General features: G+C 32.5%; 13 protein-coding genes across 14 annotated transcripts; 5 read left to right on the top strand and 8 right to left on the bottom strand.

The window, feature by feature from the left end:
* Positions 1 to 7,131: 7,131 nt before the first annotated feature.
* On the top strand, positions 7,132 to 10,275 carry LOC109812105 (ribosome biogenesis regulatory protein (RRS1) family protein). The gene is made up of 8 exons (XM_020375981.3): positions 7,132 to 7,362; positions 7,441 to 7,591; positions 7,832 to 7,883; positions 8,035 to 8,163; positions 8,742 to 8,859; positions 9,511 to 9,694; positions 9,814 to 9,927; positions 10,017 to 10,275. The coding sequence occupies exons 1-8, from the start codon at positions 7,265 to 7,267 to the stop codon at positions 10,170 to 10,172; spliced, it is 1,002 nt and encodes a 333-aa protein (XP_020231570.2). The 5' UTR covers positions 7,132 to 7,264; the 3' UTR covers positions 10,173 to 10,275.
* A 524-nt stretch (positions 10,276 to 10,799) lies between these two features.
* On the top strand, positions 10,800 to 13,377 carry LOC109812104 (adenine nucleotide transporter BT1, chloroplastic/mitochondrial). Its single transcript, XM_020375980.3, has 3 exons — positions 10,800 to 11,860; positions 12,392 to 12,553; positions 12,636 to 13,377. The coding sequence occupies exons 1-3, from the start codon at positions 11,261 to 11,263 to the stop codon at positions 13,101 to 13,103; spliced, it is 1,230 nt and encodes a 409-aa protein (XP_020231569.1). The 5' UTR covers positions 10,800 to 11,260; the 3' UTR covers positions 13,104 to 13,377.
* Positions 13,378 to 19,233: 5,856 nt separating this feature from the next.
* LOC109812120 (DEAD-box ATP-dependent RNA helicase 52) lies at positions 19,234 to 22,476 on the bottom strand. The gene is made up of 6 exons (XM_020375998.3): positions 21,861 to 22,476; positions 21,657 to 21,740; positions 21,184 to 21,426; positions 20,846 to 21,013; positions 20,642 to 20,755; positions 19,234 to 20,163 (listed from the first exon to the last, which is right to left on the bottom strand). Exons 1-6 carry the CDS (start codon positions 22,389 to 22,391, stop codon positions 19,513 to 19,515), a joined length of 1,791 nt encoding a protein of 596 aa, XP_020231587.2. The 5' UTR covers positions 22,392 to 22,476; the 3' UTR covers positions 19,234 to 19,512.
* Positions 22,477 to 30,989: 8,513 nt separating this feature from the next.
* On the bottom strand, positions 30,990 to 34,875 carry LOC109812123 (F-box/kelch-repeat protein At1g55270). The gene is made up of 2 exons (XM_020376004.3): positions 34,046 to 34,875; positions 30,990 to 32,918 (listed from the first exon to the last, which is right to left on the bottom strand). The coding sequence occupies exons 1-2, from the start codon at positions 34,070 to 34,072 to the stop codon at positions 31,659 to 31,661; spliced, it is 1,287 nt and encodes a 428-aa protein (XP_020231593.1). The 5' UTR covers positions 34,073 to 34,875; the 3' UTR covers positions 30,990 to 31,658.
* Positions 34,876 to 40,848: 5,973 nt separating this feature from the next.
* Positions 40,849 to 44,140, bottom strand: LOC109812116 (testis- and ovary-specific PAZ domain protein). Its single transcript, XM_020375992.3, has 4 exons — positions 43,054 to 44,140; positions 41,548 to 41,727; positions 41,401 to 41,452; positions 40,849 to 41,280 (listed from the first exon to the last, which is right to left on the bottom strand). The coding sequence occupies exons 1-4, from the start codon at positions 43,311 to 43,313 to the stop codon at positions 41,188 to 41,190; spliced, it is 585 nt and encodes a 194-aa protein (XP_020231581.1). The 5' UTR covers positions 43,314 to 44,140; the 3' UTR covers positions 40,849 to 41,187.
* Positions 44,141 to 49,703: 5,563 nt separating this feature from the next.
* Positions 49,704 to 50,923, top strand: LOC109812135 (glyoxylase I 4). The gene is made up of 3 exons (XM_020376024.3): positions 49,704 to 50,012; positions 50,224 to 50,329; positions 50,425 to 50,923. Exons 1-3 carry the CDS (start codon positions 49,870 to 49,872, stop codon positions 50,677 to 50,679), a joined length of 504 nt encoding a protein of 167 aa, XP_020231613.1. The 5' UTR covers positions 49,704 to 49,869; the 3' UTR covers positions 50,680 to 50,923.
* A 9,672-nt stretch (positions 50,924 to 60,595) lies between these two features.
* LOC109812146 (Dynein light chain type 1 family protein) lies at positions 60,596 to 62,848 on the top strand. Of its 2 annotated transcripts, XM_083075614.1 has the most exons (3): positions 60,596 to 60,986; positions 61,217 to 61,797; positions 62,542 to 62,848. In XM_083075614.1, exons 2-3 carry the CDS (start codon positions 61,219 to 61,221, stop codon positions 62,695 to 62,697), a joined length of 735 nt encoding a protein of 244 aa, XP_082931740.1. In that variant the 5' UTR covers positions 60,596 to 60,986; positions 61,217 to 61,218; the 3' UTR covers positions 62,698 to 62,848. The 2 variants fall into 2 exon arrangements, with proteins under 2 accessions (XP_082931740.1, XP_020231630.2); XM_020376041.3 differs by lacking the exon at positions 60,596 to 60,986 and having other exon boundaries at positions 60,999 to 61,797.
* A 4,276-nt stretch (positions 62,849 to 67,124) lies between these two features.
* Positions 67,125 to 67,400, bottom strand: LOC109812100 (plant/protein). Its single transcript, XM_020375973.1, has one exon. The coding sequence runs from the start codon at positions 67,398 to 67,400 to the stop codon at positions 67,125 to 67,127; it is 276 nt and encodes a 91-aa protein (XP_020231562.1).
* A 6,528-nt stretch (positions 67,401 to 73,928) lies between these two features.
* Positions 73,929 to 77,453, bottom strand: LOC109812097 (zinc finger CCCH domain-containing protein 34). The gene is made up of 3 exons (XM_020375966.3): positions 77,243 to 77,453; positions 76,912 to 77,022; positions 73,929 to 75,835 (listed from the first exon to the last, which is right to left on the bottom strand). Exons 1-3 carry the CDS (start codon positions 77,312 to 77,314, stop codon positions 74,453 to 74,455), a joined length of 1,566 nt encoding a protein of 521 aa, XP_020231555.1. The 5' UTR covers positions 77,315 to 77,453; the 3' UTR covers positions 73,929 to 74,452.
* A 2,417-nt stretch (positions 77,454 to 79,870) lies between these two features.
* Positions 79,871 to 85,456, bottom strand: LOC109812096 (FAD/NAD(P)-binding oxidoreductase). The gene is made up of 13 exons (XM_020375965.2): positions 85,213 to 85,456; positions 85,079 to 85,121; positions 84,916 to 84,991; positions 84,025 to 84,084; positions 83,867 to 83,917; positions 82,953 to 83,007; positions 82,781 to 82,851; positions 82,510 to 82,561; positions 82,015 to 82,092; positions 81,656 to 81,745; positions 81,456 to 81,569; positions 80,330 to 80,398; positions 79,871 to 80,247 (listed from the first exon to the last, which is right to left on the bottom strand). The coding sequence occupies exons 1-13, from the start codon at positions 85,357 to 85,359 to the stop codon at positions 80,191 to 80,193; spliced, it is 963 nt and encodes a 320-aa protein (XP_020231554.1). The 5' UTR covers positions 85,360 to 85,456; the 3' UTR covers positions 79,871 to 80,190.
* Positions 85,457 to 97,093: 11,637 nt separating this feature from the next.
* On the top strand, positions 97,094 to 98,898 carry LOC109812114 (uncharacterized). Its single transcript, XM_020375988.3, has 2 exons — positions 97,094 to 98,077; positions 98,245 to 98,898. Exons 1-2 carry the CDS (start codon positions 97,328 to 97,330, stop codon positions 98,533 to 98,535), a joined length of 1,041 nt encoding a protein of 346 aa, XP_020231577.1. The 5' UTR covers positions 97,094 to 97,327; the 3' UTR covers positions 98,536 to 98,898.
* Positions 98,899 to 99,312: 414 nt separating this feature from the next.
* Positions 99,313 to 103,418, bottom strand: NUDX19 (nudix hydrolase homolog 19). Its single transcript, XM_020375987.3, has 6 exons — positions 102,743 to 103,418; positions 101,667 to 101,807; positions 101,473 to 101,577; positions 101,047 to 101,146; positions 100,139 to 100,231; positions 99,313 to 99,793 (listed from the first exon to the last, which is right to left on the bottom strand). The coding sequence occupies exons 1-6, from the start codon at positions 103,235 to 103,237 to the stop codon at positions 99,522 to 99,524; spliced, it is 1,206 nt and encodes a 401-aa protein (XP_020231576.1). The 5' UTR covers positions 103,238 to 103,418; the 3' UTR covers positions 99,313 to 99,521.
* A 9,266-nt stretch (positions 103,419 to 112,684) lies between these two features.
* LOC109812131 (Zinc finger (CCCH-type) family protein) lies at positions 112,685 to 115,512 on the bottom strand. Its single transcript, XM_020376018.3, has 2 exons — positions 114,314 to 115,512; positions 112,685 to 113,340 (listed from the first exon to the last, which is right to left on the bottom strand). Exons 1-2 carry the CDS (start codon positions 115,083 to 115,085, stop codon positions 113,081 to 113,083), a joined length of 1,032 nt encoding a protein of 343 aa, XP_020231607.1. The 5' UTR covers positions 115,086 to 115,512; the 3' UTR covers positions 112,685 to 113,080.
* Positions 115,513 to 118,739: the final 3,227 nt, after the last annotated feature.

Genomic DNA, 118,739 nt, shown 5'->3' with positions numbered 1-118,739 from the left:
CATATATGAGTAAAAAAGTGGATAACTGCACCGCACCGAACCGATCCAATTTCAAAAAAACCGATCCATATTTTAAAAAAACAAAACCGATCCACTTCTATAAAACAGTTCGGTTCGGTTTGGATCGGTTTTTTGAAAAAACCGATCCATGAACACCCCTAGCTCCGGCGGGAGGGGTGACAGCCGATAGCCCTATTTACAGAGGCACACACAAAAAAAAAATAGTTTATAATATATAATTTTTTTTACATAACTAAATTATTAAAATTTATTATAAAAAACAAATTAATTACAATTAATACATTAATTTATTTGGTAGGTGATTTTTCACTTCTTAATAAAAATTTATTCATAATTTTAAGAAAATAATTTGTTAATGTTAAATATAAGTAGAAAAATGTGATATATTCGAAACTTATTTTATTTCATTTCATTTGGTGCATATCTCTGTGTGTAAAGTCATAAATAAGGATTGTTTTGAACTTTATCTTTTTCCCTTTCATCTTTAATTTCCTTGATTCTATCTCTATTATCTTTTCTTATTTTGTTAAAATCTCAAAATTAAATTGTGAACTTCCATTTATTAAGGATTGTGACCTTTATCAGTTCTTTTTTCTACTGCAAACTGATATTTAAGGACAATTTATAATCATGTATGATATATATAGTACACTTAGTTAAATTTTTTAACATGTCTTAAATTTTCGATTGTCTTTGCATTTGAATTTTAAAAATTGAGGTCATAAATAATATTTAAGTAATTATAAGAGCATTATTTTTCCTGTTTACACATGGTGCAAAAAAACTAAAAACTAACCTTGAAGATAAAATAAACATGAAGTTCAAATAAGAATGACAAATAAATCTGTACTCGTGAGTCATATTCAAATTTATCTCAACTTTGAGTGAACATAAGTATGAGTATGAATAATTGTCATCGTACCGTTTGATATGTAATTTTTATCTTATCCCCGTTTTCATCAAGTACGGGGTACCTGTAAAAAATTAATTAAGTTTTTTTGTAAAATAAAACACACAATATTTTTAGCTTATCTTTCTATTATATTACAATTATAGTTGAGTTATTTGTCTATCTCATATTTTAATCAAGAGACTTCTTAATAATTAAACAATCACAAATGTTTCACATCATAATAAATAATTACACATAATTTCTTTAAAGCAATCAAATCGGGGACGAGTATTAAATAAGGAATAATGACACAGATAGGGATGGGGACGAGGCAGTAAGTATATACTCGTCATTGTCCTCTGTTTAATATTTCAAATTTTATTCGTATCCGTATTCGGTCAAACATGATATTTTCCATCAAAGTCAGGACGAATTTGAGTATTTACCTACATATACGGGTTTATTTATTATCCGTATGAGTAATATCCAATTTATTAAATTAGATACGGGAATGGAATGAGTATATACTTATCCACTCCATACTCATCTCTGTCCCATCTTCGTTTTAAATTTTTTTATTTTATAATTTACTTAAGATTTATATAATTTTTAAACTATTTTAAATTTATGTCCTATGAAATTTAATTAATATAATTTTGTAACTGCTACTTTATATTAAAAATCTTGTTTTTATATTTTTTCTAAAAAAATATTTAATTAATTTCTGAATAAATATGAGATGAAAGCAAGAATAAGTATATTTAATATCCAATAAAAATAATGACATAAATTTCATACCTATTAAATTTCAACAATAGAGATGAATATAAGATACTAATACCAAGACGAGATCACAGATATGGATTCTCTTACCCATCCCGTTTGCATCCAACTGTCTCAATGTACAAGCAATAGTAAATTATAGCAAACAAACTCAAATAGAACATGTCAAAACACAATTGCCACACAAACTGATGAGAGCCCAAAACAGCAAATAGAGGCTGAAGAGAATGAAGAAAAACGGGCCAAAAGAGTGTCAAAAAGGCCCACATGGCACAATGACTATGTGTTTTAAGAAGAAAAGATGATGTTTTGCCCCAACAATATGACGTAGCAATTTTCTGTTTTCACAAAATATTAGTATTAAAGTGGAATATTGTAGTTGGGCCTACGTGCTCAACCCAATAGGGTTTCCTTTCAATTGTTTTGTATTTATTCAAACTGGAAATGAATGAAGAGGCAGAGAAATTATTCCCAAAACTTAGATAGCTATAGTGGTAGGGAGACTTGGTCTATCTCAAAGCAAGACCTTGTTAGGAAAAATTATCAAAAATCCTAACAAATTGGTGCTTTCATCCTTCCTCATGCCTCCTCGCAAAGATGTTCAAGGGCAAACCACTGTCGACCACCCCCTCTCTTCCCCAAGACCTTGATAACCCACCGCATGACCCTCTTCCTTTTGCTACCCCTATCAACCTGAAGCCTTACCGTTACCCTCATGCTCACAAGGAAGCTATGTCATCTATAATTTCAGAGATGTTGCACGTTGGTATCATTAAACCCAGTTGCAGCCCCTATTCTTCCCCTGTCATTCTCGTTAAAAAAGAGGATGGGTCTTGGAGATTTTGTGTGGATTATCGGGCTCTAAATGCTATCACGATCAAGGACAAATTTCCTATTCCCACTATCGATGAGTTGTTGGATGAACTCGGTCATGCTTCGATTTTTTCTAAGATCGACCTACGCTCTGGCTATCATCAAATAAGAGTCCACCCCCCAGACACTCACAAAACAGCCTTCAGAACTTTCGATGGTCATTACGAATTTTTAGTCATGCCTTTAGGACTTACAAATGCTCCCTCTTCCTTTCAGGCAGCCATGAATGATTTATTTCGACCTTACTTGTGCAAATTTGTTCTAGTTTTCTTTGATGATATATTAGTTTTTAGCTCTAATTTGGAAGACCACTTAATTCACCTTAAGTCGGTTTTAGAGTTATTAACTACTAATCAATTCTTTGCCAAGTACTCTAAATGTGTTTTTGCAGAAAAATCTATGGCTTATTTAGGGCACCTCATTTCAGCCCAAGGAGTCCAGCCGGACCCTGAGAAGATCCGAGCCATCCTAGAATGGCCCCGATCGCGTGACCTCACCACTCTACGCGCTTTTCTCGGCCTCACCGGCTTCTATAGGCGTTTTATTCGCCATTATGCAACTATTGCAGCGCCTCTCACAGATCTGTTACGTTCTTCTTTCTCTTGGAATACACATACAAATAAAGCTTTTATTGCATTACAACAGGCCATTGCCCACTCCCCAGTTCTAACCCTACCCAACTTTGATGCCCCTTTTGACTTAGAAACTGATGCATCCTCCATCGCTATTGGTGCAGTACTTTCCCAGTCCGGCCACCCCATAGCCTTCTTTAGCAAAAAGCTATGCCCCCGTATGCAGGCTGCCTCGGTTTATGTCCGGGAGATGTTTGCCATTACGGAATCTATAAAAAATGGAGACAATACCTATTAGGCAAGCCCTTCAGAATCATTACAGATCAAAAAAGTCTCAAATATCTTTTAACTCAGGCAGTGCAAATGCAAGAACAACATAATTGGATGATTAAGTTGCAAGGGTATACCTTCGATATCCTATATCGTCCAGGCCGTGAAAATGTCGTTGCAGATGCTCTTTCCCGTTGTCACTCGGACTCACCACTCACCTTCACAGCTCTTACGTCACCGGTGCCACACATTCTTGATACTCTTCGGAGTTATTATAGTTCTGATCCCGTTGGCATTGCTCTTGTGGAAAAATGCACCTCAGACACAAATGCAAAGAGTCACTTTCATTTTCAGCAAGGCCTCCTCATGTTCAATAACAAAGTTTTCGTACCTGATGTTCATGACCTCCGTCGTTCCCTGATCAATGAATTCCACAGCTCGCCCCACGCCGGTCATTCAGGTTTTAAAGCATCCCTTGCGCGGCTCAGCACCTCTTTTTTCTGGCCTGGTATCTACAAGGATACAAAAAAACTAGTCCAATCGTGCCTCACCTGCCAGCAAAACAAATATTACCCAGTTAAAATGCAAGGTCTCCTTCAACCATTACTCACCCCTGATAGAGTTTGGGAGGATATCAGTATGGATTTTATCACTCACCTTCCTAACTCCCACGGTCACACGGTGATTTGGGTGATTGTCGACAGGCTTACCAAATTTTCTCACTTTCTGGCCTTACCCACCAAGTTCTCTGCCCAGGATCTTGCTGCCCGTTTTTCGGTTGAGATTGTCCGCCTTCACGGGGTGCCTAAGTCCATCGTTTCAGATCGTGACCGCCTCTTTCTCAGCCACTTTTGGCGTGAACTTTTTCGTCTTTAGGGAACCCAACTCCGATTCTCTTCTGCTTACCACCCGCAGTCCGACGGCCAAACTGAGGTGGTTAATCGCTCCATCGAGGCCTACCTTTGCTGCATCACTGGTGAGCATCCTCGTCGCTGGTACACCTTCCTCCATTTGGTCGAATATTGGTTCAACACCACTAAACACTCTGCTATCGGAATGTCTCCTTTCCAAGCACTTTATGGACGACCCTCACCCACCATGGTTGATTTCATACCTGGTCACACCATGACCTCCGACCCTTTTTCCCTGCAAGAACGTCAAGAAATACTCAAACAACTGAAAACAAATCTGCAAAGAACTCAACAACAGATGGAAGCTTACGCCAATCAGCATCGCCGTGAGGTGTCCTTTGTGCACGGTGATTGGGTCCTTCTTAGGTTACAACCACACCGTCAAATCTCGCTCCGCAATCAGAAACAACACAAGCTCTCTCGCCGCTTTCACGGACCCTTTCAGGTGGAGCGTCGCATCGGCACCGTCGCGTATCAGCTCGCGCTTCCACCGGAAACTCGCATTCACCCTGTCTTCCATGTATCACTCCTTCGTAAGTTCAAGGGCAAACCACCGTCGACCACCCCCTCTCTTCCCCAAGACCTTGATAACCCACCGCATGACCCTCTTCCTTTTCCCTCCCAGGATAATGAAACCCTTGCAGAAAACAATACTCTCCCTCGTAACTCTTTTCTGGAAACTCCGCACCACGTTTCAACTACCCATCTTAATGATGCATCTGCTCCACCGCCCCAACTCAAGCACTCACTTCCCTCCACGTGTGCTCCAAGTGGTAACTCCCCACCTACTCAACCGATACATCACTCTGCACCATTGGATTCCCTTGTGATCCGTGGCACTGCCCACCTACCTACATCTGCATCGTCCGTTCAGTTATCCCACGGCCCCACTTCTCATCATGCCCCAGCAACCCGTGATTTTGAGGACTTTGTGGGCAAAGTCATTTCAAATGGGCCAGGTATTAATGGGAGCCCAAAACAGCAAATAGAGGCTGAAGAGAATGAAGAAAAACGGGCCAAAAGAGTGTCAAAAAGGCCCACATGGCACAATGACTATGTGTTTTAAGAAGAAAAGATGATGTTTTGCCCCAACAATATGACGTAGCAATTTTCTGTTTTCACAAAATATTAGTATTAAAGTGGAATATTGTAGTTGGGCCTACGTGCTCAACCCAATAGAGTTTCCTTTCAATTGTTTTGTATTTATTCAAACTGGAAATGAATGAAGAGGCAGAGAAATTATTCCCAAAACTTAGATAACTATAGTGGTAGGGAGACTTGGTCTATCTCAAAGCAAGACCTTGTTAGGAAAAATTATCAAAAATCCTAACACAAACACAATGGAACATGCAAATGTAAACAACAAACGCACCGCTGCTACGTGGAAGAATACACAAGATAAGAAAATTAAGATATATATACCTTATCCTCGATCAGCAAGTAGAGGAGGAAGGAGAAGAATCTCAAGGGGCCCATGAGTATCAGCAACCATGACAACGAATTGAGAGATACCTCTGTTAAGGGTCTTAGTGGGTGCAAGCAATGCAACAAGTAAATTTACTTGGCACACGGTAGTTACCTTCATTAGCACCTTTTTTGAGCTGCATGTAGTATGGTTATGTAAATTGGGCATCAACCAAAGGGTAAGCTTTGGGGGACACTGCCTCTCCCGTCTGCATTTTGCACGTGCACAAACACAAGGAAGAAAATTCAGCAATCAGTTCAAGAATATAACTGTGAATCTAGCATAGCAAAAAAAGTCATGGTGGTCAATTTGCACTGCCTCGAGCAAGTGCATCATGTCTTCAGATGTCACTTCCTGCTAAAATACTGAGTAGGAACAAAGGAGCTCAGCATGCATGAGAGTCAGTAGAAGACCATTGGTATATATATATATATATAGTGAGAGTTGGAGGCAAGGGAAAATAAAAGGTTTTAAAAGGGTGAGGGAGAGAGATGGGTGTCAACAAATGAGTCGTTTAAAAATATCATAAAAGCAATAAAATAAAAATAAAATAGAAATATGAAGAGAATAAAAGGGTGTAAATTGTATGTTGTAATAATTATTTTAAAATGACAAAGAATCAAAGATATATTGGATTTAAAAAAAAAATTCTACGAGCTCGATAATTTTTATTTTTATTTTATCATTCCAACACATGATTATTATTATTTTTTTGTTGAATAACATTGTGTATATAATTTTTTTAGAACACTTTTTATATTTTTTATTGAGTGGAAATAATTTTAAATTTTTGTTTTATGTAAATAAATTCTCAAAATTTTTGTGGCAATGGTGTATAGATTCAAGAAAAACCTCACTCGTAATTAAAGTATACATTGTCTTTTCTCTCCATCCTCCCTTGTGTGTTGTTTTTAATTTTTATTTATTGAAGTGTTTGATTTGGTCTTTATTTTACGTGCTTAATTTTATCAAAATTAAGGTTAATTAATTCAAACACTTCCATAATAAGTGAAATCTCATTTTACAAAAATTTAATATTTGATTTTAATCAATCTTGTTCCTACATACACTCTATAACAATGAGCATGACAACTTAATGCCCATCTAATATAATTTGGATTTACGCATTTTATAAAAACAAGTTTAATGTTAAATTTGTCTTCAGAAAAATTTGAAGTTTTTCAATGAATCAAATAAATTTAATTAAGCTCCGAAATAGTTTGTAAAGTACTCAGCCGATGAGTACAGTCAATTTGGGCCTGGGTTCTATTGTTGGGTTGATCAAGAGGGATGGGCCAGTTTGAGCCACATATTTAAAGAAGACGCAGCCCAACCCAAAGGTGTGTCTTCATTCTTGTACAACACCAAAAATCTGAATAAACCCTCACACCCAACGCGGCTGTGGTGCGTAGACACCGTTTAGGTTAATTATTGGTTTGATTCGTTGAAGTTGAAGTTGAAGTTGAAGGTGACGCAAATGGAGGTCGAGAAGCAACACAACTTCGATGTGGACCTCGGCAACCTCATGGCTTTCGACTCCACTCACACCTTCCCTTCTCAACCACCTCTTTCTAGGTACGCTATCTTTTTCTTCGCCTTCTCCTTCTCCTTCGTGTTGTTTTTCGTTTTCTGACACTGCTTTATTGAACTTAGGGAGGAACTCGTCAAGCAGAGTTTACTCAAAGGCACACACTTGGTTCAAGCTATCGCAGATGCCCTCTTTACCTTACCATCAACCGAAGATGTAGATGGACCCCTTGTTAACTTGCCTCAGCCATTAACTAAATTACCAAGAGAAAAACATGTAATCATGCACTCCAATGTCTTATTCCTCTTTTAAATTCGTAAATTATGTAATCTGTTAATTATTACTTGTTCATAATCCTAATTATTTTTCCCATTGTGTTGCAACTTTCTAAGGGTTAAGTATGCATTGCTATTAGCTTTACACTTGTTTTGATTCTATACTTGGTTCTGTCGTCTGTGCTTCTGGTATTTTTTGTGTCTAATCAGTCAAACTAATCAATTTTTGTAATGCTTTCAGCTGCCAAAACCAAAGCCCCCTACTAAATGGGAAGTTTTTGCCAAAAAGAAAGGTTAGTTTGCTCATGCTGTACATTTAACTCTCAAGTGATTTAATGCATGTAACCTCGATGCTGTTTATGTAGTCTGTGTTGTGCTTAGTGTTGTTTTTATGATTTTTTTACTTGTTGAACCCCTGAATCTTTATCCTGTGTTTTTTTGCAGGCATACAGAATCGGAAGAAAGATAAGATTGTGTATGACGAACAAACTGGGACGTGGAAACGCAGATATGGGTATGATCGTGCAAATGATGAAGATGCTGTGCCTATCATTGAGGCAAAAGCAACTGATGGTAAATAAATGAACTTGCCTTTCCTCCTGTCTTGCTACTATGTTTCTGTTAATGGTCATGTATAATGTGTAGATGCTCTTCTCTGAGTTTTCCCTTTTGAACCCTAGGACGATTTTAACATGTACAAATGTTAGGAATAGATTAAAATTTTAGCATAAGACAATTCTTGGTAGGCCTGTACAAGGCTCGTGTACTCAAGTGGTACAAATTTATAAGAAATCTGATTTAGAATACCATTGACCCTTGAGATACAAACATTTAGATATATCAAGGCTGGTCAATGCTTAATCATAACATACAGTTGACCTTGTGGGTTTCTAGGAGCATTACACCAGACATGTTTTAATGGAATACCCATCGATTAAAATTTCATAATTTGTAGATTTATTTTCCTACTACTTTTGGGGTCATTGATATTTTTGGATATAAAGATTCTTGCATGTGATAATCTAGAACAAGTTAGATATTAGTTTGATGAGTGTATACTTGTAATTCACATTTTTCTTGGGGTATATTTTGGACACTAATCAGAGCTATAAGTATGGCATATGAGTAATTGATATTATGACATTTTGCAGATCCAGCAGAGGATCCTTTTGCCAAAAGAAAAGAAAATAAGAAGCAAAGAGTTGAAAAACAGGAGAAAAATCGATTACAGAACTTGAAAGAAGCTGCAAAATTTGGTGCTTTACCCAGGTTTGTAATATAGCTTTCTCCATAGTCCATTCAACCTTGAAGATTTTGTGGCTTGGGATTTCTTGCTACTGATCATCACAGTATACATCATTAGCTTATATAGTTGTGTGAATAGTTTATTTTGTGGAATATTGAATTCATTCCTGAAATGAAGACTGAGACGGGGTCTGACCTTAGCCTTTTATTTGTCCATTGGATTCATATATCTCACCCTGGCCAGTTGAGCCATAGCCTACTTTCTTTTGTTGAGATATACACTTTCTTTTTATGCTATTGTCTTGGTCAACAGTGATACTATTTTTTATTTGTTAGATACTCCAAAGCCCTGAATACTTTTGCTTGCTGGTATACGGATTCTCAAATCTCAATGGGAAATCTTATCCTTGTTATTGGTGGCATCTTAACTTAATTGTAGATTTGATTTTTTATGTGTTTGCTCACATGTGGTAACATCCCCAACTCTGGGAGAACTGAATAATCTCTACTGGCATCTGCCTCTCAATAAATTATGTCAACTTTTGACGAGTTTGTTGAAGGGTTTTGGCCTAGTGCTTTTTGTTTTCTTTAATATGTATGTTTATTATATTTCTTGTTGCAAATATTCATGTTATGTTCTTTCTTGCAATGACATCTGAACAAATTATTATGCAGCCATATTCAGTTGGCTGCTACAGCTTTGCCTATAACAGGAACTCAGGCAGCACCCAAGAAAGTTACAAAGGATGAACTAGGTAATGTAGCAGGACTCGCAGCAACTGCAACAGCCAGCGGCGGGAAATTTGATAAGAAATTGGCAGGTGAAAAGCCTGCGCAACATAAAGGAAAATATCGGAAGGTTGTGCACTGTGCTCTCACAGATATCTCTTTCTCTTGTCCATGTAGATTGTTATATGAAGAAGCACCCATCTATAACTAAATTGGCTAATTAACTTACTGTGGTCTGTTTTCATCTAGTTCCTGCCAGTGGTGGAAGGAACCGGAATAGGATCATTGGAGAGGGAGCAAACTGAAAAAATATTGAACAAGATTATGTCCAAGAATTCTCATGACATACTCAACGTTCAAAAGGTACATTAGAGTCATCCAGTGACTTAAATTACAAATTTACCAAGTTTTGTTAACTGTTTTTTTTGTTAACATTGTATCGTGTATTCTAGGCTGTCACAGTGCACACTGTGAAGAAAGAGAAGAAACGAAGGAGTGAGAAAGGGAAGGCTTCAGCTACTGACAAGAAATTTGACAAGAATTTGAAAACTCAGAAGAAGTCTTTTAAAAAGGGAAATTTAAAGAAAAGCAAGGCGAAAGGAAAATAGTTTAGATTTTATAGAAGGTTGTAGAGTTCTCGGAAACTCTGTTTACTGGTTTCAAGTTTTGTAGACGATTATTTCATCTATCATTTGCCATCCTTTTTGTTTACCATATATAATTAAATTAGCTCTTTTAAATTTTAATAGACAAGAAGAACGCTTAATTTCCTATCATGCTTAAATATGGAGTAATTGAATAAATAATATTGATGATTAAGTAAAGTTTTTTAACCGTGTTTCAATCACATAAAAGTATCCGGATAAAAAAACCGGATCACAAAAATCACTACAATGAGAGATAAGTATTTTTTTTCTTTCTTTACAATAATCATCCTAAAATTTATAATAAGAATGAACTTGATTGTATAGTAGTGTAAAAAAATTGTACGGACTATTAAAATGTAAGCCAGAAACATTTAATCCATGCTCTTTATTTAGCATGTCGTTGTTAGGCTTCCATCAAAACAACCGACTTCTTATGTATGAATCACATACGTTTGCATTTATAGTTTTATTAAGACAAAAAGAGTCCCTCCGTAATTAACTATTACGTGTTCACATGACAAATTATTTTTGCAGATTCCTTGTGAACAAAACAAACATAAATCGTGACTCGTGAGTGTCTGTTTTTTAGTCATTGAGTTACATCAGTTTTATCCAACTTTTGTGGACAACGATCACCTTATTTCAACAAAAAGAAACTGGATAATTCTGAATTTTGTACGTTAATAACAAATCTGAATTTGCTTGCATAGCATTGCAAATTACACCATCTCTTTTCTTCTCTTCTTAGTCTTCGTTGCCGAGGCAGAGAAAGAGATAGAGACGGAGTTTCTGGCTTGTGTTCTTCGTCAAAATTCTCCGCCCAACAAAAATTCTATACTTTATCTTTATTCCTCAATTCGATATCTTGTTTGGCTTGGTCTTCGTTGTTCCCGTTGAAATATTCATTTTCATCTAACTTGGTTTATGTCATCTCATAAATTCGTATATTCTTGCACGCCCATTTGTTACTAATCATCTCTATTCTTATAAAGCTTCCAAAGCTTCAATTCTAAGCAGAGAAGCAGTTCCTAACATTAGTTTTAAGATTCATGGGTAGAGGTAGGTTGCAAATGCAAAGGGTTGAATCTGGTTACAAAGATGTATCAATATGTAGTTCTGGAATCAAGTTTGAATGGGATTCACTTGAGGGTAAAGTTCATCCAAGTGGCTTATTTGCAAGCGTTGGACAAGCAGGATTTGGCTTCGGGATTTCACCAAATCCTCCAACAGCAAGTACTAGAGACAACAGCACCAAACCTCCGTTGGCAAATTCTTCCATGAAGTATGTTTTAATGCCTGAAGCTGGTTTTAAACCCACGGGGTTTCAAGGGTTGTTGAGTGGTGAGGCTTTCAAAGTTGATGAGGAAGGCCATGACATGAAGAGGGAAAAAAAGTTGAGAGGGTTTAAATTGAAGTTTAAGATTGGGAATCCATCATTGAGAAGGTTGATGAGTGGGGCAATTGCTGGTGCAGTGTCAAGGACTGCAGTGGCACCCTTGGAGACCATAAGGACCCATTTGATGGTGGGGAGCTGTGGACATAGTTCACTTCAAGTTTTTCAATCTATTATGGAGACTGATGGATGGAAGGGCTTGTTCAGAGGCAATTTTGTGAACATCATCCGAGTTGCACCAAGCAAGGCCATTGAGGTAAGTAAACCAGATGTTTTTGATTAGTAGATATCATCATAGATGAGAGTTTTTTTTTTGATATCTGATGTTACTAAAAATTTTATCTCATGTTTCCATTATTTGGTTTGACTTGATTCATTGGTTTCTTATCCTCAAAAAATAAAATTATGGCCTAGTTAGCTGGAAGGTGACTAAGGAATGGACATGAACTGTTGTCTTATGAATCTATAGTTTAACACACACAGTGACATCACTTTTATTTTTGAAAGGGAAATGATATTTGTACAATAAATTCATATAACAATTTGTATAATATTATTTTGCTTCTATCTCTCTCCATTACAAAAAATGTGATGTTGTACAAATTGTTGTGTATTATTACTTTATTATATATTATTCATCACTTTTGTTTTTCAATGCTGTCTGACAGACAGAAAAATTCCATCAATACCACTGTTTATTCTACTTTGCTCAACTAGGAGTCCATCATTTCATTTTGAAGCCTAAAATTTCATTTTATGCGTTAATGACATCTGGTGGAACATGCAGTTATTCGCGTATGACACAGTCAAGAAGCAAATATCTCCTAAACATGGAGAACAGCCAAAACTCCCAATTCCTGCCTCATCAATTGCAGGTGCTGTTGCTGGTTTTAGCTCTACCCTATGTACATACCCTCTTGAACTACTCAAAACTCGTCTCACCGTCCAGGTATGCACTCATACATCTCTGCTAACCTTTCTCTCATTTCTGCCCCAAGTGATGTAAATTTATGTCACTACTCAAATTGCAGAGAGGGGTGTACAAGAACTTACTAGATGCATTTGTGAGAATTATCAAAGAGGAAGGTCCGGCAGAACTGTACAGAGGCCTGACCCCTAGTCTGATTGGTGTAATCCCTTATGCTGCTACAAACTATCTTGCTTATGACACACTAAGAAAAGCTTACAAGAAAGCTTTCAACAAGGAGGACATAGGGAATGTCATGACTCTTCTAATTGGATCAGCTGCTGGTGCTTTTTCAAGCAGTGCAACGTTTCCACTTGAGGTGGCACGCAAGCATATGCAAGCTGGGGCTCTAAATGGAAGACAATATAGTAACATGCTTCATGCCCTCATCAGTATACTTGAAAAGGAAGGGGTGGCTGGTCTATATAGAGGTTTAGGACCAAGTTGTTTAAAATTAGTTCCTGCTGCTGGTATTTCTTTCATGTGCTACGAAGCTTGCAAGAGGATACTTGTTGAACATGAACAAGATTAGTAACAAGTGGATCACTGCAGATTCTTTCTACGGGATTTGTTGGTATTGATTTTGTTTAGGAAGAGGGAAATAATTTGTTGAGCTAATTTTTGGTTATGCAGATTTTGCTTTTCCTTGCATATTTGAGCATCTCAACCAGGGTTGTATTGATCACGTAGACACTGATTTATTTTGCTATCATAGTCTTCCATATGGTCTGGGCTGAGAATACACAAACTTGTAAGAGTTGTATTACTTTCAATGTTGTGACAACGCGTGGTTACAGAATTACATAGACCCTGTGTGGTTCTTCTACTGCTAAATTTAAGCAACTCATAAAGTGGGCCAGAACTGATATGACAATGATGTGACGCAGAGAATTGCTTATAAACAACCCCATTAAAGATGCTCTAAACGCATCTCTAGTGCTGTATCTTACCTTACCAGCAAACATGTCAACAAGAGCATAATCACTTATTTATTTGAATTTATTTCATATGATTTTTGAATTAAAATTTAATTTTTAAATAAATTGTTAATAATAATCTCCAATATATTAAATACTAACTTCTTTCTTACGTGAGAGTATTTTTTTTAGAAATTTTTCTTAAATGATAGAGTTTTTAGAAATTCTTGTAACCTTTTATTTAATTTGATTTTTATTTATTATAGTTATTCATGTATTAAATTTTAATATTTTAAAATAAATTATTGATAAATAAAAATAATCTTATACTATAATATAAATTATTTATTATAAGTTTATAATATAATTTATATATTTAAGAATATTTATTTATACAAATTTTAAAGATTATTGATATATTTAAACATAGTGTTTATAATATAATTTATATATTTAAGAATATCTATTTATACAAATTTTAAAGATTATTTATATATTTAAACATAGTATTTATATATATATAATTTATTATAAATTTTAGTTATATAATAAATTTTTAACCTATGCATTATATAAATTAAAATATATATAAAAAATTAATAAATAATGAATTGGATGGTATTTAGAGAGTTGGTAGTTACTAAAAAAAATTTGATTCTTCCTTTTCTTAAAATAATTAAAGGTGTAATAGTCTAAAATATGTGAAAAAAAGGTACTGAGAAGAAATATTTCTTTTTATAAATTAGTATAAATAAATTATAATAATTATCGTGAATGTGAAAATTTTTAGAAATTATTTTTTAATTATAGCATTTTTAGTTATTTTTTAAATAAATTTTCAATAACCTCGTAATCTTTTGACCTATCATTTCTTTTATTTTTAAAATTTTTCGATAGTTAAAAATAAATTTGTATCATAATATAAATTATTTATTATAAATTTAAAATGTTATTTGTTAATTTTTTAATTATGATATAATTTGTATATCTAAAAATTTATAAACTTTAATTATTAAAAAATAAAAATTTATCTTATTCTAAAATGTTAGTTTCATACACATAAAAAAAAAGTAATATTTCATCACATTACTTTATTTTTGAAAAATAACATGTTATTTTAAATACAAATAAAAGTTTATTGGTTAGAAAAATACTAACAAATATTTATATTATATAAAATTTAATTTACATGTTCAAAAACAAAATAATACTATTTGCCACCTCAAATCTTTTGTTTTATTCTTTTTTACTTAATCTTTTGGACTAAAAAATCAATAAACATTGATGAATATTTAGTAGGTGTATATTTGGACTAAAAAGTCCTTATTGAATATTTCATTATCATTTTTTATAAGAAAAAATAAGTGAACAGTTGACGGAGGAAGTACCTAATAAGTAAGGGTATAATTGAAAAAAGTTAAAAATTAGATTTTAAATTTTTTTGAAATGTCAATTGTTTTGGAAAAATAGAGAAAGCTAAAGAGAAGAAATATTTAAGGCAAAGAAAGTCTCATATGATTCAATGGTCAGATGTAGGAGGTTGCAAAGAAAATTCAACTTCACATGATTCGGTTAAAAAATGATTTTAGAAGTGAAAAGGTTGAAAAAATTATGCTCTTCTAAAATTAAAATATTTTAATTTGATGTCGTTTTTATAAGTCTTATCTTCTGAGAAGGAAAGATGCATCTACTAATACCATCAACATTCAGCTTATCCGCTAGAGAAAAATATTTTAGAAAAGGGAAAGTCACAAAAACAACATTGATCTTTGTGATTCTAATACTAAGCTAGAGTTGTGTGATCTTAAGTGTGGTGATGCTAAATGCAAATAGGTTACATTAAGTGGGAACCCTTTATTTTAATCTGGATAACTATGGTTTGATTTGATAATGATTGTGATATTTAAATTAATACTAAAACAATGTGTTGATTTATGAGCATGTTATGACTAAAGATGAATGATAAAATGTCATGTACTGTTATGATGTGAAATTGAATAAAGGCCTCGCCTTTAGAGGTAAGTGCCTCCATGTGAAATCTTATGAGAACATTAGCACATTGTGTTATTATGCATCATGCATCATGACAGGAAAGTATGTTTTTAGGAAAGTGTTTAATGAACTTGGCTATTAGAGCCTCTAAATTTAGAGGCTAGAAAAGTTGTTAACCCTGATCCTGAAGGACACTATATTTGATGAGTAAATTTCAATATATGATCCATGTTCTCAAGTGTGTGACACCATTACTACCCCAACACAAATAGCATAATAATGTAACTAAATTAAGGAAATAAATTTTTCAACACTCGTAAAAGGGTTCACATAAAAACATTCACAAATGTTCTTTAATATTCAAAATGATTGAAAATGAACGTTGAAAAATAAAATGTAAGAGTTTACAAATTATTTTTAAAGTAATAAGTACAACTCCAAATCCATATAAAAATTCAAGTCCTATAAATCCTCTGCCCCGATGTCACAATATCAGAGCATACCCACAATTCAACCGTTGGCATTCTAGATGCCACTCATAACCGGATCTTCCTCACCTAAACCCTAAACCCTAAACCCTAAACATTTATATATATAGCACATAAGAAAACACAACATATTATCTTAATATTCATAAATATTTCAACTAATCATTCATATTATCACAACATATTGTATTTCAATCAATCATGCATCGTCATCACGTCATAATTCTCAATCACACTAATCATCACAAATCTCGTACTTCACACTATGCCAAGGTCACGCTACCCATTTAACAATCCAAGGTTGTGCTCACCCCTGATATAACATTGTGTCAAGGTCACGATTCCCCTGTAGCATATCTAGCCCAGGGTCGTGCTCACCCTCGACATGTTATTCAAGGTCCACGATAACCACGTAACAATCCAAGGTTGTGCTCACCCCTGATATAACACTGTGCCAAGGTCACGTTACCCCTAACCCAGGGTCGTGCTCACCCCTAACATGTTAACCAAGGTCATGATACCCATGTAACAATCTCAGGCCGTCCTCACCTCTGATATAACACTATGCCAAGGTCACGTTACCCCTAACCCAGGACCGTGCTCACCCTGACATGTTAACCAAGGTCACGATACCCATGTAACAATCCCGGGCCATGCTCACCCCTGGTCATAGGTGTGAAGAACCACAGTCACATCTCATACATGTTCTACACAACATCTCATAGTTCAATTCCATACACAAATCAGATCAGTCCAAAATAATGAGTTTCATACACCTCAAGCAATTCACATCTAAATATTTTCATCAAGTAATATAGTAATAACATTCATAAATTAATATAATAATTAATGGAATTATCAATTTAATATAATCTTAACATAAACGGTAAAACCTCCAATTATTCCAAAACCTAACTCACAGGTATTTTTTTACAGTTTCGTTCTCCCTCTCAGATCATCATTCTTACAAATTAAATATATATTTTTAATCCTCAACACATACATAATCTAATAGGAACATCAATTTCTCAAACAGAAATAATCCAATTTTTTCCAAAACCTAACATTCACTTTTCTATAATTACGTTCTCTCTCCCAGAGCATCATTTTTACAAATTAATCATATATTCATAGTCCTAAATACATATAGAATCACATAAGACCAATAATTCTCCAAACAAAAATAATTATAAAATTACTCATAATCCTAAGGGACTCTCATGTAACTCTACATATAAATAATTCCCTTTTTCCCGTATCTGGATAAACAGTAGCTGAAACTAAAAGAGAGGTCTCCTTGGTCTCCTCCTCTGAGTGTCTCTCAGTCTTTAGAGAGTGTAGAAGGAAAAGAAGAGAGCAAAGAAGAAAAGAAGAGAGAAGTGAAAAGTGTGCTTTTAGGAGTGCCAGAGTGCTCTATTTATAGCATCAGATGTCTCCAGAACGACCTGTTCCAAATTCGGAACGGTCCGTTCTGGACCCTTAGATCACGAGTAAAAATCACATCCAGAACAGCCCATTCTCAAACCAGAACGGCCCATTCTGAGGTGCATTTAATACTTATAACGGTCATATTTTGGAACGGCCCGTTCTTAATTAGGTGAAAAGGCCATTTCTGAAAAATCGGAACGTCCCGTTCCCAACTAAGAATCATAGGCAAATTTAATGGTTTGGAACGGTCCGTTCCAAATCCGGAACGGCCCATTCTGGGCTACCAAAAAAAGGTCTATTTAGTAATTTAAAACGGTCCGTTCTGGACTACTAAACTACCTTAATTGGGCTCTTGGCCCAGTAAAAATTGGACTGTTACAAAATAAATTAGGATGTACTATAATTAAGTGACTTTATCAAATCATTAAAGGTAACTTACAAGTTGAATGTAATAACTATTGTATTTTAAGTTAAGTAACTATTGTATTTTAAGTTAAGATGATATGGCAATTGCATATTCTCCTAATCCATTTTCAAATATTTTACCTTGATACTATGAAATAAATGATTAGAAATTGTATTGCATTGTAAATACGAGATTGAAGATTAATAAATAAAATGTAAAAATGCTTTATTACTTTCATGTACAGATATTTAATCTACTGCTTTTTACTATACTTCGGGCATGACATAAACACTTTATAATATTTGTTGTGTTCGAGTTTATCATTTGCAAGTAAAGTATGTAAATGAGATGTTTTTAAAAGGGATTTATGCTTCTTAATCGCTATTTTATTGAATTTTGTTATTTTTGGTAGTTGTGACAGTTATTAAAATTTATGTGAATCTTTTCTTTATACGTTTTATAATAATGAATATTTCAGTAATATTATTGCTTTATAGTCGGGTTTTAGGATGCCAAAAATAGTTGAAATTCAGTAGTTTTATTTGACTTCGTTGAAAAAATAAATAAATATTAATACATACATTATATGTTCATATATGATATATCGACATGAGTATATTAAAAATTAAAATTAAAATATTAATAAATAATAAAATAATCTTATTTGGACATTTTGTTATTTATGTTTTACAAGTTTTACCACTTAACGTTTTGAAATTTATACATTTCATTTCATAACGTCACAGAATTCAAATATTTTATGAAAAATTTTAGACATTTCGTTATTGACTCCGGACCGAAACAGTTACACTTACATATATTTTAGAGGCTATTATAATAATAAATTCTTAAATCATCTCTTATTTCCGAATATTATTAAAATTTAAAAAGAATAAAAACTTTAAACAATAAATAAAATTTAAAAACATTTTTCACTTCAAAATTAATTTTGATCCGAAAGTCAATTTAGATCCAAAATTAAATCTTCAAATAAGAAAATAAAATAATTTTTTTATAAAAAGTTATCACGTAACATTCCCAAACATCTGATTATAAGGCTACAAATTTTTAAATAATTATAATAGTCATTTCACATCAAAAAACTTATATGCATCATATATATAATTTCTTTTAGAGTTAATCATCTATCATACATAAACAAAACAAAATTTATACAGACAACTAATCATATTTTTTTAGTAGTGTCATACTAATTGCTTATTTAATAAAATAATAAAAAAATAAACAACTTTAAAAGATATAATTTTTATTTTTGTAAAAAACTCTACACTAACTAACAATTTATAGATAATTAACTCATTCTTTTATATAAAAAGAGTATTTTAGTTTTTTTTCTAGTTTTTTAACTGCTACTTACATAAATATTATAATATATTAATAATCCAAAATTCAATGTTTCTTACAAATATGTTACCCAAAAAAGATAGTAAATTCATAAGTTATTCACCATTTTCTATAATTAAAGACCAAAAAGCATAATTACCAACAAAACAGTAGGATCCAAAATTACTATCCTGTCATGCATGGGTCCCAAGCTAAAAGAAAAATCCAAAACATTGTTTTCATATCTGCATCTGTTTACTACCCGAAACTTGATGGCTACCAACTTCCACTCCCATATCATCACTGTATTATGTTAGTACTGTACCCATCTAAAGCAAAAAAGATTAAGCTTGCGGCTCTAATAGCCTAATCCCAACCAGTGGCAACGATAGATTCATAACCACATGGCCCATCTTCTTCCACCACAACACCATATAAGTCAACACCTGAGTTAACACCAGTCTGATTATAATTGCGGGCAGAAGCCTCATTCAAACTGTCAAAAGAGGAATCTCTATGGGAGTTCTGTATGTCATAAGAGGTATCAGTGTACGTGGTGTCAGAGTAAAACTCCATAGCATGATTCGCATTGCCATAGGTACTATAGCAGTTGTAGTTCTGCACCTCAGGTTCGGTGGCATTACGAAAATCACGACCACCATAACTACCACTGGTGTAACGGTAAGCTCCAAAACTACGACCACGTCCACCAGATGGTGTATACTCAGCATATTGGTTGAGCCAAGACGGAACTTCTTGTTTAGCTTCCTGCAAGAGTCCCACAAGAGCCTTTGCAATAGGGCTATTCTTGTCGCTGAAGAAAGCAGTGGCTAAACCAGATTTCCCCGCACGTCCTGTTCTTCCAATTCTATGCACGTAGTCATCTATGTCTCTAGGCAAGTCAAAGTTTATAACATGTGCCACATGGGGGATATCCAGTCCCCGCGAAGCAACATCAGTCGCAACTAAAATCGGAGTATTACCAGATTTGAAAGATTTCAAGGCCCGTTCCCGTTCCTAAAACACAGAATTTAACAAGTATCACTCCATTAAAAATATAAAATAAAACAAACATAGCATATAATTAATGCATTAGAACTTAAAACCATAAACAATAAGCAAGCTACAACACTGACAACCCTGACACTACTTAAGAGTACACATGACCCCTCTGCTATTTTAAGATATGCACCAACCCCCTTTATAAGGATACACCCTTGAAGCTTCCTTAGGAGACTCCATCAGCATTATTAAAATATACACCAACCCACTTTATTAAGAGCATGATATGACGTGTTTCTTGTATATTGGCTATGAACGGGCGACAGTGAAACGTGTTGGAGTGTTGGTATATTGTATTTCGGATTAATACAGGGACAAAAAGATGGAGAAGTATCAAGGGTGCAAGTGTAATTTTCAATAAGCAAGAAAGTAAAACTTTTTGAAACATGGCACGAACGAAGACATCAAGAACCTTAGAGAATAATATGCTTACAAATTGAACTTTGTCACCATGTATCGCAATAGCTGGAAACCCACTTCTGGATAGCCAGTCTTCTAAAGCATCCGCTCCTTTCTTTGTTTCAACAAATACAAGAGTTAAAGCATGCTGCATTGCTAAAACAGTTAAATTAAATCCATTATCCGATAAACAGCACTTATTAAACAATTGCCCCTCGAGAAAACAAACACTTCTAACCTTCCCATTGGCTCCCTTGACAACATGGCGACGAAGATGATCAATAAGATGATCCCTTTTATCCATATCCTGAACAAGCTCAATCTTCTGCACAATCAGTTCGGTACTCGAACCAACCCTTCCAACAGACAGGAATATGTAGTTGGATAAAAAGTCCGATGCAAGCTTCTGCGACAATAAATGAAAGACTATATCAAAAGGGGAGAAAACAAAGCAATAAACAGTAAAAAAGAAAACGAAGCATGTAAATAAATAAATAAATATATATATATATATATTACTCTTGCAATTACAAGCAAACATAAACTAAGGTAGGGGTAGTGCAATAAATTACATACCTGTATATCATTAGGGAACGTGGCACTAAACAGCAAAGTCTGTCTAACACCCGGTGGGGGCATTTGCATTTGCTGCACAATCTTGCGTATTTGATGCTCAAAACCCATATCCAACATACGATCTGCTTCATCCAAAGCAAGATACTTTATCCTCATTAATGAAACCCTTTCTCTCTCAATAATATCCACCAAACGCCCAGGAGTTGCAACCAATATGTCCACACCTCTCTCCAGAAGACGCAACTGTTCCCATTTTTAAACGACAAACATTTATTCATTAAAAAAATGTGTTCACTGGCCGGCACACTAGGAAACTGGCTTAGAATTCAAATGTCGATTTTTTTAATTAAAAATTACAATAAAAAAATATACAGATACACTTTTTAAAAAAAGTTAGTACTTTTAATGTCTTAATCAGTGCCTTGGCATTTTCCAAAGGAAAGAAAGACAATAGAACACACAAAAACACACACCTGGTGAGTAACAGGAGCCCCACCATAAACAACGACAACCTTCACTCCAGTCTGATTAGCAAATTTGTTGGCTTCATCACGTATCTAACAAAAATTAAAAATATTAAAGCAACTATAATATTTGAACAAGCTGACATGATTATTTATTTAATTAATTGTTAATTTCGGCACAAGACAAAAGACAGAAAGAAAAAATAAATAAACCTGGCAAGACAACTCTCTGGTAGGAGACAAAATAAGTGCAGTGGGGTATGCAACAGCAACAGCGGCAGCGCGAGGCATTGATGAGAAAGCAGAAGCGGAACGACCTTTCAAAATCCCCGAAATGATGGGGAAGCAAAACGCCGCCGTTTTACCCGACCCAGTCTGCGCGCACGCCATAAGGTCACGTCCTGCACTCGCAATGGGAATCGCGTGACGCTGAACCGGCGTGGGTTTCACGTACTTGCACCGCTCTATGTTCCTCTTCAAACCCTCGTCCAAGTCCGTTTCATGGAACGCCTTCACCGGCGGTGGCACGTCCTTCCCACTCGCCTCCACCGGGACGGACTCGTACGCCTCCAGGTTGATTCCCTCGAGGCTTTGCATATCCTCCACAGGTCGCATGTTGTTCCGGGAGAACCCCCGGGCGCCGGAACCGTTACGCCCACCGCCACGTGGCCTAGCGGCGCCACGGACGAAGTTGTGAGAGAAAGGTGGGATGCGGTGCTGCGGAGGGACATAGGGGGAAGGCATGGTGGTGTGGTGAGAGTAGAATGGAAAGAGTGAGTGTTTATATAGCAGAGTGGCTCTGAAAACGACGGGTTAGGTTGAGAAGGCATTGAATGAGAGAGAGGGGTTGGAGGCAAAGGTAAATGAGTATGACGAATGTTTTTTGCAGTGGGCTCCACTGGTGGTGACGTGGGATGGGTCACGTGAAATATCTTTTCGGTGGGGACACGTGGCGATGGGGGATTTGGCCGAAAGCTGTTACATAGCTGGGTGGGCCTGAAGATGAAGTAAATGTTGGCGTGGTGGGAGTGGGAACGTCTCCACTCTCCTGTCATGTAGCGCAACCCCCAACCATCACCACAACACTCTTATTCCTAACTCAATGCCTCTCTTTCATTTTCACTGCTGCAATGCCAAAACTACTCTTCTCAAAACACAATCATACCATTTTATATTATATAAATTATTCAAACAAATTTTTCCACTTATTATTTATATATTTATACAAAATATTAAATGCATTTTAATTTTGAAAACAAACAAAAAACCTTCAAAAGTTGTTATAGGATTTTTCATTTTCAAGTTAATGTTACAAATTTTCACTATTAATTAATAAAAATAAAATGGAGCATATCTGTATATGGCATATGGATTTCAGATTTTCAGTTACAAACATACAATTTTCAGAAAAATGATGGTGTATTAACTGTACATGTTATTTAATAGTAAATTATTATTTATTTATTATAAATTTGTTTACTTATATAATAACTAATTTAAAAATTATGAATGGTATAAAACTTGTATATCATCATTAACATTACGATTTCAATGACAATAACATTTAATAAAATTTTTAAAAAAAATACTTAAATGGAGCTACTCTTTCATCATTGATGGTCTTGTCTGTGTCTCATCGTGGGTTAAAGAAAGAAAATGATATTCACGTCTCTGTAACCAACTGTACCCCAACCAGTCTAAATGTCTCTGTAACCATCTGTACCCCAACCAGTCTAAATTCTTCCGCACGAATTCTCTGTGACTCAAAATGTCAAATATTGTGTTACATGGAGCATTATTAGTTCGGTTCAAATTTAACAAGATTAGAGTGACAACTTTTTTTATCATATATTTTAGGATTTTGGGCTGATTTTTTTCAAGAAAAATATTGAGGATATTTTTTTGAAGAAAAAACTAATTACTTAATAATTTTATTTATTTATTTATTCATTTTAAAATAACTTGTTTAATAAGTATTTTTTTCAAAAATTATTTTCAAAATTAAAATATATTTTCAAATCTTTCAAACTTAAAAGAATATTATTTATTGTTCTGATTTTTTATTTTTCATATTTTATTTCAATTTTCTCGTTGGTCACTTTTATCTTCCAAAATTCAGTTTAATTACACTCATGTAATAACGAAGGATCAAAACTGCAATAAAGTTACATTAGTATATGTATTAGATAACACATGAATTAAATAAAATTTGTTAAGCATTTAAAAAAAAAAAAAACTGACAAACTAACAATGTGTAGTCGCAATACCTAGATAAGCATTTAAATAATACATATATATCCTAATTTGTGCAATTGAAATATGAAGAAACAAATCACACAGTTATAATGTTTAAAGGAATAAAAATGCCATGAACCATTTTTGTTACCAAAGTTTTGATTCTTCAAATTATTAGCACAAATATTTTTAATTTTTCAATTCAATGGATATAAGTATAACGGCTAATATATTAGAATTATACTCCAAAATTATGATTAAAGAAAATTATAAATTTTAAGAATTATAATTTTTATTGATGATTAAATTTTGTTTAATTAGTTATAAATAATTTCTTTTGAAATATTCATAAATAGTATTTATTGTATTAATTAAATAAATTAAGATAACATAATATTTTTATTACATTAAAATTTTCTTTGTAATCGAAAAGTATTTGGTTCTCACTATTTTGTGAAAAATATTCCTTCATAATTTTAATTATAACCATGAAATTGTTAAAAATGCTATCTTGAAATATTATAATTTTAAAATGTTATAAATAATTTATTGTAACTAAGAATAATTAATGTAAAATAATTAAATCAAATATTTAAAAAAAAATTCATTATCACATTGTTTATATATATATATATATATATGAGCGCGCGAGATTTATTTTTTTAAAGTGAAAAAGGTATTTTAAAGGAAAAAATATAATTCTTTTTATAAGAAATGAGTATTAGAAATTTTTAGTAGAGAATCTTTTTCTTGATTTCAAAGTTAGTTAGTTTATATGGTCCTCGATTTTTAAAGGTCAAGTGATTTATATACTTAAAAGAGACTTCAATTTCTAAGTTAACAAGTATTCAAACATATTCAATATATAATAACTTAATAATAATTACGAGAGTACAACTTAGAGCAAGCTATTTTTAACTATACATTTTGCGAGTTTCAAATAATTGGATACATATTGATTCTTCAAGCACTTGACACTCGGGGTCATTATGTTATTGGTGTGAGACCTCTTCGACACAATAATAATAACTTTTGATTAAAAAATAATCATAATTTTTTAATAAAATTAAATATATGTATAATAAAATTTAAAATTAATTATAATTTTTATCATTAAATTTTTAATCAACAATTATCATTACACTTTATTTTTTTTAAAATAAAATCTTCTCACTTTACACATACACGACACATAAGCAGTATTTTAGGAAGCGAAATTTTAAGATTGGGACCTCTGTCTTTTTCTTTCTTAGGATCTCCCTAGAATTTTGTATCAGAATAAATAAATAAATAAAATTATTGAAATAAATTAATAAAAAAACTAATTGCCAAAATAAATAATTTCTGTCACGTACGATGCATAAGACTTCATGGAAAGTGACGATTCTTAAACATTTGAGAAGTGCCCCCATACCACATGAAAAAGTGCAGAAACGGTGTTGCATGTTACATAAAAAACGTCAACAATGTTGACGACTTCCGTACTTGAGGAATGCTGCATAAAACGTCAACCGAAGTGACGTTTTCTTACTCTGTGATTTGCGCTAGTTTGACCAAAAACTCAAAGAAATTGTCACCTGGGTTGATGACTTCTTTGCCACATACACCAATGCCCAAGGTTCCACATTCGTCACTATCAGGCCACCGGGATCGCTGTTCCCCGCGGAGGCAGAGACGAAGATGCCAATCTCACTCGCTCTGAAGGCCCCCACAGTGATGACGTCCAGGTAGTAGGGCACCACCACGCCCCCCACACTAAGGGAGATCACGTCCACGCCGTCGGCCACAGCAACATTGAATGCGGCTAGGATGTTGGGGTCATAGCAGCAGCATTCCAACAGACCTTGTAGACAGCGAGGCGAGCCTTGGGAGCCATCCCGACGGCCATTCCTTTGGTGTAGCCCATGGTGGAGGCCAGGAAGACGTAGCTTCCAGCGGCGATGGAGGCGATGTGGGTTTCGTGGCCATCAGAGTCTTTGGGGGAGCGATACTCGAGGGTGCTATTCATTTTGTCGTTGGTGGCTTCGTAGCTGGCATAGAAGTAGCGGGCTCTGATGAGCTTGCAGTTGCATGAGGTGGGAGGGAAGTGTTCTCCGATGACGCACTAGCCCTTCCAGTTGGGGGAGGAAGGCCGAGATCGCAGTCACTGAAGCTCTGGCTCTCGGGGGAGATGTCGATGTCAATGACTCCGATTATGATATCAGAGCCGAAGTCAATCTCCTTGAGTAAGCTAACGATGTTGAGGCTGAGGAAGTGAGGGGAGCGCGTCGTGTGGAGGTGGTGTAGTTGCTCGGGTATGTGAGTTATGACATGGGAGACTGATTTGCAGCTTGTGTGCCTCGACATAGGAGAGGCTTGCTGAGAATCTGTGAAAGACTATTTGGTAGGTGTGGATTATGGAGGCTTTGTCCACCAGGGAAGACTCGTACCAGTGTTTGTGCTACAAGACGTCTAGCATGGTGACATCTTCTATTTGAAGAAATTTGTAAAGAAAACGTCCACCATGGTCACGTTTTCCCTTATACATGCATGCATGTTATGCACAACACAAAACGCAACATGAACGAAGATAGTTTGTCTAAAGAAAATATCACATGTAATAACATTTTTTCACCCTCTCTCTCCTACTTGGTAAAAACAATTTATTTTGATAATTAGTTTTTTAATTAATTTATTTCAATAATTTTTTTTAATTTATTTTAGCTGAAAAGTCATTTCCCTGTTTCTCCTCCTGATGATGGTGATCCTATCCTATACTCACCTAGTAATAAATCCTGATGAGGTCTTTATTGAAAATTGAAATTCGATCTTTTTCCACAACCTTTGACTATTGGTAAGTGATAAGTAACATTTTTAGTTAGTGGCTCACTCATGCAATCCATTCCTATGGGGTATATGCATGGCAACATAAACTACCCTCACATGATTTTGGAGTCTTTTTTGTAAATTGTTTTTCTTATCTTCAATGTATGTAACAAAATCATAAGCCAAACAAACTGCAATTTATACATTAATATGATAGAATTAGACTAAATGCAATGGTGTTACATTGTTTGTGAAAGATAATGGTTTATACAATGAGATTAGTTAAATAACCCAATTTTCAGCTTTTTGGAGTTAATTAAAGCAGGAGAAATGAATTAATTTCTCATTTATATCTATTATAAAGGGAATATGTCACTAGTAGAAAATAAGTATATTACGTCACCCCTTTTACGTCGGAAATACGAAAATCCGACGTAAAAAAAATGCGGTGGCATTTTTGTAATTTTTGCGAACTTTTTTACGTCGCACCTGGTAAGGTCCGACGTAAAAAGTCCAATCTACGTCGCACCTTCCCAGGTGCGACGTAAAAAGTCCAATTTACGTCGCACCCTACCAGGTCCGACGTAAAAAAGACGCAAATTTGAATAAGAGAGCGCGAGGCACACCGCGCGCATTCACTTTTCATTTTTTTCTCTGTAAACCCTCTTCCTCTTCGTTGTGTAAATCCCTCCGCCTCCTACTCCTCTTCCTCTTCCTCTTCCTCTTCCTCTTCCTCTTCGTTGTGTAAGGTGTGATTTTTTTCTATCATTCAGTCTCCGTTCATACGACAAAAACAAGCAGTTTGCGTTCATACGACTAAATGTGTATTTTGAACTTATTATGTGTGTTTCTTTATATATTTTGAGTAGGAACAACCAGTGGCTGAAGCCAAGCCTGAGGAGAACAGAGAAGAGAAGCGATTCTGGGAAGAAAAGCGATTTCTGGGAGGAAAACGCAGAAGAAAAGCGATTTCTGGGAAGCAGAACGGGCCGTTCTGCAAGGAGAACGGCCCGTTCTCCAAGCAGTATGGGCCGTTCTCCAAACAGAATGCCCCGTTCTGCAAGGAGAACGGGCCGTTCTCCAAGCAGAACGGGCCGTTCTGCTGCATTCATTTTTCTTTTTTTTTTTAAAAATTTTTACGATTTTTTACGTCGGACCTGGGTATGTCCGACGTAAATTTACGTCGGTTTTTGACCCCCGACGTAAATTTTACGTCTCCCGCTTCTACGTCGGACGTTTCCCTGACGTAAAAACCCCTAAATAACCGACGTAAAAAGGGTCTTTTGTACTAGTGTGTATATAATGTATAATTATTTTTTGTCTCCACTTTTTAATAAACTATTATATCCTTCAATTTTTAAGGATTTTTTTTTATAATCACATACAACTATCAATTCAATATTTTTTTAATTTTAAAAATTTATGAGACACAAAGTGGTTCTTTTCTCTATTGATTTTCAACAATGAGAACAGAAATTGTGAACCTATTCTCAATTTCAAACTAACCGGTAAAAAATTAAGTATTTTAGTCGAGTGATTTAAATAAGGGCAGATCTAGAATCTTATTAAGAGGGAATTGAGTTTTTTTTTCAATAATAAGTTTAAATAAATAATAAATTATAATTCTTAAATACATTATGTTATTTATCTAATTTATGAATATCATTCTTTTAAATCATAAAATAATTAACAATATAAATATGTATTAATTTTTTTAATAAACCTTTCAATATAATCATATTTATTATAATATACAAATTTTGTTTTTTTTTCTTTTCTAAAGAGTCAAGAGGGGGAGGGGAACTAATTACCCTCCCTTAGAGTTTTAAGACCTACTTTAGGACATGAGGATCCACATGATATTTTTAAAATTGATTTTTACAATGTTAAAATAATATAGTTAATTGAAATTATATCTTATTAATACAAATTAATCTTTAATTGTTAATTTTATGATACTTATTGAACCATGCCTATCAAATTAGTTGAGTTTAATTATTTTCATCTATTCTTGATTTGGTTATGGTAATTTTCACCGCCACCACCACCAACGTGCAAGGAGATGCTACAAGTTTTTAATTAATTGTGGTAGTTTAGTTTAGTTAGTCAGTTAATATTAGTCTATTTCCGTTTCAATCTTATAAATACATGAAATCTCCTCTCTTGAATCATCATCTTTTCAAGTTACTCAATACAATGAGTTACTTCCATACAATTTTTTTTATTATGTTTTTTTAGTTCTATGGTACGTGATCTGTCACATCTAATAAGTGTTACATGTTTTAGGTATCAAAATTCTAAAGAGGTTTAGCAGTTGATGGCTCACAATAGTTTTGCATGATGGTTGTGCAACGATGATGACAAAGATCTACTGTGACATCTTTGGTTCGAAGAAGGAAATTGGGTGATTGAGAACCACTAAGGTTTGGGTTGTTGCACTTCCACCATCGGCAACAACAATAGAATATGGGTGTTGGGTTGGGCAGTCAGCGACGAAGGTGGATCATGAACCACTGGTCAACAAAATTATGTGGGAGAATGAGATTACGTGAATGAAAACTTTAGAAAACAAAAGTGACTAACTTAGGGACAATACATTTTATGTTTGTATTGTTTTCATCTTTATAATTCGTATATTAAAGTTCAAGATCATTTACTGAGATGAACCTCTAAATTTAATTGAAAAACAATAGTATAAGCACTCAACAGAACAACACTTGTCCACACAAAAAATCATAATGACAACATCTTTTAGCTGGTCTCAAATTTTAGTTTTCTTAAACTCAAACATAGATATGATTTTCAAAACTATTTTAAAAAAGGTGTTATCAAACAATATTTATTGTTATTTTTATTTTTAATTAAAGAAATATATTTTCTAAAATAGTAAACGAACAATCCCCAAGTATTTTCGTACCCAGTTTTTTTTTTTTTTTTTTTTTTTTTTCTTGTGCTCACCCACTTCTGTTTAATCGTTATCTATTTATTGGCTCTTCAACTATTTATTTCCCTTTTGTTTTTTGATGCAGTTACGCAAAATATGAATGACTGTATCTTTCTATCAGGCACTACACACAAGCCAAGGTTTGCAATCATGACGAATAAGGTACAGTATGTTTGTTGTAATACTCTTACATGTTTCTCACTTTTCTATGTTGAACGCCAATTCCACTCTCATTGGTTATTAGCTTTTAACGTGAAAACAAGTCCTCCTTTCATTTTATTTTTCATTATCTTTAAAGTTATGCACACAAATTTATATTTTAATTTTTTAAAATATTTATTACTTATTTTTTTATTATATTCTTTAAATAAATGAAAAATAAATAAGTATATTAAAAAATAAATAGACATATTATTTGGTAAATATACATTAATTATCAAAGATAAAAATAATAATAATAATAATAAGTTATTAATTTTAAAAAAGTAATAATGAAAAATGAACAACAAATACTGATAGAATAACTATGAAGAAAAATAGAGGAAGTACACTACTAACACATAAGTAGATGGAAATGTTAATTTTTGTTTCTAGATTATCAATACTCTCAAAGTGAGCACCTAAAATCTACAGTACCAATTAAGGAAGGCCACGATCATCTTATTTACAATCAGGCTAGTTAGTGACGTTTATTGTTACTGTTTCGGATTAAAAACCGCACTAAATGGTGCATTGTGCACGTCCTTATTATAATTTGTACTTCAGGCATCATGTCTTAAATTTTTGTCATAGTTATATTATGATTCCACGTTAATGATTAATTGATTACTATTTTTTTAGGTTCTCACTTGATATGGTTCCCAGACAAAATTGAGATCTGTTATAATTAAAAACCTTTTAGGAAATTTCTTTAAAATGATAAATCGCAGCTAATCATAAGCACTCCTAGTGAAAAGAGTGAAGTTCAAATCATAAACAAATGTTAGAAGGAAAAATGCCCGAAAAGCTAATCATAAGTATACGTGCAAGACATATGATCATCTTTTGGTAATAATCCACTCATCGAGACAATTTCGGCTAAACTTGCTTAAGCACCTAACCTTGATACGTGTAATTTCGGCTTGCTTGATACGTGTCTTTTACAGCACAGTCGTCATAGAAATCATAAAGTCTAGTTCACACAAAAAGTTTAGGTTTAAACCACTACCAACAAGGCACCACCCTACACCCACAACACCGCCCCCAACGGTTTGACTTTGGCAACACAACACATTTCATGTTTAGATTATAGTAGTTTATAATTTATATCATGGTTTGATCAAAAGAAAAAACATTTTTTTCTTACATAAATTATAGTCTTAAACTAAAAACCATGCTTTATAGCTTTAAACTAAGAATATGTTATGTTTGCACACTCAAAGCAGGCTTGAGGGTGCAAACTTTAACCCAAACACTAACAGACTAGCAGTGTTTCACCATAGTACAAGCTGAAGGAAACCCTAAATTTTTTCAACCGTAAACTTGATTCTACTTGTGCTCATATATAAATATGTAAGCAAAGAGTTGTATATAACATTAAGAGTTCATAGCCAGTTGGGTGTGTCACTACAGAAAATGAGGGTGAAAAATTCATAGATTAGTTTTTATGAGAAAAATTATTTTCAAAAATAATTCTTGAATTTTTCACCCTCAATTTTATAGGAAAACCAAACTGACACGAAGTATTATTCTTCTCCCCCGTCCAACAAACTAGTCATACATCGGTTGCAGCAACACAAGAAAAGCTAATGATAAACCATTATATGGTAAGCAGCCTACTCAAATTTTCAAAATGTAACCACTATGTATCAATATCTGTAACACTATATGATCAGTAAAACATCTCATCTATGTTTCACCTCTTGTGATGAGCACGATGCCAAGGGTTTGAGATGGAAAGCAACAATAGACTGCACCATAGTGTTCTTGCAAGATTTGATGAGATACTGCAACTCATGACCAAAGCTCATCATAGATTCTTTAGAACTTTAAGCCTGAAGAACCTGACAGTGAACTATGTGACTTTTGAGTCGGCTTCTCCCAGCAAGGCTAGACCACAAATTTGTGACCAAGGTCTTGAACTGTCCTTTCCCAGCAATAGTTTCCCATAACTGCTCAGCAGAAGATCCTCTCAAATCTTCAAGTTTTGAAACATCAACCAGAGAAATGCTCATATTATTCCGGATGATGCAGAGTTTCCCATTCAGGGGGACAAGCGCAGCAGCCTCCAAAGCCCGCGAGCTCCCCAAATGCATTTTACTGTCAATATGCTTGCTCCATGAATCAGTGACCTCATCATAAACCCTAATTTTGCAGCCATCCTTGCAGTCTAAGGCGTAGAGCTTTCCATTGAGGGTAGTGCTAGGGTTCCTCCAGCCAGAAACCATTCCATCATAAATAGGGTACCAGCTATCATTCTCTGGCTGGTAGACCTCACTCAGAACCTGCCGATGAGAACCGAGTCCCTTCAGGAACCACTTCCCATCATAGACAACTCCTATGAAAGGCACCATTGCAGTGCTCATATCTGAAATAAATGACCATCTATTCTTGTTGGGATCATACACTTCAGCTGATCTCAAGGACCGGTGCACACCCTCATTCTCCCCACCAGCCACATACAGACAATTGTTTATGACACAGGAGCCAAAAAAGTGCCGCCTACGAAGCATATCCGGGGCACGGTGCCATTTATTTGTCCTAGCACTATAAAAGATGACACGTCTCATGGACCCCTTTAGTGGGTCCTTCCCACCAAACAAGTACAGGTGACAGCCATTGAGAACAGCACATCCAAAACCAAGAGCTCCAGAGTATTCCTTAGGAACAGGTGGCAGGGGCTGCCACAGTTGGTACACAGGATCAAAGGCATGCCATGAGATTTTCCCATCTCGGTCTCTCTTAATGACATATATCCACTCTTCTGCAATTACAAGACTCTTGCGGAGAGAGTAAAAGAAGTTACCAACCAAAAGACGATACCATCTTTTGCAGACAAGCCGAAGTTTACGGTGTTCAAATCGCGGGACTCGGATTAGGCAAGCAATAGCCAGATCATCAGGGAGTCCTGGAAGTAGTGGGGATTGATTGCGGCTTCTGTCACCTCGTGCTGGCTTGTTTCTTGTTGGGTGAATGGATGGTTTAATGTCCGGTCGAAGACAGAGCTTTGTTCCAGGGACATACTTCTTTGCTCCAGCAACAGTTTTTAGGCCTGTATCTACTCTGCATAAACATGCAGTTGTATCAACCTGCACAAACACATTTAAAACAGAAAATTAGTTTAGCTAAACTTTTAATTAAAAAGTAAGTATATCCCTTTTTTTTTTCCTTTAGTATGTGAAGTTATGATCCATGAACTCAGACATGAGACATTGATGTTCCAGCATATAATACGGATAATACTCTTGAGATGCAGCAAACAGAGCACCTTGTTGACTAATAACTTAGCATTAATTAGTGAGCGCAATCTTTCAGGTCCTTGGATAAATATCGAAAGGCATGAGTTGGCACACACAGTATGACAAGGCATTTGAAGGTCTTATGTAATGAGAACATCATCAGGTCCCTGGATATTTGACATAGTACATGGACCCCGAGCCTCAGAAATGATTGGTCCATGTTAGAAGACAATTTAATCTATTAGTTTTATGTCCAACAATCCACAAAATTCAGGATGAAGATCGTGCTTACCTTTTTAGGATAAAGCACGAGTGGTTTCACATTACTGAGAATTTGGCAGTGAGATTATACAAAATATTATCCCTATCTAAACACCTCGATTACGACATTCAATTGTAAGACTTCTCATTTATTATGGCCCGAAAGCCTGTAGCAAATTTTAGAGATTCAAAGAAAGTGACACAAATTGTAGTTGGCCCATGTTTCGCAGAGGTTCAAATGCAACATACAGGGCTAGAGCTCTAATTTTATTCTATTACATGCCATTTCTTACTGAACATTTCTTCTATTAGAGTCTTAGCCCATGAGATTTTGTTCAGTAAGTAGTGGCATGTAATAGAACAAAATTAGAGCTCCTTAAAACCAACAGATTCTTCCAAGCATCGATTCCTAAAGTCTTTCCCTTCATCCCCACAACACCCTATAAAGAAGTCATTGTTGAAGAAGACCAAACTCCGCAGGTCTAAACAACACATTAGGACAAGACAAAAATCAACAACTGCGTCAGTAAAATAGACACAAGAAGACCAAACTCCGATGGTCTAAACATCAAGAGTTACAATCCTTTCCAAAGAAATGACCATACAAAAAGTAAGTCAAACCAACTCAGCATTGGTTCACCTCACTAACTAAACATGAAATGGCATACAAACTGGTAAAAACAAAAAGGGAAAAGAAAAGCGAATAAGCCAATTACCAAAGGAGGTTGAATAACTCTGTCCATCTTTCTGTGCTTCAAATCCACCTCCTCCAACAAAGATAACTCCACAACCAGCACCGCCAAAAATCGAGTCTTTATCCTTCAAACGCCATACCCAACACGAGATTCGAGAGAATCCAGTCCCACAAAGCTCTTCTGTTCCTACTTCCTAGTTCAATTAAACTTAAAAGAAGGAAATTTGAAGCATGTTCTCTCCAACAACGAGCAAGCGGTGGAGGAACAAAATCAATCACATAGAGTGATCAAGGAGACCCATGTGGAGGATGAGAAGCTCCCCATCGAAAATTGCCAAGAATCAAGTCAAATCAAAGCAAATGCCCTAAATCTTATCTGCTGAGTCTAAAGAGGGGAAAACCTAAATGCGAGACAGCGTGAAATTGGGGACAAAGGGGAAGCACTGAAAGAGGTAAAGAGACCCCTTTGGTTCTTACCATCAAACTTCAGTGGAGTTTAGGGCCCATCCCCCTCAACGGCACAACCTACCAAGCATAAGCTTGTGCTCAACAAGAGAACTAGAAGAAAGGAAGGTAAGACTTTGGAGAGAGAAAGAGAGAGAGAAAAAAAATTGATTTTTTTTAAGAAAAAGGAAGCAAAGCAAAACCATTAAAGGAGGAGAGAAGAAATGATGACACCTTGGTGGTTGCCCATTGGAGAATTAGAGAAAAGAGGAACATTTGACAACTTGGGTTGGAAGATAGCTATTGTTTTGTTTGTTTGGAGACTTGGAGGGGTTTGGTTTGGGAATGGGAAAGTCAAAACACCAAATACAATACAATACAAAATACCACAACTACTCTGTGCCACAGTGGAGTTGAAGATTGCAAAATACAAACACAAGGGAGAGAGATGTGGTGACAGACAAAGATTCAGAACAAAATAACATGGGCCCACCGCTGCAGAAAATAAAATAAAAAATAAAAAAAACCCCACCAACTATATATTTAATAATGTAATGTGAGATATGTTGCAGGGTGTATGTTTTGTTTGTTTGACCCACAGCACTTCATCTGCATCATCATCGTAACTATTCCTGCTCCACCAAAGGGTAATTTGGTAGTTCTGATCGCTGGTGGTGGGTGTCCTTTCATCCTTTGCATATGATTAGAAATGGGCCATGCTTAGAGGGTTCACCTCTCGGTTACTAACTACTTACATACATTCCTCCTTCCTGCACTCAAAATTATTCTCATTCTGATTGGATTATCATAGCTAGCCTACCTACACACGTTTTTGCTCTTGGTTCCTTTATCCTACATTTATAATCACTTCAATTACATTTGGGTTCTTTAACTGTGCATTTTAGTTTCGGTAGAAATAATCTCTGAATTTAATTTATCTATACATAATTTAAATTTAGTTTCAGTAACAATAATATCTGTATTTAATTTGTCTATACATAATTTAAATTAAGATTCAAAGATAATCCATAATTAATACTCTTCCTCCTTCCCATCATAACCACAATAAATGTTGTATTAGAAAAAAAATCTTTAACATAAGTATCATATTGATTTTGTATTTATATTTTTAATAATATTATGTAAAAAAATAGATTTTACATCGTATCATTTTTAATAAAAAAAATTTCTTTTATCTATTTATTAGTTTTTCTTAATATGTGTGTAATAACTTAAAATAACACTTATTATAGGATAGAAAGATTAAAAATTATTTTTACTCTCAATCAATTAAAAATTATTATTAATATATTTTTAAGATATTCTCTTTAGAAATATTATATTTTTAAAATTTAAATATAAGTAAATTCTAACTAGCTTTACCCTATTTAATGTTATTATTTAAAAATACTCCTTAGATTAATTGTGATTATCATTTTTAATAAATATTATTAAAGATAGTTTGAAAAGTAAAGTTTAATTTTATATGAAATTAATAAAATTAAATAAATTTAATTGACCTTATGAATTTAAATATTTTTACTTATATATAAATCTAAAATAAGTAATTATTATGAAAGTCCAAATTTATTAACCATATGAATGTAAAACTATTTATACTACTAATACTTACTCTATTTCTCAAAAAAAAAAAAAAATACTTACTCTATTTAATTTTTGAATAATAAATTGCTGCATGTAGTCAATTATTTATCAATAAAAATATATAATTTTTATAAACTTAAATATATTCTTAGTTTCTTAAATTTAAAGTGATATTAGTTTTAATCTCTCAAATTTAAAATTAATCTTCTTAGTCTTTGTAATTTCAAAAATTTATTTTACTTGTTATATTTAAATTTTATTAAAGAATCTGTCAAATGTTATAATATAAAATCATGTTATTAGTGTTTCTATTAGTAAAAAATATAACATTAAATCCAATTGATGTTGTATAATTATCTTAATTTATCACTTAAAGATATATTATTAGTGACTTGAAAAATTAATACAAAATTTTTAAAAATAACATAAATTAAAAATAATAATTTTATATTTGAGAAATTAAAAATAAATTTATTTTAAATTTGAGAACTAAAAATATATTTAAGTCATTTTTATATTATCAATTTATCATCGATTGAAAATTATCACATAGTAAATTTATTATTTTTTATAATAACTATTAAACTCATTATTTAATAGGTTTTTTTTTAATAATATTACATCCGATTATTACTTCACAATGTAAAAAGAAATGAATATATATATATATATATATATATATATATATATATATATATATATATATATATATATATATCCTCTTACTCGCTCCCTAGCAATTTTCTTTATATTGATGTAATATCCAATTTAATTAATGTCTCATCAATAAAACATAATGATTATATATATATATATATATATATATATATATATATAATTGATATGAGTGTTAATCACATTAACTTCAAAATTACCAAATATTTTTGCAAGGAGAACTAAAATATGGAATTTTGAGGATAAAAATCTAATAAAGCATGTATGATTCAACTGGTGTTAAACTGTTGGATATCAATCTTAAAATCGTGGATTCTATTTTCCAATTAAAATAATGAAAATTTGAAGAGGTGCATATGGATGGAATTTAATCATTCATATTATAATGTTAGCGAGTGTGGTTTGCGATGATACACGTTGTGTTCATCACTCTCATTACAGATTTAGCAGGGGTCCTACTGTTGGGGACAAGAAGGGACTGTCGACTCCACTTTTTTATTTTATTCTTATCATCACCTTCTCCATGTCATTGTACATCAACTTACGTGCTCAATCTTGATTACCTCATAACCTCCCCATGTTTATTCAATAAACGTGAAGAATAAGGTGCACTTAAAAAAATAGTTAGAATTTCCCTTTTGCATTTGCTAGTTTTTTCTACTACTCCAACGAACTGTGTCTTAATTTCTTTACTCCAAAGTCCTAACTAATGTCATATGAGTGCAGCACAGTATCTTATTTGCAAAGATACGTTTCTCGAGTGTGCCCTACTTTTCCACATCACTTGGATTTCATTCCTTGTTTGAGATCCTTGAAATGAAACACCTTTCCAACTGGACACTCCTATATATCACATGTTAGAGTGTATATAATCTTTCAACCTCCATGACCATTAAGCAGACAATGTCCTTTTTATATTCCCATTTGAAGTAATAATTCCAATTACATGACGTAACTAAAATGGACCCACTGAACTCTATTTCTTTCTGCCAAAAACTTTACACACAGTCTTCAAAAGTTTGAGACAGATCGGCTACTTGCATATGGTATTGATTAAACCCCACTTTCGGTAACAATTTCTTCATCATGATGTTGTGTGTGATGCATAATACTGTAGAGTAATTAATCAAAATCACAATGTATTGATCTCTACCTGAACTCCTTAACAGCTACTACTTGGCTTTACAAGTAAATGATGAAAGAAAATATCACGTACAGGATATTGGTTAATTAAAAATTATGGCCTTTTTGCGTTCCAATCAAGAAAACTTAACCACTATCCGAAACATTACATACACGCTCAAATTGTCCGTTTCATTTGAACTTACTCGAAATCTAACAACACGTCCGATGCAAAGCCATGTGCTTCTTTCAAAAAAAGCTACAAAATTCAACCCTATCGTTGTTGAGAAATTTACTGTCTATATTGGCTCTTCACAAATTTGTTACAAAACAAAGCTGGTTGCAGAGTTGGTAGATGGAATTAGAAGTAACAATCATATTTAGCTATTGCTCTCATCCCATTTCGCAAAAGCAAAGTTCTTTTTCGGTGCCTCCCTAGTCCCTATCATAAATAGCTTCATTTTTTTTTAAATAACTTTGAGAATTTAGGGATACCAATAATGGTATGCACAAATGTGTACAAGACATGGTTGAGGTCCTTATGGTCATTTCTGTGTGGCTCAACCTTTCCCATTAAATTCTCATGCTCCCCTCCCTTTAATTACAAGCTATAGAGATTAATTTTGCTTAATTACTTGAGACTAATTTGGACAAAACACACACACTTTTGATTAAAATTTAATCTTATTATAAGAGAATAATAGAAAAAAAAAATTGATCTGGGAAAATCAAACAAGGTACTAAAAATTTCACAATAATTCATACATCCTACTCAATCAATTGACAATTTCTTGATTAATAGTAAATTGTTTTATCTGTCCTTTACTTTACTCGACCTCAGCCTTTATTGAAATTTTCCTTTCCCTTTCCTCTACTTCTATTAAAATCTGTATTCTTCCAAAATGAATAAAGGTAAACAAGTTAAAAGAAATATCGGAAATTATATATTTGGGTTTACTATTGAAGGTGAATTATTTTGGGTCAACTAATAAAGAGTTTCGTACATTCCGCTTTAGTATATGCCTCATTTTGGGCTAGGCATGAGTGGGTCTGCGAAAACGCCTTTCATTTAATTGTTTGTTTATTTATTTAGCTACTGTGGATCTTGTTTGCTTCCCCATTGTACAAGCAATCGAAAACGCCCAATATTCTGACTTCTGACTTCTGACCAATTTAATGGCATACCCAATAGAAAAAGCTATTCAACCATACAAAAACATGACAGGACAAATTGTGGTGTGTTTGATTCGGTGATAAAAAATTATGCTTGTGTTTGGTCGAAAAAAAAAAAAGGAAAAGAAATAAGTGTGAAATGGAGGAAAGAAAAATAAAAGAAAAGAAAATAGAGTAAAAAATTAATTGTTTAATTGAAGAAAAATATATGAGAAATAAAATATATGTAAGAAAGAGAAGGGAGAAAGGGAATGGAACCACCATCTTTTAATTTCTCACCTCCTTATTTCTTATTATCCAAACTTCTCAACTTATTTTCACTCTCTCCTCCCTATTTTTCACATATTTCATCTCAATCAAACAAAGCTTAAGAGAGCTCAAAATTACAAAAAGAGTATTTTTTTAATGCACATCCAGTCTAGAATCACATTAATTGATGGAAAAACTACTATTCATGACTTTTATTAAATTAGATGAGGAGAAAGTGTTCATTCATATTTTAGATTTGGATCTAAATACACACTAAATTTACTATGAAAATTATTAAAGATATGGTGAGATTAACTTATCATTAATCTAATCACACACTTCATCTTATGTAGTATTTGTCCACCCTTTTTATGAAAAGAAAGTCAAACTAACATCTGAAAATTTTAAGAAACTTACATTTACAAAGAGAAAAAATTAAAACAAAATTATATTACCAATATCTAATAGTGTACATGTTTTAATTTAATTCTTTCCCTATTTTTTTTTAATTAAAATCAATTAGTTTGAATTTAAAAAAAAAGTTGGTTAGATTTAAGTCATTAATTAACAACACGGGTCGTGTGTACTCAGACATAACATCTTGTTCTAAGTCTTAGTCATGAGCAGCAAACTTTCACACTTACATTGTCCAATAATTTTTCTATAAATTATAAAATTAACAAATTCAAAAGTTTTCAGTAAAAATAAAATTAAAAAGTTACTATTGTATTACGCTACTTTACCATGTAAAATACAAGTAATGCCTATTGTTTTTGGTGAGGAAGGGGAGCGGGTGTTTATCAAATTATAGAGAAATGAAATATTATCTCCAATCCAACATCCAATCGTTACTTCTTAACTCATGTTATTTTAACAGATGATATACTATTTACAATATTACTACCAACAAATACTTGATTTGTATATATTGTTATGCATGATAAAAAATATATTAAATTATTCAACAATTGATAGGTTAATTTTTTATTTTACAAAAAGGTTATTAAGTAATAATAAGTGAAAAAGATCCGGAGCAAATGGAACATTTCCTTTCAGATTAGTTCAATTTCAAAAGATCATGAATCTAAAGATTAAACTATATTATTTTGTTCAAGTTGACCATATTTAAAAAAAGATAAAACTTAATTCAATATAATCCGTGAAGTTGATTCAATCCAAATAAACACCTTTCACGTCACCTTTACCTCCTCGAAGAGATTCCATAGAGCTTCCATTTTGTGACAGAGTAAATTAACCAAAGTTCGTAAAACTATTTTTTAACATAATAGTGATGCCAATCCACAACGATTTTTCATTTTTAATTGCATGACGGAAACAGAACATTCCCCTCTTAACGTGACATGATAAAGCGTGAACCTAGCCTAGCTCAATCATATATTGCAACTTGCAAGTGCTCTTAAGCTCCTCACAATTAGCTGGTAACATGAGATTGTTTTTTCTGCCAAAAAAGTTTTAAAACAATGATGCCTTTGTGAGCAAAATGGAAATAATGGATACCGTAATGTTCAGAAATATTGGACTCTTGTTATCCGCGAGTAAACATGCAAAAATGCTGCTATGATATCATTGACTGAAGGCGTCCAATTGACAGAACTAAACACATTTTTACCCACATGTTCTATATCTCTCTACCTGTAGCAACTAACATCTGCCGCATTCCCATCACTCTACACTAACGTAATTGTAAGGATGAAAATAATTTTAGTTCTCACTGTTAGCACCACTTTAGAAAAGCATAACATGTAATACATCATGCTACTTGGAGACAAAACTTCAAACCACATAGCAACAGCTACCAACCAATCATTGACATGTGTTAGAAACTCTTTATCTAAGTCAGTACTACTATTCCATTCCTCACTTCAATCATGAGGCTTAATCTGTACGGATTTCATCATAATATTGAGGCCGCAGTGTCCCAAAAATGAGGTAAGGGATTACTACCATGCAAGCCATAAATAGTGTAAACTGCAGAACACAGAGTAATGAGGTGATTAGCACAATTTTACCTTCTCGGGGGTACATACAACAAGAATGTAGATAGGAGTAGAACATAAGAATAAGTGTAAAACAAAACTGTTGATATACCAGAAGAGGAAGTGTCAAGAAACTCCATATTGGCCACAAAGCAAAGGAGAACCTAGAGAAGCAAGGGATACAAAGTCAGCAAACAAGGAAACACTTAAACATAACGTACAATTGAAATAGAACAAGGAAGATCTGTTCGTTCCTTACAAGCAAAAGGAGATGATTCCAAATACTGTGGCGAATGGCAACATAGAGATGCTTGTTATTTCCCATTTTTTTAATCCCCATTTTTCATCAAATCTTCGTGCACTCCAGACCAAGATAGTTGTATAAATGAAAATCATTGTATTCAAACCGATACCAATCATCCCAAGATATAAAGGCAGTCTGCAATAAAATTAAGAAGATCATGAAAATTGTGATACTGTTATGAAGTCAAGTAGTAGAATCTAGTCTATCAGAACCACACCAATTATAGAATCTTCGAACAAGTACAATCATTTTATACATCATCAAAACAGGTTGTATGTCTTATAATTGGAGAGAGGGTAGATCCGATCAAATAGTATAATAAGCATCATTTCACTTCCAAATATCTGTTCGGATACTGTTTAGCTTAATATATCCATGGTAGATATATACAAGTTAATGGCAGGGGAGTTGATAAGATTTAGCCAAGAATCACATCATACTACATGATCACGTTATGGATTATGGACTATTTTTATGTTCAGGAGTGATAACTTAATCTTTTACATACACGCCTTGTCTTGTGTTCTGGTATTATAACTTGGAATATTCGCTTTCAATTAAGTAGGACAACAATCAATAAGTTTGAAAGCCAACGTTAGAGGAATAACAATCTAAACAAATATCAACATTAATATCCCAATTGAAAAGTAACCATATAGTAGAGTTTCTCCAAGTAAAACATGCATATAAATATCATCCCCTCTCCTCCATCTGTTATATAGAAGAAAAGGCTAACCTGATTTTATTTTTTTTTCCAATAAACGAGACACGTATGCTATTAAAGTACATTTTGCTTTCCCTGTCATTTCTACACCTAAAATGTACAACTCCATAATTGTCCCAATAACACATTTTGGCCTAACCATTGCAAGGACAATTAAGTAAGAAACCACACTTGAAGATACAACACTAATGACCAATGGTCCAATATCCACAGTTCCTTACCCCTCCCCCAAAGTTTATTGATCACAATGTTGTGAACATGATAGTAGCCCAGATCAACAGTGCCTTCAACTAATGATCAGTGGGGAAAATGTCTCAAAAGTTAAGCAACTCTATACATACTCAATCCCATATAATTCACATATTCAACATGTTCTTGAACAACTATACCTCCAAACTGACCATGAGGATTAACTAACTCAAGTCTTTAAATATGAAACTATTTCCTGCTATCATGGTTGATACAATAACAATCATGAAGTACCTTACATTAGCAACTAACAAATATCGACCTTTGAGATAATCATAGTACCAGTGGCAGTTTAGAAATATAAATCAAAGAAGCTTTTTAGCTAATATGAGGCTGTTTCAAAACAAGTTAGAAGCACTTTTGAGAGCTTTCTCTACTGAAAATAAAGAGTTATTTCCTGTAAAGAAGCTCTAAAAAGCACTTTTAGGCTTGTATCCAAATAGATTCAATATCCATCATGCATGAGACTTCAATTTAAATGTTGTTACCTTCTAATTCGATTGTCATGGCATAAGAGGTATATCAAATTGGAATGTTGATCGCCAAAGTAAAGAATGAAAGCAGCTGAAGCAAGCCAAAGAAAATTTTCCAGCATCTCGATCCATGTCCTACCCGGAGGACTAGGGGCCAGAAAGGGACGGTGCCTCGAGCTTGCATCATCCTCCATGTCATCACCACTGCTTGCATACCCCTGGCTATGCCTCTGCCTCATAAAACCACCAGCCCCAACCGGTGTTCCGCCAGACATTGCAATGGAACAGATTCCACAGACACTGAGACACCACCTCCCAACTAGTCACAATCACAACACAAATCACCACAACCTGTCTAGATCCTCACCCTTCTATTCCCAAGACCTACCATCCAATTATTGCCCAAAAAATTAACAAATAAAACACCTCTGATCTAATTTAATCACTCCAAGAATTTTTCAGTGATCTATTGTACACTCCCCAAATCCCAATTACGCACTACCAAGTAACCCCTTTTGGATGAAACTCACGACCTACAAATTCAGAAAACACAATAGCAGACACAACCAACCGGGGCATAGAAATCATCGTTAAATATAAAAATTCTCAACCCAAGAATGATCACACCGGTGATAGAAAATGACGTCTCAACAATGACCCTCGCCCACCTCCAAATTCCACGTCAGCAACGAAACCTCTTCCGATAAGAATAAATAAAGAGGGAACAAAAAAAGTGAATTGGGAATTCAACAATCTAGCGGAAGTGAAGAGGCATCAGGGGAAATTGGAGGAAACCCAGTTGGAGAAGGGTTGCAAGAACAGTGAAGCTTGACGAAAGAGACGATCTTGATTTGATTTGAGTTTGGGGGAAAAGTGAATCTGCGATGGGATAGGAGGGAGGGTTAGGCAGTGGGCTCATGCGTGAGAGTTTTTTCTCCTGAGACTGTAGCAATCAGCAAAGACAAAGGTTACGGTACTCTTCCAAGTCCCTCCATAGAAAATAAATAAAGATTTGATGTAAGTAAGAGAGATTCGTTTCGTGTGTCTACTTCGGAAGCCTTCGAATCTTCCTCCAACTCTTTTTATTTTCAAAATCATCTTCATTCCCATTTTTTCCTTTTATTTATTCAAGAAAAAAATCTACACGTGGAAGCTTCATGTTTGCCGAGGACAATCAGATCCAAGTCCTACTTCTCGTCTTCCTAATCTCCTCACTGTCCTGTCCTATATTACAACATTCATCCATATGGAGTACATTTTTTAACATTTTTATCATTATTTTAAATTTGTTAAAAATTAAACATTTAATAGTCATTTTTTAATAATTAATTTATATAATGTGATAATTGGCTGACATCTCATTTTTATTTTTCTATTTATCTATTTCTTCGTTTAATTGTCATTCTTTTTATAAAAAAAAAAAATCATTATAATTCAAACATTGACCTTAAAAGTATTTCAATAATATCATTAAAGTTGAGTTTGTGATAGAAAATTTAAATAATATATACCAAATTATAAATTTGAAATTGGAATGCTAATGTTATTATTATAATTATAATATGAAAAAACAAGCTTTTCATTTGAATATCATTTAAAAGTATAGACTATTCATTTATTTTTTCATTCAATTAATATAGATATTTTTAAAAAAAAATTCATCATAAATCAAACATTTATTTTGAAAAGAAGTTTTTAAAGTTTAATACTTCAAACAAAATATCTATATAAATAAACATATTTATTTTATAAGATAATCTTTAAATAAATAAAATAATTTTTACTATAAATAGTAAAATTAAATAATATTTAAAAAGGCATGACATCTTAACAAATCAATTTCGTAACATAGTAAGTTATTTCAGAAGGCCTAAAAGTTCAATATGGGTGATTTAGTAGCCCAGAATGGACCGTTCCCAATCTGGAACGAACCATTCCAAACTACTAAATTGACCTGTAAATCGTAGTTGAGTACGAGCCGTTCTAGAGGGAGTACGGGCCATTCTGGATAAATCCCAGAACGGGCCGTTCTGGATGTGATTTTTGTACTTGATGAAGGGGTGCAGAACGAGCCGTTCCGGATTCAAAACGGGCCGTTCTGGCCACTCCTGAACTTCTATAAATAAGGGTTGTGTGGTTGAGGAGAAAATGAAGTTTTTATAGAGAAGTTTTAGAGAGAAGAACTCTGGGTCTGTGAGCTACTTTCTCTCCCAAATTTCTCTGTATGATTCCTTTTCTCCTCTAGATCACTAATGTCTTCTGTCTTTTCTTGAAATTCAGATTAGGAAGCTTGCTTTGGGAGGATTGAAGTTCCGGGTTAAGCTTCGGAAGGAAATTCTACTTTTTCTCAGTTATTGGCTATTTTGAGCCAATCTTCAGGTGAGGGAAGCTAGAATGTTTGTTGTTTAAGTTGCATGTGAGTTTAGAAACTCAATTGATGCATGAAAGTTGAGGATCCATGGCTGGATCGGAGAATTCGCTCATTTTTCGGGATTTTGAAAAAAATGGGGTTTTTGGTGAATTTGATGCATCAGATGGGTGCATGTTGATTTTGAGTTTGTTTTGTGTTGTATGGAGCCTATGCATTGTGTTTTTGTGTTTGCATATGGTTGGATTTGTTAGTTTGGATGAGAGTTTTGAACTCTATGACTGGATTAGGCTAGGCGCAAGTTGAGCGCGCCAAGCGTGGAAGAACTTAGGGCTCTCGGGTTGGATGTTGGGCCAGGCGTGATTTGGTTGCGTCAGGCGTGGAGACTCTTAGGAGTCTCTGTCTCAAGGACACCGAGCGTGGGTTGAACGCGCCGGGTGTGGATGAGTTTTAGGACTCTCAGGTTAGGATTAGGCTGGGCGAGCTCAGGTTGCACCGGGCATGAACATGTTTATGAATGAAATGATGCTAATGCATGTTAAGTTGAAGTTTTGGATCATGCATGTATGATATATGATGTATGATGAGGTGTCATTCATATGTATGCATACTGATGATATACATAAATGTTTAAATATGATATGACATGAACATATGTTCATATGTGTATGATTATTGATCATAATGGTGGGTAGACCATGTATGATGTATGATGCATTATTGTATGTGATGTCTTATGACATATGTATAATTATTGATCATAATGGTGGGTAAACCATGTATGATGTATGATGCATTATTGCATGTGATGTCTTATGACATGTGTATGATTGTTGATCATGATGGTGGACAGACCATGTATGAGTATGATGCATAATTGCATGTGATGCCTTATAGCATGAGTCTAGCCTAGGACTTGAGGAGAGGAAAAATATTTTCGAACTGGAAGAGCTCACATAGATTTTCTTGAGAGTGGTGCTTGGATAGGCCACTGATATATGAGAGTGGTGCTCAGGTAGGCCACCGGATTTCGGAGTGGTGCTCAGGTAGGCCACTGGGTTGGGTGAGTCTCTTTTAAGTCCTTAGCTAGTGTTGGAGCGGGGTATGAGGTCGAGGGTTATTCCCTTAACCAAGTACCCGGGAAGGTGTGTGGATCCTTGCGGATAGTCGGTGGGCGAACTTCACAATTGACTTGGTTATGCATGCCAAGGTCATGGTAAGCCTGTACCCAGCTGTGCTATACCTGACGGTGGATCTGGACTTCCAATTGTGTAAGTGACATCATCCGAGAAAACCCAAGTGAGGATTATATCTTGTTTAGTTGTGACCGAGCGGGTGCATTGGACGTGAAAATGGTTGGGGTGGTTTCGGTAGGATGGGATGTCACTTATACAACTCTGTTGTTAGGGAGATCTCCTAGGTGTATGCGTGACGACACATTAGATGATTGATATGCATTGATATCTGTCATGAGATGTATTTATTGCATGATTATTAATATGATGAAGTGTGGTGTTTGACTTCATGATTGGTGGATTGTATTTTATGCATGAGTAGTATTGGATAGAGTGTGTGTGGTGTGACTCTATGAATATGATTGATAGTTGAATGATTGTGTAGTATAGATTATTGTTCTATACTTGTATGATTGGTTTTGAACTCTAGCTTACCCTTTTGTTTCCATGTGGTGGGACTGCGATGATCATACTTGGTATGGGAGCAGGTCAGGGATAGCTTGGAGTTGAGGTAACCGCTGCGAGACAGAGAGTTTGATCCTCGTGTTAGAGTTACCATTTTGGGTAACGATTTTGTCTGTACTTGACCGGAACTAGAGAATATTATTTTTTAGATGACTGTACATATATGGAGTTATATTTTATATTTAAGAAACTTAGTTATTTTTATTCTTATCTATACCTGTATGTATGAGTTATCCAACTTAATATTTTTCTTAGTTCATTAGTAGTAGTGCGATTCCACTAAGTGTAGAGATCATGGCGGGTCGTTACAGCGATGATCATACCTTGTATGGGAGCAGGTCAGGGCTAGCTTGGAGTTGGGGTGACCGCTGCAAGACGGGGAGTTTGATCCTCCTGTTAGAGTTACCATTTTGGGTAACGATTTCATCTGTGCTTGACCGACACTAGAGTCATATTATTTTTGGAATGACTATATATATATGGTGTTCTATTTTATAACCAGAAACTTAGTTATTTTCATTCTTATTTATACCTGTATGTATGAGTTATCCAGCTTAATATTTCTCTTAGTTCACTAACAGTAGTGCGATTCCATTAAGTGTAGAGATCATGGCGGGTCGTTACAAATTTGATATACTATCTTTTTTTCACTATAATATTTCTATAAATAAACATTTATATTTAAATTATATATAAAGGGAGCATCAAATTATATTGATATATTATAACTATCAATTAAATGATATGTTTTCAAAACTTACTTTCAAACTGAAAGTATTTTTTACTTAAATTATATATACAAAATTTTATGTTAATATAAAATTATTAAATACATCATTAATATATAAAAGTTGATGTAATATATTTTTTAAAATATACTAAAATAAATATTTTAATTACCTTTTTATTATTATTAAATTTAATAAATTTGAAATGATAATATAAAATTATAATTTAACTATTATATTTTCAAATTGTACTTTGTTTTATAAGCTTATTTTATATAAATATATAATTAATACATAATTAAACTTAAAAGCATTTATAATGTTATTATGTGCAAATTTTTTATATACTCAAAGATAAAGATTGAAACAATAAGTATTTGAGAAGAGTTTTAGAGGTAATTATCATAAGAATGTTTTCTATTTTGAGCATCAAAGAAAAAGAAGTTAAAAGAACTATCTAACAATTATTTAAGGTCATGTACGTATCAAATTTATATTGAGTAACCATTATAGAATCTTCTCTTTAAATACTTCAACCGGGGAATGGATTAGAGATTAAAAACACTATACATAAATCTCCTTATACCATTATTCTACCAACTCTCTCATAGCTTTTGATTTTGAAAGATGTCTATATGTAGTTTTGTACTAACTTTTTCTTTTCTTTTGATATAATAACATATTTTATTTTTTATTTATTTTCTTTATTTTATTTATTATTAGTGTCTTCTAATATGATTTATTTGATCAATTTATATGTTAATTACTTAACCATTTTAACATTCACTCTACACAATTCAAGTTTAACAATAATGATTAAGGAATATGTAGAAATCATAATTTACTAAAATATATTTAAGTTAAATTCATTGATTCGAATTTAAGAAACTCATTAAACAAAAATTACCAAAAATGCATACTCAATTTGCATATTGATAACATAATTTTTTATACTTAATTTGGCATAATAATTTTATAACATGGTATTAACAAGAGTATTCTCGAGACTTTAACTATATTAAAATTATCTTTTTAAAATCATTTATATAAAATCTTAAAATTTGAGAATCAATCAAATCAAAACACCAATTGAGTTAATGAACGTTAAAATTATTAATTTTTATTTGTATGATTCACAAATAAAATATTTATGGAATTGAATCTCATGTAGAATTAGTTTTAATTTTTGCCCATTCCCAAATATGCCATAGTATATATGCATAAAGAAGTAGAAAAAATATATAGATAGAAAAACTAGCATCTAGATACAAGGTTTTTTTTTTTTTTTTTCTTTAATCAATGGAAAATAACATGATCCGTACGTAAGTATTGATGATATTCTCAGTTTCTTACTTTTTTTTTCTTCATATAATATTTTTGTTTTTTAAAAATAGATGTTCGAAATTAAATAAATAAATAAAATAGTATTCACTTGTTAAGAATCGGATGGAAAAGAAAAATTCAAAAGTTTATCCCCACTCCATGTGCTATATTACCTTCAAGTCGAGGATGCTAGTTGAAAGAAATTTCATAGATGGTAGCTTTCTCTGCATGAGGTATTAACAGTCATCTCTGTTTTCAGTTGCACGTTTCTTTATGCTTATGCTTATCCGTAGTTTTGATCCCTCGGCAGTGACATGTTTTTGTCCGCCGCAAAAAGTAATAGACTAGGTCACTAAGACAAACACAAACTTACGTGTCGGTAAGCAAGATAAGCTTGCTTGCTGTCGAAACCGGATTCAACTACACGATATCTACGTGTAACAAAACTCTTGTCCGAATCCAAATCAAAGTTGAAACAAGAAAGTTCTAACACATGCAGAAGAAAATATTTGAGTACTCTCACCAAGTCCCTATAAATACAAGCACGCAGACCTAGCCATGATACAACATCACTTTCTCTATCTTATCCATAATATTCTTTGATACGCTTGATTGAACCTTTTTGCACCGCCATACCTTTCAAGACCTGCTTTCTCATTTTGTTTTCTTCTACCCTGTTCTGTCTTGTTGATTGTGAAAAGGGAAAGACGAAATGGCCAATCCTCTGAAACTCAAGTCATTGAATCATATCTCCATTGTGTGTGCATCAGTGGAGAAATCTGTTGATTTTTACGTAAACGTTCTTGGGTTTTCACCTATCAAGAGGCCTAGTTCGTTAGACTTCAATGGTGCATGGTATGTTCAATCATCTGTACTAATATTTGCATGTATTATTGCCAAATTTCATAGGAACATAATGACAATTAACATATAAGTCTCAAATCAAACTTGAGGAAGCATGTTGAAACATGCTTAGTTAAAACATGTAAAAACAGAAAGATCCCCTTATTGTTTTGCATTGAAATTGAATACTAATTGTCTTTTTGTTTGATGATGATCCTGGTAGGTTATTCAATTATGGAATTGGTATACACCTTCTCCAATCAGAAGACCCAGAAGGCATGCCCAAGAATGCTCCCATTAATCCTAAGGACAACCACATTTCTTTTCAAGTATTTTTCTCTCTTCCTATATCTATGCAAATTATTTCAACTTGAATGCATATTCATAAATGTGTATTTATACTTAGAATTGTGCATTGTTGTAGTGTGAAAGTATAGCAGCTGTGGAGAAAAGACTGGAGCAAATGGAGATAGAGTACGTGAAGAGCAGAGTAGAGGAAAGTGGAATCTACGTTGATCAGCTATTCTTCCATGACCCTGATGGCATGATGATTGAAATCTGCAACTGTGACAACATCCCTGTGGTGCCTTTATCAGAGGGAAAAATATGGTCATGTTCACGCTTCAATTGCAATATTCAGAATCACCAACACCAAATTCAACAAATGATCCCAATGTAGTAATTAACAAGTTGCGATGTCATGCCTGCCCTCAATCCCCATGAATTCTTGCATAAAATGATTGTATCTAAACCATGTTGTATGTTAGCTATAGTAATAAATTTTTCTTATGAAAGTAAAATTAGTAAAACTCTTTTTTTCCATCTTTTATGGTGGACGCATTGCTATAGTAACAGCAACGCCAACACCTACCTTGCGTGTTCTTGACTGCATATGTACGTATGAATTGATGACCTATTTACTACTCTAGTACTGTTGGGGGTTTGTTCCCGAAATTTGGGTTGGCTTACCTTTCGTGAGTGAGGGAGGTTGATTAACAAAAGTAATTCATGGATACCTTGGATTAATGTACTAATACAGAGAGAAAGAGGGAGAATTAATCTAGATTTGATAAGTAATGTAATATGGCAAGAAGAAAAGAGAAAGACAAAAAAAAAAGTGGGACAAGGTATTATGTTAATAGAGTATTTGTAGGTGTTCATATACGATTAAAACCATTTCTGCTGAGAGAAATAAAGTATAATATGGGGAAACTATGACAGAAGGCTAATAAATGGTTGATTTCTTGAAATACCAAATGGTTTACTTATTGAACAGCTAGGAATTTGGTGGCAAACACACAACACGCCTAATAAAGACCAAAATAAAATAAGTCGTGAGGGTCTATTGGAGAATGCTTCTCTTGTGTAAACGTGAAGTATTTGAAAATCAAGCAAATGGGGTACATCAACACGGGGAAACAATTGCTTTTAAGGACAGATCCTTTAATAGGTTTGGTCATGCAACTCGTGTACAGGTACGTGCAATAAAGAGTGAAAGGCAAGGGAAGAAATAATAATGTATCGGAATATAAAGTAATAAAACTAAAAGAAAAGCAAAATTAAAGTTTGAACGGTTACCTATCCATGAGCAAGTAAAGAAAAACAAGTCTTGAGAAATTTTCTGAAGTTAAATACTTTGATTGGTAAAACTTCCCTTTGGGATGGAATCTGCAACATGAAAAAGGAAATGATAAAATATTTTGATTCCACCTTTGAAAATCTTAGAATCACTGATAACATTTTCCTGAAACTTGAAGCAGGATCAAATACTGATGAAAAATATAGTGAACATGGGGAAAGTGAAGAACAAGGAGCTCCCTTCAGTCCAAAACACAGCATGAAATTCATGCAGTGCATGCAGGGTATTTTGGGCTGCAAGGGAACTCCCTTTTCTGCAACTTTCACGACTCAAAATGGAAATGAAAGAGAGTGCAGATAAGAGGGGAAAGAGCTCCTTTATATGGACACTGTTTAGCTTTGACTCAATTAATGATCGGAATAACTTAGTTCAATTAAATTTCTTGCATGTGGATACTCATTTATAACTGAACCTACCGTGACTTAGCACAAGGTACCTCCTTTTTTACAGTTCCACCTTTACTTGTCCCTCATGCGTTAGTACCAATCCAGGATCAGAAATGGCATACATGTAAATGGTTTATGACTTGCGTTAGAACCAAGAATCCTTAGTTCTTATATAAGTTTATATGAGACTTATGTAATAATTTGTTAGGTTGTTTGGTAATGAAAAAAAATAATATAAATATTAATACTGTAAATAGAAATGAGATGTGTAATAAATAAGATTATTTTTGTTTTTGTGTAAAACAAAAGAGAGTTTCTTTTTTCCTTTAATTTTTGTTCAAAGAATCAAAATTGGACGGAACATTACATAAGTGTATATAAGACTCATGTAATGCTTGCATTTCTTCCTTTCATACATATACTTTCAAGCGATGGCACCATGAAACAAAAAATGCATTAACGGTGATTTTGCATTCACACCATGATGGTATGATGGCTTTATTAACCATATAGAATGCATTTCGGTCCATGTCTATATTATTTACCAAAATTTTTCTCATGGTGTGAATTGTATAACAAAACGAATTTCCCATCCTTTACTAATCATTCTGTCAGTTCTCCACGTAAACAAACAAAGCATTCGGGTGGAAAAGAGAATAAATTTACATTCACACCATGATGGAAATGGCATGATGCCTTTATTAACCACGATGCATTCCAGGTCCATGTCTGAAATTTTTAAAATTTTAAATCACAATTTTAAGAAATTTAGCGTATGTTTGGTACCGCGTTGAACTAAAAAATGATTAAAAAAAAATCGTGAAGCAACTTCTTACAATCAACATTTCGTAAATTATAAGCAGCTTTTTTCTTGCCATTAATTCCGGAACCAAACCAAACATATGGAATTTAACGTGCAGAATTACTAAAAAAAAAAGTTTCCACAATTTCATGCGTAACATTCGTCTTGTATAAAATGCTCTTGAACATAGATAATTGCTCGGTATATATGAATTATTTGGACGAAATTGTACAAAGAGGCATGTGTATTTTCCCTTTCATTTTACAAAACTTTGTTTTATCTTTATTTTATTAAATTAATTAATAAAAAAAACTCTCCAATTTGATTTTGCATATGTGAAAATTCATATCATATATTCTATTGTCTCAGAATATTTCGTACTCGTTATATAATATCTAAGTTATTAGTTTGAATATAGAAATTGTTAAATATTTACCATTGAGAGATTTAATATATGAAGATTGACATCATTAATACATAAATTGAATTTCATAACATAAAACCAATTATTTTGAGATTTTAAGGCAAAAATTATGGAAATCATAAAATTTATAAATCATAACCTCAATATAATTATAGAGAATTATAATTCTAAGAAAAGACATATTACACATTCTAAATGTTTTGGACATGAATAACAATTATGTTTTTCATATCAAAACATTTTGGTGCCTAGGTTCTAGTAAAAATCTTTCCAACGACCCTTTTTCTTGTTGAAATACAAGCTTACACCATGATGTATTGAAGTGAGATTGCTAATTCGGATAACTACTCTAGTGAGTTTCATTTGTACATTGATTGTTAGAGTGATGACAAAACTACTCAAACATATATTGTAGCTAAGTATTTGATCTCTATCCTCCTTTTTCTCTTTTTTACTCTCAAAAATTTATTTTACAATCGGAACATTTATCATAAAAGCGTGAAGAATTATGTTCCATCATGTTAATTGATTAGACAATAATGTTGAATTATTTTGTTTATAACTGCTTAATGTCATACGTTTTGAATAAAATAATTAAGAACTTGACACAAGATCGATAAACTGCCTTAAAGTAACGTTACTTCAACTTCTAAAGATTAGTAAATTGTTTTATGTGTAAAATAAAAAAATGTTTTCTAAACACAAATGTGAAAGAATGCTCCTTTTTCATATACTAGGTCTTAAAATACTTTTTTTTTTATAAAAAAAACGTGGTTAGAATTAGTCAGGTTTTCAGATGAAAACTTGTCATTAATAAAGTTGGTGAGTATTTCGTATTATATGATTATTTAAAAAAATATACGTTTTTTTTATATCTGAAACTATTATTTTTCTGCCGCAACATGTAATTCTATTCGGATTAAATAAGAATCATAAGATAGTGTATCGTACAGTTTTTAGATTTTAATTCATATAAATATTATTATTTACCCATCTAACTTTAATTTTGCTGCATATGTGTACGACGTGTGGTAATTTCGTCAAATAATATCTGTGGGTTTCAACTTTTTGAATTTTTTTAATAAATGATAAATGGAATTTGATGCTACATCAGCCGCTAGCTTCAATATTTCTTTTATTACAATTGAATCGACAATCGATTATTACTTGAAATTATCGCATTCAATTATTATGACTATTATTATTATTATTATTATTATATATCATAATTTTATATTATATATTCAGTTTAATTTTATAATTAAATTTTATATATATTTATAAAGTGATATTTTTATTTGTGTTTTGTCAACTTATTAATAATTTTATTTATTTATTTTGTTGATTTTTATATTTATATAAAATGTTTAATGTGTGGTTTGTTACAGGAAATTATAGAATAAAATAATTGACAAAAATATAAACAATTATTTTTTTTTTTATAACGTGTGTTGTACATATACAGTATATATTAGTACAAAAACCTAACTGCATTAACTACCTTTGTTATCATACAATTTTAGGATATCAAATCGGAAAAATTGCATAATAAGTATATTATATATATATTAATTTTGTATAAATTCTATAACTTTAATTATTAGTTTATTATTAGTTATAATTTTTTGGTTGTTTGTTTGGTTCATTTCAAATTAAATAATAGACATAAAGATAAGATATGTGAAATTCTGACATAATTTGACACAACTAAAAATCGACTTAGAATGATATAAGACTAATTTTAATCGACCATAAAATATTGATTTGGAAAGATATGAGTAAGACCGATTTGCAATCGATCGCCACACACAACAATTGATTCGGAAAGATGTGAGTGAGACTGACTTGCAATCAGTTACTAGACATAAAAATTGGAAAAAATGTGAGTAAGACCATCTTGATCTTGCAATCGATCACCATGCACAAAAAATCGACCCAAGAAGATGTGATTAGAACTAACTACAACACGCAAAAATTGACTAGGAAAGACATGAGTAAGACTGACTTGTAAATGATCATCACACACAAAATCGATTCAAAAAATACATAAAAAATCAACTACAAAAAAAAGTGAGTAGGGTTGACTTACGACTAGTCACCACGTACAAAAATTGACTCAAAAAGACGTGAATAGGATTGACTTACAACCGACTATCAGGCACAAGAAATTGACTCGAAAAGATGTGAGTAGGACCAGACTAGCCATCACACACAAAAAATTAATTCAGAAAGACATGAGTAAGACTGACTTGCAATTGGTCATCACACACAAAAAATTAACTCAAAAAGACGTGAGTAAGACCGACTTGCAACCAACCACCTCATACAAAATATCAACTCAAAAAGATGTGAGTATAATCGACCATCACACACAAAAAATTGACTCGAAAATACATGAATAGAATTTACTTGCAATCGACTACCACACAAAATATCAACCTAAAAATACGTGAGTAGGATTAACTAACAACCAGCCATCATGCCATGCACAAAAAATCATGTATTAAGGTTGAGGATAAATGAATTGTTTCAAGATTATTCTAATAGGGCTCAACTAATCAACAAAAATATGGAGGATTGCTTACCACCTTCACGCATCTCTTGCTTAAGGTTGGAGGACAAGTATATTGTCTTGGAAATAATTTTAGAGGTCTATGTAAAATATGCCCAAGTTAGCACTTTGAATTTGAGGATTGTCAAATATTTACCTTGTTGAAATATTTAATAAGAGAATTAACGTGCATAAATTAAATTTCATAATGTAACATCAATAATTATGAAATTTAGGATAGAAACTACGAAAATCATGTAATCCATAAATGATAATTGGTATAATTAGAGATCTGTAATTCTAAAGAAAGATAGATTACACATTTTGAATATTTTATATTTGAATGATGATAGGTTTTTTCTAATGCTTTTTTCACACCGAAACATATAAAAATGTTCTTTAGTGTAATTTATCCTTTATCTTTTCTCTTCTTCTTCATCTTTTTTTATTTATTTATAATTTTTACCTTTTTAAAATACAAAAACTTTTATACTAGTAAAAAAATTATTCACTCATTTTTTTTATATATAATTATAAAGATGAGAAATGAGATTGGGAATTGACCCTCTTTCGACATAAGCTCCCAACATATATTTTTTGATACATATGAATTTCATAATCGAACCTGTATACTACACCATGCATATTGGTCGTGGTTTTTTTTGGCAACGTTTAAGTGGCTTGTGCTCATATTTATGATTCTATATATCATCTCCCTATCCATTCAAGACGTCAGTTTCCCTTTTCTTCAGTCTCTGCAAATTCTCTCACCTGCAGCTTCATGGTTTGATCTCGTTATGGTCAAATAGGTTCTTGGTTCCAGTTTTTAATTTTAATTTCTTCTTCGTTCCGTGCATATACGGGGCACTGGCGATATATTTTTTCTAGGAAAAGTAGTATCAGAAAATAAACACATCTAGAACGCAGGAATTTTCAAGAGATCATCTCGATCTATTTTGAATTTCCCTACAATCCAACATATCGTTAAGCATTTGAGTACTCCTATCTTGCAATCAAAACACTGTAATAGTGGTGAAAGTTAAGCATTTGAGTACTCCTATTTTGAAATTTAAATTTTATTTTTTATTATAATTTTGATAGATAAAAAAAAAAATCTATGTTGCATCAATATCCTAAAACTATACTCCTATGTGGCAACTTGCAATCAACACCCTGTAAGGAGTCCTAGTATATATATAGTTAGTTTTATTTATTTGCATTTTTATTCAAAATTATAATTTCATTTCAATGAACAACATTGATCAAACTAGCTTATACATAACTTATTGAAACTAACTTATATACTAGAATGACTTAATTCAATTTTTTTTTTCAGTTTCCTTACTGTATTTTTAATTGTTAATGATGTTTTTTTTTTTTTTTTTGCCTCTTCTAATTTGTAGGATATTTTTTTTCTTCTCTCTTCTATTTTATAGGAATTATAATGATGACAAAGTTCTAACTTCTAATATAAGACTCTATGTATATTATTCAAATTTTCTACCGTGCTAGTGAACTCTAACAACAATATGTGTTTAGTAAAAAAAAATTGAAATAGAAAGAGGAAGAGAAAAGAAAAAAGTGAAAAGAAAGAGAAGTATATAATAGAGTGAAAAAAGTCAACTCTATGCATAGGAAAAGTTACAATTTTTTTTAGGTTAATTATTTGTTTTTTAAAAAAGGAAATAAAAATTATTATATAGAAATTTTCTTAAATTTCATTTAATAATAATAATAATAATAATAATAATATAATATAATATAATATAATATATCAACGGATTATGGAAATTAGAGAGAAATAGCCATAATCGATTATGACAATTGGGAGAGAGCTTAACCGATTTAGGAATTGTGGGGAGGAGAATAATCAATTCTATTTTTTTGATGTCTAGGAGCAACAGAAAAACTTTGCGATTTCGTTCTTTGTATTTCTTAACCATCTTGAGAGAAAGTATAATACATGATCCAACAGATATTCTCAAATATTTTCTCACACTTTCACTCTGTCAAACAGATAAAATTCGTATACTTTCTTACATTTTCACACTCTTCGTTTCATCTTTACTTTATTTTATTTATAACAAACACAATGTAAAAATTTGCGATAAAAGTCGATATAAAACATATTGAAGTGAAACTAAATAACATATTGAATCATTTAATTAAACTGTAATTATTATTAATCGATTTGAATTCAAAGCAAAACTATGATTGGATGAGTGTACCGTACGGGATTGATTACAAAGAGAAAAGAGAAAGTTTGGGCGCTCAAGTACTCATGAGTGGAAGAATATTCAAAGAGAAGAGGACAGTGAATAGGATATGGGTGTAATCTCCTCGTACTGTTATGGATCGACCACAATTCATATGGGAAAAAGGTCAGTGTACATGGATGAGAAGAATCTTGGTCTAGAACCAAGTTTATGGCAGTTTGCACCTTTACAACGTACGAGAGAAAATAAGAGCATGTGGATAGAGATTTTGTATGAACAAGAGAAACTTGTACATCAACATTTTATGATATGATTATGGTTTAAATTTCATGTCATTGGTACGACACTGAAAAGCGTCAAAACAATGTATCAGGCTTCTTGCTTTCGTCATCAACAGTCTTGCTTGAGCTGGTTTTGGAGGGGCTCATATTCACCCACGTAAACGTATGTAGTATATATATAGCATGCACATGATCCAAATCCATATATTAATTGTGTGTGCAGACAAGAGAATCTTCCAAATTAAACAAGGTTAGCTGTATAGGAATTCTAACGAAATTATTCCCAAGTTAAGCAACTACATTCCAAAACCAACCAATCAACATCTTTTCAAACAAATGTTGTGTTTCATTCGGATGCTTCTTAATTTCTCTTAAATTACCGTTATTGAAGATGCTTGGTTACGCACACAGTTATTAAAGTAGTCTTTTTGTTATTTTTGTCGTATGTTATATGCATATAATGTAAAGTGATAATTTCTCATTCAGGTTTTGTGGCTTTTCTTTTACCAATGAACTTCCTTAATTACCCCATAAAATGATGACACTCCTCAAACCTCCCTGACCTTATCTTCAACTAGCTAGAAGCCAGTTTTTGACCATCATATGTAGAGAGAGTAGAGACGCTTTTTGTCATGGCAACACGCAGGAATGAAGTGCTGTATTTGTTTTGTGTTGCTTCACTGTTTGACCTTTGTAATATGATGGTGCTTCGTTTGTATTGTCCTCCTGCATTCACAATGCATGGGTGTATGGCGATTTGAGAAAGTAAAATGATGATTCATGAGTCCTTTGGCGTGGAGAAATTACAGGGTTGCATTTAAGTGAGGATTCCGGGGGAATTTTGTTGACTTTTCTTAACTTGACTATTATATATAGGTACAGCTACACTTTATAACACTGTAGTATAGGAAAAAAAAATAAAGTGAAAATTGAATTTATTTAGAGAATATGTTATAGTTGGTTTTATATTAAATTAAGTTACTTAATTACTCTTTAATAAAAAATTAAAGTAAAAAATTTAATTTAACTTAAATAGTATATATTAGCGATTTGGTTTGAATTCGTTCCACATTTTCAATTACTTATTGTGACACTTTTCAATTTTTTGTTTAGGTGTTAAATTGGTAAATCCTAACATCCATCTTTTCTCAGAAATTACTTTGTCACAATTCTACTTTTTTTTCCTTTCCAAACTTGCAAACTTGATGTGTTGTTTTTCTTGAGAGTTGTTGTTACTTTTTATAACTTAAGCAATTCACATCTTCAGATGTTATCACCGAGGGTTTGTTTGAATAATTTTTTTTACGAAAGAAAAATGGGAAAGAAAACCATTTTTTTCATAAGTTAAATAACTTATGTGTTAAAACTAAAATTTTAGAAAAAATAATATGAGAAATTTTTTTATAAAATAGCTTATGCGTAAATTATATTTAACTTACAATGAAAAAGAAGTTTATTTCATTTTTTCTTATTATATTACTCTCTTGGAAGTACTTCTAATAATAAAAAAATTATTCAAATTGACTTTAAATAGATTCCACAATTAATCCCAGGTCTTTAAATTTATATTTTTTTCGTAAAAAATCATCCACACGGGACCCTCAACAATTGTTTTTCTATTGTATAAATTTTATTTAAAAAATGTAAGCACTATATAAGTGATTGGTGCTTAATAAGCTTTTCTCATTTAGGCATTCCAACAACTGAACTTAATAAGAATAAATCTTATTAAGCTTTTTCTTTATTGAGAACACATTATCATAATGTATTCTTTAATTTTCAGCACTTTTTTTAGTTAAAATTTATTAAAAATTACAAAATCATGAGAGAATTCTTTAAATGTGGTGTAAAACTTTTAAAATTTAATAAATTTTAACTAATAAATGAGTGTATGCATTAAAAAAAAGAAAAAGTATTAGAATGTCTTAACAATTCTGTTTTAATTAGTAACGAAAGAAAATCTTTGAAGGAAGAATAGAGATATTATGTTGCAACAATGATAGACCTATTTTAAAGGGCTACACAAGTTGACCAATACTTTTGTAGGCCCATATGCAGTTGTAACTAATAGTTATTAGTTATTTTTTCCTTTTTGTTTTTATCTTATTTTTTAATAGAGGGATTGATGATGAGATTGTTAAACAACTTGCAAATCATCATACCTGTTGCAGCACTGTTCACATATTTGTTTTTTGAGGGAGTTTAGCTGCATCTGTACAGTTATAATTTAATTGATATATAGATTAGGAGTGGGTGAATCTAGCTAAACCAGACGAAAGGAAAGGCCAAAAATGACAACATGCACATATGCTGTGCAAGTATATATACAAAAAACCGTACCACAAGTTAAACTATCACTTTCTTTCTCATAAATGTTCAACCACAACTGACCTGGTCGTTATTCATTGTTGGTTAACTGGTTTAACTCTCAAACGATATCCATCCACTCCAATAACTTTCAAGTATTCGTGCATGTTGATAAAGTTCTGAGGCTACAAAGTAGCAGATACTAGATAGTGACCCTTTTCTGGAGGGGTACCCAACAAGGGTAGGGGTCCTTCGATGCTGGCTTGTCTACATGCAAGTCACTGGGAGACAAATATGCCCCAGAGACTAATCATTAATCCCACACCGTAGTCACCATTATTTGATTTTAAAGCACGAGACCATTATATATCAAATCTTAGGTAAATTTATTTATTTATTATCTTCACCGCAGGCACAAACACATGGGTTTGCTTTCGTAAACATGTCACCTTCTTCCGAATGTGCATTATTCTAATAATTGGTCTTCTAACTGCTCGTGATTCCAAGTACATACCCTGCCAAACGTTTATATGTATACGTATCTCGATGCATCATTAGTCACAATTGGATCTGGTCTACTAATTATTCATCGTGTTTCGGTGTGCCTCAGAAATGGCGAACCAAGAAAAGCAACAAAAGAGAGGGTTCATGTATATTTACAAAGGTGGCACGGGAAACCAGAGGAAGAAAGAGTTGGAGCATGGTGTGGGGCAGGAAAAGAAATCCAATGCACGCAGTTGGTTGCACAGGATATCGAGGACGAAAACTTTTAATGGTGGCCATGGACAAAGAGACTTAGACATTGGAGGGGAATTTGTTGAGGCCAGGAAATCAACTTCTTGCTTAGAGTTAGGGTCACCAGCAGGAGGATTCGTTGAGGGAAGAAAATCGGTATCTTACACAGAGGCAGCAGCATCGCCAGCAGTAATAAGAGGAGGCATAGTTTTTGAAGAGGGGAGAAAATCAGCGTCCCACATCGAGAAAAGCTTTGCCGCTGGAGGAATGGTTGAGGCACGCAAGTCGGTGTCCCACATCGAAACATTCTCCTCTGTGGCTGCTTATCTTCAAGTGAAGGTTTTGGTCTCAGACATGCCAAGTTTCATGCAAGTGCATGCCTTTCGTTGCGCGAGAAGAACATATGATAGCTTGGAGAAGTTTAGCTCTAAACACATCGCTCATAACATAAAGAAGGTACGCTTTAATTTGATCTCTCTGTTTTATGATCATTGAACTAAGTTGCTACGTGTTACTTAATTTCACTTCATCAACATTAATTCTCAAGTTATGGTCTTCTAGGGGCATAGAGATGATATTGTTAGTTAAATAACTGTGACACAAAAGCCAGAACGATGATTGAGATTATTTTCTGGGTGTTCTTTTTGGAACTATGCTTCTTGGATGATTGAAATTTGTTCAAATTCAATGAACCCCACAGAAGAATTAATGATGAAAAATGACTAGACGAACCATGTGTTGACATTTTGTGTCCCTCTTCCTTTCTTCTTTATTGGATATGATATTTGAATCTGATCCTGTACAATTGAGATCACTCTGGATCTATTGATCTATTGATCTTGACCGTCCACAAGTTAACACCATTAAGTCGAGTCTCCTTGGTCAAGATCAAATCTTAATTACAGAATTCTTCAACAGCCATGTGTTAAACCCATATTACCCCTAATATTATACCTAATCTAATCATTGACTATTTTTTTCTAGGAAAAAAGGTACTTTTCAATTAATAGTGTTATTTATCTTACACAGAGCCTAAGCCATGTGCACAGCAGAAACAGGGTTGGTTTATTTATCTATATATTTGGTCAGCTAGATCTATAAAATATACTGCTTCCTTCTTCTTTCCTTTTTTTTTTTTTTTTGTTTAACAGATGATGAATTTATTTATTTACGATGTATTCGTGGTGTGTTCATGTGCAGGAATTTGACAAAGCTTATGGTCCGGTCTGGCATTGCATTGTAGGGTCAAGTTTTGGTTCATTCGTGACACATTCAACGGGGTGTTTTCTTTATTTTTCAATGGAAAATATATATATTCTACTGTTCAAGACCAAAGTTAAGAAGGCGTTGGATTAAGGTACATATAATAATTTATACATATAAGATTTAGCAATGGCCTTTTTATGCTGGCAAAATTTGTATTCACTGTTCAGATGTCTTGTCTGTACATGAAAATTTAAATGTAATCAAGTTTCATTCATACAAATCCACATATCCTCTTTTAGTATTTTAAGTGTGACATTAGTGATAGCATAAATTTTGGAATCTTTTACAACTGGGTTTCATTAATTTTCTCATAGGCTAGGAATGTGAACCCAGCTCATTCGGTATTTTCACAAGTTTAAGTAATAAGAGAAATAACTAATAAGCAACCTTCAAATGATTCATGTTTCGCTCGGCTTTCAATTTTTCTTTTATAACTTTTTTAACAAATGTTCATTGTTTTTTAACAAACTCGCGAAGGAGTGTTAAACCTATATAGTTGTTTTTGTTAATGATAATCTTATTTGTTAGTGTCTCATTCAAATATCTACATAATTTACAATTATATTTTAGTTTTTTATAAGGACCATTTTATTAAAAGGAGAGTCTTATTGTAATAAATTATATAATTAATAAATTTATTATAAAATATATTAATTTAAAAAAAATTATGGGAGTGAGAATAACTTTTACCTACACGTACGTACCTATCACTACGGATCAGTTGGATTCATAAATAAGAGAAGATAAGGCAGCCATAAAATTATGAAAGCTATTGGTCCCCCATCCAATCAAAGAAAGATTGATTAAGGTTTCCGGCACCAAAAAGAAATAGTATATCACAATATAAGAGTGAGGAGAGATAGGATCAAGTTATTATAGCTTTGCACACATAATTGTTTATATGATAAATGTTATTTTAATAAAAATAGATTATTACGCTGATTAGTTTATATTTTACGTGCTAAATGTGTATTATATAAACTAAGTTTTATAATAAATTATATATAAATAGATATTTTTAAAATAATAGATTTACTCGTTTCAAGAATAAGTTTGTATTGATTTACTCAACTCACTAATTTATATTTAATATGAAATTTTAACAATTTAATAGTTGAATTAAAAAATTTTAATGTAAAAATTAAGTTTGTAAATTTTTTAAAAATTTGAAAAATATTTGATACTTTATTTTTTTAATTCAAATTAATGGATAGAATACTTCTACGATTATTCGTCAATTTGAATTAAAAAAAAACTAAATACTAAATAGTTTTAAATTTTTTTAAAAATTTACAAATTTGGTATATGTATAAAGAATTTTTAATTTAATAATTAAATCATTAAAATTTGATATAGGACATAAATTATTTAACAAAGTAAGTCTAAGTAGACTTACTTTTAGAATAAATGAATCTCTCCTTTATTTTAAGTATATAAATTATATTTTAAATTTAAGATAAAAATTTATATTACAACACAAGATTATTTTTAATTATTTATTATTTATTTTAAAAATATTAAATTTTACTTCATAAATAAATATGATAAATAAAATTGAATTAAATAAAAATTAAAAAAATTAAAATTTATTTTTTATTCATTTATTTTTGTGGATTTGCAATTTCAGTTTTTTTTTTTTTAATTTTAAAAATAGAGACATTTAATCCTATATTTTTTAAAATATAAAATTTTGATCCTATTGTAAACTTAATGTTTGTTAATCGTTAAATTTTAATGTTATTTGATGATTTATTAACATTAAAGTGGTATAATATTTAATGACTTGATATATATAGATAAATTTTTTTAAAAATAATATATAAAAGATTTTTTGTTTTATTTCTAAATGTCACATTACTCAAATATGAATAAACATTAAAACTTAAGAATTAGTATATGTCAATTTGACGAGAAAAAATCAAAAAATTTCATAATTTTTAAACTAAAGAGATTAAATGTCTCTATTTTAAAATAGAGAGACTAAAATTACAGATGGATGAAAATATAAATACTAACAGTATATATAATTTAATCAAATTAAAAAAATTTCTAAAAACGTTATCGTCAAAGAATAATCTTTAAAAATATTTTTATAGAAAATAGTTGTTCATATTTAATATATCATAATTAATGTATGGAAAATATAATTAATGTATTGAAAATGATAAAATTTTACAAGTCCTACTTTTTATTTAGAATATGTTTGTGAAAACATTAAAATTCAAATATGATTGGATCCGATTGAACTTGCCGTTAGTCGCCAGTTATTATGAGACTTTTAAAATGAGACCTAAACTTGTTAAAAGTTCAATTGTTATGAAATTTTTTGTTCAAGTCTTTGTTTGGACATTAGGTAAAAAAACGACTTAGACTTAATTTGTGCTCCAAATTTAAAGTTTAATACCAACATTTTATCGAGCTAGTTTAGCTTGGTTGGCCTCATACATTTTGCTACAACTATTAAAAGACTAAATGAAAAAAAAAAAAAAAAAAAGAGACTAAATTTATGTGTTTCAGTTGTTTAAAGAGTGTATGTATGTATATATTTTATCATTTTAAAAAAATACTTTATTTTTTAAATTTTATTTGAATTATAAATATTCATATGTATGAAATATTTCTTAATTTAGTGAGAAAACATTCTTTTTAATGAATTAATAGGGTGATATAACGACATTTTTGAAGAGTGCTGCTATTTGTTAAAATAAAACTGCATATAAAACCTACACAGACAGATGAGGATATTTTTTTATTGGTTATTTGAAAACTAAAAAAGGAGAAAAAAAAAACCTTAAGTGATTGATATAACTTAGGTAATTGGCTCGTATATAGTTACGTCTAATATTCTTTCTACCAAACAATATTTTCCATTTTCGAAACATCAAATATGTGATTTTAAAAAATAAAAAAAAATCTCGCAAATTCAACCTTAAATTTTTTTTATAACAGGCACAGCACATCAATCTTTAAGAATGTAAAATATCGCATTCGAAAAAAAAAATGTAAAATCTCATTTTAATTAGTTACTGTTTTGAAAGCTTAATTAGTTACTAGAAATGGTAAAAATGAGTCATAATAATCTTAAGAGACAAATATAAAGTTTTTATTTGTTTATTTATAAAGTTTTATATTATTTTTGGAAGTAATGCATTTTACTTCTAAATCCATGCTTGGGTATAGTTGGACTTTTCATTGTGCATCACTTCATGTGGCGTGGATTTTAGTTGTTATCAACAAGCTTGTTAATTGCCAAATTGCCAAATGTACGTTTTATTCTTTCAGAAGCTAAAACCAATTCAATTAGCTTACTTTAAGACAAAGCAATAAGCAATTATCTATAAACGTTTTAGTTTTCATATTCTCTTCTTGTTTGACTTGAGCAGCAGCAAAAGCCAAACACCTAATCGCAAACCGCAAACAAAATAATAACCTCGATGATAACTACGTATTGTGCAATAAAATAATCACGTAACGTAACAATACATGCTTATTGCTACAAAATTAATTAATTACATATGTGCCTTCTTATTGGTGCAAAATTACACGGTTAATCAAAATAATTAAGCCACTATTTTTTTTAATATTTCTCCTCCAATCCCACGCCCAACAGTTTACTACTCCATAGCTTTGATATATAGAACGACACATATATATATATTATTATTTACTTGCCCTGAATTGTGCCTCAATACAATTAATATTATGGATTAAAAATTATTATTATTATTAAATAGGACACACATATTGTTATTTCCTTGCCTGAATTGTGTCTCAATACAATTAATATTGTGGATTGAAAATCATTATCAAATAGGAGAAAGATAGGAAAATTGACAAAAATAAAAATAAAAGAGAAGTAAAAGGTCTCCTGAAATTTGAAAAAAAAGAGAAGTGTTGAATGAACTTTTTAACGCACTTTTTTTTTCTTATTGTACTCTCTATTATTAATTGTAATATATTTATTTCAAATTCAAATATAAAATAAAATGCCTCATAAATAAAAGAGTTGAATATAAGTAAAAATCAATTAATTATATACCATATTTAATTTTATTATTCTAAACTTAAAATATCTTTTATCTAATTGAGATTTTATTTTTAATATTACTCTTAATATCAAGTTTTAATAAAGGATAGTATAGAATTTTTTTATTATTATTTTGAATTCATATTAACAAAATTAATTAAGTGTGTATTTGTTTTATGATCAGCATCAAAGTTCATTGAACTTAATTTATGAGTGTTGTAGTTTTGAATTCAATGAATCTTTGAAACTTGTGAACTATAAAACAAATACTTTGTAAGTGGTGTTATCTAACCATTGGAATTAGCTAGGAGTATGTTTGAAAAAGCGCTTGAATCATCCTAAACGTGAAATCTCAGTTCCAAAACATAAAAAAGAAGTAAAATTTTGTAACTTATAAATAAACAAACGTGGGTTTAAAAGGTAACGGCAACTGAAACATATAAGAGGTTGTTGAAAGAGAAATTTACAAGTATGATGATAGGATGATGAATCAGGTGTTACGTTTTTTAGATTTCCGAAAGAGGCCGCAGAAGGCAAAGGTTGATAGCTTGGGAGAAGGTGGGTCGACGGAGGGTGCTGCCACTGCCACGTTGACCGTCCGATAAGGCCTTGCCCCTGCTGATCTGCTGCGCTCCAGCCCACCTACGGATCCTTCCTTCTCATTAGCTTGTTCCTTTTGAAGGCCACTGATGAACTTGTCATCCCAAACCAACCCTGAAGACCCTTGTCTCCTGAATGATGTTACTGATCTCTGCAATTCACTCATCTCTCTCTCTCTCTCTCTCATTCAAGACAGGTTCCTTTTAAGCACTAATAAATCGTTTTATGATGATGTTTGACCTTTGATTATTAGGGAGATGATGAGGTTGGGGAAAATGACAAATAAAAGAATATATCTATACAAGGAAATCACTACAGAATCTACGCCATTCACCTATTTTACCATCTTACCTTAATTACATCCTACTCTTTTTACCAAAACATGCCCCAACACTACCAAATTATTCTGGCTATTGCTGTAGTCTACCATCTTCTGCTCTCGCTCAATTTCCCTATTATATTCCGAGTACTTCAAATTACGTAACTCTTGCCATAATTTATTGTTAGTAGGCTCTCTTAATAATGTTGGTATTTTTCACTTTTTCAACTATGGTCTGTCTAAATTCTAATAATTATGCAAATCTTATCATTCGGAGATTTTTTTTTTATTTTTTTATCGAGAATTGAATTGGGCCTTTATGGAGATTCTTGATTCGGCCTAATGTTGACCAAATTTAACCTTTAGTACTATCCAAGCTTTGAAAAGGGATACTGTTTTTATTTTATAACACCTTTTTCATGATATTTATTTAATTATCAGATCGTATTTTATATTTTTTTCCCCTTTCAATCATTTTTTTTTATTTATAGAAATTGTTGTGAGAATATAAGATGGAAATAACATTTCTCAACTTTGGATTCGGGTAAAAGTGTAAAACTCCTTAGAGAGTAACAATAATGTCATGATTCCATTTTGAACGAGTCTACGATAAAGTACCTAGTCACTAGGGAATCACTTCTTTTAACCATTAAATTTGTTAATAAAAAATGGATAGCTGAGATTTTTAACCTGATACCGGTTTACACTTTGTAAATTGTAATAGGTTTTGCATTTTAGCCTTTTAGGCTGTGTATAAATGTATTATTTGGACCAACTTGCAGAATTTTTTCATTTGAAATTTTGAAAACCTTAGGAATAAAACAAATAACAATCACGAGAGAGAAATGAGCTATCCTTTTGGTGGGATACTAGGGACATTGTTGAATATAGTGCCACTAGTTTTCCTCCAATTACCAATATATATAATATATATATTCACACACACGAAAATGGACTTACTTATTTTAAAAGTAAGTTTTTGTATATTTACTCCAATCAATAATTTATGTTCTACATTAAATCTTAACAATTTAAGTGTTAAATAATTTTTTTTAATACATAAATCAAGTCTACAAATTTTTATAAATTTTGAAAACTATTTGATATTATATTTTGTTAATTTGAATTGACGGATAATCATAAAAATATTTTATATGTTGATTTGAATTTATATAATGAAGATTTATATATTTTCAAAATTTTAAAAAATTTATAGACTTAATCTATATATTAAGAAATTTTAATTTAACTGTTAGATTATTAAAATTCAATATAGATCATGAATTATTGAATTCTTAAACCCTATTTGGAACAGCTTATGAACAACCTATTTGCACTAATCTTATTTTATACATGTTTGTGAAAAATTTAGACAAACTTATAAAATATCTTATGAATAACTTATAAAATATTTTACACTTATTTTGATTAGTTATTTAATATAACTTATTAATTAACTTATGTAGAATTTATTGAAAAATATCCAAGTTCAAATATTGTCATTAACATAATTTTTTTTCATTCTTTCACTAAAAATTAGTTTTTATTTTTTTTATTACGCTCTCCAAAGAATTTTTTGTCTCCCTCCAAAAAAATTTGTTCCTCTTTTTTTTTTCTCTTCTCCAAAAGTCCTTTTATTTTAATTTTAGTCAAAATTTAATTTGTATTGTTTTAATTTTTAAAATGAGACAAAATCTTATAAACACTTAAATAATGATACATTTAAACACTTTAAAATTATTTAAGTGTTTACTAACACGTATATTCAAATACAACAACTTATTGAATTTTGAGCGCTTATAACATAAGTTCTTATTATATAAGAGCTTATAAAAGAAAATCTTAAATAAATAATTTATCCAAAGAATCCTAAAATCCTAAGTCTACTAAACCTTATACTTAGAACAATTGAATGACATATACATATACATAATATATATATATATATATATATATATATATATATATATATGAGGAAGAATTTATTTACTTTAAAAGTAAGTTTATTATTTTGTTCAATAACTCATTATATATCAAATTTTAATGATTCAACCGTTGAATCGAGAGTTCTTAATATATAAATCAAGTATGCAAACTTCTAAAAAAACTTGAAAATCATTTAATATTTTGTTTCATTAATTCAAATTATTTGATTTTGAAGTAAACAAATCTCCCCCCCCCCCCCCTCACACACACACACACACACACACACACACATATATATATATATATATATATATATATATATATATATATATATATATATATATATATATATATATATATATATATATATATATATATATACGAGGAGGGATCCGTTTACTCTAGGAGTAAGTCTACCTAGACTAACAAGTAGGGATGGCAAAGTGGGCCATGGCCCGCGGGCCGGCCCGTTGGCCCGCCAATTTTTGGCGGGTCGGGCCAACTATTTCAACCTGCCAACCCGTCAAGCCCGTCCCGCCAACCCGCCGGGCCAAATAGCGGGCCGGCCCGCCACAACCCGCCGGCCCGCATATATATATTTTTTTTATTTAATTATTTTTATGTTTATTTTATTTTGATGTAGAAGATGAGGATGAAGATGATTAAGAAAAAAAGTAGAGACAACTTCTTTCAAGAGAGCTTCTAATATTCTTAAAATAAAAATTTAAAGTTAATTAATTGTATTTAAACTTGTTTTGTGGACTATCAAAAAATTTAGTTTATAAATAATTTGTAAGTTTATAATTTGATTTTGATTTTGGTGTAAATGGACTAATTTCTATTTGATTTTGTTTTAAGTTTGTAATTTGTTTTTGTTGAACATATATTATGTACAATATGTATGCATTTTTAACTTCATATGGTTATATTTATTTATTTGTAGCAATTTTTTTTTATTTGACCATAAATTTTTTTTTTTTCATTTTTATTTTTTGTAAGCGGGCCGGCCCGCCAGTCCGCCAGCTCGATCTTAGGCTGGGCGGGCCAGCATCTCCAGCCCGTTTTACATTGACGGGCCGCCCCGTCCCGCCCCGTTTTTGGCGGGACAATGGCGGGCCGGGCCAAAATGGGTCGGACTGGCCCGTTTTGCCATCCCTACTAACAAGTTTAATAACTCATATTCTACATCAAATTTTAACAATCCAACCGTTGAATTTAAAGTTTTTAATGTATAGATCAAATTTGTAAATTTTTAAAAAATTTAAAAATTATTTGATATTTCGTTTCATTTATTCAAATCAATGTATAAAATAATTTTTTGATTATCTATCAATTTGAATTAATGAAATAAAGTATCAAATGATTTTCATTAAAATTTGATGTAAAACATGAGTTATTCATCAAAATAAGTCTATATAAACTTATTCCTGAAATAAATGAATCGCTTCTTATTATTTAATGCATTAAAAATGTCCAAAAATGAAACAATTTTTTGTTCACATCTATTATGATTAAAAATACATATTTGATCTAAAATGTAACACATCACCCCAGTCAAAACACCTCCATCAAATCTCACTTTCGTCCCTCATGGCCAACATATATATCTAATAAAAGGAACATCTTCCAGAACATCTACGTATCCAGCAACCTAAGATGCTGCACTCGTTCTGCTCCCTATCATACCTTCAAAGTCAACTTAGCCTGGGTAACTCTAAGGCTAAACGACCATCTTAGAGCACTTTTACAAACTATTTACTAAAATGGGGTTGTTTTGAAACATATTACACCTTTGGGATTGTTTTCTACGGTGTCGCTATGGCCCATAGCGACACCTATGACACGTGGTAATTTTGTAACTCCAGCGAAGTCATGAAAGCCATATTGATAATGTTGCTACAGCCTATAGCGACACAAAACAGCTCCACTGAAGTCGCTATACCCTACAGCGTCAAATATTTAATATAAAAAAAATAATTTTACTATAAGTAAATAATTTTAAAAAAAATAATTTGTGAAAGTGGCGCTATGGCCTATAGCGATACGGTGTCGCTATGGGCCATAGCGCCACCCAGTTAAAAATTAAAAATGATAAAAGGAGAAAAAAATATATATAAAGAAGTGGCAGTGTCCATAGCCACACTGCTTTTAATTTTTTTTTCATTTTTTTTAATTACGCATTTTTCGTTTAATATTTTTTAATTAACATATAAAGAAATTATTAAATATTTAAATACATATTTAATTCGTAATATAAATATTTAAAGGAAAAAATATATAAAATAAACAAATTCGAAAAAAAATATATATAAAGAACTGGCAGTGTCCATAGCGACACTGCTTTTAATTTTTTTTTCATTTATTTTAATTACGCATTTTTCGTTTAATATTTTTTAATTAACATATAAAGAAATTATTAAATATTTAAATATATATTTAATTCGTAATATAAATATTTAAAAGAAAAATATATATAAAATAAACAAATTCAAAAGAAGAAAAAAAATATATATAAAGAAGCGGCAGTGTCCATAGCGACACTGCTTTTATTTTTTTTTTTCATTTTTTTTAATTATGCATTTTTCATTTAATATTTTTTAATTAACATATAAAGAAATTATTAAATATTTAAATACATATTTAATTCGTAATATAAATATTTAAAAGAAAAAAATATATAAAATAAACAAATTCAAAAGAAGAAAAAAATATATATAAAGAACTGGCAGTGTCCATAGCGACACTGCTTTTAATTTTTTTTAGTTACGCATTTTTCGTTTAATATTTTTTAATTAACATATAAAGAAATTATTAAATATTTAAATACATATTTAATTCGTAGTATAAATATTTAAAGGAAAAAAATATATAAAATAAACAAATTCAAAAAAAGAAAAAATATATATATATAAAGAACTGGCAGTGTCCATAACGACACTGCTTTTAATTTTTTTTATCATTTTTTAATTACACATTTTTCATTTAATATTTTTTAATTAACATATAAAGAAATTATTAAATATTTAAATACATATTTAATTCGTAATATAAATATTTAAAGGAAAAAAATTAATTTAGTTAATATTTAAAAAAAAAAAACCTACAAACATAGTGGTGTCGTTGCCCATAGCGACACCACTTTTTGATTTTTTTAATTTTTTTTTAATTACGTTTTTTAAAGGAAAAAAAATATTACATTTAATTACGTTTTTGTGGCCCAGTTTATTTTAAAATTTAATTATATTATATTAAACAAATTATATATAAATACTGGAAATGTAAGGCGCTGTGGCCCATAGCGACACAGTGTCGCTATGGACCATAGCGTCTCACTTAAAAATTACATAAAAATTTATTTTAAAATTACATTTTTAAAAAACTTAATTTTATTTTTATAAATATATAATAAATAACTCAGTTTATTATTTTTATTTTACATTTCTATTATTTTCGTTTTTTTTTCTTAGAGGGTGTCGCTATAGGCTACATCATTTTTGTTAGTCCATCAATTGTGTTGGCCCAGCCTATAGCGACACTGATGTAGCTCATTCCAGCCCACCCTAGACCAAAAAAAAAATTGTCACGTGTCATAGTTGTCGCTATGAGCCATAGCAACACCGTAAAAAACAACTCTAAAGGTGTAATATGTTTCAAAATAACCCCATTCTGATAAATAGTTTGTAAAAGTGCTCTAAAATGGTCGTTTAGCCTAACTCAATGTTACCCATCAACAATTATTTTAACCGGGTTAGGAGGAACAGGCGCATATAAAATTTTGGAGAAGTCCTACTAAGAAACACAGGTTGGGGATAAAAATCAAAATGCAAAGAGAGATCCTGGAACGAGGGTTGAATTGATTATAGAAAGGATAATTTAAAACATTGAATTAAAAAACTAATAAAACTAACAGTCGTAAAGTATTTTTATTAATTTTTATAAAGGCCTTATTTTGTATCTAACTTAAGGCTTCTTAACTGCTGAACCAACCCTAGTTATTGGGTGGCAAAAAAAAATGTTTCATTTCTAGACATTTTTAATGCATTAAATAACGAGAAAAGACTCATTTATTCAAGAAATAAGTCTACTTATATTTATTCCATTCAGTAACTCATGTTTTATATTAAATTGCAATGATACAATTATTAAATTTAAAATTCTTAATACATAGATCAAATTTATAAATTTTTAAAAATTTTGAAATAAAATATTAAACAATTTTTAAATTTTTTAAAAATTTGCAACTTGATCTATGTATTAAGAACTTTAAATTCAACAATTAAATCGTTAAAATTTAATATAAAATATGAGTTATTGAACGGAATAAGTCTAAGTAGACTTACTCCAAAAACAAACAGATGCCCTCATAAATAATTGGATTTTTCATGTGAATCTAAAAATAGCATCAATGCAACAATAATCAAATTCAAAAATAAAAACCACGTATACCAATGTATGATAGAAGTTAAGTTTTTCATATCCCTATATTTCTCTATGCATAGCAATTATCATTGTCAAAATCCAGAATGTTGGGACAGTTAATACCATAATATACCAAAAGCATTGTCCAAACCAAGATATAGCAGGGAGTATTTTAAGCAGCTCTGTACAGAAAAACATGTAGGCCAAAATCACAGATAAAATTCATGTAAATCAGCAATCCACTCCAGATTAAGACGTCTCGGTCCGAATCAACTAACTACAGAAGATAAATTTTCTAGTCAAAACACTGGTTGTCTAATATCTATCTTATCCGTCTCGGACCCGCATAACCTTCTTCCACTCACTCGAACAAAAACTTTATCATTGTCTACCAATGGCAATAACAGGGGTCATTGTACCTAGCACGGAAAGGATGCAAAAAAAAGCACCGCCATCACTCAAATTTATCCTTTATCTCCGGTAAAAATATTAGTCTCTTGAAATCATTAGTCACTTTAATCTCATAATTCAATTGTTGCATGTTTTGCCATGTCTCACTGATCCATGGTCCTTTTGTCCTTGAGAATTTCACTCAGAGGTTTGGGATCCTGGAAATCAGTTGATGTGCTTTTACAATGTAAACTTTCTTCAGCCTTCTTCTTCTCTTCTTTAATTTCTGCAAGAGTCTTGGGTCCTGAAAATGTAGTGGACTCGTGAATAAATCCCCGTTGTCTTAAAACTGGTTTCCTGGATATTTTAGATGAAAGAAACGGCCGTTTAGTTAGTTTTTCTCTATAATGCTTCCTTGGTCTATTTTGCTGGGAAGGCCTGAATAACTTGTGCTTGTTAGCAATTGAAAGATTTTCAACCTCTCCAATCGAATCTATGGCATTATATCCCAATTGTGACGTCAATCTTCTACTTGGCCGCTGCTCAATATCATGCCTCTGATGCCTTTCCTGGTTTCGAACCATCAAAGAAGGTGATTCTTGCCTTAAGAAACCTGTAACAGGAGGACCATTAATTTCTCTACGTCTCCTCAGATGGTCACGTAGATCTAACTTCTGGTCATAAGCAGCCATCTCAGCTGACATCCGAATCCTTTTCCTGGACAATAAAGAATCTAAGAATATATCTCTGGAATAAGCATGAACTGCTCTTCCATTAGCATGAGTAAGATCCCTATCCAAACATCTGTAACCATCATATGTTTCCTGTTCATACAGAATATCAGCTTCTGGGCACATAGTATCATACTCAACTGGCTCTTTAAATTCATACCCCAAGTACTGCTCATTCAGCTCTTGCTCATCCCTATCAAGCACTGGTAAATATTCAGAGTCTTCCTCGTAACCCATGTTCTCCAATTCATCATGAACAAGAACATCAAATCCAGGGGAATGAGGGGATGATTCCCACCGCTCCTCAGGCTCTATGTGACTATTTACTTGCTCCTCTGAACTCTGCTCAGTGCATAAATGAGATACATTATGAACAAAGCCATCATCTGGAAACGGAGAGTCTGACCTACTCACAGCAGCTTCTTTATATTCTAAAGCAGATAACTCTACGCAATTGCCTTGCTGCTTGACATTTTTGGGTAATTGTAGCTGAAGATTTTCCTTAGGCTGAAGCTTAGAATCAGACAAATTCTTTGGAGCAGTTAAAGATTGGTCAATAGGTATTGACGCTGTACCTGTTCTATTTCCTGATGATGTTTTATTTTCTAGGTTGAGTGCATTAGTGCTTCCATTGTCATTCTTCACAGGTTTTACAGTAAAAATGCTATCTTCAGGCCCATGCAAAAATGAGCATCTATCACCTTTATTGCAAAATCCATTGAAGAAAAAATAACAGGGAACCATTGTCTTGTTTGCAGGTAATGAAGTTGGCGTAGGTTCAGATGGCACTGGCACTCCAGTATGACCATCCAATGGCTGAGAAAATGATAAAAATTAGTTGAAAGTGATTAGAGGTAAACCACTGAGCAGACAGTCAGATTACAGTCAAACAAGAGAAAATAAAACAAAATAGATATCAGATACAAGAGGGGGAGGGGGGGTGTAAAAAAGAGATAAAACAAATTTTCCCTGTATATTAATAATGCAGTGAACTAATGTGCCTGTTAATACGTTTGATAGTTTTAACTATCAAATTTATTCAACCAAGTAAAATAATTTTTTTCTAAGAAAGAAACCCAAATCAAAAAGCCAACTATAAAGGTAACACAGTAGTAAATAATTTAGCAAAACAATAGACAAATTAAGGGGAAAAAAAAAACCGTTTATCCCATTCTCAGGGTGAACAGTAGATATAATTCAAGACATGCAGAAAATACAACCCATTATTCTAAACATGGTGATGCTAATATGATATCGTGCCTTTCAATTTGATATGTTGAGAAAACACCACAATAATGTTACAAATGACCAAAAATTTTACATTGTTATGCGGATAAAATGTACATATAAAATAACATATAACACAGCATATGCACAATCTTGCATCTCATCATAAGCTATTTCCAGAGCAAAACGAGACAAATTAAGCAAGACACTGTATACATCATGCTCAGGTGGACTACGAACATACATCAAGGCATTCAATATGATATTTTAAGAAACATTACACAATGACCAGAAAAAAATATATTTTTGTCATATAATACCCCCACTCACCCACTGTGCTTTTGATCTTGCATGAGAGCTACCATAATATTTGAGCTGGCTGCTATTACAAGCTAGCTTCAGCCACATAATGCCGGTATTTATAATGGTTTAACATGAAAATATCCTCTATTCAGCATATAATTGAAAAATAGTCAACAGGTTTCAGCAACCCTAATCTTAAAACAATTTCGCCACAGAAACAACTACTCAACCACACAAGTGACAACAAGACTATCAAACCGAGAAAAACATTACAGTTTCAGTTATGCATTCCACTGCAAATTTGAAAGGCGCAAATGCGAGCCTCCAATTAATAACAAGCAAGTAAAAAGTAAAGAACTCACAGGGTGTCTAAAAGCACACGTTGGATTAAGGCATTGCCCAGATAGCCAGTACCAGCAATCCCTAGGGTTTAGCCTCGCAATCTCATTGTGGCGATACTCACATTCAGCCCCCTGGAAACAAAGCGCGAAATGTATAAAATCTAAAGATAAAAAACAACAGCAATCACCAACAGAAGAGTCACATAAAGTCCAGAACACCAAGCATTGTTTAATCGAAAATGGAAACAAAAGTTAGGTTTACGACAATAGAAGGGATATGAAACGGCATTGCAAAAGGACGAGCGAATGCAGAGAAAGAAAAAAAAGGTATTAATGAAGGGAGAAAGAGAACCTTCTTGCAAGTGAGTGGAGAGGCCAAAAAATAAACGCAATCGGTGCTGCGCTTCAACGAATCTTCGTCCATGTTGGGAGAGTGAAAAGGGATTTATGGAAGAATAAGGGATCAAGATTCCATCGACGTTCCAATTTCGGTCTCAGATGATGTGAATGTGAAGAATGAAGATGGATGGCACTCGCATGCCGAAAGAGAACGATTTCGTTCATTTCAGTGTGGACAAACAACCAAGGTGCCATTCTTTCTTGGGCTTCAAACCTATGGGCTCCAAACCCATTATGAGCCCGCTCTATTATTTATTATTTCGAGTTACCAAGACTTTTTTTTTATTATTAGTATCACAACCATATATTTACAATTTAATATTTTATACTTATAATAAATAATTTATATCGTGATGTAATTTTTTTAATTATTGATCATTTATTTTAAAATATTAAAATTTAATTTAAAAATAAAATTGAAATAAATAAGAAATTATAAGAAAAAATTATACAAAGAAATGCTTCTAAAATTACATTCGTTGGATAATAATTTATAAAATTACTGTCGTACAATATGAATTTTCTAATTTTTATATATAGAGAATAATATTTTTAGGTAAATTAAATTTTAATATTATTATAATATTAATTAATTTATATTTAAAGATAAACTATATTTTTATATATAATTTCTTTGTCAATTGGAACTATTGTTTCTTCAATTTTTTCTATAGAAAAACCGTATTTATTATTAATTAAAAATTATTATTATTTAATTTATTAATAAAAGATTACTGAAACCTCGTAGTATTACTTATTATGTATTTATTGAAAATTTTCATAAAACTGTATTTTATATTTACTAACAAATACATGAAACCTCTCTTCGTCCCCTTTTGTTGAATTAAATTGGTTTGTTTGGTTTTATTGAAAATTGAGAGATAGATTGAGGAAAGGAAAAGTATATTAGGAGACGATGATCAAAGGAAAGATAAAATGTTTGGAATTGTGCTAATGATAAAAATAGTCTTATTTATATCATATTTTATGATTAATTCAAATTAACGTAAATCTTAATGTATAAATTAAATTTATAAAATTTTAAAAAATTTAAAATTATTTGATACTTATTTTTATTAATTTAAATTAATGTATAAAATATTTTATAATTATCTATCTATTTAAATTAATTAAATAAAATATTAAATTTAATTTTTTAAAAAATTATAAATTTGATTCATATATTCAAAAATTTAAATTTAACAATTAAATCGTTAAAATTTAATATACAATATAAATTATTAAATGAAATAAATTTAAATAAATATACTATTAAAAAAAATAATCTCTCCTCTTATTTTAAATATGAATGTTATTATATATATTCACCTTCTAATCAGCGGGGAATTTTTTTCCTCCACCGACTAACTTAAAAAATATATTTTCTATATTTTTTACTTTCAATCTTTTGTTAGTTTCTTTCCAAAACCATATATGTGGAAGTCGATGCATGAGCATCAATGATCGGGGAATGACAAAAGCAACCCCATTGAACGAATTTTCTTTTAACACTGCTTTTCAATTTTTTAATTTTGATTAATCATATTATTTAATTAGTTTAAGAAAGCAGGATGAAAAGAAAGCAAATGTGGAAATGGAATGTAGTTGAGGAGAGGTCAAAGCTCTGTGGTTCAGAAAGAAGTGTAGATATATGGAGCAGAGCAGATATGGGTGTGACTTTGTTCTTTGAAGCCGCGAAATAACGAAACAAAATGGGATACAAAACACCACCCTGGCTTGCCTTAAATTTTTTTTTGAACTGATGGTAACTGGAGTTGATTCGGTCTACCACTGATTGAATGCCGATCTTCGAAATCAGATCCTGCAGATTGCACTTAAATTTTGATCTTTGGGATCACACCCTGCAGTTTGCTTTTAAACTTAAATTGGTTTAGGAGTTTGTCGATACAAGATGTTTGCATATAACTTAAAATAATATTATATATATATATATATATATATATATTAAAAAATATTTTTTAGTAAAAAATCTCTCGTTAATTGCTTATTATCTAAACAGACTTTAAGACTTAAAAAAAAATAAAAAACAGCTGTTGAAATATATACATATACTCCAATTCTTTTTATAAGATTGATGTTTAATCTCGACAATCGAAGCTTTTAAGAAAGAAGTGAAGTAAAAAGAATAAATAAATAAAATTTTAAGTTTTTGAATTAAGATAATTAAAAAATCACAAAAATAAATAAATAAATAACTGCTATAAAGACATTTATCTATGATAACATTTATATAATTCAAAATAAAAGGCTAAATATGTCGTTTTTTTTTTGTGAAAGCTAAATATGTCATTTATTTCTTGAAAATGTCTTAATTGCACTAATGTAGACAATGTTGAGACTTTGTTAGGCATAATTTCTCCTGTCCCCCGTTAAATTGTCCATTTGTTCAAAAAATACGGTATAACCCTATTTCAGAACGTATTCAAACATTTCATTTGTAGAACTTTTTCTGAGAATAACACTACAAATAACTATTTCTTTTTATTTTCAGTTTTTCTTTTCAAAAACCTTGCATAATAATTATAATACTATAAAATTTATGAAAAACTTTAAAAAGAAATGCACTAAACCTTTCAGGATGCTATAATTTACTCTTTAGGAAAATGTTAGAAAATAGGGTGGGAGAAGTAAATTTACCCCCACGAGATGCCCTTTATTGACATCCATGCTAGACAACCGCATGATTAAATATCAAAAAAAATTTGAAAATACAAGACCACACAATCAATCATTCTCTTTGTTCTGTAATTCTAGATTTATTTCATGTTCTAACTTTCAACTGCAGTCAACTGTTATTCTTCGAAAAACCATTTCAGTACACGAACTCTGCAGCGACAAGTGCTTGGCATGCTAGCTTCAGATGCAAGAAACATAAGTTTCTCAGAATTTGTAAACCATTTGTTCAGTGTATCCAGCCTCTTTTAGGATGCCAGAAAGCTGCAGCAAATCAACAGTAAAGTGCATCATTACGGGGACCCAGGAAATAAAACCAGACACACCACACAAATTAATTTCATACCTCTCCTTGTGTCCAGTCCTTGGCCTTTTCTCCAGATATTTGTTTTACCATCCCAGGGGGTCCACACACCTGAAATGCAGGTGATAATAAAGGTTAGGAATTAACTACAGAACTTTTGTAATAAACCTTACCAGCAAAACTGAAACATTAACATAGGTTCAATTTGGATAAAGATCTCTCTATACACGAAGAAAATCAAAAAGTAAAATGAATTTAGTTTTGTTTTTCCATAAGTTAAAATCAACTTATGCACTTACCTATTATAGAAATTCATAACTTTCTTAAAAGATGAGTTGCATAAGTTTATTTTAACTTACGAAAAAAGTTCATTTTACCTTTTTATTTTCTTCTCTAATAAATATTTATGGAAAAGTTTATTCAAATAGATCATAAAATAATATGAAAGGCAGAAAGTTTTGGCATAAACCTTTCGATACAGATCAAGATTATTTGCACTACTAGCCTTCAGAAGTTTGAGTGTCCATTTGTTTTAAAAATGAATAGAATTGATTTTGAACTGTTGAATGTAATTGGTATTTGTGGCCAAATTAATACCAGCCACAAATTTTGCATTGGAATGCATGCACAATATGGGAAATCAATTACTAGTGTAAAACAAACATGCCCTTAGTATAATAATGGTGTAGTGCAATACTTTGACATGGAAAGAGCTCTAAATATATCAAGTTTCGACTACAAAGCATCTACTAAATTCTTATTTCAACAGCCCAAGGGCCAAGTAGCACCAGGACCTAACAGGGACTATTTGATCCTGGGTTAAAATCCTTGACCCACTTTAGTTTACCCTCCTCCTGACTTCAGGACATGAACCTTCTACCACCACCCACCAAAAAAAGGATTCTGAATGTAACATTTCCCCAGGGGAGCCATTCAATTCATATGTACAAGCACAAACCATGTTCTGGAAATGCCTTACTAATCTATATGGGTGATTTCAGCCATCTGACAACATGGATAATTATTGTTCTCAAAAGAGAAAAAAAACAGAAAGAAAAACATCTTTCAATTTCCCCAAAGGTTCAAATTACTTAAATACACCAATAGGACAATATTATAAGAGTTGTATTAATGCTATGTAGGTTTTACATGAAAAAGAAAAACTCACAAGTATAAGAGTATCATCACTAGGACCGGGTAAGCCTTTCACAACCATATCCTTTGATATGTAACCTGCACCACCTCTCCAATTTTTTGTTGGATTATCAACAGTGTAGAATATCTGCAAATTTGATCAAAAAAATGCTTTCAATTGATTTGTTTGTAATATTGGTTAATAATATTATCTTTGCCAAACAAGATTTTTACCTTTAAATTTGGGTGGCTTGTTGCTAGAACGTCAAGCTTTTGTTTAAGTAGTATGTCATCCGGGGAGACATTAGCATAAAGTAATGATATCTGCACATGTAAAAGACCACTATAAGCTGTGATATTCTTATGTTTGTCAGAAATAAATTAGTTTAAAAAAATTCAAAATACTCGATATGCACAATAAACAAAATGACAGTACACAACCAGTAATATGAATTAAGCTTCCCAAACAGTTTTAATAAATTAAAACAAGAACTGTTCATACCTTACTATGTTTTATAACATAATTAAGAGAAGGGTAGAGAAAGGCAAACTACATATGGAGGGAATGCAAAGCAGAGAAGTTTACCACCTACCTGAGTTTTGTCATCAGGATTCTTCAATATAGCTTCAATTATCTGAAGCATAGGAGTAATTCCTGTGCCTCCAGCAATCTGAGTGATTCAATAAAAAGAGGAGCTCAAGCAAGTGTACCATAGAAAGAAAAATGAGATATTATTACAAACCTAATGCATTTATACCATTATATTTACATTAAATACAGTGATTAAAGAAAGTGAGAGGCAAAAAAATAGTAAATTTTTTGGGAGGTCTGTGTAGGCATCCAAACAAACATTTGAGGAAAAGGAGTGACTAAATCTTCCTTTTCCTTGTTCAAAGGCAAAGTGACTCTACTGGTTACAAAATAGGCTTAAGTTATATATGTTGGAAGGGGAATTATCTTCTCTTTTAGGAGCTGCATTCAGTGTTCATCTTAAGAATATATGTTGATGGAGTAATGGATAAATAAAATGATGATACTGAATACCATATCCAGCATTGTCAATGGCTACGACTGTGAATAAGCTTACCATGCCAATATGTTTCTTCATATTAGGAGTATATCTGAGCTTTTCAATGGGCCTGTAAAAAACAATAAGTTTCTTATAGAAAGTTTAAATTTGGAAAGTTTTGGTTTGATCTTAAATTTGATAAGCATCCAAGCCCTTGTAGCTGTTAAGGTGAGAGAACCAAGGCTCTTAAATACTCCATCAAATTAAACATCCCAAACTACTCAATGTGGGGCTTAGGAACTCCATAATACCCAAGTCCCTATCAAAATTGTAATTGTAAATGACATACCCCTTCACTTCAACAACATCGCCCGGTTTTAAGCTTGCAAAATGCTGGCTCATTTTCCCTTCAGGATACACCTGCAACAATTTGAAAAGTGGATCACCTAAGTGCCTCTTTAAAATGGTATGCCATAAAATCTACAACGTGAGAAAAGTAATGCTCCATAATGGTGACACACCTTGATTAGCAAATCAAAATATCCCTTTGATTCTGGATCTGAAATAGGAGTATACCTGAAGATTCAGACATGAGCACCTTTTTAAATTGAAATCCATGAAATATGAACATATAGCAAGGAATTGTTGGCATCTCAAAAGTGATCTTGACAATAACTATAAAATTTTAGGGTCTTATTCTCTTATATGACCTTCCCAGAACCACACCTTTTCTCCCTCCACCAAATGTAAATAATAATAGTACTAATGGGTTTTTTTGAAGCTAGAGATAGTAGATATGTGCAACCTTACTGCCACATGCAGAGACAAAAGGTTAATGGAACCATAACTTAACATGATGATCATACATTATTCAAAGACAAAAAGTGTTCAAACTTCCAATGAAGAGCTCCTATGAGGTCAGAAATGCTACTCATTTCAAAGGGAACCAAAAAACAATATACACGAAGGAAGGAATATAAAGATAAAGAAATAGAGAGAAGGAAAATGTAATCAAGAAACAGAACATATAATTGTCTATTAAGGTGGAAAATAAAGTAGATGGTGCCCTACAATCTCAAGTTCATTTAATTTAATTATAACTAAACAAATTTTTGAGGTCAACAAAATAAGTGGAAAAGAATGCACACCATAGAAAAGATTTTCATAGACATTCATCACCAACAATCTACGGGTAAGATGGAAGTCAACAAGAATTCTGAAAAGCTGTACTAATTAATCATACTAAGCCCATAAGTGGCAGAAAGAAAAAGAAGTATAGTGAAAAAGCAAATTAAACCTACAATTTAAGCAACTGATATTTAATATAGAACTATCGAGAAGGTTTTATTTAGACTGAAGAGTGAACACTGCCAGAAGGTTACATACATGATCAGGAGCCATAATTAAGAAAGATTTGGATATACTGAAAACTTACGGGCGTATGACAAATTTTGATTTTCCTTCAGCATCTTGTCCCAATGGAGCCCTGCAGTTATACAGATGCTTTGAGTCCACATTGTAGTGAAACAAAAAAATATATATTATACTTGTACCAATAGCAAAACCATATGAATTATTGACAATATATCATACCTTGTAAGGATGCAAGAAGCAATATCCAAACCCAACTTATGAGTGGGATCAAATGAAAACCTGGCATCAATCACAGAGGAAGAGACATAGTTATACAAATACAAGATAAAGCTGTTAATGCATTTCCATGAATAAAATTAAAATAGTAATGAGAATTTTAGTACGTTTTGCTATTTGATCATGAATGAATGTGCAACAATGGTGAACACATATCTTCTATGATTTGGCTTGCATTTGTGTAAACAGCAGAATTAAGCACTTTTCACCAAGAGCCTTATCGCATGAAAACTTAAAGCCTATTTTGACAAGCTTCATCGTGAAACTTACTAAAATAAGCTAAAAGGAGCTTAAAAGAAAGGTCGCAAACCACTTTCATAAACTTAACCAAACACTTGCTTAAATGTTTGTGTGATAGGATAAGCTCAACTAAACTCTATAGAATCTCTAAATTTGCAGCTTACACTTCAGTTGCAGTGCGTATTATGAAAAGCATTTCAGTTCTCTTGAGTAGCATTTTTTTACAAATTAATTGCTTGACCAGCATTTTTTACAAATAAATGATGAAACAAGGCTTCACTATTGATAGATGGAATATAAACCCCATTCATATCATTTAACTATTAATCAGATAATTTAAACTTTAACACGAAACTTAAGAATAGCTCAATTGCTTCTCTCACGGAAACTCATGCCCAAAATTGTCCTAGAAAGCAAGAAGAACATTAATTTTAAGCATGGTGAGATGAGGAATATAAAGATTGGGCGTCGCTATAGCTCTGATAATATGCACCGACAGAAGAAAACAAAAGAAAAAGAGCATGACGCGAAAGGCACAAATTATTCAATTCAGTATGATATGGTGAGGTATTCTAAACGCAAGATCCGGCGTACCTGAATAACTGGGTATTGTGGCTAACCCTGGCAGTGTCCTGCAACTTAAACTCGACCCATTTATCCGGAACGAGCGCTGAAAAGGGAAAGAACCGAATCTTCTACGTTACGCAATGGAAATGTAACGAAATCAGAAACCAAAAGGCGAACCATGCATACTCACCGATATTCTTACTTTGCTCTTGCTCCGTTTGTTGAGAATGAACCTGCGAACAGTGACCGTGAGAAATTGATTTTAAAAAATTGTGTTAATAAAATGGAAATGATAAGTGAAAGAAGATGTGCGTGAAGGGTTACGAGGTCGGGAGAGGAATGGCAGTAGAGGAAGGAGACCCCGGCGGAGATGGCGGCGATGGCGGTGAAGGGAAGGCGGAGATTAGTGTGGGATTGGGCAGCGAATGGGATCGGAGTGGCCCTCGCAAACCTCCTCAAGAAAGAAGCCATTTGTTGAATAAGGCAGAACTCGGAAGCAGGGTTCAACCCCAACTCTCACATAACATTCCACGCCTCCTCTAGATGCTTTCTCCACTTCCTTCATAAACCCTTTTTCTAAGACAAAAATAACATAATCCTTCTCATTACTTTTTTTTGTTACTTCTTTGACTTTTTCTAGTATAATAAATTAAAAAAATTAGTTCAACACACAGAATTTAAAAAATCTATAATTACAATTTTAATAATAACAACTGTCCTCTTTTATTTTTCATTCTTTATTAGATTTTTTTAGTTATTTCCTAGATTATCTACTAGTTTACCGTTTAATTAAATTTTAAATGAATCATTACATTCTCTCTCTTTTATTTTATTTTTATTTGAAAAATATTAAAGAGACACTCTCTTTCCCCTAATAAATAATTGTATTTTACCTCATAAAAAATAATAAGCTAAACTTATAACTTGTTAAATTAGGGTCATGGTTTTTGTTTTTTTTTTTTTTAAATCAAACTTAATATTTTATATAAATGGTTCGTGTCGAACACAATTATTTCTATAAAGTGTTTTAATTTAGTTTTGTTTCTTCTTAAAACAGTTTCAATTAAAATCGTGCATATTCGATTAAATCAAACCAAATCGTTTTTTTTTTAAACAATTTAGTTTGAATCTAACTATTTTTCATAAAATAGTTCAATTAAATCGAAATAGAGAAATTACGTAAGTAAATTTTTTCTCTTTTAATAAAACTTTTCTCGTGAGTCATATGTAGATAATTGAACTCTTCTTGGTATACTTTAAGGAATTGAAATATTTATAGAATATGCTGACCATTTATATTACATTGAGAATTGGCCTCTTCTTTCACATTTTAATTATTGGATATATTTGAAATTCACTTTAGATTTTAATCATATTTTTTTATTAATATTGATCCATGTTGGAGAGTCTTAGAGACTTATAATTTATTTAACATAATATAAGAACTTGCTTACTTATTCGGCATTCCTCGCTTATTCTTTTCAGCCTCGGTCTTATATTAGACAAATTAATCATAAATCCTAAGGATCGAAAATACTGGATCAATGGATCATAGCGTTCTGTTGTACAAGATCCTCTCAAGGAGGCGAGTACAGAGCATACTTGCTTCAAGCATAATACTGAGACCATAATGCTATCATAGATTCAAGGGCTTTCGAAAGAGAGAAAGAGAAAAGATTTAGAAATCCATGAGTATAGAAATACACAAGGGTTTTATTGCAAACTCAACTTGGTTACAAACTGAGAGATTGCCTCCTTATATAGACTCAGAGGAGATCTCATGTGACTTACAAACAACAAACATTTTACACCTGGGCCAATTCTGATTGGCTAACTAAAAGCTAAATACAGGATAGGACCCTCGGGGGGTGTGACTCATACAAACCGACGAACTAATCTGACTAAGACGATAAGAACGAATAAGCAGAAGGACCCACATGGGTCTGATTCATACAAACTATCATAATTATTACATAACAGGCGGAGGTGGCAGACATTTGTACGAAAAGTAGATTCCTATCCTCTCTTAATGATGGGTTCGTGACTAGGAGAGAGATTCGGATCTGACGCATCTGAATCGGAACAGTTGTTTATCATCAATTCAGCATAGTAAAGATCTTCGTCATTTTCTCCTAGATCATTAGCTATCTGGAACTGTTCATCAGGCACGTAGTACTCAGTTCTGCTCATGAAAGTGTTGATACCCTGATGGCTTGTCTGTGAAGGGATTAGGCGACTATGTGATGAGCTGGCTTCATCTTGGCTCCTTTTTTGGATCTTCACTTCTTTGAGATGGTTGATCAATTGTGTCCTGTAACTTTGATCTGGAGGATATGTCTCAAAGGTTCCCCAGAAATAAGCTTCATTCTTAGACCACAGTTGTCCTGTTGGTTTTTGAAAATAAGGGCGATTGATGATGGCTATGGAGGTCAATGACACATTGTTTTTTAGTCTTTCCCATTTGATTTCTTTGAAAATCAAGAACCTTTTTTAACTCACTTCTCCACCATGGGAGAGGCGAAAACCATTCTAATAAAGTCCAGAATAAAAAATCTGCCTTATCTAGATTTATCAGAATATTATAAGTTGATTGTGTCTTTAGGGCAATTGCAATTGGATTTTGGACAGTTTTACACCATATGGCCCAAAGAGTTGGTTCACACAAATTCCAACCAATTTCACAGAATAATTCAAAAATTCTAGGATGTTCTTCTGTAGGATCAAACATGGAGGGAGGAACTATTTTAAACTTTAAAGTCTCATGAAGATAATAAAAATAATGAGCTTTAGCAAATTGGATAATTTCTTCAGGACCTTTTGGTTCAAAACCAGGAGGATATAGCTTTCTTGTTTTTGTAGTATCAGGAAGTGGTTTTACCATGAAAATTAGTGGAAAGCTGTAGGTGGATGATATGATTAGGACTGGGTTCTGAGGTTTCGAAAGGAAATCAGGAATGAGGTTGTGCTTTCCTCTAATATGTTTAATAGTGAAATCATACCTGGAAAACTAATCTTTCAATCTTAGGATCTGAGGTTCAGGTGGTAGTTTGTTCTTGAAGTCTAGGATTTTGGGAAATGAAGAATTATCCATCTGGACTTCAAAATGGTGTCCTCGCAAATGGAAATCAAACTTCTTGATTCCATTTTTTACAGCTAATGCTTCCTTGTATGTGGTATGATAATGCTTTTCTGCTTCTTTGAATTGTCCACTAGCATGTCCACAATAAAATTTCTTTCCTTGTACTTCTTCAATGAAGACGGCACCCCAGTAATGATCACTTGCATCTGTTTGGAGAATTCTTTTTCCTTCTCCTGGGATTTTTAATGCAGGAGGATCCTGTGCGATCTTTTTTATTTCTTGGATAGCCTGGGTTTGTTCTGGTCCCCATGGAGGGGGATCTTTCTTCAGCATTTTTGAGAGAGGACTGGTATATCTAGCAACCTTGGGAATAAAATCCCGAATGTAGTTTATGATTCCAAGGAATTGTTGAATCTGTTTGACAGTTAGATTTTCTTCAGGAAAATTGAGTAACTCTTCAGCAATATGGGGTTGAGGTTGGTAAGTCCCCTGAGAGAACTTCATCCCCAAGAAGTCAATTTCCTGTTGGGCTAACTGTATCTTCTTCTCTGAGAACATGATTCCATATAGATTTGCTCTTTCTAGGAATTGGTTCAAAAGCTTTTTGTAGCTCTCCATATCTTTGGAAAATAAGAGAATATCATCTACGTAGATGATAACATTGTCTAGGAGAGGTTCGAGTATTTTTGTTATTGCTTTTTGAAACAGCGAAGGTGCTACCTTCAAGCCGAAAGGTAGGACAGTCCATTGATACTGTACATTGGGTATGCAAAAAGTTGTCTTGTGTCTTTCGCTGGGTTCAACTCCTAACTGCCAGAATCCCGATTTGAGATCAAATTTAGAGAAGATTTTGGACTCCTTTATAGAAAGCTTGACACGCCCAATTTGATGTTGTATGTTCAATGAGATCTTGTCTGAGCAGTTCTTGACATTCTTGTTTGGCTAGCTTAAGATCAGATGGAGACATGCCTGGATGGGATGCTTTTGTGGGATTTATATCCTCATTTAGCTTGAATGGAAATTGTATAAAGAAATCAGGATTCTTCCAAAGTGGATTTGGATGAGTGAAATCTTTATGATTATCAAAACATAAAGACTTTAACTGTATTTTGACTTCTTCTAATTCTGGCGGAGCTTCAAAAAGAGAATATAGCTTGTTGGTTGGCACGAAAAGCTTAAATTCTCCTTTGAATCTGAGTCCAGTTGGATGAATGAATAGCCTGTGTGCATGACTGAAGATATCCATTCCAATTAGAATATCTTTGTTGGGCAACTGAGTCCCAACGACTTTGGACCAAATTATGCATTCTTTGAAGAATCGGATACCTACTGGTGCTCGTGAAATGAGTTTTGTTTTGAAAGTATTTCCGTCAACTGCTATGAAGTAGGCATCTTCCTTTCTCCAGAAATGAGGTGGCAAGATTTATGGGTTCATCATAGTCTTCTACGCTCCTGTGTCAAGAAAACCTACGACTTTGATAGGCTTCTCATACTTAGATGGTAGGATCTCAATCTCCACATTGGGGTGTGAAGGAATAATAGTTGTCATACTATTGAATTGATCAATAGTGAAGATTGGAACTGGTTCTTCCTCTTGGCTATAGTCATCTGAATCACTACTAGAATCTTCTGAAAAAGAATCTTGTAATGCAAATGCAGTATCTTCATCTGCAGAGCTTTGTTCTGAGTAGAGGGATTCTACTTCATCCCTGTCATTTAGATGTAGAGATGTAATCATCTTTGTGGCCTTTTGAGCTTTGTTTGGATAGGACTTAGCAAAATGTCCTTTTTTGCCACAGATGTAACATCTTTGACCTGGGGTTTTTCCACGAGTTTCTTTCTTCTTAAAAAACCTATAAGGTTTTTTATGCTTCTTCTTCTTGAAGTGAGATTTGAATTTCTTGCCGTTGAATGTTTTCTTTGAACAGTGACATCTATCTTTGTCTTTGCATTTAATCTCCAAGAAGGGTTTTCTACAAGCTTTGGCATACTTCCCTTTATCTTTCAGCATGTTTGAGAAGTATTCATGTTGTCGGCAAAGCTTATCTACAGCTTTTTGGGTCATCTGGTGGATTCGACCCATTATTAGGGCTGTAAAGTCTTTATTCATGGCAGCAGCCATTCTGGCTAACTCTGGCTGGATTTCTATAAAAAGTGAGCTTACATAGGTGTTTTTCAAGATCGGATCATTAAGACCATTAAGAAGATAGAATCTTTTAAGCATCCTTAAATAATGCTTATCAAGATCCTTCATTTTAAGTGAGCAACACTTCATTTTGAAGAACTCTTGTATGATTTTTCTGTCTGTAAGAGCTCCATCTCCTATGAATTCTTCATGGAGTGCACCTAGAACTACAGCTGTGTTTCCTAGTTCATGGAATGTGTTTTGACCAACTGGTCCCAAGTTGGCATACCATTCTTTTAGGATTCCAGTCATCCTGCATCCAAATTCTTCAATGATCTTGTAGGACTCAGTATCTCCTTTCATGAATCTAGTGTCTAGCCAAGCTCCAAATTCAATCAGTCGAGATCTCCACTAGCTTGGGTCAACATCATCAAGGGTGAACCAAGGTCCTCTAGTTGGTTTGGTGACCCCATTTCTAGAACTCTGTCTGGGACTCTCGTCAGGTGATTCATAAATAGGATATGGTCTAGTAGATGATGCCATTAGAACAGAGAGATCTGCTAAATGTGTTTCTGATGAAGCTGTAGGAGGGAATCTTCATCAGATAAATCTGTGAGAAGATCATCCCCTGTTTTAGAGCTTTCAGAAGATTCTGAAATGGCTAATTGTTTATTCTTTTCGATCATCAACTGAGAGTAAGGATCTTGAGAGTCTTGGAAATAATGGCCCTTTTCCTGTGTCATGTCTTTTTGGAGATGACGTTGGGGTAGAATGAGAAGACTTGGAGTCGTCTTCTATTGATTTGGAAATTTTCCTCGAACTGGATTCTGTCTTTCGCCATTGCCAATTTGCAGAGGTAGTGGGTATATTGTAATGTGGTCTTTCAGGCTTAGACCACGAGACAGATGGTGTCTTAAATAGAGAATGAGACACTGGTGCAGGAGGGTGCAAGAATGCGTAAGGATCTACAGAAACTAGCTGAGGCTGCAAAGCCTTCTTCTTTTGTTCTATCTGTTTTTCCAGTTGGAAGAGTTGAGCTTTTAGGCTCCTGATTTCTCGATCTTTTTCGTTTATTGCTGCACCAAAAGGAGTGTTCCTCATTTCATTCTCTAGTCTGGAGATGTCAGCAGTTAACTTTTTGTAGTATGTTTTCATCTTGGATGAGAGATAATCCAACTTGTCTTCTGACTTTTGCATACTGCTTGACATTTTTGTAACTTTGTCATCAATCCTTTTAAGCAGGGAGTTCTGTGCTTGAGCATTTTCTGTTTGTCAATTGAGAACTTCTTCTGCTTGACTCAGTACTTTTGGTTTTCCGTCAGTACCAATCTCTGAAGGAATGATGGTGGGTTTGGTAGAGTACCTCGTATTGGGATTTATTTTTCTTTCCAAAGGAGGAAACTCTATATCTTTGTTTGCTTCAGAAAACATGAAGCATGGTGTTGGTTTAGGTGTTGGTGGGGAAAACCTTTTCACCTCATCTGAACACCTTGGCGAAATCATGTTGAAAGATGATCTGCTCTGTTGATTGGGCCGTCTGTTGAAAGAAGGCCTGTTTTGTTTAGGTCGAGGTGGTGACTTACAGGGTGTATCCCATCGTTCATCATCACTATCACTATCTGATTCACTGTCTTCTTCTTCACTAGTGTCTCTTGAGTGCATCCAGCAATCGCACTCTGAATCACACATTTCTAGGTTGACATCCCAGATAAAGTGGTCGTTGATGCGGTTAGTATAGATTTCCCTTCCATCTGTGTGTACTGCATAGATGGGAATTCTTCTTTCTTTGACAAAGGGTTCCAACATCATGGTTTGGAAAATTGGGCTTGAGGGTTTCTCAGGTTGTTGAAAGATTGTTCTGACCGTTCCATCAGTGGATCTTTTGAAAGTTGCCTGGTCAGTCTGTATAGATTTTCCATGGTGCTTGTGGAGATTCTCATAGTTTTTCACCCATTGTAATGGAATGAGCTCCTTCAATTGTTCTCTAGAAATATTTCTAGGAACTTGTACGATCGAAGGGCTTTCTTCTGCCTGGTTTGCAAGAACAAACAAGGCACTATCATTGCTGCTGGGTAAGGTCAGGTTGACTGCATGAGTCTATAGCCTATATATGATTTGATAGTGGAGAGTAGCACAAACAGCATCAGAGGTCTGGGCAGCTCCGGTTATCTGGACTTGGACTTTCAGTCTTTATGGTACAGTGGGGTCTCTTAAACTAACATTGTAATTGGGGAACAATGTTAGGACGACACTTCCAGCATGAAGTGTAGTCAGGACAATACCTATCACGACATTCTCATAGTGAAGATAGCTGGTGTCTAACAAGGAGATCCTTGAAGAGACAGAAAGTCCTCTTCTCCCGTGAAGGGTGAGCATCAGCCTGATGGCCCCATAGTGAAGATGGGTGTAGCCATCAGTTCTCCAGTGTCGGATGAGTTCTCTAGGAATCTCAATAGTAACGTATTGTTCTTCAGAGGTGGCCATTAAAGAACATTGTTCCATCTTAGAAGATTGGACGTATTCCTTTTCATGTGGACGAGTGGTTCTGACCAACTGCCTAATAGATCTAAGAGTAGATCTTTGGCGTTTGAAGATATTATATGGACTTAAGAGGGGGGCGGTGCTCTCAGAAATCTGAGCATCCTCAAGGATATAAGAAAATTCAACCAGATTTTCAATCTTTAGGGCTAAGGTTCTAGAGACATGGTTGGGTAAAGATAAGGAGGTATTTAGAAAGGCGGGTTGAGTTTCTGAGACAGGATTTTCGATGGTAGTAAAGTCTCTCTTCTACTCACTCTTTCCTCTATGATAATATTATGCCCTCAGTTGAGAAATAAGGTTAAGCTCTGATACCAACATGTTCGAGAGCCTTAGAGACTTATAACTTATTTGACATATAAGGTAGATAAATAATTTTACTAATCAAAGTATTAACATATAAGGTAGATAAATAAATAAATATATATTTAAATAAAAAATTATAAAGACAATAACTTAAGTGAGAAGAAAAACTATAGGAAACAAACCTTAATATTTATGCTCCGTTATTAAAAAAAAAATAAAAATAAAAAAGAGGATTTAAACTCAACTTGAATTCTTAGTTTTTTTTAGTGTTACTCGTTTTGTGACTCGCAAAAAATCTCCTTTTAACTTGAATAATTATTTTTAACGGTTAACCAATTGTAATTACTCATAAATAATTTTATACGATATATATTACTCATTTCTTCCAATAACATACTCCCTATGTATTTATATATATATATATATATATATATATATATATATATAATACTATATTTTTATACTAAAATATAAATAAATTTCAAATTTAATATTCTTAATTCAAAAATATTCTTATAATAATAAATGAAAGCACTTTTATCATTAATGTAGTTAAGAATATTTTAGATAATGTATATATATTTTTTGTAAAGCTGTGAACATTAAATATATTAATGTACTTTTTTTAATATGTGAGAAATTAATTGTTTTTGTTTATAAATAAGTTAAGAGGGATGACTTAATTTAAGTTACTTAATTTTAAAAATCAAGCAAAACTGCATTGAAATTTGAAATTGGTCTAAGCATGGGGTTCAACTCCAGGACCAGCGGTGTGAGATTGATGAGTTTGGTTCATAATTATTGCCTTGTCTATTATTGTATAAACATAGTTTTATAAGCTGATTTGCTGGGATATAATGACCCATTGGACAGTATTTGGGCCATGATCACTTGGATATCTTTTCACCCTTGACTATCTTTGTACACGTTCCTTTCGTAAAGGAGAGTGGTAGATCCTTCATCCTTGTTCCTAGAAGCTTCTAATACAATTCTGATTATTCATAACAATAATCAAGTGTACAAGCTCAAATCAGTTGGCACGGCAAATCTTATGTGAGTTAATTTCTCTTTGACACCCCAAAGTGAAATCACATGCCAATAGATAGATGTTGATCTTTGATAGAAAAAATGAAGCTAAAGGGACTTCGTGTAGTACAATCTGATTAATTTCCCAACATCAACTTTGTTTGAAGCATTTTAACAATAAAATTAAAAATAACTATGTAACCTGGATAAATTATCTCCTCCTCAAACTATTCAACTCTACTTATATTTTAAAATTTGAATTTTCTTCCTAAAAATATTATTATTCTAAAACTAAAAGAATCAATGAATGTTTGTCACATGGTAAAATGTTAAAAATGTGACTAGATAAGACTATATAAGTTGTTGGAGTCTTGAATATCATGAGATATCTTGCTCTCTATTTGATGTTGACATCTAACTATTTGGTTTCTTCACGAGTGGACATCCACCACTTGATTTTCACACAAGTGGAGGTCAAATTCAAAAGTTAGGCATTCAAGAGATGCTCTAAATAGATCATTCAAGCTAAATAACCTTTTTTTAGTTACACCTTTCACCAAATGCTAAATTACACCCTAAAAATAGAAATTACGAGAAAATAAATTCCTACACTATTTATCAAAAAATACAAGGTCAAAATTAAGAAAATATTTTTAAAGAAGAGGAAATAAGTTACTAAAAGTGACTTAAAATTCAATAAGAAATTGAGCCTTCTTCCTTCAAGTCAAACTTATTCCTTTTAAATTTTTTAGAACTTGACCTCTTAGTATAATATCATCATAATTAAATATACGATATCAACTATTAATTTTACTTTAATAATTATAAAAAAAATGGAATGTTTAGTTATAATTATTATAGAATTTAATATTTTAGTTTGAGCATTTCATTTCGATTCTTACTTGATTTTTTTTAATTAATGATCATATAAGATCTATAATATGCAATATAACAGTCAATATTAATTTAGTGAATTTAATTTAAATTCTTTCATTTCTTACTTAATATTATTTATAGATTAAATTAAATTAAAATGTGAAAGAAGATGTTGAATCTTAAATTTTAAATTAAAATAAATGTCTTAAATTAAGATATTATATATGGGATGAGATTTGTTGACATAAGATGTAAATTTAAAAATTTATACTAAATTTTATATTTTTAATAATTTTTTATATAATATAAGTTTAATCTATTCAAATATTAAATTATATGATATTATATTTATGATCATATATATCAAATTTTAGTGATATAGACTTTTTAGATATATTATATAATAAATATTTATATAATCATAAATATAATATCACTTAATTTAATAATTAATGGTATAATAACTAATTTACTCCAAATAAAAAGTTAAAAGTAAGTGAATGAAATTAGCTAATATTTGATGAGTTTACTAATATGCATATATTTTTTAGTTGAGCGTTAACAATTTATAATTGTAATAATTTTCTTAAATTCAATCACGTGAAACTTAATATATGTCAACAAATTTCATACGTGTGAATATATATATAGATAGAATCCTTTGACATTAATACTATGCTTGAATGTGAGGAAAAAAAAAGTGAAAAGATATAGAGGAAATAAGTAAAAAGAGAAAAGAAGTATGAAAAACCTCTCGTGTGAGAGGGAACCAAAAAAGGTGTGGGATGCACAAATATATTCACTACTCCCTTTTCACTCGCACCAAACAAGTTCATATCCCATGTTCCTCACACTTCTACACAATAACCTCATCCCCCTCGCTCCTCTTTCGCCTCCATGCAATTACCAAGTCCAGGTACCGAAACCAACTGTAAGTTGGTAAAAAGGTTCCAACTTTTTGGACCCTCATTCGTTTAGACATATATACCTTTGAAACACCTATTTATATAACTAAAATATTTTAATCAAATAACTAGACATCGTTGAATAAATTTTAATTAAATATGAATATTTTAATCTAACTATTAAATTATAATTTTGAAAAATATATATTTAATAAAAAAAATATTAAATGGTATAATAATTAATAAGATTTATATAGATGTTTAAATATTTCTCTCTCAATATATAGTAAGCTAATGAGTAGCAATGGGGTGCTGGGACAACCATTGAACATAAGACAAATAATTCTTCCCTTTTAGTTGAAAACAACCAAATTCATAGGCTAGTGCACACGGAACAAACACTGGAAGGATTGGCTTGGCACATGAACTTGATACGCCTCAGATTTCATCAAACACTGGACACCAACCACGGGCGTCAAGCATTCATTGCTTTCCATGCAATTGTAGAAAGAAACAAATAATATCTAATAATTCAGTATGATAATGACATATCACATGTAACCGAAGATTCCAAGTTGCAGTAGTTTTCATGGATCGACCATTATATCTTCTGAACGGTTTACAGTGAACTAGCCTTGGAACTTGGAGAAAATTAATAATTACTCCCTCCGTTTTTTTTTATAGTGGTTTAAGGTTTTGCATGGAACTTAAGGAAATCATTGATATTTTAGTTTTCAAAAATATTTATTACTTACTTTCCTATTTTACCCTCAATTTTTTTTTGCATGTTTTAGACTGTTGAACTACTCCATTAAATAGTTGTCCCTTTTTTTATGTTTTTTTTATAGTATTTTGTTGAGAACATATTGCTCTTATAAATGCACATTAACTTTATGTGAGTAGTTAGAGAAAAATTAGGTAGACATTAAAAATAAATACACACATTGTTCAAGAAACATGTATTAATTATTAAGAGTAAAAATGGAAGAAAGAAATTAATAACTCATTAATTTTAGTAATATGACAATGAAAAAAAAAAACAACAAATTTTGACAAAACGACTATGAAAAAAAACGGAGGGTGTAATATAATACAGATGATAAGAGCATACAATTCTGGAGCCACTAAAATACAAACTATAGATGATAACTAGGTTGATTTCGCGAAAGACTCTTATTAAATTTGATATGGGCTATGTAAGGTTCTGGCAGTGTTGGAGGGTCGTGTTGTTACTTGTTAGTTACTTCCTACCGTTTTGCATTTTACTTGCAATTAATTACTACATAACAATAAGACCTTATACTTTAATATATAAGATCCACTGTGGTTATTTGAATTATTGTCCTCTAGTGAGAGATCCTGTTTTGGGACTCTCCCATAGAAAACGATGTCAGTTTGTGCTCTTGCATATACGGCTTTAAAATCTCCAAGATTCGCCAAACACTGAAACCATGAAGGCCCCAGCAACAGGGTCCTTGATTTTAGTGATGTGACTGTGACAAAACTATCATCGGCACTTGTCAACTTTTCACTGATGATGATGATGATAAAACTGGTGGAAACTGGAAAGAACATCTAGAGTAGATGTTTGTAATTCAGAGTGGAAATAAAAGTTCCAGAGAAACTGGGATATTAGAGATGCTAGAAAGGGGCATAGTGATGTCTTTGCAGACACTAAATCACCCTTCATTATTACTGAGTGGTAATAACTTTATAAAGAGGACTCAGACATGGTGCAGAGCGAGAACAAATTCAAGCACAGCTTTACAGTTATCTTCTGATGAGAGTAGAAACTATGCGGAACCAGGTACTTCCCTTGTGATATGTCAAAGCTCTGGTCCCCTACTAAGCCAACCAAACACTATTGGTGTAATAGGAGGGGTATCAGTTCTATCAACTCTGATTTTCCTGGAAAAGCTTGCTTGTTGGGGTTCAAGAGATGGTAAAGAATGTCCACCTTTTGTTGTTTCCAGTGATCCTGTGTTAAGCAAATTACTTTCATTGCGTGGTCCCCTCCCTTCTGCAAGGACCAGAATTGATCGAATCAAATTGAATCAGGAGCTGGTGATTGAGAATTTGCGGTGCAAAAGGGACTTTCTTCAGCAGTCTGGAGCTCGGGGTTTGGCCATGCCTTGCCATCTCTCACATGCATGGCACAGTGAAATTTCTGAGGATAGTTCCCTACCCTTTCTCCATGTTGGTGATTGTGTGGCCATGGAACTCAAGAACGCCAAGTTGAAGCCAATTCATGCTGCAGGGACTGTGAGAATTGGACTACTGACTACAGATTCAAATTTTGTGGCTAGCTATTACCAGGAGAAGCTTCAAAGTCAGGTATTCATGATGACTCGTGTTAATTATAACAACTAACTAGTAATCCAATTCTATACACTTTGCAAGTTCAATAATCAATAATATACTATTGGTTGCTTTCAGTATTTTTGTTGATATGATAGATTCAGGGTTTTTTTTTTTTTTTTTGTGGAAAAATTTATCTGCAGGGATTTGAAGTAGTGTTGCTAGACAAAGCAACTGAGGAACATGTATTGGGTCCTGCAATGGAGGCAATGTACAGAAAGGACGTAGAAGGAGCAAGGAATTTATTGAGAATTGCAATCCATGTTCTTTTGGTCAGGGCAGTGAACGTGGTGCTTCTGGCATCTGATGATTTACTGGGGGTTCTCCCTCACAATGACCCTCTTCTAAGGAAATGTGTAGACCCCATGGATGCTTTGGCCAGGTCCACTATACATTGGGCAGAAACAACAGCAAAGGTACACAACAAATTTTAGTATTCCTTTTTTCCAAAAGCCTGGCATAATGATTGGAGCATTTCTGTAAAAAATGAAGAGTACGGCTTAATGTAGATAGAACTTCTCCTCTGCACTGCTCCTTTCTTTGTTAGATAGAAGAATAAAAAGATAAATTGCGGTGTAGTTTGGTGTGGAAAATTAGTATTACATCATTTGCGAGAATAACACAGTGATAACTTGATAGCTGTAGCTTGTCTGCGGTACCTTGTTGAATATGTTGCAGATTTTGGCGTGCCTTAGTTTGTATGCACTAAAAATCTCTCGATAGTTCCTTGGCAACTATTCGAGTTTTGATTTTGTCATAAAATCACTTAATGTAACGGAGGATACCCATTCTATGTCTCTTAGATATAGCAGGATACCACATTCTGAAATAATGACATTTGCCAATCACTAGAAAGCTAGAAAATGTTGGAACGCAATGCATGATTCTCCTTCCACCTTCATCCGCAACATAAGAAGCCTTGAATTTTGGAGTTCAACAACTCTCCAAAACGGAACTTCCAAAAAATGTCTGATACTATCCTTGCATGAGGGAATCCGGCCATACAAGCAAAGAAATCACGTGGCCTGCATTAGGCATAGTAAGTTAGGCACTAGAAGAGTGCATTACTAAATACTAACTCCCAACACTAGATTAACATCAGTTGCAAGGTAATCAAAGAAACAGAGTGAAACCATAGCAGAAAGCAGATAATCTTGTAAAATATTAATAAGTTCATTCATAATAAAGAATATGAATTGTACATGAACGAATAATGCAAAATCAAAAGTTGAGCTCTTCAATTCCAGGACTATAGAATCACTAAAACAAATTTGATGGGAAAATCCCATCACCGGCTTAGATCCCTTCTATATTATTGGAGATAAAAAGATATACAACACTGATAACATAAATTTTATTTCCAAAGCTTCATTGAAGAGAATTTCAGCCACCCCTTCAAATTTGTTGTAGAACCGATAGGTTATTTTGAATTGCATTCAACACCATTTACTACATTATGATCTGAGAAGGCCCAAGAATAAATAAGGTGATGGGCTATTGCAAAGGGTCCAGGAACAACTATTGGAGCATGTTCGTCAGCACTTTCCACGTTGAGATCTGAAGCAAAGCTTGGATTCTTTCCTAGTCCCTCACACATTTGCTCCACTTTTGCTGCTGCATTTCTTTGGGCTTGCTTGTATTTGGCAAACGTCAATGTTTTTCTTACATCTTCTCTACTGTACCACTGAGCATCTAGAATAGCAAGTTGCAGAATCAGTTGTTGCATATTCAATAAGCAAAAGCAAAAGAAATGGAGATAACAAAAATATCTACTTAAGTTCATAACTCAAAACGAAAATACTTGACCATATGTATGGATATGGTGCAGCTGAAGTTTCAGCAACAAAAGTCTGACACATGTACAATGAGTATTCATCCACTCCAATAACACATACATGTTGTACATAAGTCTATCTCACAAATAGGTTTTTACAAACTAACTCACCATTTTAAGTCATGCATATAAATAAATGGGAAATAACAAAGGAAAAGAGCATCAGGGCTAAATTCAAGGAAATACAAGGGAGGTCAAGGTACCTTCTAACTCTTTCTTGTCCAAAGTTATTTCTAGGGATTTTGCATATGCAAAGAACCCAACCATCAGCTGGCATGGAATGCCATTTGGTACAACTAGCAACAAAAACAACAGAAATTGTTTTATTAAGAAACAATAAAGGGAGGAATATAATAAATTTGATAAGAAAAATAGTAAAATACATATAAAATTATGTTAATTCCTCATTACATTATATCATGTTCACCTATTCTTAACTTCCGAAAGATGCCTACATGTAACTCTGATTTAAGTTGTTTTGTACATATCCAAATCACCATAGAACTACCAGCAATTAATTTATATAGAAGAATTCATTCACAATTTCACATTCTCCATTAGCCACATGCAACTATGCAATTAAAGTGTGGTGAAAAAAAGTTGACTGAATCAAGTTCTATTGTAAATGAGTTATATTGTTAGAGATGTTAATGTTAAACCATCACAAGTCTTTACCTAATAGCGTAGACTTTTAAGATAGTTGGTTCTTGACATGATATCAGAACCTCTATAATCAAGTGATCTAGAGTTCGGCCCTTTATATATATATATATATATATTAATAAAAAAAAATGAATTTAGCATTAGGTGGGTGAGCATGTGACATTGTCTATGCTTTAAACGTATAGGGCTCTTGCGTAAAGAGGTTTGTAAGAAATAAATAGCAGATGATATAACTAGTTCTTTTAACTTAATTTGTGTACACCCGTAGTTAATAAATACTATAAAAGTAATTAAAAACATATTCAAATAGCACAAATTACCAATAAGATTCTTAACAAGGCAGTTATTAACTGGAAACCCCAAATGTTATTCATGCAAACAACAGAGAAATAATTAAATTATAAAAGCACAGAATTAAATTAACATTAGGATGTAGCATAGTTTATACCAGGCCACGGCTGAGAACTATGATATACAATGTCTCCCACTTCAATACCAGTCTCTTCCCATGTTTCTCTTCTCACAGCTTCCTCCAAGCTTTCTCCCGGCTAAATGCAACAAGAGCATACAAACTAATTATCTTTCCCATGTCAGCATCCCAATAATTACAAATTAAAAGAACAAGTGGAAGTTCTAGAAATCCAGACTACGTAAATGGGAGGTTTTTAGTAACACAAACAGAAAATTTTCATTTTATAAAAATGAAATATTATGACCATTGCCTATTATTGTACATAAATTCAAATGTGTTTCCAGTATATTCAGTCACAGTTAATGGTAGCTAGCAGGAATAAACTAGGGTGTTTCATGCTATAACAGAAAACCTTTTGAGTCCCTACAAAATGAAAAGGTTTAGAATTGACAAGAAATGCACCTCCATGAAACCTGATAAGCAGGTATACAATCGAGGCATAGGCATTGATCGTTTAGCCAAAAGAGCACGGTCATTCTCTCTATCAATTACGAGCATGATGACCACCTACATAAGATCATGTGAACAAAAAATACTTGAGCGAACACTTGATCATCCATTTATGATATCAACACATAGAACAAAAGACAACTAACCGGGTCAACACGTGGATATATCCTCTGTTTGCATGAATCATTTGAACATTGTTTCCGTCTCCCACCTTCCATTAGGACTGTTTTCTCTCCACAACGTCCACAAAATCGTGAAACATTATGCCATTCTAGCAGTGCCTTAGCCTGGCCAGGCCAAACCCAACAATTAGGAAGTTGCATTAACATTGCTCCACCAGTACCATACACTAATTCACAATTATAATAATTTGATAACAGCCGAACAAACGGAGATTTTTTCTTTTTGACAGTATTGTATGATTTGACTTACGCATTTTACAGAGTAATAGTCACAGATTGAAGTGATAATCTTGACTGTTGAAATATAATTTAATAGCCAATATTTTAATTTTTATTTCTCACAAGAGTTCTTACTATTTATAATATATATATATATATATATATAAGGAGGGATCTGTTTAGTCTAGAAATAAGTCTACCGTTCAGTAAGTCGTGTTCTACATCAAATTTCAATGGTTCAATAGTTGAATTTAAAGTTTTTAGTGTATAGATCGAGTTTGCAAATTTTTAGAAAATTTGAAAATCATTTGATACTTTGTTTCAGTAATTCATATTGACGGATAATCATAAAATTGTTTTATGAGGAGCAATCAGTTTATTTCAAGATAGACTTACTCAGTTCAATAACTTATGTTTTACATCAAATTACAATAGTTGAATTTAAAGTTTTTAACACATTGATCAAATCTACAAACTTTTAAAAAAATTTGAAAATTATTTTATACATTGATTTAAATTAATGAAACGAAGTATTAAATAATTTTCAAATTTTTTAAAAATTTAAACAAATTATGAAATTGTTACCACGAACTTCACCCTCCAAAATGCACCACCAACCTAAATCTGATAATTATATGATGACAAGAAGCTTCTATAAAACCTTTATTGAACTTTCGTCAATAAAAAAAGTGTTTAGAAAATATTAAAGAGAATCTATCCTTACCATTTATTGAAACTATGGCAATATCGTATCTTATAGATTCATAAGCAATAGAAACTAAATTGGATTGAATATTTATGGTGTTACAAAATTAACTTACTTGACCAGCAATAGCCAAGTTCCCCATTGCTTGCGAATCCGACCAGTCGGTAGCCACCATGAGGGTTCGAAGCTCCACGAAACACAACCCCATGTCTTTGTAACCCAATTCAGGTGCCTCATCGGAAACATCGATAGCCCAGTAAACGGCGTCGTTTTCTGCACTCGAACTCAGATACACCAACGAGTCCACACTCAACTCGGCACCAGACCTAGAATTGTCCAAAATACCCCTGAGATCGTCCAAGCCGAGCCAACCCAGACGCCAAATCGGCGGCGAGTCGCCGGAGCCGGCGGCAGAAGAAGCCAAGGGCCTCCCGTTTCTGAAAGCCAGCACCTTGAAACTGGGGGAAGGAGAAGAATCAGCATTGTTTAGAGTAATTCGCGCATTGAGTGTTTTGAGAGCTGCAGAAGGTGAAAGGGTGTCACCGGAAAATGAGAATTTGGAGCTTTGAGGATTGCCGGCGAAAGCATGAAACTCTAAGTTTATAGACATGGTGACTGCGTTGAAAAAAAAGAAAAAGAAATCCTGCTTTAAATTTGTGAGAGGATTTTATTAAAGTTGAGTGAATTATGTTGAATTGTATTAAAAATATAGAATGTATTTAACAATTGCGGTGATTATTTTCTTCAACGTCTGGTTCCATGGTGAAGGGTCAAAGAAGAGACTAACAAAGGTAGGTGGTGAAGATTGTCAATGGTAATGACACGTCTCACTTGGCCAATTTCTGGTCCCACTTATGACTTGGCTACATTCAAACAACGAAAAAAAAAAATCAAAATACAAAATGAGATTATTTTGACTGAAGTTTCGGATCCAACTTGACATGCAGATTTACCTTCGTGCTTATAAAAAAATATAAAAATACATTTTTCGTTTTTTATATTATTTATTAGTGTTAATTTAGTCTCATTTTAATTAATTGAATCTATTTAGTTTCACATTTTTTAAATGTATCTCAATGTTTAACCTTCCATTTCTTTCGTTTAAATATTTAACATATCTAACACGTGTCATGTTATCATGTCACGTGTCATGTCATGTATCATGCCACCTACCATGTCACGTGTCATGTCATGTGTCATGTTATATGTCATGCCACCTACCATGTCACATGTCATGTTATGTGTCATGTCACGTGTCATGATGTCATGTCACGTAACATGATAACATGACACGTGGGCATGACACGTATCAGATTTGTTAAGTATTTAAACAGAAAAAATAGAATGTCAAACATTGAGATACATCTTAAAGATGTGAGACTAAATTGATTCAATTAATTAAAGTGAGATTAAATTGACACTAATAGATAATATAAGAGACGAAAAATATATTTTTGCCTAAAAAAAATACTAACTTCACATATTTTTATTTTAATTTTTTACTATTGCCTATCCAACTTGGCATATATTTTTATGTCTAAATGATAATAGATATTATTTTAATTATGAATAATATACGACAAATTATATCAATAAACAAATTATATCAATAAAGATAATTAAGTTAATTATTTTTAATTAATTTTATCACAAGTTTAAATTTTATTTCAAAGACACCCTTTGTTTTAAGTGAGTATTATATTTATATAATTATAAGTGAATATATAAGAAATAAAGTTAGTAATTAATTAAGAGTATAGAAAATTTACTCTTGAATAATTTAAAAAATTAATGATTTTTGTTTATAATTAGGACTAAAGAAAAATTAGTTTATTATTTATAATTAAGATCCTGGTAATATTTTAGAGATTTGAAATAAAAAATTTAAATTATTATTTCAACAGTTTGTAACTAAAAAATATAGTTTTAAAAAAACTGATTTATTTTTAAGAGAATCTCACAACAACATAAACTTATTTATATTTAGTTACAATCATAAAAAATCAATTTTTATTAGAAGTAATTTTTAACTTATTTGGATAGGATAGTCTATAAGTGTCTTTTTTCACTAAAAAGAATTATAATATTGGGTTAAAAAGTTTGAAGGATGTTAATTGATTCAAATATAAACTAACATTCCTTTATATAACAAATGTGTACTTTACAAATCCGCTAACAATAAATGAATTAAACATCTATCAAATTATGTTGTTATTATTATATATTTTATTTTATTATAAACTAGTAATTATAAATTGTAGAAGTGTAGAATAAAAGTCACAAAACTCAAAAAACTTGTTTAGATGAGTTTTTGAGTGATTTTGTTAAAAATAGTTAGTTTTTAAAGTATCAAAGAAAACTTAGTCTTACATTGAGCACATTACACATTTTTCATTTTTCACTCTCCTATATAAAGGAAGTTGTATCACCTCTTTCTACATGAAAAATTCAAATTAATTTCAGCAAGTTTTATATAAAATGCTTCCAATTTATATTAGATTTTCTATTATAGTATCAGAGCTCTGGTGATTCTTTGCTACTATGGCTAGGGGGAATAACAATTTCAATGGAGGAGGATGTAACGACCCGGCTGGTGATTCTTTGCTACTATGGCTAGGGGGAATAACAATTTCAATGGAGGAGGATGTAACGACCCAGCTGGTCACTACACACAACACAGTACACCTGAAAACCGGACAGAAAGGAACAAGTGCATACATATAGTGTCTAGAATATACATATATACATGGTCTAAATCTGACTAGATTCAAAATGTACAAAAATACAACCAAGCTACTACACCAAGTAGCTGAAACAACAAAATATCTACTAAAGTCGGCTCCACTTGCCAGCTGCAGACTCACCACTAGCCACTTACCTATCCCTGCTCTGCTCCCATACATAGTATGATCATCGCAGTCCAACCACATGGAAATAACAAAGGGTAAGCTAGTATAAAAAGAACAACATATAGCAAGATTTTAAGTAATATGAGCAACTACAACTATCAATACTTCGTCAGCATACATCTCATCGGTTGTACAGCAAAATCAGCAAATAGCATATAATGCGTCGTCACGCATATCAGTTAGTATTGGTCGCTTGTAATCGATATAGCTCGACCTGCCCCCTATACCGTGGTCGCTTTGTACACGTGTGCCTCGACCTTGCCCACACACGGGACCACTAAGAATCTAGAGGAGAACAACAAGTTACCACTCCAAGGGTTAGCTTTCCAGGGAGGGTTTTCAACAAATTGGGCTCGAAGAGCACCACAGCCGCTACATCCACACAATGGGATGAGGTAAATATTGAAAACAACTCCTCTAGTCTTAGTGATCAACAACTCAGCCTTACGGCCTACAACAACTCAGCCATTACGACCTACAACAACTCAGCCATTACGGCCTACAACAACTTAGTCATTACGGCCTACAACAACTTAGCCATTACGGCCTACAACAACTCAGCCATTACGGCCTACAGCATCTCAGCCAACATACAACACAACACAACTTTACATCACAACACATCGTCTTACAACACATCAACACATCTTACAACAATATTCATCTGATACAGTTCAACATCATCAACAACATTATCTACTAGTCATCACATCATATTCATCCATTTCAACTCAACTCAGCATAAAAGAACATTAACCAGCATATAGTAAAATTTCATCTCCGCGCCCGGCGCCCTCGTAGTTGCGCCCAGCGCAGTACAACCAGAGAGCACCAGGGGTCCAACGCGCCCAGCGCAAGCATGCCCGCGCCCGGCGGGACCCAGCCAGAGAGCCCAAGGCTCACTCGCGCCTGGCGCAATACCAATTGCGCCCAGCGCCCACAAGGCAGAGACTCCCAAGGAGTCTCACGCCCAGCGCGACAAGGGCCGCGCTCGGTGCAACACATCAATATCAGCATCCTAGCACAGCTAGGTAGTATACAACACAGCTTACTACTCACAACTCAGCTCAACAATCTATAGTACAACAATATTTTAATTCAACATGAAAATCATTCATGACAGCCCAGCTCAGCACGACAATATATATATATATCTATTACAGCGTAGCATTACATCATTAACAGCATATACAACATACAGCATATTCTACACATAATACGGCTCATCCACCTTGTTTACAACTCATCTATCTTATCAAATTACCCACCCAAACAACACCAATCAACCTAAGCACCTAAAACAACCTTCAACTTAACCAAATCACTAAATATGAAATGGCAATCTTCACAGAAAACAGCGCATCAGGAGTTATACTACTCCTACCATACTCATCCTTATCTCATATGAAATATAAGAAGATTTCCTACAACTCTCATGAAGACACCAAGTCCTAATTCCTTCATCTACCATGTTAAAAATGATAAAAACCGCAACAGCTATAAACAAAGCTAGCAGCTCGACCCCTCTTCACTAAAACAGCCATATCTAGAGTTCTAAAACTCCTTTTTGAGTGATTCCAGCGCCATTGGAAAGCTAACATCCAAGGATACTACTTTTATGAAGACTACAAAGTCCAATTCTGAAAGCACAAAAGCGCTCAGCGCCTCCAAAGCGCTCGGAGCTTTACCTCCAGGGATTCTCCTCGCTCTTTGCCCCCAAAGGGCTCAGCCCTTCAAAATGGCTCAGCCGTTTCAAAAGCGTTCAACACTTTAAAATGGCTCAGCCGTTTTGCTCCAGAAACTCTCCCCTGTCACGCAACCTCTAAAGGGCTCAGCCGTTCAAAACGGCTCAGCCGTTTGTGACAGAAACACAGTCCCTCCTCCATTTTTGAACAATAACCTGCAAACAGAGAATTCCCAACACATGCAAACCATCCAAATAACCACATTTCATCCAACAACATGAAAACCAAAACGTTTCCAACATGCAACCATAAATCACCAAAAATCCCAAATTTTTCATCAAACCCCGAAACCCCGAAAACAAAAATCTTTCAAACACAGCCATCAATTCCTCAAGAATCACCCCATCCGTGAGTTTCTAACTCACTCAACAACAACCAGCACAAAATCCTAACTTCCCTTACCTCGGTGAAGAATCCGAGCTTCGAGATCGCAAAGAATGGAGAAGAAGGAGCTTGAACAACGTAAGAGGAGAAGAGAAAATGGTCTCCGGTTCCAGCTAACTCCACACAGCTTGCGGTTGAGAAAATGAACCTCAAGGAATCACCTCTTCAGCTAGAGAGAAAAGAATGAGTGAGAGTGGAGAGTGAGTGAAAGTGATGAAGGTTGGGGGAGAAAAGGAAAACGGAAGTGGGGGTCTCATAGAGGAGGTGCAGGATCATCTGTCACGCTTCCACAAAATCCAGCACTTGATCCTTTGAGTGTGTATTACATACATCCTGGTGAAAATCCTTCCATGTCTTTAACTACTCCTCTACTTTTGGTCAAGAACTATCATAGTTGGGCGAGAGCCATGAAACGTTCACTCATATCCAAAAATAAATTCAAATTCGTCAATGGCACAATGCCAATGCCTACCAGTTTTGATCCCAGCTGTTACTTGGAAATTGCTAAAGACTCGCTTTGCTCAAGGAGACAGAGTGAGGATCTTTGAGCTACAACAAGAATTAGCATCAATGAAGCAAGGTAGTAACTTAGTGACAAAATACTTTACAGAGATCACCATCTTGTGGGAATAACTTGAAAATTACAGGCCTCTTCCTGACTGCACATGTGTTGTTGCATGCCTCTGTGAGACACGTAAAAATGGTAAAATATGCAAAAATGAAGACTACATAATGAAATTTCTTAGTGGCTTGAATGATGAGTTTGAGGTTGTAAAAACTCAAATCCTCATGATGGAGCCATTTCTAGATATAGACAAGACTTATTCACTTGTTATTTAACATGAGAGAAGGCTCAACTCTGGTTCTAGTGGCAATATAGAGGAAACACAAGTTTTCATTTAATGCAACAGAAAACAAAAGGCCTTTTGGTAGAGGTAGAGGAGGTTATAATGGTTCTACTGGTAGAGGAAACTTCAAAATTTGCAGCTATTGTGGGAAGACAAGACATACAGTGGGAGTCTGTTATAAGAAGCACAGTTATCCAAGAGGCTCTAAAAGGAAGAATTATAGTTCAAATCATGTTATTGGTGAAGGTTTGGACAACTCAATAGAGGGGTGATGATGCATCAGATCATGTGTCCTTGACTAAAGAGCAGTATCAAAACATCATGCATTTGCTTCAACAATCAAACATCTTTGGTAATACCTTAAACACTCAAATAGCAGCCGTAAGTTCCACCCATTCTATGCCTGGAAAATCACAAACCACCTCCAATTCAGGTAAGTCCTTTGTCTTTTCTCTTCATACCAGTAAACATAATGTTTAGATATTGGATTCTGGAGCATCAGATCATATATGCTCAGATAAATCACTCTTCACTTCCTTAGAACCTCTCACTGATTATTCTATTACTGTTAAACTCCCTAATGGGAACATAGTTGTGCCTTCACACATTGGCCAAATTCATTTCAACCATAAATTGATTTTGTCACATGTGCTTTACTTGCCAAATTTTTCTGTTAACCTCATTTCAATCTCTAAACTCACCACAAGACTGAATTGTGCAGTTATCTTTCTTCCACATGTTTGCTATATTCAGGATTTGACAACTATGAAGATGATTGGTTCTGCTGAGGCATTGAATGGATTATATTTCATGCAAGTTTCCAAGCATCAAACACAAGCTAACCTAGCAGAAGCTACATCCAGTTCTTTTCCTAATACAGTTTTGTGGCACTTTAGGCTAGGACATATTTCTTTTTCAAAAATGAATCAAATGATTTCTTTGTATCCATACTTACAGAATTCTAATAAAAGACATATATGTGACATTTGTCACTTTGCTAGACAAAGAAGACTCCCTTATTCAGATAGTTTACATAATGCATCCAAACCTTTTGATTTATTACATCTAGATGTTTGGGGGACCTTTAAAACCAAATCCATACAGAATCATAAATATTTCCTAACCATTCTAGATGATTATAGTAGGTATCTGTGGGTGATTTTTTTAAAACACAAATCTGAAACAGAAGTTCATCTTAGAAGTTTTACTCAAATGGTAGAAACTCAGTTCAATACTACTATCAAAACAATTCGGACAAATAATGGTTCTAAATTCTTTCTTGCTTCCTTTTATAGGGACAAAGGAATCATACATCAAACTACTTGTGTAGAGACCCCCCAACAGAATTGAAGGGTTGAAAGAAGGCACCAACACATTTTAAATGTTGCTAGGAGCCTTCTTTTTCAAGCAAACTTACCTAAAACTTTTTGGAGCCTAGCTATTGGTCATGTTCATTTAATCAATCGAATTCCTATAGATCTATTGGGAGGACACTCTCCTCATCAACTTTTATATGATGAACAACCTGACTTGTCATACCTTAAGGTTTTTGGGTGTTTGTGTTACATTTCAACTCTTGTTGCTCATAGATCCAAATTTGATCATAGAAGTCATAAATGCATTTTGGTTGGTTATAAATCTCATACCAAAAGGTTTTCTGGTTTATGATATGCATACAAAGCAATTGTTTATTTCTAGGAACGTTGTATTTGAAGAATTTGTTTTTCCTTGTTCTTTAAGTGCCACAACATCAAGAAATAAACATCCTCTGCCTATCTGCATTCCAGTACCTCACACTAATCCTTCTCCTATAGATTTTGCTAACCCCATAACTCTACTTTCTCCATTAGAAAACAATCCTCCTTCTGACCATTCACAATCAGACACCTCACTCACACCTTTTTCCTCTCTAACAGTTAATTCACCTTTTGCACCACCTGTCAGAAAATCCACCAGACACAAAACCAAACCATCCTACTTGCAAGACTATCAATGTAATTCATCCATCATTCCTCAGCAGCATCAGTCAAGTAGTTTCTATCTTATTCACTCTTTTGTTTCTCTTGCTAGTTTATCCCCTTCACATGCCATTTACAGCTCTTCTCTTGACCATCATCATGAGCCTACCTCTTACCACGAAGTCAGTAAGCATGATTGTTGGAAACAAGTCATGGCTATAGAGATCACTGCTCTTTAGCTAAATGGCACTTGGTCCTTGGTGCCTCTCCCACCTGGATTTATTCCTATAGGAAACAAATGGGTATACAAAATAAAAAGGAAATCTGATGGCAGCATTGAGAGATATAAAGCAAGGTTGGTTGCTAAAGGTTACCATCAAGTGGAAGGGCTTGATTATTTGGATACTTTTTCACCAGTGGCAAAACTCACAACAATCAAGGTCATTTTAGCTTTGGCAGCCTCACATAGTGGCATCTTCACCAGCTAGATATAAATAATGCTTTTCTTCTTAAACTTGGTTTCCAGCAAGCAGCTGCTGATCATACCTTGTTTCTTAAATTTGGTGTCTCTTGTTTCACTGGGTTGTTAATCTATATGGATGATGTAATTCTTTTTGTAACTCTCTTGATACATTCCCTGCTATCAAAACTCAATTACATACAACCTTTGGAATTAAGGACTTGGGAATTCTCAAGTATTTTCTTGGCTTAGAGGTTGCACACTCTTCAACTGGTATTACCCTTTCACAAAGGAGGTATTGCTTGGACTTATTGCAGGACTCTTCTCTCTTGGACTGCAAACCAACAACTACACCATTGGATCCTGCTATTAGACTTCCCAAGACTTTCCTCTATCTCCTATCCAAGCTTGGAGTGTTAGATATTTTCCACCCTCCAACTTGCGGGGGGTATCAGAGAAAACTTAGTCTCACATTGGTTCAACCCAAGCTCATTTTCACATAGCTTAGTAGCTTAGTCCCACATTGGGCACATTAAACATTTTTCATTTTTCACTCTCTTATATAAAAGAAGTTGTATCACCTCTTTCTATATAAAAAATTCAAATTAATTTTAGCAAGTTTTATACAAAATGCTTCCAGTTTATATTTTAGATTTTCTGTTATAAAGATGATTGTTAGTCTCAATATAAAGCTCTATAGTCTATACAATAAGATAGTATTTTTTTTATCAACCAATTACATAATGAGTTAGTTTTATGGTTCTACCCTTCTCTACTTTGTTTGAGCTATATGATCTTTGGCCTCATCAATTTGAGGGTAACTTGTATCACACCTTAAATTTCTATATGATATCAGAGCTCCTTTATGGACTGAGCAATGATTCCTCTGCAAAAGAGGAAAAGGAGATGAAAGATTCAGTTAAGTCCATGGTTGCTGAAACAATAGTTTTCAAGCCACCAATGATGGAACAAATCTAGCCAACTTCATGGAAATTCATTAGAAAATCAACTCCAACAATTAGAGACGTGAATAATCCACACCAGTTCAGGCCAAGGGCACCAGTTCACAGAGAAATCAGGCAATATTTGAGGAGCATGAATCAGATTCGCAAGCTTCCGTTTCAATGTTTGGTGACAGAAATTACACGAGTTTCCAATAATATTTTGTCGGTTTGGACGACAATGTGAGTTTAAATTTCTAAAGTGGTAATTACTGCCTTACATAACTTCGAATGTTTGAAGATAACCTGTGGCCCTTAAAATAAACATATGGTACCTTGCAAATTACATTTGCACCAATAAGTTCTTGTTTTCTACACACTTGCGTTCCAATTCAATTGTCACATACATGAAGTGTAAGAAAATGTTTACTTTCAAAAAATAATACTGATAAAATATTTTAACACATTCACTATCTACTAAATTTCTTATATATCAAAAAATAGAAGTTAATTTCATGTGAATCTTACGAAAACACTTGAGCCTTATCTTTTGAATTTAAAGTGTGAAAATTACACCATAAAGATAAAGTATAATAATAAGTATTAATTAAAAAATAATGGTTTATATTATAATTAATTTAAATTTATTATATTTAGATATAATTTTATTACAATTCTCTATAAAATAACGATTTTATAATAATTCTCTATTAATTGTCTATGTTTGATGTTAATTACATGCAATAAGTTTTATCCAACATGAAAAAACAAAAGGAGAACGTATGGTGTGACGGAACTGCAGAAGAACAAAATATAACAAATATCAGATAATCATATTCCACGTATGAGTAGAAATAGAATAATATAGTTTAACCTATTTAAGACCTGGATTCGGGTCCAGAAATTTTAACAATTGTTGAACCCAAATCAAGATCCCACACCATTCAGAATTTGGTTTTTTGTCACCAATGTGGCTTAAATCTTAAATCCATCAAAATTCCGATGTACACGGAAAATTGCACATCTCTAATAAATAATTAAAAAAAGAAGAAGAAAACTATAACAATTAAGACAAAGAATAAGAACAAATAAATCTATGAACTGATCACACCAACCAGTGACCACTTTTTTCAAAATTCTGTCTGCAGGGGAGAATCCAATCTCCAGTTTCTTTTTCAAGAGAACAGACTTGAACTCAGGTCCCCACTCTAGCTGGCAACAAGGGGTAAATCGTCAAGCCAATCACCATAAATTCGATTGATCTTCTTGGGTCCTTTCCACTTGAGTAAATGCTTCTTACCCTGCTCCTCTTCATTTTCTGGAGGAACACTTGCTCGGTGGCTAGAAGGTGCATCATTAGAAGAAACTGATGTAGCTCTTGGTATGGTCGGAATGATAGGTTTGGTTGAAATTGTACTGGCACCTGCAGTTTCTGCATCACTTCGTCCACCGCCGGGAACATGTAACTCTGCTTTGCAAGACAAAAGTACTTAGGAGTCTGAGAAGAAAATGGGAGCCATACAATTTTAATTGTTTAAATTATGCCACTTCTCTGGTATACTTTTTGTTCACAATAAGCAGATCTGTTTGCAATTAAAATTGTTCACAAGAAACTACATCAAAATATTTTGAGAGAAAATCAAATTTCTAAGCCATCAGTAGAAATCTAGGGGAAGATCACAAATTGATCATTCAGAATCATGCAGAGGAAATGTCTCAATCATATGATATATTTGAAAGACAAGCAATCAAGTAGACCACGACGACATGCTATATTGTCTAATAAGTTAAGTGTGGCAATTGCTGGTCACACTCAATAAAAATTTTCACAAATTACATCAAACTACTATAAACTTCACTCAAGCAACAAACTTGTACTTTGCAAAGTGAGAGTAGTTTTAACATCACAATAGTAATAGTATTGTAATCATAGTCAATGACAAAATGGAGATGATCAACCACTTAATTCTTGGAAATCTAAGACATTTTTATAAGAGAAAAACTCCTAGCAAGGGGTTTTATACACAATGCAGAATTTCGTGCATATATGACATATGTGGATATGCATTAGACAAAAACACATTCATCACTTGTTAAGTGATCAAATACTTTCAAACTGAAGTAGCATCTGTTGCACAAAATAATACCAAATGCTCAAATACAACAACAAAAATAGCACGCTTTGGAGTATGTAATAAGTATCCTGTTCGGGCAACAATCTCTTCGCATATCATATCACTAACAAGAGATACAACATTACAGAAAATGACAAGGCAACAATCTCTTTGCAGATTAAACCGCTAACAAGTACAGCAACACTATAGAAAATAACATCGTAGCTAACCAAGATAAATCACAAAACTAATTCATACGATTAAACAGAACAAATAAAAACATGGTATAACCAAAACCAATAATCAAAAGGGGAGAGTTTGTAGTACCTGCTTGGCCATGAGCAAAGTGACAGTCATCACCAAAGGGGCAGTGGCCAGTTGTCTCAAACTTGATACACAGTTTAGTCTTCCAATAAGTAGACTTAACATTCCCCCGGGAAACATTGGAGTTCAAGCCAATGTTGACAGCCCTATTGCTTTCTAAAACACTAGAGGCATCACCATAGGACTTGGGGGATCCATTAGTTCCAATGCTTATAGCTATGCTCTCCCTGAACCTCCCTGAATCATCCCTGAACTTGGCAGGGTCTTCATGAAGAAAACTACACTTATCACCATAGGGGCATTCCTCCCCATTGTAATACTTCTTGCACAGCTTCATCTTATGTATGATTTTTTCATCATCATCCCAATTCGGCGGTGGTTGTTGCCGTTCTTCGTTGCGCAATCCAACGAGGTCTTGCCAATTTGGCGGCGGCTGCCTCATGTCCTCAACCCCATGTGCAAAGTTGCAATTCTCGCCGTTTCTACACGCACCAAGTCTGAACTTTGCACAAATGCGGGTCTTGAAGAAAATGTGGCTGGTTCCTTTGTTAACTGTGGGGTGCTGAACCATTCTTGGAGGGTATGGCATTGCATTGGAGTGGCTGTTATCACAGGTCCTTGCCCTCTTGAAGGAAGGGGGTTGATCCTGTGGTGAATGTGGCTCCATTGCTTCGTGGTTCATTGGGAATTGAAGCCTCACTTCAATTGCATCTGTGTCTGTTGAAAATGACGGCGGTGACATCATAAAGGATGGAATATGGTCAGAGAAACTCATGGCGATATTTTGATCAAATTTAGATTCTTTTTTGATTTGATTCTTCGCGAATGGACTTAAAGAGCCACTGCTGTGTTCCAAATGATGAACTGAATCAATAACCTTATCAACTGAAAACACTGATATTCAATCGAATGCAATATTTAATCAAATGATCAATGCTGAACGGCGAAAAAAGGGAAAAGAGAGACTACGGAGTGAGGCCAAATTCTGAGAGGGAGAAAGATGAAATCATGAAATTGGGAAGACCCAGATGAGAATGTTGGGAGAGAAACTAGATGGATGATAAAAGGTTGAATCTTCTGGGGCATTGATCACCATTATTTATAAAAGAAAAAAAAAGTGAAGAAAAGAGAGGAAGGAACGTAGGGGAGGCAAGTGCGAGGTTTAAGCCTTTTGCAGTTAAAACCCTAGCCGCCTATCCAACCCTCATTGACTCATCAACACCAAAAACAATAAACCAATTGAGGAAAAGTAAATAAATTAATTTAAAAAAAAAAAAAAAACCTCCACATTGCATAAATTGTGTCATTTTCTTAAATTCTGTAATTTTCTTATTGGGACATGTTTACAAAAATTCAATGCAATTATTCTCAATTCAGCCAATATATGCATGTTACATTATTTTAGAAAATTAAAAAGTTAAATTAAACTTTTTAATTATGGAGATATTAAATTAAATAAATAAGTGTCTAATACAGTAATTTAGTCTCATTTATTAATTTTTTTTATGCTACTCTCATTTAATAATTTATTTTTATTAAATGTATATGCTATGATAATTTAATAATACATTTAATAAAATAATTATAATTGTGTATAATTACAATTAATTACTTTAATTATAGATTTAATAATTATATTAATTAATTTAATTAAATTAAGAAAAATTATAACGATATATAAAACTTTCATTTAATAAAATCTAAATTATATATAATAATAATAGGCTACTTGTAAAAAAAAGGATATTTTAAAATGAATAGTTATTATTAATGGAGTGCACAATTTATATATATATTATTTATATATATATATATATATATATATATATATATATATTTCTTTTCTTCTATTTCACTCTTTTCACTCTTTTAAGAATGAAATAGATTTTTTTAAAAAAAGAGTAAAAAGAGTAAAATACAAGAAAATAATTGCATATATATATAATTATTTTTTAAAAAAATAAACACCAAAATAATGTATTCTTTTTTATACTTTATTATAAGTTATAGATATTATGTCAATTACTTTAATATGTACCAAGAAGTCAAATGTAGCGAAAATAATTACTTTAATTATATACTTTAAAATAATATATTTATTTAAATTTAAAATAATCTTGTTTTCCTATTTAAAAAGTCTAATAATTACCTAAATTAATTGAAAAGTTGTCTCACATGCATCCTAGTGGAAATGGAAATTTATTATACATAATTCAAATAATTACTTTAATGATATAAAAATGATAATTACATAAATTACTACGATCAATTATCACATTACATTAATTATTTATTTTTATCAATGAAAGATAATTTTTTTAACATTTAATTATAATGATCAATCAAATTGATCATAAATTAAAAACATACTTAATCGTATTTTTTTATTCTTTAATTTTTAAAATTTCACAAATTATGAATTATTTTTTCTTATGTATTAATCATCAAAGTCCGTACATCATTTGAATTGTTTAATTTTTATATAAAATATTATATATATATATATATATATATATAATTATTCCATTTGTTAATTACACTTTTAATTGCTTAAGAGTATATATGCTTCTAGTCGTATGAAAAATCGTTAAAAGTTAATATGATGACCTTTTTTTATTAAGTTCTTATTTAATTATACATATTTATAAATCTTTTTTATGCATATTATTTAAAACTTTCCATCCTTTATTATTTGTAAGGTCTTTTTTCTTCTTCTTATCTTTCTCTCTAAACCCTAATCTTAAACCCTAAAAAAGTTATACATTGAATTTCAGCAGTCAAATTATTAAATTAAAAAATTATTGAACAATGTACTTACCAAAATTTGAGTATTTTCTAAATTTTTGTCAAAAGTCAGAACCTTCATTCTTTTTTACAAGCTCTGACAACCTCCATGTAGGATGGGTACCTACAATGATACTCTCAAAATTATTGAACAGTATACTTACTGAAAATTGAGTATTTTTTAAATTTTTGTCAAAAGTCGAGAGTCTTTATTCTTTTTTTTTTCAAGCTATGATTTTCTAAACTTTGTCAAAAGTCGAGAACTTTCATTCTTTTTTTACAAGATCTGATATTCTTCAAGTGGGATGAGGTACCTAGAGTGATGCTTAATTTCAAACAATAGTAAAAAGGATATCAATGTTGTAGAAAATTAATGTAAAGATGCAATGTACCTTAGGTCTTCTCCTTTTATATGAGAATAATACCTTATATATCATTAAGAGTCATAAAAGAAACATTTATTTATTATTAATGACAAAAATAATTTATATAAGATATTATTTTATGTTTCATTTATTGTTAATCAAAAAGTACCTATTGATAAAGGGTATGTGTTCAATCCTTAAAGGATATTTGATCCTAAGAAGGGTATTTGACTTTGGAAATGTATTCAATCATATCCGATACAAATATATTAACTTTATAAATTTTAAAAATTATTTGACTCTTCATTACATAAATTTAAATTAATTTTTATTCTTAAAAATATATTATATATTAATTTGAATTTATGTAATAAAGTATCAAATAATTTTCAAACTTCATAAATAGCTTTCAAACTATTTTATAATAACTTTTATTGCAAAAAAAAATTATACATTAATTTGTAATAATAATAAAATATTTTTCAAACTTGCAAAAATTTGTAATTTATCTATTTAATAATTTTTTAATTTAATGTTTGAATTATTGAAATTCAATGTATATCATGAGTTATTGAGTGAAATAATATTTTTAAGAGTTATTCTTGGAGTAACTTAATCTCCACTTTATATATAGGTTCAGTACACAACTCGTTCCTAAATTATTTGAAAATTTTTAATTAAGTTCTTTAATTAAAAGAACTTTAATTAAGTCTTTCATCTTTTTATAATTTTGTAATTTAGTCATTTGAATTAGAAATTCGTTTTATAATCCTTGAATTTTTCATAATTTTTTTTTATATTTTCATACTTAGACAATTATATTAAATTATTATTCCATATCAATATTATTCATGTATATCATATTTTAATTCCTACTCATTAAATTTCTCTACTATTCCTGACTTCTTATGATTAAGGAGATTATAAATGAATTTTTATGAGTAGGGATTATGACTTAATACACGTGGATGATGATATGAAATAATAATTTACTGTCTAGGTAATAGAATATATATAAAAGATATTATGTGAAATTTCATGAATTGTAAACGAATTTTTAACCTTGAGGACTAAAATAAAAATATAAAAAAAAATGAAGGACCTAATTATATTTTTTTAATTTGAGGATCTAATTAAATTTTTCTAAAATAAATTCAACGACAAAATGATGTAATATATCGTGTGTGCGTGTTCGGGGGATAATTAAAATGCTCAAGGTATTGGACAACTTTGAGTTTTATACACTATTTCGTGGATAATAGATAACATAAACAAATTAA

This window comes from Cajanus cajan, chromosome 5, assembly GCF_000230855.2.
Source record: "Cajanus cajan strain Asha chromosome 5, NIPB_CcT2T_4, whole genome shotgun sequence".
Taxonomy (NCBI): domain Eukaryota; kingdom Viridiplantae; phylum Streptophyta; class Magnoliopsida; order Fabales; family Fabaceae; genus Cajanus; species Cajanus cajan.
The sequence above is the reverse complement of the archived record's forward strand: the minus strand, read 5'-3'. Positions and strand labels throughout refer to the sequence as shown.

Coding starts and splice junctions, on each gene's coding strand:
- NUDX19 (XM_020375987.3), bottom strand. CDS start 103,237: ATGTCTATAAACTTAGAGTTTCATGCTTTCGCCGGCAATCCTCAAAGC. Junction 101,808..102,742: donor ACTTGGCTATTGCTGGTCAA/GTAAGTTAATTT, acceptor TGGCCTGGCCAG/GCTAAGGCACTGCTAGAATG. Junction 99,794..100,138: donor GGACAAGAAAGAGTTAGAAG/GTACCTTGACCT, acceptor TTGCTATTCTAG/ATGCTCAGTGGTACAGTAGA.
- LOC109812114 (XM_020375988.3), top strand. CDS start 97,328: ATGTTTGTAATTCAGAGTGGAAATAAAAGTTCCAGAGAAACTGGGATA. Junction 98,078..98,244: donor AGGAGAAGCTTCAAAGTCAG/GTATTCATGATG, acceptor ATTTATCTGCAG/GGATTTGAAGTAGTGTTGCT.
- LOC109812123 (XM_020376004.3), bottom strand. CDS start 34,072: ATGGACAGAGTTATTCAACCTCCTTTG. Junction 32,919..34,045: donor GAGTTATTCAACCTCCTTTG/GTAATTGGCTTA, acceptor GTGTTTGTGCAG/GTTGATACAACTGCATGTTT.
- LOC109812096 (XM_020375965.2), bottom strand. CDS start 85,359: ATGGCTTCTTTCTTGAGGAGGTTTGCGAGGGCCACTCCGATCCCATTC. Junction 84,085..84,915: donor CACAATACCCAGTTATTCAG/GTACGCCGGATC, acceptor GATTGATGCCAG/GTTTTCATTTGATCCCACTC. Junction 81,746..82,014: donor ATCCTGATGACAAAACTCAG/GTAGGTGGTAAA, acceptor TTACATGTGCAG/ATATCATTACTTTATGCTAA.
- LOC109812120 (XM_020375998.3), bottom strand. CDS start 22,391: ATGCCTTCCCCCTATGTCCCTCCGCAGCACCGCATCCCACCTTTCTCT. Junction 21,427..21,656: donor GGGCTCCTGTTACTCACCAG/GTGTGTGTTTTT, acceptor AAATGGGAACAG/TTGCGTCTTCTGGAGAGAGG. Junction 20,756..20,845: donor TCAAGGGAGCCAATGGGAAG/GTTAGAAGTGTT, acceptor TTAGCAATGCAG/CATGCTTTAACTCTTGTATT.
- LOC109812104 (XM_020375980.3), top strand. CDS start 11,261: ATGGGTAGAGGTAGGTTGCAAATGCAAAGGGTTGAATCTGGTTACAAA. Junction 11,861..12,391: donor CACCAAGCAAGGCCATTGAG/GTAAGTAAACCA, acceptor TGGAACATGCAG/TTATTCGCGTATGACACAGT. Junction 12,554..12,635: donor AAACTCGTCTCACCGTCCAG/GTATGCACTCAT, acceptor CTCAAATTGCAG/AGAGGGGTGTACAAGAACTT.
- LOC109812135 (XM_020376024.3), top strand. CDS start 49,870: ATGGCCAATCCTCTGAAACTCAAGTCATTGAATCATATCTCCATTGTG. Junction 50,013..50,223: donor TTAGACTTCAATGGTGCATG/GTATGTTCAATC, acceptor TGATCCTGGTAG/GTTATTCAATTATGGAATTG. Junction 50,330..50,424: donor ACAACCACATTTCTTTTCAA/GTATTTTTCTCT, acceptor GCATTGTTGTAG/TGTGAAAGTATAGCAGCTGT.
- LOC109812105 (XM_020375981.3), top strand. CDS start 7,265: ATGGAGGTCGAGAAGCAACACAACTTCGATGTGGACCTCGGCAACCTC. Junction 7,884..8,034: donor AGTTTTTGCCAAAAAGAAAG/GTTAGTTTGCTC, acceptor GTTTTTTTGCAG/GCATACAGAATCGGAAGAAA. Junction 8,860..9,510: donor AAATTTGGTGCTTTACCCAG/GTTTGTAATATA, acceptor ATTATTATGCAG/CCATATTCAGTTGGCTGCTA.
- LOC109812100 (XM_020375973.1), bottom strand. CDS start 67,400: ATGAGTGAATTGCAGAGATCAGTAACATCATTCAGGAGACAAGGGTCT.
- LOC109812097 (XM_020375966.3), bottom strand. CDS start 77,314: ATGGACGAAGATTCGTTGAAGCGCAGCACCGATTGCGTTTATTTTTTG. Junction 77,023..77,242: donor CTCCACTCACTTGCAAGAAG/GTTCTCTTTCTC, acceptor CTTTGTTTCCAG/GGGGCTGAATGTGAGTATCG. Junction 75,836..76,911: donor CGTGTGCTTTTAGACACCCT/GTGAGTTCTTTA, acceptor TCATTTTCTCAG/CCATTGGATGGTCATACTGG.
- LOC109812131 (XM_020376018.3), bottom strand. CDS start 115,085: ATGAGTTTCTCTGACCATATTCCATCCTTTATGATGTCACCGCCGTCA. Junction 113,341..114,313: donor CTTTGCTCATGGCCAAGCAG/GTACTACAAACT, acceptor CTTGCAAAGCAG/AGTTACATGTTCCCGGCGGT.
- LOC109812116 (XM_020375992.3), bottom strand. CDS start 43,313: ATGTCTGGCGGAACACCGGTTGGGGCTGGTGGTTTTATGAGGCAGAGG. Junction 41,728..43,053: donor CATGACAATCGAATTAGAAG/GTAACAACATTT, acceptor ATTTTATTGCAG/ACTGCCTTTATATCTTGGGA. Junction 41,453..41,547: donor GGAATCATCTCCTTTTGCTT/GTAAGGAACGAA, acceptor TTGCTTCTCTAG/GTTCTCCTTTGCTTTGTGGC.
- LOC109812146 (XM_083075614.1), top strand. CDS start 61,219: ATGGCGAACCAAGAAAAGCAACAAAAGAGAGGGTTCATGTATATTTAC. Junction 61,798..62,541: donor TCGCTCATAACATAAAGAAG/GTACGCTTTAAT, acceptor GTTCATGTGCAG/GAATTTGACAAAGCTTATGG.